This window comes from Pinus tabuliformis, chromosome 5_1 (genome assembly GCF_031772625.1).
Source record: "Pinus tabuliformis cultivar Carrire ecotype Pingquan chromosome 5_1, CPIR1, whole genome shotgun sequence".
In the NCBI taxonomy this organism is placed as follows: domain Eukaryota; kingdom Viridiplantae; phylum Streptophyta; class Pinopsida; order Pinales; family Pinaceae; genus Pinus; species Pinus tabuliformis.
The window spans coordinates 432,967,090-433,111,268 of NC_142305.1; positions in this window are offsets into that span (position 1 = coordinate 432,967,090).

The window sequence follows — 144,179 nt, forward strand, 5'->3', positions numbered from 1 at the left end:
GTAAGATGAGGGTAGATCCTATCATGGAAAAAGAAGCTTTGGAAGCAGAATCAAAGACAGACCAATGGATAAAGAGATCAGAGTGAAGGAAGAGAGAAAAGTAGAGGGTGCAGGAAGTAGAACTAAATCTACAGGAGATGGAGAAGAAGTTGAAGGAAGAACATGAGATGAGGAAGAGAGAAAGAGAAGAGAAGTAGAAGTAGGAAGAGGAACAAAGGCAAGGTGCAATGACAGAGAAAACACTGCCCATACAGGTTGATGAGCTAGATCAGCTGACAACTGAGGAAGAGGGTGAACAGATGCAAGATCAAAAGCTTTCTCAGCAGATTGAGCAAATGTTCAAAGTGTCAAACATGGAATTGGAGTAGGAGTCATAGAATGAAGATATTGACCTTATGCTGAGGTCATCTCTTAGTCTCTACCACCTCCCATGTCAAAACCAGTCTCGAGCGAGAAAGGAGAAGTTTTTCTCCTTGATGATGATCTAGTCATGGATGTGTACAATATATCATTTGATGAGTTATAGTAGAGGATTTTACAGGCACGGAGGAAGAACTTTACAAATGATCATGCATCACCTAGATTCATGGAGGAAAGTGTGATAGTGTCAGACACAAGGCAGCATCCAACTGCCCTTTCCAAAGCTAGCTTGGCCTATGCAGGAGAAACAAGCTCAAATGTTACCTGACAACTGAGAATGAACAACTAGAAAGTAACTTGCAGGCTTCTAGGAAAGAGGTAGAACAACTCAGAGCGTCAATGCAGAATGCAGTTTTCATAATGGGGGAGATGAGGAAAGAAATACTTGTTGAATTATCAACACTTGAGAGTACCATGCAGAATCTCTATGATAGATTTGTCACCGTGCATAAAACAGTTGTTTGTGTGCATGGCTTATAGCAGCGGAGTAAATATCTTTTTCAAACCCTCAAGAACATACATGCTTCCGTCGCCCATGTATATGAGTAGACAATGCGGTACAAAGGGGCCCCACATGAATTAGCACAGAAGATGAAGCCACAGGCAGAGTTGGAGAAAACAAAGGTCTGGATGTTGATCTAGAACTCCAAGTAGCTTGCCACATTCATCAGTAGCATACAGGCCTCATATGCATGGTTGCACAACAATTCAGATGTAATGGTGAGTGTTGTAGTGTTTTCTTCTCAAAGATGTATGAAAAGAACCCACTTAAGATTGTGGATGAAAAACAATCTCAACAATATAAATGGCTACTAAACATTGTAGATCTACAACAACTGATAGAAACAAAACTTGCCAAAGTTCAGATCTATGCCACAATCATAGTCAAACAACGAAAAGAAAGAGTAATAACTCCAATCATCCAATGGAAACTAGATATGTAAAGAATAATTTCATTATAACACCTATGAAGAGAACAGATAAATGTTACCAGTCCCACTCTATGGGATGCGTTCTTGGCTATCCTCGAATATCTTCAACTTGTGTAGAGTCTCCCTCCTCTATAATGTGAAAACCCAACAAAAATATGGGATGCGACAATGAAAATAATTGGAGTTGCAACAATGAATGCAACAATGAAAATAATCAAAAGTGAATAATGAATGGAAAACCCTATATTTATAGCAAAATATTGAGTTATACTCGAATAATGAGCAATAATAAAATATTGTTGATCCCATTCTTGGAATAACCACTTGGAATATTTTATTATATTTGTTTAAGAGGGAAAAAAGTATTTAAACTTTTATTTAGAAATAATAAATAAATAAATGAATTATTTATCATCTCAAGGAATTAGTTAAGGAATAATAAACAAATAAGAATTTATTTAATTATTCCTAAGGGATTTAGTCAAATTTAACAAAGAATAATAATTAATTAGTGATTAATTAATTATTCTTAGAGAAAAATAAGATAAATAATGATTTATTTGTTTATTTTTCATGATTGGATCAAATTTGACAAGGAATAATAATAAAACAATGGTTTAATTAATTATTCCTAGAAGAAAATCAAATAAATAATGATTTACTTAATTATTCTTCATGGGTTTAACTATAAATTACTTAACAGAGGTGGTTTATTAAGTAATTTCTCATAGTGAAAGCAATTTTACTTATGGTAAAATTGGCTTTACATGGTGTAATTCGATCCATATAGTAAATTAGGCTAGATGTTCAATTTTTTGGTGATAACATGGAGAATTCATAGAATCCCATCAATTGGTTCCCTCAATGGTACTGAATTCAAGAACCAAGTTTGGATAGAGATCGATGAGTACATGGAGCAGCTAAGACGAGAGGCCATGGAGGCATCAGTCTGCTATCAAAAAGACACCATCAAATAGTTTGGGGACACTATCACATAGTACCAATCTTGGCATCAATATGTGACGGAGAAGCGTTAAGTGGAGGATGCCGAGTTGGTCTTTCCCCAAACTTCATAATGATATTGTTTTGTCTTGTTAGGATATCTCTAGCCTATTTTTTCTTACATGAGTACATGTGGAAATGTAATATTATTTGTAAATCTGTTGTAAGTGAAATTCCAAGTGTCATTATTGGAATGTGAAAGGTCATCATGTTATGTAATGAGTTACTCGTAAATAAGTTGAAGAGCAATGAGGAGAGTCAAAGAGCCACAAAGTGGAATGTCAAGGGTCACCCCACCCTTTGTTATAAATAGAACCTCATAACTCATAGAATAGGCTTTTGGGAGCCAAACTTTTGGCTAGGCTTAGGATTATTGTGAAGAATCTTAGCTTCTCCATAGCGTAGAGCAAGTATACTTATTTGGAAAAGCAGGTGTTCTTGACTATAATGTTCCACTATTAGGGATAGTGGTCGTCAATGGTGTATGTATGGATGTAACTTTCACTTATAATAATAATATCAGAGCCAACACACTTTCATGCATCTGTTGTTAATGTAGTTGGACTATTCTAGTTGCTTTAGCAATGTATGTCTTTTAACTTACGCATTTTCTTATGAACTAATTTGTATGCAATTGTATGAATCATGTTGAATGTGTGTTGTTGGATTAACTCGTCACTTTAATTTTTGGACAATTCTGCATTTTAGCCTGTGATGTCATTATGCTCATGTGTTCCTTTCAAGCTTTGTACTGTTACAGGCTTCTAAGGGGTGCACTCCCTTTCCCCCTCTGTGTGTTAGGCACTTCATGCATCGCACTTGACTCTCCATAGGGTCACGCACTTTCTCTCACCAAAAGTTATCATACTTACCTTTATGCGCTACCACAGTCAAGGCATTACACTACCACCAACTGTTGGGACTCCTACTCCAAACAGTTTGAGGTCTAGTTGGGACTTCATATCGAGGAGATCCCCTGAATGTTGGTCGGTCAAGCACCATCAGCAGGATGATGAGTTCAAATACATTGTCATGGGAGAAAGGGCATATGCTATGGTAAAATCTTTCAAGGAATTTCGAGAATATGTACTACACTCTAAGTTGGTCATGGCATATGTAATTACTTATTACAGCGAAATAAATACTTATTCAGCCTAATAGTGATGGTCGAAAAGGAAAATGGATAGAAAAGTTACAAGAATATGATATGGATATTAAGCTTACTAAGTTGGTCAAGGGCCAAGGGCTAGCCAATTTGCTAACCAAGTCAACTCTTCATGCATTGGAAGGAAATGTGTACTAGTGAAGATATTCACAATATATGTGGAGAGGAAAATCCACAATAACCTCCTTTTCTGGACGAAGAGAATCCACAAAAACCTATTCATCCTAGAGGAGAGAATCCATAAGAACCCTTCCCAACAGAAGGAAGGAATCCACAAGAACCATTGTTGAAGGAAATTTCAATATTTCAAAATTCTTTATGGTATCGATACATCAAATTATTTTTGTAGAATTTAGAATGTCCACCCAAGCTGACCAAGGTCAAATACAGATATTTAAAATTGTAAGCAATCAAATACTTCATTTTTATTGAAGGTTTGTTCTAGAAGGATCATGTTGGCATCCTGCTCACTTGTATCATTAAAGATCAAGAGTCGAAGTTCGCATAAAAATTTCTGAAGCATGAGTGTAGGACATCATGTATTGAAGGTCAAAATTCATAAAATATTAAGAGAAATATACTATTGATCTTGATTATTCAATGATACTAATGTTGTTCTCTAAACCTGTCTAGAATGTCAGATGTTTGTAGGAAAGCACAAGCTTCAACCTATGCCACTGAACTGATCAAGGTTCAAGCTCTTTCCCAACAATGGGGATTGGATTTCATTAGAGAGATACATCCGAAATCAAGTTGGAAACACAAATACCTTCTCACGGTGATTTATTATTTTACCAACAGGGTGGAAGCCATTCCAACCCACAAAGTTGATGACAATGTTGTCATATGTTTCTTAGAGGATAATATTCTTTCAAGATTTGGATTCCCCAAGAATATCATCACATATAATTCTCAAGCTTTCAAATCCTTGCAAGTGGTGAAATTTTGTCAATATTACAATATAGAATTATTGCATTCCATTACATATTATCCCCAGTGGAATGAGCTAACATAGTCGACAAATAAGAATATGGTAAATGTTATCATATGGATGCTAAATGAGAACAAGAATAATTGGGATGAAAATCTCAAATATATTGTGTGGGCAGATACGATCAACACTAAATGATATATCAACACTTCCCCGAATGGCATGGTATATGTAACATATGTAGTGTTTCCTATGAACCTCATCATGCTAGTGATGAGATTGTTGCAAGATCAAAAAATAGACATCAATCTCATGCAAAGAAGGATCTATCAAATCATAGAAGTTCTGCAACATAGAGAATAAGCATTAACCAAAGATGAATCCCACAAACAAATGGTGAAGGTTTCATTTGATTGAAAGGTGAAGGAATGGGACCTAAACCTCTGCGCCCTTTGTCTTTCTTTCCTTCATGTAACCTCATGCTAGCGCTAAGCCCATAGCTATTTATATTTGTGCTTTAAACTTTTCTCCTTATAAATCTTTTAGGCTCCTCCTGGCGGGCATAACTGCAAGCGAGGTTCACCTTGCCTCAATATTATTAGTCTCCGACTACCTATTATTAGTCTGACGTGTCCCAACGCTTGCTACCCAGTGCTTCCACTCTATCCTCCATTAAAATTCCTTCGGGATTTATCTTGATAGCTCCATTTTCAAGTGGTGTTTTCCTGCAGCATCCAAGAACCAATGACTACAGAGTTGGGCTAAGTCATCTCTGACACCGCCCATGTCATCCCACAACTAGTCAACTTGCCTCTTTCTTAAATGCTCCTTATTTTTTTCAAGCACTAACAAGTGAGATGACATTATGCTAACATCACCTATGCCATGTGCCACTTTGTGATTGTCACCCAAAAATGGGCCATTTGGGTACCCAAAAACACTGAATCTTCTTGCCACATGTCACGCTCCCATTAGCCTATGCTAATGTCATCATCAACAAACAATTTGTTGCCACCACTCCCATTATCAATGAGGAGATAGAAGGGTTTGAGTCTTGGATTTCTAAATTTTCCTTGTTAAATTATTTTGATAAATCCATCAGTTTCAAGTGTGTTATGCCTCTTCTTTCACCACATTTACTGGCTGAACTTTCCCGAGATTTCTCCTTTGCACACTGCTCAAATCCTATGGGGGGCACCTTTCTCAACTGGTCTTAGTAGGTTGATATTTTAGTGTGGGAGCCTCCATTGAAATCTTCCACCAATGACCGCTTCTACTATGCTTTGTGAGGGCCATGTCCGCCTTTCAAACATCATCCTACTCAACTATAAAGGGATCCCCTAAATTACCCTAGGATTCACCCGTTGGATTAACTATTGTGGGCCTGTGTGTTAAGTGGTCTCTACCGTGTCCAATAGGAAGCCTCTCCACCACTTTTTTTCTCCACATTTTGTTGCTATCTCTAATTCATTCCATAGGCTTTCTCTAGGATGTTACCTCTGGGCTACATCTGTTGGGATGTGTTGTGAGCGGGGACTCCACCTGTGATCAATGATAATTCTCCTAGTACCTGTTTCTTTGTTGTACCTTCCATGTATACCCGACCCTATTTTGACCACTCCTCTAGCATTTCCCTTAGGTTTGGCTGCTCCAACACACATGGCTACACTCCAAAATGGTTTCCAACCTCACTTTGCTATTTGAATTTGGGAGTACTACAACTTTGACTTGTTTTATCTTTCAAACTAAGAGGCAATTTTCAAAATTCCACATACCATTAGAATGTTGAAAATAATACTGAGAGGGGGGGTGAATCAGTATTATCAAATTCTTTTCAATTTATACAAAGATTTGCAGATCTGACTAATGAAACTTGCGTATACCTCCCAGACTTATAATTTAATTATTCTTCAGATTTTGATCATTAATATGTGTGTCAGAATCATATAACAGTAAGAAGGAACAGAAAAGTAGAGCAGACAATCACACAAAAGAACACAAGATATAAGGTGGAAACCCAATGTGGGTGAAAACCACCTGCTGCAATGTGTCTCTATCTTCTATCAATTAGAAACTTCTTTTTACAATGATTTTGTATTGGTGCAGTCTTATACCAACATGGAGGCTTCAACCTGTATAAGGCTACAACCTTCTCTCGTTCTCCAGACTCTCCTGGAAGGGAGCTACAACCCCCTTAGCTCTTGTACTAGCTGAGGTACTAGTATGTAGGTGCTGACCTACAAAATACTTCCCTTTTCTTCTAGGGACCACGTTTCATAAATTTTCAGACTGGATCCATGAATATCAATCAAACATCAAATAGATCTGCAATCAACCAACTTCCTTGTACAAATACTGAATCAATAACTTCTCAGAACACAATACCAGTAACTAGACACCAATTCAGAACCCTGAACACTGCAGTAGTAGACAAAAGCAGCTAAAACATATTTCAAGAAAAAACCACAACTTCACCACTAGAAAACTACGTACATACACAGTATTCACTTCCTTAACTCGCGGGTATCCGCGCCTCCACTGTGTCGAGCCTGCGGGTATCCGCGCCTACGCTGTGTCAAGCCTGTGGGTATCTGCGCCTGCACTGTGTCAAACTTGCGGGTATCCACGCCTCCGCTATGTCGAGCCTGCGTATATCCGCGCCTGCGCTGTGTCGAGCCTGCAGGTATCCGCGCCTGCATTATGTCGAGCTTGCGGGTATCCGCGCCTGCGCTGTGTCAAACCTGCGGGTATAGATAATTTATCAAACTTCAATTATACTACAGATTATCAGATTTGCAGATCTGATCATGCTCCAAAGAGATCTCGACCCATTAGTAGATCCGTCTTGTAATGCTCAGGTTTCTCCTTGATTCAGGTCCAGCTATAACTCACCAATCGATCACTAGTATTTCAGATCTTGCTCTTCTCAAGATATTCAACACATCAGTCGCAGCCAAGCCAAATGATCTCCTTTCCTTTTTATAGCCTAGGCCTTACTCAAACCATGGTCCAAAACCATAGAGATCTAATACTAGGGACCCAATACCTGGGTTCAATACTTTAGATGCAAAACCACGGACCAAAACCATAGGTTCAAAAATGGCGGACTAAATACCATGGACCAACCATAAGATTTCCCACGTGCACGCTTTTCTCTACACGAAAGTGCGTGAACTTTACGTACGCACTTTTTTCTTGGTACACCTGTGTATATATCCGCACCTTTTGTTCGGCGCACCTGCGTATGTCCGCGGCTTTGTGAACAGGAACCTGGGGGTATCTCATTTTCTACTATTTTGAGTGTCTAAACTTGTGATCTGCTATTTGAGTTAGTTGCCATCAAGGACAACACTTATGTCATCGAGCCAAACCTGTGCCAAACCTGTGTCATAATGCCAACAATCTCCCCCTTTGGACTTGATGGCAACCCAAAGTCACCCAAATGTCGGACTAAATACCATGGACGAAAGATAAGATTTTCCACGTGAACGCTTTTCTCTGCATGAAAGTGCGTGAACTTTACATATGCACTTTTTGTTCGATACACCTGCATATATGTCCACACCTTTTGTTCGGCGCATCTGCGTCTATCCACAGCTTTGTGAACAGGAACCTGCGGGTATCTCATTTCTACTATTTTGAGCGCCTGAACTTGTGATCTACTATTTGAGTTAGTTTCCATCAAGGACAACACTTATGTCATCGAGCCAAACCTGTGTCATAATGCCAACAATATCCCCCTTTTGACTTGATGGCAACCCAAAGTCACCCAAAGTCTTTTCTTCCCCTTTGACATCAAGGGAAAAGGGTTATGCTCCCCCTAAGTACATGCTGAAATCTTTGCTCTGTTGTGCTGTCCAAGCTCCCCCTGACATATAGGCAAGATCTGTAAGAAGATGTTCTACAAAAGAAATATGACTTTATACATCATAACTAACCTCCCTATCACTAAAGACTCATACATACGACTCCCAACGAAGTGGGATACATGATAAAATAAGCGTATTACATTATCCATCCCAGGCATAGTGGGGCAACCAAGATAGGCTATTACATGACCTTGAAAAACAAAATATAGAGATAAAATATCAGTGACATCTGTCAATCATTATTTAGATTAGTATCCATGTTCTCCTTCTGCACTTGCTCCTCCTGAAATCAAAACAATTGAAGAATTGAACCAATATCTTCTATGATAATGCCAACAATGCATTATTAGAAGAATATATGCTCCCCCTGAACCTGTGCCAGATGGTCTCTGACAGACCCATATCGGACTCTTCTCATTCTTGCTTTTCTTCAAGTCGACTGTACTCACATAAACCGGCGTATGTACGCATATACCCCATATGAAACTCGCGTACAACCAACAATCTTTGAAACAGACAAGATTCAACAATAAGATGACGCATCAACTACCCTCAGCTTTTGTCTGAGGTATTCGAAGGTCTCCCTGGGCAGTGGTTTGGTGAGAATATCAGCAACTTGTTCCTTTAAGGGAACATACTCCAATTTGAACTTTTGTTCAAGCACTTGTTCTCGGAGAAAATGATACTTGATCGGTATGTGCTTAGTCTTTGAATGCATGACATGATTCTTTGAAATACTGATTGCACTTGTATTATCAGAAAAAATGGAGATAGGTGGAGTACAAGTGATTTGAAGATCTTGCAATGTTTGCATCATCCAAAGGAGTTGTGTGCAGCAAGATGCAACAGCTACATATTCTTCTTCAGCTGTAGATAATGCAATAGAGCTTTGTTTCTTGCTAAACCAAGATACTAATCTAGGACCCATGAAGAATGCAACACCACTAATGATCTTCCTGTCATCCATGCTTCCTGCCCAATCTGCATCAGTGTATGCATGAAGTGTGAGATCTGTACCTATAGGATACCATAAGCCATAGTTTTGAGTTCCTTGAAGATACTTGAAGATTCTCTTAACTGCCTGAAGATGAGTTTCCTTTGGATTTGCCTGAAACCTTCCAACTATTCCCACTGCATGCATAATGTCTGGTCGGGTACCTATTAGATAGAGCAGACTACCAATCATGGATCTATAGGTTGGTTGATGTACAGCTGCCGATTCATCATTTACGTTGAGGCTACATCTTGTCACCATAGGGGTACATACTGGTTTCGAATCCTCCATCCCATATTTCTTCAAGATCTGCTTGAGATATTTGGTTTGTGATAGAAAAATGCCATCTTTGTTTTGTTGGACTTGTAAACCAAGAAAATATGTGAGCTCACCAAGCATGGACATTTCAAACTCTTTCTACATCACTAAGGCAAAATTTTGACTCATGTCTTCTTCATTGCTACCAAAGATGATATCATCAACATACACAACAAGTATCAGAAACTTATCATTGTCAATTTTTATATATAGATTGCTATCAGTTGATCCTTTTATAAAACCTTGTTGATGGAGGTACTTATCCAACTGATAATACCACACCCTTGGAGCCTGTTTAAGGCCATAGAGAGCCTTTTTGAGTCTGCATACAAGTTTTGGATCATTTCCAAGAATAAACCCATCTGGTTGTTCAATATATACTTCTTCATTTAAGTCTCCATTCAGAAAGGTAGATTTTACGTCCATCTGAAATACTTTGAACTTCTGAAAGCTAGAGAGAGCAAGGAACATTATTATGGCCTAAAGTCTGGCAACTGGAGAAAAAGTTTCTTCAAAGTCTATTCCTTCTTGTTGCGCATATCCTTTACAAACAAGTCTTGCCTTGTTTCTAACCACATCCCCATTTTCATTTACCTTATTTTTTAAAATCCATTTTGTCCCTATGACATTCTTATCTTTTGGTCTAGGAACCAACTCCCAAGTGTTATTCTTTTCAATCTGCTCGAGTTCTTCTTCCATGGCTTTGACCCAACATTCATCTTTGCAAGCCTCTCTTACATTCTGCGGTTCAGTGGAGGAGAGCAATTCTAGATAGCTTAAAGCTTCTGAAATAGTTCTTCTTGTTTGTACACCTGCCTCTTTCTGCCCCAAAATTTGAGATTCTGGATGATTCTTCTGAACGTATCTGGATGGAGTCTTTTCTTCTATCCTTATCTGTTCTTCTGGTGCCTCATGGGTTTCTTCTTCGTCATGAATCTGATTTGATGTTGATGGATAGTTTTCGCCATATTCGAAATCTTCAGATTTTACCTGCCTAGGAGTGTTTCCTTCTTCATCAACCACTACATCAATACTTTCAACAATTTTACCAAGTCTTTTATTGTAACATTTGTAAGCTTTGTTGTGGGGAGAGTAGCCAAGTAAAATGCCTTCATCTGCTCTAGGTTCAAACTTGCCAAGATTTTCATCAGTCCTTTTAATGTAGCATTTGCTTCCAAAAATTTTGAAGTATTTTACCATGGGAGTCTTACCGTACCAAAGTTCATGAGGAATCTGAGTGATGTTTACCCGGACGTTTTTCTTGTTGAGAATAGTGACAGCGGTAAATGCGGCTTCACCCCAGAAGGTTGCAGGAGTTCCAGACTCATCAAGCATAGCACGAGCCATTTTTTGAACCATTCTGTTCATCCTTTCCACTACTCCATTTTGCTGAGGAGTCCTTGCAATAGAAAATTCCCTTCTTATTCCATGTTCTTCACAAAAATTGAAAAATTCATCTGAGGTAAATTCCCCTCCTCGATCAGATCTAAGGAATTTTATTTTGTGATCTGATTCATTTTCAACCAAAGCTTTGAATGACTTGAACTTTTTGAAAGCTTCATCTTTATACTTCATGAGTCCTATCCAACACATCCTTGAAAAGTCGTCAATGAACAATATGAAATACTCTTCTCCTCGAGGTGACCTCTTCCTAGTTGGACCACATATATCGGTGTGGACAAGTTCAAGTGGCCTGCTAGCTGATCCTTCCTTCTCAGGGAAATTAGTTCTGGTTTGCTTACCAAATTGACATGATTTGCATATTGTATTGTCTGGAATTTTGATGTCAGGAAGATCACGAACTGCCTGATATTTGCATGCTTTCCTTATCTGAGAGAAGCTAAGATGCCCCTATCTTCTGTGCCATAGCCATTGTTCATCATTCTTACTTAAATAGAATTGTTGTTGTTCTCCCTTGAGTATGTATAAGTTATTTGGAGTTCTTATGCCTCCGATCACTGTTTTTCTTGTATCAAGCTCACGAACAATACATCCATTTGATCGAAATATTACCTCAGTTCCTTGATCACACATCTGACTGACACTCAATAGATTATGCTTTAAGCCATCAACATACATAACATTTCCAGCCTTGACCTTTTCTTTCAAACGAACAGAGCCTTTATCTTTTATGAATGCAGGGGTGTCATTTCCAAATGAGACCTTCTTTTCCTTTTCTAAGGCACTATATGACTGAAGTTTTTATTTATTACCTGTCATATGTTTTGAGCATCCACTGTCGATGTACCATTGATTTTCCTGTCCTTCCGCATATAAGGCTATCCCACATCTTTCCGGTTGCATTTCTTTCTTTTTCCATGTTTTGGAACTCAATGAAGCTTGCTCCTTCTGAGTTGTTTGCCGAAACCTACTTTTGCATTCAGAGTCTTCATGACCAAAGTTGTCATAGATAGAACATTCTATTTCATTTTCAAGAGTAGAGAAGTTATTGTAGGTTCTTTTCATGATTCTTGTCATACTCCTTTGTTTTTGAGCTTCCCTAGTCATGATGGTCTTGTAGGCAACACATTGAGCAGCTTTATGACCAAAGTTATGACAAGAGAAACATTGGCCATTGAAGAAATTCCTGCGATTATCAAATCTACCAACCATATGATTGTAATTTCCATCCATTCTTGATCCAAATTGAGAATGATTTACCTGTGGTCGGTTGAGGCTTCTGTTTGTAGATTGCCCCCGATTTACTTGATAGTCTTTGATCATTCTTGAAGCAAATTGTCCCTGATTTACCTGGTGATCTGCATTATGCTTTTGTTGTCGATTGTCAACTTGTTCACTTCTCCTTGCTGCATCAAGATAACTTTTGGAGGTGGATGGTTTCTGTGCTTGCTTCTGAGCTTGAGATGCTTCTTCGGAATATCTGAGACCAGTCTTGATTAGAGGAGAACGCTGCACTTTGATAATCTCATCTAGAGTTTCAGATCCTTTAGCAAATCTGAGATTAAGGGCTTTTGTTTTCTCAATTTCTTTTCTAAGTCCCACAATTTCACATTCTAACTCTTCATTGTGTTTATCTTTTTCAGCAAGTTGGAATGTTAGAGTATCTATAATCATATTCTTTTCCTCTAAACAAACTTTAAGTTTAGAAATTTCTTCATAAAGACCTTCTTCATTTATAGCATCCAAGAAATCATCATCCTCAAAAGCCATCAAAAGTCTATCATCATTACCTTGTTCATCTCCATCACTATTTGACAATCCATCACCATCTTCATGCGTGTAATAGCTCTTCTTATTTACATTCTATTTTCTGTTCCATCTAACATGTTCCTTACCTTTGTCTAGTTTATCTTTATGAGGAGATTTTGCAGCATAATGACCAACTCTACCACAAGCAAAGCATTTGAAAGGAAGCTTACCTCTGAATCTTCCAGTTCCCCGTTGAAGGTTCTTGACAAAATTTGATTCTTCCTCTTCTTCTGACATATGTCCTGACTCATAGTAATCTCCTTTTCTTGAAGCCTTGAATGCAACTTCTCTCATGTTTGATGGTCCTCCTTTTCTCATTTCATAAGCAGTTAGAATTCCGTGCAGCTGTGACATGGTAAGGCTCTATAGATTCTGCTTTTCTTCTATGGTAGAAACTTTTAAATCAAACTTAGGAGACAAAGATCTTAGAACCTTTTCAACCAAAAAAACTTCTTTTATTTCTTCACCCAAGTTTTTCATACAATTTACGATCTCATCTATATGTAAGAAATAGCTAGCCACACTTTCATCATTATGCATTATGAGACCTTCATATTGAATTCTAAGAGTTTGTAATTTTTCTCATTTTACCTGTTCATCTCCTTCATAGCTCAGAACGATCTTGTCCCATATTTCTTTTACGCTTTTGAGCTGCATAACCTTGACGAATTCTGATTGAGATAGACTTCCTAATAGGGTATTGACAGCTTTAGGATTTGTTTCATATTGCTTCTTACCAACTGCATCTGTAGGAGTTGCTGATGGAAATGTGTATCCTGTTTCCACAATATCCCAGACTTCTGTACAAAGAGATTGAAGATAGGTAGTGATTCTTACCTTCCAATAGATGAAGTTGCTCCCATCAAAAATCGGTGGCTTGATAGATGCTTCCTTTTCGTAGCTCATGATGATAGATCTTCCTTCAAGCGATCAAGCTTTTCCTGAAGGACCTGCTCTGATACCAATTGTTGAAAATAATACTGAGGGGGGGGTGAATCAGTATTATCAAATTCTTTTCAATTTATACAAAGATTTGCATATCTGACTAATGAAACTTGCGTATACCTCCCAGACTTATAATTTAATTATTCTTCAGATGTTGATCATTAATCTGTGTGTCAGAATCATATAACAGTAAGCAGGAACAAAAAAGTAGAGCAGACAGTCACACAAAAGAACACAAGATATAAGGTGGAAACGCAATGTGGGTGAAAACCACCTGTTGCAATATGTCTCTATCTTCTTTCAATTAGAAACTTCTTTTTACAATGATTATGTACTGGTGAAGTCTTATACCAGCACGCAGGCTTCAACATGCAGAAGGATACAACCTTCTCTTGTTCTCCAGACTCTCCTGGAAGGGAGCTACAACCCCCTTAGCTCTTGTACTAGCTGAGGTACTAGCACGATGGTGCTGACCTACAAAAGACTTCTATTTTCTTCCAGGGACCACGTTTCATAAATTTTCAGACTGGATCCATGAATATTAATCAAACATCAAATAGATCTGCAATCAACCAACTTCCTTGTACAAACACTGAATCAATAAATTCTTAGAACATAGTACCAGTAACTAGACACCAATTCAGAACCCTGAACACTACAGTAATAGACAAAAGCAACTAAAACATATTTCAAGAAAAGTTCGCAACTTCAACACTAGAAAACTGCATACATACGCAGTATTCACTTCCTTAACCTGCGGGTATCCGCGCCTCCGCTGTGTCGAGCCTGCGGGTATCCGCGCCTGCGTCGTGTCGAGCTTGCGGGTATCCACGCCTGCACTGTGTCAAACCTGTGGGTATCTGCGCCTGCGCTGTGTCGAGCCTGCGTATATCCACGCCTGTGCTGTGTCGAGCTTGCGAGTATCCGCGCCTACGCTGTGTCGAGCCTGCGAGTATCTGCGCCTGCGCTGTGTCAAACCTGTGGGTATAAATAATTTATCAAACTTCAATTATACTCCAGATTATCAGATTTATAGATCTGATTATGTGCCAAAGAGATCTCGACCCATTAGTAGATCCATCTTGTAATGTTTAGGTTTCTCCTTGATTCAGGTCCAGTTATAACTCACCAACCAATCACCAGTATTTCAGATCTTGCTCTTCTCAAGATATTCAACACATCAGTCGCAGCCAAGCCAAATGATCTCCTTTCCTTTTTATAGCCTAGGCCTTACTCAAACCATGGTCCAAAACCATAGAGATCTAATACTAGGGACCCAATACCTGGGTTCAATACTTTATATGCAAAACCACGGACCAAAACCATAGGTTCAAAAATGGCGGACTAAATACCATGGACCAACCATAAGATTTCCCATGTGCATGCTTTTCTCTACATGAAAGTGCGTGAACTTTATGTACGCACTTTGTGTTTGATACACCTGCGTATATGTCTGCACCTTTTGTTCGACGCACCTGTGTATGTCCGCAGCTTTGTGAACAGGAACCTGCAGGTATCTCATTTTCTACTATTTTGAGCGCCTGAACTTGTGATCTATTATTTGAGTTAGTTTCCATCAAGGACAACACTTATGTCATCGAGCCAAACCTGTGCCAAACCTGTGTCATAATGCCAACATAGAAATCTATTTCAAATATCTTCCCAACTTGGTGGGTTCCATCTGCATCTCAGATGATTTGGTGCTCTATAAATGGATCCAAATTATCTTCACCTTATACTTCCATGTCGATCTTCATGTGACTGATCCCTTGCAAAATTTGACGTCCTTTGATAATTTCTAGCAATGTCAACACCATCTGCAATTTCCATGCTTTGCCTTTGCCATTAATGATAGCATATTTCCGTCATGATCATGTAGAACAAGGTAAAGGGGTTGTGGATTTGTACTGAAGTCATTTTGAACTATTAGTTAGGCTTAATTTTATTTTCAAGGAATGTCGAAAAGGGTATACGAGCCTATTATGAGCATGGAACAAGCAGTAGACAATGTGCAACCATGTGCCCTGCTCGTAGATGAGGAATGGAAATACATGTTTAACATATATAAGTCAGTTGCTTGAAATAAATTCAAGATAAGGCAAAGGAAAATCAGAGTAGGAGCAACCTCAAGTCATACGACATCCTCACCTTTGGTGGTGCATTCGCTATAGCACCAAACCCAATCAGCATCTGAGAGAGGGGGAAGGAAGGAAACACCTAGCTAAGAGAGAGAAAATTGCTACTGAATATAAATTTGAAGGGGCCCACTCTACAATTAGCAGATCTTTCAAGAAACTTCTAGAAGTTAGTTACAATATAGTTGGAAATTTTGTAACAAATTTTCAGTGGTTTTCTAGACACCACTAATAGTTTAGAGTAGCGCCAAGCTTCTTGAGTGCCTATATAAAGGCCTCATTTTCAAATTTAAATGTGGGAGAAATCTTGTTTGTAGGGGAAACTCTGCCAATTTTTTTGGTGAATTGTTGTAGGTGTTGAAGCAATTTTGAGAAATAATTTTGAAGAACATTTGGGTTATCTATTTTTATTATCATATATGTTCCATACCACCTTACATTTTGAAGTTTACTACTAATGAAATACAATATTATATAGGTTTCAAGGAATTTTGAGTTGTAAACTTGATATGTTATGTAAATTGTGTAGAATTGTATAACTATTATTAGCTAAAATGATTTTTTTTGCATCAATATGATGGTTTGTTTTAGCTTTGCAAGATCTATCAAGCTATTTTGAAGAGTATATTAGCTTTCTTGATATTTTTTGCAAGGGTTTTGAAATAAAATGGTCAATTTAAAAATTATTCGTTTATAATGGTTGAATTCTTAATTTCTCAGTCATCCATCAAGTTTTATTAGATTTAAAGGAATTCCTAATTGCTCCTTTAAATTGGGCAAGGCTTGATTCTTGATATTCCATCCATATGTTTATTTTCAAAACTTTTATGTCAAACCCAAGGGTTATGAATGCTCCAACTCAAAATTAGTGGAAATGAAGCCCAACAGAGGCAATTAATGTATGGTTTTTCCCCCAACCTTGATTCCAAAACAACTTTATGATGAGCAATGACTTTAAACAAAATTTAAACATAATTTCAAGGATTTTTCTTGCATGCTTCATGTTGTTTTGAAGAACACTCAATAAAAGTTGAATGTGAGAAATGAGTATTTTTTGGGGTTACTTGTGATTTTAATTCAGTTATTTCATTCATTCACATTTGGTTGTTGAAAGGGTTGTAATTGCATAAAATTGGATTTAATGATTGTAATAGAACTCATAATGTAATTTCCTTTTCTTGTGATACTTAAAGGGGTAATGAAATGCATGCATCTTTAATGTGAAATGGTATTTTGTTATACTAATTCAAGTATGAATTACATAGGCATTTAGATAACATATTTATAGAGACTAATTAACATATGATTTTATCTTCCCGTTTAAAAATCATCTTACTTGGACAATCATTTAGTTGAAAAACACAAACTAAGCTAACCTAGTCAAAGGTTCTCAAATGTAGGAGATACATTCAAAATGATAAAATGACCATTAACCAATTTGATCATGAATATCTCCATAACATAGAAGACGGTAAGATCACACTTAGGTGTTTCTAGGCTCTGCATTACAACACAACATAGTATGACTCTAGGGAGACTTTATAGGTAGAGGAGTGTACAACCTTGCTTCTTAATAGTTTGGCTTGACAATGGTAGAGGAAGTGAAGGATATGATATATTTTCCAACATCATGTTTGCATTTTGGCTAATAAAAATAATTCTGCGGTACTTCCACTATCTTCTACACACCAAAGTATCCTGCGACCCGACTGTAATGTGCCTCACAAATCAACTTGGCATGCTCTCTTGAAGGAACAAAAATATGTCCCAAATAGTGAAACAGTCCACCATTAAGGTGGAAGTATGGCATTGGCTTTCCATCCATCAACATCTTCTAGGTGGAAAACAAATATGTGTCATTTTCATATAGTTGTGTCCATCCAAAGGTCCCACTCCCACAAGAGTTGAGAACTATGCTCAGTACCACAATCGGGACCTGACTGAGGAAATATGCAATGTGATTGGTGCTACCCTTCTTATATTTAATGTTCAAATGGAATTGTTGTAGGTATGTGGACCATTTCTAATGGTGATCATTATGCAATTTCCCTTGTGTTTGCATAAATTGAAGAGGTCAGTGATCCATGTGGATGATCATCTCCTTCCCCAGAATATAATGTTTCCATTTTCAATACGCTTGCACGATAGAATACATTTCCTTATCATAGGTGGGGTACCTTCAAATAGTATCAAAGAGTGTCTCACTATGATAGTCCATTAGATGTCATTGTTCATTGAGGACTGCACCAATAGCATAATATATGTCATTTATCTCAATCTTAAATGGTTATTACAGGTATGACAAGGTGAGGACTGGTGCAGAGAAAAGGTGATGCTTTAATTCAATGAATGCCTTCTATTGTGACTCAAACCAAAAAAATATTTTCTTTTTCTCTTCCCTTGGTAACTTGACTCAAGGGCCGAGGGATATGAGAGAACCCCAACATGAATCTCCAATAAAAATTAGCAAGGCCCAAGAATATGTGAAGGTTTATTAGAGTCATTGAGGTTGGACAATCCCGAATGACTTGGATCTTGGATGGACCCACATGCATGCCTTGATCATCAATTATGTAGCCCAAATATTGGACATAGTCCATGTCATAGGATCATTTCTCTAGGTTGGCACATATCTTTAGCTATTTCAAAGTTTGAACGACCTATCAAATATGCTACAAGTGCACTACCAAACTATTGTAGAAGATGAGGATATCATCAAGATATACAACTGCAAATGAGTTGGTGAAAGGCTGTAAGATGTCATCCATCAGCCTCATAAAAGTTGCAGAGGAAATTTTCAACTTGAAGGGCATGACCAGCCACTCAAAGAGACCCTCTTTGGACCTGAAGGTAGTCTTACATACATTTGTGGGTTGTATTGGAAGTTGGTGATAGCCATATTTTGAATAAATCATGCTAAATTACTTAGCCCCATTGAATTGGTCAATAAGGTCATCAATATGTGGGATCATATTATATGTTCCTAACTGTGATTTTGTTTAGTGCTTGATAATCAATGCAAAGTCTCTAGGTCACATATTTCTTTTACACAAGTAGAATTGGGTCCCCACGAGGTGAGGTACTTGTTCAGATGTGACCTTTTTGTAGTATCTCTTGGATCTTCCCCTCGATTTCTTCATTTTCTAGAAGAGAGCAGTGGTAGATTGGCCCATTAGGTATAGGTGCACCGGGGGTCAAATTGATTGAATGCTTGAATTGACATTGCAAAGGTACCCCTATGGGTGAGGAGAAGATGTCCCTGTACTCTTCCATGGCCTTATCCACTTGTTTCTACTACACACAAGAGGTCATGGATGTGTTCATAATCTTCCCCTTACTTTGAGAATGAATCAGGAAGGAATAAATTCCAAGTCTGGTTCATTATCCTACTACATTACTTAGCAGATATCAAAGAAATGACGATAGGTGGGGATACCTCCGTATCATGTATAATTTTTTTCCCAACATAATAATAACTATATGAGATCTCCACTCATACAAAACATGATTCTTCAACAAGTATGGTTGTCCAAATAAAAAATCATAAAATTCAAGGGGAGAAACATCACACGATAACTTATTCGTGAAAGGCTTGATGTTTCAGGGAATGTGATGCTACTAGCTGATAGGAAGATCTCAACCTTGGTGGAGCCACTTGATGGTGTGGTGTTTTTGATAGACTTAGTCACTTAATGACCTCTATTGAGGTAATATTATTTTGATTCCCACTATCGACAATGAACTACATTGGAGCACACTTCACCCACATATTTGAGTGGAAGAGATGCTCACCATCATCTAGATCTTCGGCCTCACTTTTCTTGGTCACCATGGTGGTGGAAATGGTGGTGTTGTTTTCTGCATCAATGATTTGTTCTCCTTTTTGGGTTCTAGCTCAAATTTGGAACATGTGTATTACTCTAAATCTTTCATCTCATCTACTAGTGACTTCTTTGCATGAAATTCACTTGTGTTCTCAGTGGGGTTCTTGTGGAACTCACATCACTTTCCTATGTCTTTATTCATCTTCCCATTGCTATTGTTTTCTTGCAGCTTTAATGGGTTGTCCTCAACCATTCCACCTTGGCTCTATATTATTTTCTACTATTTGGGGTTTCTTGTGCCATATTTGTAGATCCAAAGTCTCATTTCTTCTATTTAAATTTCGGCCCGATCTTGACAACATATGAGTATGTTGCACCAAGCGAGGAGATGTCCATGATATCCATTTTTCCTGGATGTATTTTTTTATACAACCATGGTACTTGAGAACCAAATGGTGCTTCTTGATCCCTTTCCTAGTGTAATGTTGTCCATTTTTTTACTTGTCTTCATAGCTCCCAATAGGGTAATATTGTTTCTTAACAACATTTCAAAAAGATTCCCAAGAGGGTGTAGCTAAAAATAGTTAAGATTTCTCCTCATCCCTTTGCTCATAGTATGTTTCCCACCAACCCTTGACATGGGAGGTAGCCTTAAGGAGTGAAAAAGTATGATTTTCTCTATTAGAAAAATTATGGACCGAAAAATATCCTTCCTACAGATTTAGCAATTTATCTAAAGCATCTGCATTTATCTAGCCTTCAAATATGGGAATGTTAAAATTAACTTGTACCTTAAATGGGGTGGTGCTTCTAAAGTGACTAATGGATGAAGATGTGTTTCCCATTGGTATCTACTGAAGGATCTGGGAAAAATTATACATCATCTGATTGCTATGTCACTCTAGCGCTTCTATGAGAAATAATTTGATGGGATCTCATATTCCATCATATTTATTTTCTCCCACCATTAAAGGCCATTGCGGTCGGTGGTGGAGCCAAAAAAAAAATTGTTTAATTTTTCTAAGTATGAGGTAGTGTAGGAGGATTGAGGAGCACATAAGGTATGGATGGTGCACAACATAGGGCTGGCATAGGAGGTAAGGCATGATGTAGGTGGACGCTGCATAGGAAGGAGGTAGTGATGCCTATGGAGAGGAGGCATATACAAGGAAATATCAGCAGTTATGATTTTGAACTTGAGATGAAGCTGACAAGGGATGTCATGGCAAGGAGGAGGTTATAGGTATGTTTTATGTCAAGGAAGAATGGTAGAGTGGAGAAACTCACTGGGAAGACATTTCAAAGGGTCATTAATACACATGGGCCAACTCATAGTGCATAGTGGATTTTTCCTTTATGATAATATAATATGATGGAAGGTTGTGTTGGCCCTTATGTTTTGTGTTGATATTCAAATTTATGATATTTTTTATAACACATTTGATTTATGTGTGTCGAATGTTTAATGAAATCCCCAAATATTTGTGAATGTTTTTAATGGTCTGGTCATTTATAAGATTGTTAATGTTTTTAGATAATATTGCATTTTTGTAAAAGAATCAGTCTCTAATATTGTTGATATCATCATTCATGGGTTAAGGTGTAAGTTACTTTGACCCCACACACATTTTTTTTCCTGACATGTACACTGTCTAGTGAGCCAAGGGGCTTAAATCACTCTATGGTGTGTAGTACTAGGAGAATGGTGAAATGTCTGTCTAGTGGGAATATAGTGTCATAGGTCATAGGAAATCATGTCAAACTGCAAAAATATGGTTCCAATAGTCACCCATGAGCATCTCAAGTGAGACTTCACCCACTTTGTGGGTGTTTTTAAAAGGGCTGATGTTGAGCAGGTTTTTATTAGACACTACGTAGAAAATCACTGGTCTGTCAGAATCTTACATGCCAACAAATGGTTTCATTATTGGTACTGGGATGGTTGTCTGATGGGGTTGTCTTGTAGGAATTTGGAAGCCATGCAACCCCATCCATAAGGAGATTACCTGATGGCTTAAGTGGAAGGATCATGAGTTTCCAGTGATGTAAATTGGGGATGAGAAGCAAAGCATCGAGAAATGGATGCACAATCACATTTATATTGATTTCCATGATGTCTTCTTTACAGAATTCCCAAATATCCTGACAGGGCGGATCTAGCGATTAAAGAAAAATAATCTAACATATCACCATGACAGACCAAGGAGGTGGACACCAGAGGAAGTACACCATCTTGAAGCAGAAAGTAATAAAACCTCTCATGCTATAGATTTTTGGTTTGAAATCATGTTGGAAGGATACACTGTTAAGCTTCCAGTTCAAGCAATGGTGTCATACAGTACAAGGGAGTGAAAGTTTCTGAAGGGTTCGAGAGGCAGGCTCATTAGGTCAATACTATTAATTATCAAGATTTTTTTATACAACAATGAAGTTCTACCATAGGAATCAGATAACATGAGAATCTAGGCCACTCGCATGTAAGGGGGAAGTGGGGGAGAACAAGGAGATGGTCTGAGGAAAATAAAAGGATAAGAGGTAGAAGTACTATGGTGGAAGCTAACAATGGGTCTAGAACTTCGCACAGGAAGGAGAAAATATAGCACAGAGGGAGAGAGTTTTGATGGTGGCACTTTGAGGAGTGGAAGAAGTTTTTAATGATGTAACGCAAATGGAGGCTGGTCAGTGTCTATTTCTAATAAGAGAAGAAGCCCAAAGAGAGGGGCTAGGAGAGGCCACCGAAGGACAAGGAGTAGTGTTAGTGACTAGAGCTATGAAGGAGAGCATTTCAATACACCATAGACAGAGGAAGGAGAAGGATAGAAGTTAAGCTCACATAGTAAAAAATATTTGAAACCTAAATAATAGAATCAAAGCATGCCTTGTGTTGATCCCACAACCCCGTGCACATCCATGAACTAGGAGGTAAGTACTCAGTGCATTGATACGACTAGCGTAGAAGGTAATTGTAGTAAAGGAGGAGGAAATACAGGGAGTAGTAGTGGCATTGGTCGAGCTATAGGAGGAGGAAATACTATTATTAGTGGGATTGGTCAGACGATAGGAGTATCAACACAAGGTGAATGAGTTTAGGGTGGGGCACAACTGAGTGTGTATTTTTTTGGTAGTGAACAAAGTGCGGGTGGAAGTACTTCATCTGGAAGAATTATGAAAAGCGAAATGGAAAATGTGGAATTACAGATGCCAATGCTTAATGGTACTAGGACCGATGAACTAGAACAAATTTCTTCGTGTGTGAGGTCTTCTAGACAAACAAGCAATTCTAGGATGAGGCCAGAAAGATTTCTCAACTGGAAGCAACTTCGAGGGACCGCGTATTGACATGGTACATGAAGTTCAAAATCACGACTCCAACTGGAAAAAATAGGACTCCAGATGAGATCAAATAGGATTTGATAAGGGAGTTCTAGAATCCAAAATCAAAGTCATAGTGCGTCACAAAATTGAAGGAAATCAAGAAGGGTCCAAGTGAGTCGATATGGGACTTTAACCAATGATTCAATATTTTCAAAGATTGACTGATGTTCAAGATCTAGGATGCACACCAAAAATAATGGTTCATTGTGGGACCACTATTGCATTATAGGATACCATTGATGTAACAATAGATAGGTATGTAGTTAGAGGCTCTAGATCTTGTGCTAAAACTAGAGGTTTCACCAACAGGAGGTGGAGAGAACAATGGTGTGCCACAGGTGCAGTCACAACTAAGTACTTTGACTTTGTAGGTTTAGGATTTGATGAAGGGGAAGGAAAAGTGGGAGGAAGTATGGTGTACCATCTATCAGGTAGAGGGCCACCATAGAAATGAATGCAAGATGTTAACGAGCTACATGGTGACTAGTGTAGTGAATCCTCTTGTGTAGGGAAGGGGAATGTAGTGTGAGATATATAGAGTATGGGGTGACATACTGGTGAATTGCGCAATGATGAATATTTATGAGGCTATGGCCCATACTCTGTTTTGTGACTTTTGTAAATTAGTAGGGAATTACATCCATCATTTCCACGCATTATAGTTGATGCATAAGTGCACTTTTCAATCATTCCGGGTGTAGGGACCCAAAGGGACTAAAGCCGCGTCAACTAGCTCCAACCAACCAGGGTATAACCAGGGTGTATAACATAACCAAAAAGTATGAGGATGGGGCATGAATATTAGGGGACTTGGAGGACTAGGTCGAGGGAAAGGAGGATTTGGCTGAGGACAGAGTACAAAAGTTTTCTTCAATTTTGGATAGAAGGCACACCTTGGATAAGATTGCACGAACCCCTGTTATACATGTATATATTGTAATAAATTAGACCATCCGATAGAGAACCCTCCACATTTGATCACCAAGTGGTAGGAGAGTAAGGGACCTAACATTCATATGATAGATTTTAAGCCCCATAGGACCCAACCACAGGTTGGTACAATGACTCCGAGAGGTGTCTGGACAGAAGCGGATGTTGCGAAGCTTAGGAAACCATAGCCACAACGGGTGAGGAGAGCACTTGAAACTCTTCCAAAGTTTAACCCTATTAAGGAGAAGACCACATATAAGTAAAATCGCTGAGAATTGTTCACAATAGAATGGAATAGGCTAGAGGAAATGCACATAATGACCATGTCGGTGATATATGATAACGCTACATGTGGAGAGTAGAGGGAAAAAAAATCCAATTCAAAGTCTCCTACAAAGTTTCCCAGGGTTGGTAAAATATCCCTAGGCTCTGGAGAACTTCCAGAAAATGGTGGCGTAGTGTGCCAATGGACTTGAAGTGACCACTATGTGAACATCACCATGCACAGTTAATCAAGTGGCTCGTAGGAAGAGAGATAGCAAAGAATTTTGGTTTGATGCACTAATTTGGGAATATAAGATGGACAACATCATATTGGACCTAGGATTAAATGTATATATTTTACCAAATAGAACATGGGAGATAATGGGGAAGTCGAAACTAACTTGGTCTCTGATTTAGCTCATTTTGGTGAACCATGATCGCATATTTCCTATTGGACCACTGACAAGAGTGTCAATGGACATCGACGGGGTGTCAAGTTCCGCCAATTTTGAAGTCATCAAGATATTTTATGACATTGATCCATATCTTGCATTGTTAGGGATTGATTGGTATTTGATAATTAGGTAATCACTAATTTAAAGAAAATACAAATGATTTTTGAAGGCAAAGATGTTTGAGTGATAACACCATTGAACACACGTGAAGGAGATTGATATGTAAAACTAGTCAAGGCTGAGCTTAGTGAAGAAGATTTGGGTGACATTTATAACGTCATAGCTCAGTGAGATAACAATGTAAATCCCATAGCTGACAGGGTGTTGAGCTAGCAAAACATTAGATCTTGTGCCTCAGATTCAAGGGAAGCCTTGGAGAATTGGAGATATGAACTGCATGAATTTAGTACATGGATATCTGCACATATCATGAGGATTGTTCTTTGCATAGGAAATGAGGTGCATAACCCACCTTGTTTTGATGGATTATCCAAAGTAGATATTTTTGTACAAGAGTATGAAGAAAAAATACAGGAACGTTAGAGGATTCTCATGCTAGACATGGCTTTGAGAAAAACCTGAGCCAGATGGTGGGTTGCGCATAAAGAACAAGTTATTGGATGTCAACAATGTAAGCAGTTGATGAAGGTTATATTTGAGACTAGCTTTGGGGTCTATGGGGAAACTATTTAGGCATGGAGTGTCCCAAGACACATTTGAAGCGGTGTTTTTCCACTTGGACAATGGGACAAGTTCCACAACATGAATGGCTACATAGATTCATACACACCTTGGACACCATTCCAGCTAATTGGTATATAGAGTTAGAAGTGCACATAGGGACATAGGACTGGAATGAAATGGAGTAAAATTTTAGGACCATGTTTAGTTTTGAAGTGGAAGAGCTAGCACTTGATGAATATTTGAATGTGATATGATGAAGGATATTTTCTACAGAGAAAACGACAATGTCGGGTAGTGTGCCACTATGTTTTGTGCATCGAAATCTATAGTTAGTACATGAGATTTTGGAGTCTTTCAACATGGAAGAACAGGGAGAGGATGAAGACGATCCCTAGAACATTTAAATTCTAGAAGTGGAAAGGAAATGTGTAGTAGGTGGACCATCAATGTAGTTTGTGGAATATGAATAACCTATCATAACACATAAGGTAAACATTGGGAAAGAAGAGATTCCTAAGATGGTGGAAATTGGGGACTATCGGGATGATGACATAGTTCAAAAGGTTGCAATTTTTCTGCATGATTACTAGGACTTTTTCCCTAGCACCCTTAATTAGATGAAGGAATTGTCGGGAAGTTGGGAGAGATTACGATTCCCTTGAAACCATATGTTGGCTTATTGGGCCCTGACCCAGGTTTAGAAGAGATTTTAGCCAAACAAATCCCGGACTACTGGCCCTTTTGGCAACAATCCGTGGAGCAGGGACTGAAGTCTCACACGAGGCAGTATGGGAGGGTGCTGGAACTAGGTTTCTGCACCCTAGGGATGTCTTTATGATGACTGGAGGATTTGCAACCCGATCTACACACTTCTGTTATTCCGCGCAATAGTCAGGCCTTCGCGAAGATCCGCGAAAGGGAGTTTCTTAGATCCTTAGTCTTCTTACTGTTATTATAGATAAGATATATTCCTTAAGGTATTTAAGAAAACATTTAACAATTAAACCTAGTGTGCATAGTCATAAATATACTTCATAAAATCGTAACATAAGCATAAACATTCAGATCGGTGATCATATACACACTATTTCAAAAACACTTATCTTTATTAATATTTTGTCCAGTACATTCCACTTTCCACCCTGCGCACTCAGCTGCAGGGGTGCGCACACAGCTGTAGAGCTTCTTCTACCCTATACTACCCTTGACTCGGACCTACAGACTCAGAGCAATTTTGCTTTCACAAACCCATACATCAAAGCTATCATTCAAAAAATATCTTCTAATCCTAGATCCTTGCTCTATTTATACATTCCCATGGTCTGCAGACCATGGGCAAGCCAACACATTCTAGATTACTCTATTACATTTTAGGGCAGACTACGCTTGGACTTAACCCATTACAATTCACGCTCCACTCATTTCATGGAGATTTTACCATTCCTTTACCCAAAATTTCGAACTTTGAGCCCCAAAACCATTACGGGGGGGTCCGCTACCCAACAGGCCCCCAACACAATCATCGTGACTATTCCTGAGTCACTCCTCAGTGTGGCTAGACGTACTGTCAAGACTTCGTGGTTCACCATCCTTATGAGTGACATACTGCACCTCGTCATTCCATCCTTGTTTCTTGCATGCTTCTTCACGCTCCTACTCCATTGCTCCCACTAGTTCCTTGAACCGATGATGCTCATTCTGCTCTAGTCGGTTAACACAAAGCGGATCCTTCTAGGATTTTAGCTCTAACTGAGGCAACAGAGCCATGAACTTTTCGTGTAAGTATAGCAAGTTTGCACTGTCTAGTCCTATATACTTAATATCTGCTGCACCATGTGTTGCAATTTTGCAAGAAAGATGTTGTTGTCCGCGAGATCTCAATCTTCTAGGCTTGTTAGATATGAACTTGTGAGCATAATTCCATCATTTGTCTCAAAATCCACCGTCTGTCCCCTATCTTTCGTAGATTGTTTGTCAATCTATGGTTTGTGGAGCAGCATTTGGACTGGTCCTACTACTTGTATAAAGCTTTTTGGTACATCTCCCAACATCTACATTGAGTGCAGCATGGCACCCCCAGCTTATGACCTTGCATTGTTCAAAAAGTCCTGCATCTCTACTCAGCTCAGTCTTCCACCAACAAGGTTCATGGGTTCCATATCAAACCTCCATATACTATGATTTATGCAGTAGATGTGCCACTGTGATTTATAGCCTTGTCAAAATTCAAATTCCGCCATTCCCTCCTTTTCTGGCCTATTAATGCTAGATTGACTGTAGATTGCTCGTACTCCATGACTTAATTGCCCACCACCTACTCCTTTTCATCTTAACTCAGACATCTTCTCATGAATAGTGATGGCAATGGTCACTTCCTTGCTTGTCCTCGCAGTGGCGGATCCCCTTCTACACAATCGCGATCCATGTGACATACCGCTACGACACGCACCCCCATTCTTGCGTAGTTCCCTCACAGACTGTTTTATCGTCTCGCACTCTCTTTCAACTGTGTGGAGCAGTGAGACTTTACTTTGGTCAGTTAGTCAGGCCATCATCCCACCCGTATAGAGCTTCAGGTGTCTACCATTTACTCTTCCAGGGAATGGCTCTCCATTAAGCTTGCTGAGCTAGATTCTGCCTCCATCTGTAACTTCTTTGATGACATATGGTCCTAACCAATGCATCCAGAGTTTACTAGGGAATTTCTCAAACTTGTTGTCATATAGTAATACTAAACCATTTTCTTTGAATGTGTGTAACTTGATATGGCGATCATGACAAGCCTTTTCGCATTGCTTTTGTACTTGCTAATGGAATCCTACCAGAAACCGTTCCTCCTCTAGTTCTTCCAGTTGCGCGAGCCTTTCTTCCAATGCTCCATGGTCTTCCATGCCTATTATTGCTGCAATTCGCAAACTAGGTACAATTTATTCCATTGGAATGACGACTTTCGCGCCATAGACTAACTCGAAAGGTGTATGACCTATCAATTTCTTGCAAGTGGTTCGGTATGCCCATAGCATAGCAGGTATGCACAAATCCCAATCGTTGTGCTCCGCATTGCAGATCTTGGTCAACGCAATCTCTAGAATCTTGTTGAAAGCTTCCATTGTCCCATTCGCTTGTGGATGATACAACATACTTTGTTGATGATATACTTGGAATTCCTCAGTGAGTGCACTGATAGTTTTGTTTAGGAAGTGGTTTCGGCGGTCACTCATTAGAATTTTTGGGCATCCAAACTGTGTCAACACATTCTTGAACAAGAATCTCGCAGCTGTATCGGCCTATGCAATCCTTAACTAGTTGCACTTCTGCTCACTGATTCAAGTATCCTATCACGGTGATGATATAGTGCGCACCTGTCTTTCCTTGAGGCATGATGGGCCCCACAAAGTCGATCGCCCATTTTCCGAATGGTTGCAATGTCACCTGTGGGTTGAGTGGCATTTCATCACTTCACGATGGTTTCCTAGTCCATTGACATACATCACAAGCCCGACAATAGGCTTTTGAATCTTTATGTAGAGTTGGCCACCATAGTCCGACATGAAGAACCTTCTGCGCTGTCGCCCATCCTGCATAATGTCCTCCTGCTACCCCTCCATGTGCTTCTGCGATGATCTATCCCTGTTCAAATTCATGTACATATCTTCTTAATATTTCATCATTTCCCATTTTGTAGAGGTGCCCCATGATAATAGTGAAATCTACCACGCGTGTCACTAATTCTTTCTTCTTCTGAACTGAATACCCTTACGACACAATCCCCATGGTTAAGAAGTGGATTATATCTTCAAAATGACCATCCGCGACACGTACTACATAGAGTTGTGAATCAGGTAGTCCTTCCTCTAAGTTTGTTGGATCCTCACCGTTCTCAATTCGGGACATGTGATCTGGACCTCCATTTAGACATCTTGGCTTTACGATGACCTCGAAGTCATATTCTTGGAACAGTAACAACCATCAATAGATACACCCACCAACATAGGCTTATTCTCCAAGTATTTTAGTGCAGAGTGATCAGTATACATTTTAAAATTCCCACCAAGTAGATAGTGATGCTATTTCTGGAGTGCATATACCATCGCCAATCCCTCGCGCTCAATGGTGGAGTAATTCTTTTCTATTTTTGACAGCCGCCGACTCGCAAACGTAATTGGATGATCAATGCCTTCTGCTCCTTCCTGCATGAGTACGGCGCCTAGCGCGATACATGATGCATCCACATGTACATGAAATTTGATGTCCCATTTTGGAAAAACCAAAATGGGGGTAGAGGCCATTTTTTCCTTTAGAATCTCCAAACACATCTTATAGTCCTCATTCCAACAATACGTGGCATCCTTCTTTAACAACTATTCCATTAGTTCTATGATTTGTGCATAGCGCTTAATAAACATCCGGTAGTACCCAGTATGTCCCAATGTGGTGCGAAGTTGCTTGACACTGTGCGGTGCTTGCAGATTTAGTATGACACCAATTTTTGCAGGGCCCACCATTAGGCCCTGTCTACAGACTACATGGCCGAGTAGATTTCGAAAAGGAACGAGGAAGGTACACTTCTTAACATTTAGCGCAATCTGGTGTCCTTGACACGTATCCAGCATCAATCATAAGCTCGCCACATGTTTCTAGACTAGCCCAAATACAGTCCAATCATCAAAATAAACCTCCAGAAAATGATGAATGAATTCCTTGAAGACAACTACTACTACGTGTGAAAATATCATAGGTGTGTTCTTCAATCAGAAGGGCATCACAGTGTACTGAAAGCATCCCCATTTGGTCACAAAGGTGGTCTTGCTCCTATCTTTTGGTGTGATCTTGATCTGGTGATATCCTGAGAATCCATCCGTGAATGAGTATGCTTCCTGTCCACCAACATTCTATAGGACTTCATTTGTAAACAGGGTTGGGAATGGGTCATGAACGCAGGCATCATTCAGTTTTTGGAGATCCACACAGATTCAAATTTCGCCCTTTTGTTTTCGGAATGTTAATATTTTGAGGATCATCATAATCATCCTCTGCTTGTAGGCTGTAACATTCTAAGGCATGGCTTAACTGATGTGTCCATTTTGGTTAAATGATTTCTTTAGGTTCCTGCGATAATTTGAAGATAGCGGCTTTGACAAATTGTAGCGCATTGTTAATGGTATCCATCCATTGGTCCTCAAATAAGAATGTTAGTAAAAACCCTTCACACAATATATCCCATTTTCCCATACCATGTCAGAGCTCTGTTTCAGTATACCAGTTTCTGGGAATGACATCCAAGGTATGATAAAATAGATGTACCCATTCAGGCTGGGGTTCTTCTCCATCAACCTCCGTCCATTTTGTGAGGTGCCTGCACGGGCCATCGCATCCATCATATTTCTCACTTATTTGTAGCTCCGACTTCCCAAATCTTAGTTGCATCATCCTTTTGCAGTCCCTCCAGTTTTCAAAGTTCCCTTCATGTGTTCCCCACCAACGCGCAGGAGTTGCACGCAGCACCCATTTTAATGCATCAAACCTCTGGTCTTCGGGCACTACACTCTCATACTGGTGCAAGAATTCTTCCACCACTGTTAGTCCATCATAGGTTGGTAGATCCCGTGCTTGGGCCGTTACATAATGCACGGATTTGGTCATCATATTACAATTTAGCGTCGTCACTTCCCTCAACCAATTGTGCCACTTCTAAGCATCATATTCATGTTGGGGTCCTCTTCACATGGTTCGTATCTCATCATTTGGACGTTTTGCGTCGGAGTGGGCTGCAACACCCCTTTTTCACGCATTTGGGTGATCAGAGTTGGAGAATTTATCATTTCATGATCAAATTATTCATAGTATGGGCAACTTATTCTTGTCGGATTCGTACATTTGCGCGCGTAGTGCCCGGGTCCTCCACAGTTGTAGTAGATTAACTATCTACACCCTCATCCTAGTCTCATCCCTCCTTGTCCTTGACCACACCCATGGAAGCCACCCTGCATTATTGTTGCAGCTGGATCGAGCCCTCATGTTTCCCCTGCACTCGTCAGGCTGGAGTTCTATCCATCATTATTTCATAACTTCGACATGTTCAATCAACATGACCCACTGATCTACAGAAATTATAGTACAGCTGCTGCGGAGCATGGGTATATTTCTGCAATAGGTGACAGTTGTTCATCACATGCTTTCCTCCTACTTGAAAAATCACACACCAGAGGGCGGTGGACGCACTTAGACCAGCCGGTGCCTCTAGTCTCTGTGGCATAGGTGCCCCTCCTGTCGAATAATTCACGAATACAGGACAGTGATCGTTATCGTGACCCTGGCCCTTACATTTTATACACCACACCTCTCCACATACTTTCGGCTACGACACCCTATCCTTCTTCAAATTCTGCATCTCTAAACATAGATTTTGTAGTTGCGCATGGATTTGTTAGACTCCCAACCCAGGATCTTGTATTGCCATTTCATGCAACCTCATAGCTATCTCTAATTCTTCAACCTGGGTCGAGATCTTCTATTGTGATAGCACCATCCTTAGGTGCGGTGTTAGGGATGCCACAAACCAGGTGGGATGCTGCGCATCTGAAAGCATCATATTTGCCTCACGGATCATACTTTTTAGGCACTGATCCAGATCCCACAGTGTCTCACCTGGAAGCATCGCAATTTCCTTAAATCCAATGATCGACTGAGTTTTTGATTTTGGTCGACTAAACTCTTTGTTCAATGCATCCTGGATCTCTACTATTCTGGCATTCGGATGATTATTTGAGTTCTTAATATACGATGTCAACGTGCGGTCTTGCAACGTGCTCACCAATGTGGCCTTTTTGATGTTATCATTTGTAACCCCATGTGCTTCCCAAATTGCTTTCACTATGAACCAAAATTGATCGGGGTCTTTGTTTCCGACTCCTTTGAATACAAGCAACTTGATTTTGTTTGCCATACTAAACCATATTCCTTGCGTGCTCCACTTCCTTTACGGTGGTAAAATTAACCCTTCGATCCTTTTGAAGCTTTCTCTACTTGTAATTATTTTGAGGAAAATTATTTGCGACTTCGTTGTTGCCTACAGTTGCATCTATCATGAGTTCAGTGATAAACCCTCTGACCCATCAATCTTCAACTTCTTTCCTTGTAGGGTTCCAGCATTCCGGCATCAGACATCCCTTTAGGCAGATCCTGGTCCTGGAAACGGAACCATTTGTTGGCTTATTGGGCCCTATCGCAAGTTCAGAAGAGTTTTTAGCCAAACAAATCCTGTACTACCGGCCCTTTCAGCAACAATCTACGAAGCGCGAACTGAAGTCTCACCCGAGGCAGTATGGGAGGGTGTTGGAACCAGGTTTCTACACCCTAGGGATGTCTTGATGAGGACTGGAGGATTCGCAACCCGATCTACACACTTCCATTATTCCGCGCAACAGTCAAGCCTTCGCGAAGATCAATGAAAGGGAGTTTCTTAGATCCTTAGTCTTCTTACTGTTATTATAGATCTGATCTATTCCTTAAGGTCTTTAAGCAAACATTTAACAATTAAACCTAGTGCGCACAGTCATAAATATACTTCATAAAATCATAACATAAGCATAAACATTCAGATCGGTGATCAGATACACAATATTTCAGAAACACTTATCTTTATTAATATTATGTTCAGTACATTCCACTTTCCGCCCTGCGCACTTAGCTGCAGGGGTCCACGCACATAGTTGCGGACTCTACTAGGCCTTTGTGCACATAGCTGCAGAGCCTCTTCTACCCTCTACTACCCTCGACTTAGACTTACAGACTCAGAGCACTTTCGCTTTCACAAACCCATACATCAAAGCTATCATTCAAAAACTTTCTTCTAATCCTAGATCCTTGCTCTATTTATACATTCCCATGGTCCGCAAACCATGGGAAAGCCGACACATTCTAGATTACTCTATTACATTTTAGGGCAGACTACACTTGGACTCAACCCATTACAATTCGTGCTCTGCACATTTCGTCGAGCTTTTACGATTCCTTTACCCAAAATTTCAGACTTTGAGCCCCAAAATCATTACGGGGGGGTCTGCTACCCAACACCATATGTGAACCCTGTGAAGAAGAAACCTTATCAATTGAACCCTATATATAAAGAGAAAGTTAAACGAGAATTGGAGAAAATGTTGTAAGCAAGAATTATCAAAATGATGGAAGAATCAAAATGGATAAGTCTAATGGTGGTCTGGAACAAGAAGAAAAGGGAGATAAAGGTTTTTGTGGACCTACAAAAGTTGAATGATGCTTGCACATATGACCTCTTACTTACTCCATTCACCAATAAAAATTTGGAGAATGTGGGTGGACAGGAGGCCTACCCATTTATTGATGTGTTTTTGGGCTATAACCAAGTGAGGATAGCTAAAGAAGATCATCATAAAACCACCTTTGCAATAAATTGGTGATGTTTTCAATAAAAGTGATTCCATTTGAGTTGAAGAATGCACCAACTATCTTTTCAAGGATAGAAGTGGTGACTTTCAAGGATTTCATTCGTAAGTTTTTAGACGTTTATTTAGATGACTATAAAGTGTTCAATCTATTGAAGAAACACATTAAGGTGTTGCGCCTAATGTTGGACATGTGTAGACATTTACAAATTTATTTAAATCTAAGGAAATGCATATTTTGTGTCCCCTTTGGTATTATGTTGGGCCATGTTGTCTATAAATAGGGGTTGCTAGTGGATCCTACTTCCACCTACCTCAGTGTTACAACTAAGATCTATCTTGGGACATACAGGATATTATTGGATGTTTATAAAAGCATATGGTAAGATCACCACACCCATGGAATGGTTACTAAAGAAAAGAGTATAATTCTAGTGGACAAAAGAATGTCAATAGGCTTTGGTCACCTTAAAACAGAAGATGCTATCTGCACCTATATTGGTAATTTCGAACTAGAGTAAAGAATTCCATGTGTATGTAGACACATGTTCCATAAAACTAGAAACGATATTAGCTTAACTTAGGGAAGAAGAGATTGATCACCCTATCTCCTTTTCTAGTCAAGAGTTGTCAATTGCAGAACAAAACTACACACTTTATGAGAGAGAAGGGTTCGTGATGGTGTACGTCCTTAAGAAGTTCAAACATTATATACTGGGAAATAAGTTCAAGTTTTATATTTATCATTCTTCCCTAAAATACCTCATTAATAAGCCTATGTTGGGGCTGATAATTTGCATGTGGTTGTTTTATTTTTTAGTAATATGATTTCTAGATGGTGTTTAAGCTAGGAAAATTAAACACAGATGTAAATCATCTATCACATCTGAATTCGAGAAAAGAGGTGAAAATTTTGGAGGATAATCTGTCGCATATGAATTTATTTTCCATGACTATGGTGGATGATTAATTCCTAGACATTGTGTAGTTTTTTTAGTATTGGGACAACACGAGAGGACAATGGCACACAAGAAAAAACTAATGGTTAAAGCAATGGATTATGAGTTAATTTCTATAGCATTGTGCTAGGAGGAGATGAAATTATGTGTTAGTGTGTTATGGAGCATAAGTGACCAAGGATATTAGTAGAAGCACACACATGAGTCGCAAGAGGAAATTACGTAGGATGAATTACAATGCAAAAGATGTTTCCCGTCCGACTATGGTGGCCCATAGTGCATGCTAATGTTAAGGAGTTTTGTAGGGATTGTGATGTATGTTAAAGAGTGGGTAGGTCATCTAGACCAGACGAAACGTCCCTAAATCCCCAATTCACATTGTAGACATTTGATAAGTGGGCCATTGACTTCACTGGACAAATTGAACCTACAACAAGAAGAATTGGTGTGTGAGATATCATTACAACCACAGAATATATGACCAAATTGGCCTAGGCTACACTAGTGAGGGATTACAATACAAATACGGTTTCATGGTTCTTACTCGAAAATGTGGTGACCGGGTTCAAATGTCTAAGGATCTTGATGAGTGATCAAGTGACACATTTCCTAAACAAGACTATCGTGGTGCTAACTAAGGAGTTTTAAATCTACCATAAGAAAAGTACTCCATACCACCCCTATGCCAATGGAATAGTTGATGTTTTATTTAAATATTTGATACCATGCTCATTAAAGTATGTAATCTACAATGTGATGATTGGGACCTAAGGATCCTTGTGGTCTTGTGGGCTTACAAAAATACATGTAAGAAATTAATTGGACAAACACATTTGCAGTTGGTATATAGAATGTAAGTTATCATTCTAATGGATTTATGGTACCAAGCCACACATCACACTAGCCACGTAAATGACAGAAATTGGCACAACAGAGCAATAGTTACAGGACTTACTAAAGCTAGAAGAATATCGGGTGTTAGCCAGCTTCCACCAGGAGGTACAAAAGGCCAGAGAGAAAGCATGGCATAACCAAATAATTAAGACTAAGACATCCCAAGTGGGGGATTTTTTATTTTTATACGACAATACGTTTCTTAGATATATGGGTAAATTCCATGCATAGATGTGTAACAACCCTCGATTAAAAGTTCATGCAATAAAGTTAATAAAGGAAAAATAAGACCAAGGTCACAAGACACATATTCCAAGTTGGATCTTGGGAAAAACGTCCTAGTGGGTGTTCATTTGGTTTATTATGGCTAAGGAAATTGGAAAAGGCAATGGAAAATGATTTGAAAAGGAAAAGAGGCATTAACTGTCATTTTATTTATGAAAATAAAGGAAATTAGGAGAAAAGGGAGGTGAAAGGTCACAAAATTTGCATGAGGAGGAAATTGAAGGAAAAGTAGAGGAAAATGAAGAAAATAGAGGCCTAATTAATATAAAGGCTTCTCAGGATCAATTTTTAGCTTTTTCTCAGTTCAGTTTTATAGCTCTATCTATTCTCTCATACTATTACACATTTAGAGAATTATTGGAGCACTCTAGCATTAAGGAAAGAAAGCAAAGGAAGGCAAACAAAGGACAAGGAAATCAAAGGACAAGCAAGGAAAAGTTAGATCAAGTAGCTTCAATTGGAATACTTACAAGTAACAGGTTGCATGTGTGATTTCCTAGTTGTTTTATGAATGCATGGTACATGCATGTTTGTATTTGGTTCTCTTGCTATCATTGGCATGGGTTTTCCCATCTGTGACAGTGGTTCAATATTTCCTTGCCTTTTTTGGATATCCATGGTGTGATGAGGTTCTTTCTTTTGGTTGAGCTTTAGATTATCAGATTGTTTTGGAATCAGGTGAGGTGGTCTCAGGAAAATTCCCAAGACCATAGGAATCCCTTGACTAGTTTTGGCAGGATTGCAATAAATCTTGAGGGTGGAGATGGGAAAATTCCTCAAGGTATTGGTGAATAAATTCAGAGGCATCCAAACATTTTTTGGGCCTAGTGATCCCTTGACCTGTTTTGGTGGGATTGTGGTAAAGTGGTTTATGTTCATGTTTTTGACCTAGTGATCCTCAACTCGTTTTGGTGGGATTGCAGAAAAGCCTAGCTGTTTATGTGCTTTCTTTGGGCCTAGGAATCCCTTGACCGATTTTGGCGGGATTGCGGTAAATCCATTTAATCTCCAGGAATCCCTGGTTGTTTCAACTTGATTCCCACATTTGTGCTTGGAATATGGCACTATTATAGCATTATTCAACACTCTTGTAGTTATGATGCTCTTATATGGACTTAAGTAGCCCTTTCCCATTCAAACTTGGTCATTTATTAAAAAAAAAAAATTGAATTCCATAAGTGACTCTGCCCTTATAAGAGTGTCTGTACATGTAAGTACCATAATACGAAACCCACGTAGATAATTTAAAATATGAAAAAAATAAAATATTTCCTATTTCTCAAGTTGGATTTATGGGTTTCACTGAAAGCCCACCTACAAGAGCCTATGGTGTAACTGAATCAATTGATTTCTGATGGTATTTATACACCTCATGGGAAGGCCTAAAATGTAGAATGAGATAGGATATCAACATTATAGTCCTTTTGTCCCCAGATCAAGTATAATTTTCTTTGTGCCTCATGCACTCCCACTCATAGGAAACCCTTCTTTCCTTGCAAAGATGTTCATCTACCATTATATGACATCCTTTTGCACATGTTCAGAAGTGATCTTCGAGGCTTGGGTTAGACGTACCTAGAGGAAGGTTCGTTGGTGCCATGGTTAGATTAGGTTCTATTATTCCACTCCTATTTGTTGATATCAATAAAGAAGTTGTGCCTTGTTCCTAAAATGTTGTGATCTCATGTTTTTTATAATTCATGTCTAATATATCATGCTTTCTATATATATATATATATATATATATATATATATATATATATATATATATATATATAACATATTTAATATACACATTATTGAAATACTTGTGTTGGGAACGAGATCCCCCAAGGATAGTTTTGGGGCTAAAAGCCCATGTTTTGGGTCGAATTTTGTAATAAAATAGTAAAGTCTCTGCATTTTGTGCTTGTAGAGCACGAAGGTGTCATGAGTCATAAAGGGTTGTCCGCCCTTATTTTTGTAAAGTAAAGACAGCTATAAAAGACCTACTCATGGTCTAGAGACCATGGGATTGTATAAAAAGAGATAAGTAAGCTCTAAGGAGCAATTGGAATTAGATAGTCATAGATTTGAAGTAAGAATTCTAAGTTTTGGGTCATAACATAGGTAGAGGCTCTGTAGTTGAGTGCACAGAGGCTTAGAGTGAAAATCCGCAGCTGAGTGCGCAAACCCCTGAAACTATGTGCGCAGGGTTGATAGAGTTTGCAATCATCTGAAGATATCAATAAAGAGAAACATTGTACGAATTTCGTGTCTTTGTTTCCTATTAATGCATCTTAAAATGTTATGTATGAATTTCATTTATAATTTTTATATGATGCGTGAATGTATGTAATTACATTGGTTAAGTGAATGCAAGTAAGAACATCTGTTTACGTGGTGCTAACTGTGATTGTTTAATAAGATAAGTAAGACTCTTAAACTATTTTAGGAATCTGCATGGTACACTGCCCTAGCAACATGAAAGTACCTAAGCCGCAGGTTAGTGTTGCACGAAGGTCAATCGTACCTTCTCGCAGAGGTATTGAAGGCCAGAATAAAGGGCTAGACTGGCGAGCCCTGTAACTGGGTGACCTGCGCGGAAGCATGAATAGAAGGAATAAATTGACATCACGACCATCTCAGGGTGCGAAAACTTGGTTCTAGAATCCCCCCATTCTTCTTCAGGTAAGAATTTGATCCACGCTCCGCAAGCTGATGATGAAAGGGTCGGTAGTGTAGGGATTTGTTTGGCTAAATAATGTTGAACATGGATCAGGCCCCGCCAAGCCAACAAATGGTTCTGTCATTGGGACCAAAATCTGCATAAGAGATGTGTGATGTCATATCACTGGAATCCAACTAAGAAATAGATCGAAGACTCGTTGGATAAGAAGATCCACAAATTTGCGGCGCAAGAGAATAGAAACCCACGACTGACAAAGGAACAATGGCTAGACAGGTATCTATATATAGAGAACCATGAGATCTTTTTCTGTTCCTTTCTGATTGAGCTATACAAGTGGATCGCAAAGCTAGGAGATAGCCAAGGAAGGTGGAGACTTGATGGTCCTATTCTTTGGACCTCGGAGCTAGTACATAAATTGAAAGCGTCTGAGGATAAGATCACCCACATTGTTGATCATTGGCTCGATTGCGTCATAGGAGGATTTGTGATTGAATTCGCGGTCGATACCTCAGTCAGCTACAGCAAGGCGGAGTGTCACTTCTTCAAAGGACAGTGAGGTAAGTACTTGAAATATTTGAATACCTGGATTAAAATGTTATTATGTGAAAAGTGGGCTATGCAGCTACCTTGATGTTTGGAGCTACAAAAAGTGAAAATCTTACAAGAACAAAGGAAGAAAGGGTCCTCAATATAATCCATTGATTTCACCTTCGCAAGGTGAAAAAGAGGGGATATCATAGGCTTCTCCACAAAGTGTTATTCAATTAATAAGAAAAGGATTCCCATGACTTCCACCTCCACCCACACCACGTCCAACTTCTCCACCATAGCCTGTGACTTCACCCATACCACCCCCACCTCCACCACAGTTGAGTATGGAAAATTAAGTGAAGCTACCTTTGTTCAAGGGCTTGAGAAATGAGGACTTGGACCAGTTCTGATTCATCATGAAAGCTGTATGGGAAGCTCAGGGCATTACAGATGATCACATGAAGAAGGTGACTCTGGTTAGTGCTCTGCAAGATCGCGTGCTAACCTGGTACATCAAGTACTCTAATGATAACCCGACTACTGGAGTGGTAGACATCCATACCATGCTAAATAAAGAATTCAGTAGGCCTAAATCTAAAGCACATACAATTGTGGGGTTCAAAGAAATCGCAATGCAACTAGGCGAGACCCCTTGGGAACTCGATAATAGGTTGAAGTGTAAAATTCACGAAGCTAACATGAACTTAACAGATGGACAATATCGCGAATGGTTTGTGGCTTCACTCCTGCCGCACCTTAGGGTTGTGCTATTGCAACAAAAGGTAATGACTTAGGCAGAGGCCTTGGAGATTGCAATGAAACTGCATGAAACACCAATGCAAGATCCAAATCTAGGGTTTTAGTAGATCCATGCGCAATTGAAAAATCTTCTCCTTGAGATGAAAAGTTTGAAGCATGATAGAAAAATTCAATCAAAGGTGCGCGAAGAGGTATGGTGCCTGAAATGCTAGGATCAGGGGCATGACAAAGACCATTGCCCGGTCTTTTGCAAACTACATTATAGGAGGGGGGCCGAAGCCTTTGAGGCCAGAAGCTCAAGCAGTACCAAGCACGAGGCCTACATTGTGGTGCGCTATATGTTAGGTAGCAGGAAAACATGCCATGAATAACTGTCATTTGCTGCAGAAGTTTGTACAGACAACTCAACAAATGTTCTACAACTTTTGTAGGTCAGTAGGGTATGATGAGCATAATTGCAGAAGCTATGAGTTGATGATAGATAGAACACCTGCCTATAGCGTATAGGCAGAGATGGGGCCCCCTAACTAGAGCGATGGGATGGCACGGATAGGCTTTCAGGGGTGTGGACGAGGCCGAGGCGGTGGAGGACTTGGAAGAGATCGAGAATAGATGATATACTACAATTGCAGAGGACCGAGACATTATGCCCATGATTGCACTAACCCAACATGTTCATCGTGCAAGTACTGCACTCTTTTTGATCATGAAATGGAAGACTATCCTACGCTGATAACAAGGATACGTGACAAAGGGGCTCTGCCACCTCAGACAACTCAGAACCTACAAATGATGAGGTATGAGCCGTGTGAAGAGGATTTGAACGTGAATGTAGTACTCTGAAGTGGAATCACAACAGGAGATGACAAGGGGAAATAGCCCGAGGATAGTACATGGTTCACAAAGCTCCGGTGAAGGAGGCTGAATTCCATTTGGAGTGCACACGTTAAACATTCATGGAAGCGAAGAAGAGCTTCGCTGAGGCCTCCACCTGAGGGAGCAAGGATAAGCGCAATCAGGAGATGGACCCTTCTATGCTTACAACCTTCCTAGAGACCTACATGAAGTTACTACGTGATAGCACGGTTATGAAGGGGTTACAGGAGCTCATAAATAGATGTGCTGGAAACACTCTGGGAGAGCCGCAAGTAGTACAAAGGATCAGTAAGCATAAAATAAGGACAGGACAGGAGAGGAGACTGACTATCCAGATAACAGAGTATGAAATGGATCAGGTTATTTTGGACTTAGGGTCAGATGTGAATGTCCTACCGAAGTAGACATGGGAATGGATGGGGAGACCTACACTGCAGTGGTCCCCAATTCAGCTAAGGATGGCGAATTAGTAGAACATCATCCCCATGGGGCAGATACAAGAGGTGATTGTAGATATTGAAGGTGCGAGCGCATTGGCTGAATTTGAAGTAATAGAAATTGTGGATGATAACAACCCCTACCCTGCACTCCTTGGGATTGATTGGGATACTGTAAAGAATGGGGTAATCAACTTAAAGAAGTGAAAGATAATATTTAAGAAGAAATCACTCCACGTAATAGTGCCCCTAGATCCTATTGAAGGATTGCACTATACTGAACTAGCCCATGATTGTGAGAGTCATGACGATATGGACTGTATCTATAAGATAACAGCATGAGACCAAGATTGGATGAATCCAACAACGGATGGACGAATTGCATGGGATCGCGAGAGTTCTTGCACCTCAGACTCTGATGAAGAATTAGAGTGCTAGAAGAATCAGTTACATGAAGTAACTACACTAAGTTGTAACATGATGAGCCAGTCACTGTGCTATGTGTCATCAAAGGTAAGAAATCTCCCTACTTATGATGGCCTGAATGATGTAGATATATTTTTGGATGCATTTGATAGGGAGGTACCAGAGAAGCAGCACTTCTAGGTGTTGGATTGGGCACTACATGCTACACCCGCAAGGTGGTGGGGTACCCACAAGGGTATCTTAGATGATTGGTGCGAGTGTAGAAGGATGATGAGAACATGCTTTGGGAAGCCAAGGGTGTGAATGACATAAAATTATGATGGGCAGGATGACCCGTGCACGCACTTGGCCAAATGGGCTTAGGCTTATGGAGAGAAGCCCCAACTTGAATGGGTGCTCTTGTTCTGTCACACCCTGTAGGTTGTCCCGGTGAAACAGAGCTTCACCATGGTAGAGGTGAACGAGATATTTTGCGTGAAGGATTCATAATGACATTCAACTTTGAAGACGGGTTTGATTGTATTGATGAGGTGTTACAAGAGGTGAAAGAAGCAATCTTTAGGATATCGTAGGATCCTTTGGACCTGATTCAGCCTGATTGGGCTACCTAGTTGAGTCACGCTTTGGAATGTTATAACATAACCACTGAAGAAGAAGATGAGGATCCTTGAAAGATTAACTTCCCTGAAACAGAAGGTCACCACAAGTTTGAAGGACCGTAGATTGAGAATCTTAATATAACTGCGCCACTGAAAATGAAACAAGTAAATATTGGTACAGAGGGAGAGCCCAAATTCACAAAGATTAGAGATTATTGGGATGATGCGGTGGTGGATAAGATTGTTGAATTGCTCCGTGAATACCAAGATTTATTCCCTACCAAGTTTACCGATCTAAAAGGGATAATTAGAGACCTAAGTGTTATGAAGATCACATTGAAGCCCGACGCGAAGCCAATTAAGCAAAGACCTTACCATCTCAATCTGAAGTATAAGTAGAAGGTCCACTTAGAGCTAGACAAGATGCTCGCGGAAGGCATCATTGAGCCTGTGGAAGAATCTAACTGGGTAAGCCCAATGGTGGTATAGGAGAAGAAGCGGAAGGTTGAAATAAGGATATGTGTGGATCTCAAAAAGTTGAATGATGCTTCCATACATGATCCATTTTTTACTCCGTTCAAGGATGAAGTGTTGGACAATGTAGGTGGCCAGGAAGCATATTCCTTCACTAATGGGTTCTCTAGGTACCATCAAATCAAAATCATACCAAAGGATAGGAGAAAGACGACCTTCACGACTAAGTGGGGATGTTTTCAGTACACTGTAATGCTATTTGGATTAAAGAATGTGCCTGCGATTTTCTCGCACATAGTTGTTCCAGCTTTTATGGAATTTATTCATAACTTCCTAGAAGTATACTTTGATGACTGGAATGTGTTTGGGCTAGTGAAACGCCATGTCGCCAGTTTACGCCTGATGCTAGATACCTTCGAAGATACCAAATAGCGCTCAATATGAAGAATTTCCTGTTTTGTGTTCCTTTTGGGACCCTACTGGGTCATGTGGTTTGTAGACAAGGACTAATGGTAGATCCCACGAAGATAAAGATGATAATAAACTTGGAAGCACCAAGGAGTGGGAAATAACTATGCGCTACCCTAGGACATACGGGATATTACAGAAAATTTATCAAAGGCTATGCCTAGATCACTGTGCCTATGGACAAGTTGTTGAAGAAGGATGTCACATTTTGCTGGAACAAGGAATGTAAGAAGAGCCTGGATGTATTGAAAGAAAATATGGTCACCGCATCGATTTTAGTCTTCCCAGATTGGAAGAAGGAGTTTCATGTACATGTTGACACGTCATGTATCACATTGGGAGTAGTACTGACACCGGCTGCCGGAGGAGACTTGGACCATCTTATCGTGTTTGCAAGAAGAAGGATAGCCAAGGTGGAGAAGAGCTATTCCACCACCGATCACGAAGGGTTAGCCATGGTATACGCGCTCCAAAAGTTTAGACACTACTTGTTGGGTGGCCATTTTAAGATTTATATATATCATTCCGCGCTAAAATACCTTCTCAATAAGCCCGTGTTGGGGGGGAGAATATGGAGGTGGCTGTTATCATTCCAAGAATATGATTTTGAAGTTATTGTGAAGCCTGGATGACTGAATGTGGGACCATACCATCTGTCACGCATCGAAACAGGGGAAGATCCCACTAATTTGGAGGAGGGATTTCTTGACGTGCAGCGATTTGCAGTGCGCGTCACGGATGGTAATTTTGAAAATATAGTACACTTCCCAATGATAGGAATTGCCCCAGAAGGATACACCATCCAACAGAAGGATGAGTTAGTGGTGCGCGTGGCAGACTTTTCAGTCATTACTAGGCATCTGTATAAAATGGGGTTTGAGGAGATATTGTGACGATATGTACCTGAGTTTGAAAGTAGCAACATCCTCGTGGACACTCATGGGGGCGCCGCGGGAGGACATTATGTAGGGAGAGTGATCATGCATAAGATTCTACACACAGGGTTGTGGTGGCCAACCCTCCAGTAGAAATAAAAACTGTATTTCAAAGCGTGTGATGTGTGTTAAAGGACTGGCAGGCCATCTGTTATCGGGAAAACTAGTGTCTATGCAGAACTGCTAGTCCCACTAAGGCTGGTAGCTACCTTAGAAACAAACAAACTAAAAACTACTTTTGTTTTCCTTTATGAGAAATAGATAAGAGGGGAATAAGGAGACAAACCTCTGTCTTACGCTTGGTTCCTTGCTCGATTCCTCTCCTTTTTGATAGGTCTTCGCCACTCGCTTCCTCGTCTACTCAGCTTTAAAGAGCACCTGTAGAATCAAAGCAGCATAACACTATCCAAGAACATAGATCTATTATCATAAACAATATAGGACCAGATATATATTGACCACACAAATGCATATAACATTAATCATACAAGAATGTGGAGGAAAACTTGAATAGCTTTATTGATAATCAAGAAAGAGCAAAGAGGATTACAACCAATTGTTCTGACCTAGCATCATCCTCTCAGCAAGAAATCCCTTCTTCACCTCATGAAAAGCTTAGATCACCCAACATTATGGTTTTGCACCAAGAAACCAACAACACTTCCTTACAAGATACAAAATTCCAGCCTCTGGATCTCTGGGATGAGGGATCCATATATAGATGTTTGCAATGGGAATGATTCAGCTTTTGAGATTTGATTAGTGTCCTCTCTCTGATAGTTCTTGATTCCACTTGGAGATTGATGATCTCTTACTCATCCCTGGGCGAATGTAGAGAGGCAAGTGTCACAGGAGAAGTTTCTGGAAGATTCCATGATCCTCCACCTTGCGGATTGACCCTGCCATTTGTCCACTTTCGCCCATCGCACCCCATAGAAGGGCTTTTCAACATGCATCACACCTATTTTGTGTATTCAGGTGGGATGCAACGCACTTGGACCATGGAGCAGGTGAAATGGTCCAGTTTTGACCACTTCTGAGTAGTTTTTCATGGAGAAATTCTGGGAGATGCTGTAATCAATTGACCTTGTTATTTTAGGGGTTGGAACAACACCTTTAGGGACTTAGGAGCCCTTGGTTTATGGACATTTATGACTGGGGTTGCAGTGCACAAAAATGTCTATAACAGTTGCCCCCTAAAGCATGAGGTCGTTAGTCTTTTGATGTCGGGTGAAATGCTTTATCATGAGGATCCGAAGTTTTTTCGAGCTGGAAGGCAACCTGTAATAAGATACAATACATACATTATCTTCATAATATTTTCATGATCTAGCTGAGGCGGAAATTCCCATGCTCAGCTTTATAAATTCATTTTCATGTACATGAGACAGACAATCGTCTGAGTGTAGACTGATGATTCTGGTAGAGCCATCATCCCTTAGATTGGATGATTATCCGTGCAGCAGTGATGTACATTTGATGTTTTTATTTTCCTGAATATATATCTTAGCCCGGATGGATGAAACTAGATCTGGGGTCTTTAGTCTCGTTCGTTCTTCACTCAAAGTACAAGTCGATCCATGTGAGAGATGTTCTGGAGTCGAACATGGAAAGACATCGCCTGATTACCAGAAAATGATGTAAGCTGTTAACAGGCGCGAGAGGAATCATCGATAATGATGATGACCCTCAAGGTACTACAGTACAACTCACGTGGTGTGAATAAGGGACTTGGCATCGAACACCATGCAAAATCTTTCGGTCGAAGGCCATTGATGTAGACCTATCACCGGAAGTGAGAAACTTGCCATTGAGGCATGCAAGCTTCAAAGTACTGAAAGGGTTGTTCCTAGATCGACTTCTTGGATAATGAGTTGATGTCGACAAGAAGCGATCTGTCATAGGAGGGCCTTAGTGAATCCCACATCAATGACATGGAATGGAGAAAATGATTTTAATGGAGGTGAAAACGATCTGGTGATATAAGGTTCAGGGTGGCGGTCATGAAAGAATGTTGCGTGAATGTATTGCAGTGGGTGAGACACAGGTGAATTCTCTGAGCGACTTCTCTTGAACATATCGGCGACACTGACATGATGGATTGTTAGCATTAACCCCATATATGGATGGTGTTATGGAACCATGGTGATGTGACCAGTGAATGGAACAACCCAACCCTACTCGGATGCGGAGTGAAAGTGTCATGTTCAAGAGCGACTTGCTACCAACAAAGTTTCTTCAAGTTTTCTTCCCAATTTTTCCCCAGTCATTGCTGACCAGTACCTCTTTATTTTTGTCAAGCTTGAGGAGGATAACATATGCTTGTTCTATAATTTTCCCTTCGGGCAAACCCATCACTATGTTTTAACAAGCCTAGCGATAGTGAAACTCGTTCTTGTCTATTATGGACAAGTTTGTCGCTATTCGGTTTTAACTAGTTTAACGACAAAGATAACTCGGTCCTTTTCAATTTTAGAGAGTATGAAAAGGGATGCAAAGGAAACTCCAAAAATACTTTTTCGTCATCTAATCCCTTAAGACCGAAAAAGTATAAAATAATACAAAAGGGATGAATTTTCGGTAATTTTAACGAACCGAACAAAACAAGCGCTCGATCTTTTTGTGTAATAATCCCTCAAGTCCAAAAATATTAAAATCTAAAGGAGGGATAACACTTCCGGTCACTATAACGAGCTGGATAGGCCAATGGATCAGCAATATTTTCATATTTTACGAGTCAGTTGAAAAGAGCTTAAAGGAGAGTCGTTCTTTGAGGAACGAGTGATAGATTCGGGTAGCCGCTGATTCCAGGTAAGGTTTGGAATTTTCCAATCACGGCAGTGTCACAAGGATGGCTAACAGGATCACTCTTCGTAGCTGTTCCTCAAAAGGGGTAAATAATCAAATGAGGGTGAATGATTGGCCAATACAGAGTGGAGGTGATGATGAGAACACGACCAAGGCTTCAAAGGCTGATGGTAATACATTCACGATGGTTATTTACCGGAAATTGGTTCATTTTTTAAAGAGCTTAAACTCTGGAGGAACATTTGTTCATTGCTTATGTTTATTTTTTAACGAGCTTGAATTCCGCATTAAAACTGCTCGATCCAGTCGTATAATAAGGATGTCTCATCTAAGATGCCATTTTTATGGAGCTTGCACCTTACAAAGCTTTGCTCCAGATCCTTTCTTTATGCAAGTTAGGAAACGTCCAATACTACGAGTTTAAAGGGTTAGAGGACCTATAAATTTAAAAAAATAAATGGTCTCTCTTCGCTTGCATGCCCCCGGGTATAGCGAAAAATTTCCAGGTTACCAAAGATTGTTCTATCTGTGCCATAGAAAAAACACTTCCTCGGCGATGTCTACCGAAATAGACAAAGGTGAGTGGCGCAGATGCCTCCACTCACATAACTTTGACGAGGGAATCTTATTCCAGCCTAATCCCATTTTCCTAAATGGACGGGTGTGTCAAACTAGTCATATATCCTCCGCGGAAACCTACCCTATACCCAAGGTTTTCCTACCGAAGCAGACCAGGGTGCATGCCCCCTGGGTTTCAGTCATGTCCTCCGAATCACTCGCGCTCATCAGGAGGACAGACTGGGGATTGATGAGACATTCCTTACGTGAAAAGACCATTCAGGGTTGGTATATTACTATTTGCTATGTGTGAGCCGGGGAATGAAAGCTGGTCTATGAGCTTGACCACTCTTCTTTCGTGCGGAAAACACATTACTCTAAAGAGTGAGGAGACAATGGCTCCCATGCAATAAATATAGTCTCATCCAAGGAGTAGATTATAATCCAGGGGTCCTTGGACTACCATTACGTTCATGTGAATGGTTTTCCTTCTCAACGTTATCGGCACATTGGGAAGGATCCCTAACGGTCGACTTGTTCCTTTGTCAAAGCCTGTTAGATTTCTCATCTCAAGCAAAAGCGATGGCGAACCAAGCACTTTCCAAGAAGTTGAGGAAAGGATACTCATAGAAGCCCCTTCATCTATGATGGTACCAGCCATGACCATTCTATATATTTGAGCAATGATTCAAATTGGTACACTAGCCGGTAAACGGGGTCTGCCTAGTAGATTTCAGTCAAAGGAAACAACCAGGTTGCTTGGAGGTGGGACTGAATAAACGGTCGGATATGACTCTGATAAACTTCCTTCCTGCGGTAAAGGAACAGGTAGACTGCCCCCATGTTCATCGGAGTCTGTGCTTACGAAGAGAATTTTAACGGTGTCGTTCTTGTTCTCTTCGGTGACTGTATCATCTGAAGATTGATCCTCTGAAGGCACGACCGGGTCAACTACCACCTCGACCTTTTGACTTTCGTTTGGTATGGATTCAGATGGTTTATCTTCAATGATAGACGCTTCGGCCGACCACAAGGGCGTGTGTAGTGGTTCCAACTAGGGTACTAGACTAGACTCTATATTTAATATCGACCGAGGTGCGTAAGCTTAGAGGCGTGGTCTAAAATATATAGACATAAAGAATCTCTGGCCAAGTGATTATGATGTAGGTTACAAGGCTTCTTTACGGAAGACCGGAATATGTAGCCTATCATTCACACACCTAGATTACCCTACTGATATGCTTGATTACAGTGCTTGTTATGAGATGCATCTATCAAATCAAACCATGAACCTAAGTACTGTGTATGACTGTAAAAATGATTTTAACCTCCTTACAGAGATATCACCCAGAAAACCCTTGTTTGGTAAACACACACAGCATGCAAAGATATTTACACTATCAAACTATATAAAGAGAACATAAATGAACTGTGAAACGAAACAGAGTTTATGATAATGTCTCTATAAGTCACACAGGGATCGAATCCCTTACAAGACTCCCTTCCAGATCCTAGTGCTGACCATTCAACATAACCATAAACCATTCATAAGCGCACACCATATACATGCAATGAAAATCAAAGGCTATGGAAATCAAAAGCTATGTAATCGTAACTGTGATGCAAACCATATGCTATATAAATCGAATCCAATATAAATACTGTGCGAACATGTGATAACCGAAATGTAACAAAACAAATGAACAGTATACCAATCGAAGAACGCAGGGCCCGTCCGTGTCCTAAGGGTACACTGGCTATAACCGATCAGCTATCAAATCAATGCAAGAGGTATACACACGTCGTGACTGTGAATAGGTCTTTGTATTAACTTAAAACTCTGTTATGAGAAAACGATTCAACGATTAACCCTTCAAACATTAACCTGACTGTATTTACATATGCGTACGCACAACCATGTCATCGATACAATGAATGTACATTCGGCTGTTGCCGCTTTTATTACATAAGCCTTTTCAAAATGTTTCCATGCTAAGTGTTTCAAAAAGAACAAAAACTAAAATGAAAATGGAACGATGCTGTTGCTGCTTTTATCTGCCAGAGTGCCTTGCTTTGACTTGAGTTGACCGCATACATAGGAGGTTCGATTTGGCTGGGAGATAGGTGTTTTTCCATGCTTGGACATTCTGCTTTTCGCCCATGCCTTTCGTTCTAGCTCATCTACTGCGCCACATGTCAAACGATAAGCTCATTACAGGATGTGGGTACTTCCTGTAACCATGTCATCAAAAACTTCCAATTCTTGAACATAAAACCCCTAAATTAATTTCTATGCAATTTAATAACTATAAAACGATTAATAATCAATATTCAAGGATTTTGAGGGATATATGATGAAAATGTATGGATAAATGATATGTTTTTGGGAAGGAAAAAAGGTCTTGGGATGATACCAACATCTCTCCCCGACTTAAGGACTTAGCATGTCCTCATGCTACCCCAGAAGTACTCCCCTTGAACTCTGTCCCTGCATGGATCTCTGCTGCCTTGAGCAAGGTATCTACATTCTTCTTCACCTGGTGATCTTTCTGTCCCTTGAGCTCCTGCTTTAACTTTTTATATTTTTCTTTAAGAGCCTTCTTCTGATTGTACCACTTAGTGGCCCAGTTGGAAATCTCAGTTTGCTCAATCTCCAACTCACTGATTCTTTCCTTTAGCTTTTCATTTGTTTTCTGTGTTTCTTTGCTTTGCGCCCTGAGCATTTCATTTTCCCTTTTAATAACTTTTTCCAACATGTTAGCTTCCATGAGCTCTTCCTTCAATTCTTCAATTTGTTTTTCTAATTTCTTCTGTCTTTTGGTGGGAGGTGGTGAACATTTTTCCTGTTTGTTACGGCTCTCTACCTCCATGTCAACTTCTGGTGCTGGTAGTGAATGGTCACCACTCTCAACATCCATTTGTGCAGGTGCATGAGATTCAAACTGGTCTTCTTGCAACTGAGTTTTTGGTGTCCTCCTTGTTCTTCGTGAGTAGGTGGTAAAAATTTTGTCTTTCTCAGCCCTCTTGGCATCCTCTTTTTGCATGTTCCTGGTCCTTATGCTGCCTACAGGTAGAGGTGCTCTGCTGGCTTTGGACACTGGAATTTCCTCATCAATGTCCTTCATAAACCCTGAATCTTCTTGCACTTCCTCTTTTTCCTCCTCATCTCTGATTTGATTGACAGCTAAGAATTCTTTCCATGGCTTCCCTCGCTTCTGCAACTCATGTTCAATGAGGATTTTAATTAGGCCAAAATGGTACAGGCTTTTGTCTTCATTCCCCTTTTGCTTCTGGATAGTTTTGGCCATCTTTGTTAAACTTTGCAGTAGAAAATATGGCACACTGATTACACATTGTTTCTTTAAATGGAGGAGTAGCTTGATGTGGTATAGATAAACAATACTATACCTACCTTCACAGGTTATGAACTTTTGAAGAATGTAAACCATTTCATCCCAAGGATGAACTAACCAACTTCTTGGAACACCCTTCTTCCAGTTTACTGAGGAAACTCTAGATCTGGACATGAACTGTGTCCATGATTTCTCCTTAAATTGTTTGGTTTTAAAGTACTTCTCTCCTTCAGGACTAATTCCAATTGTCTGAGCTATAGTATCCTCTGAGATTCTGAAGGAGAAGTTGCCTATTAGGGCCTTTTCTCCATTAAAGGTGAAGGCAAATTGCTTGGTGATTTCCTCATTACTCCCATGGAATTTTTCCAGAAAAGGTAACCACTGTGTTTCTCTAAGAATCTCAATGCAATCCTCATGGTATTGTGAGCTGTCGAATATACTAGGTTCGACCCTATTAGTCATGGTGATGGCAGAGGGTTGTGCCTCTAACCCTTCTCTGTCTATACTCTTTAAAATTTAAACACAGAAATGTCGAGTTGGTTACCTGGTATATATCGCTTCCTTCAGTCTTCAATATGGTGCTTGGCCGGTCGATATGACTGTGATGGGAGTTAGAAATAGAATGGTGATTGTTTCCCTTTTCGGCGCTCACTGGTTTCACTGTGTAAACCGACCCCAAACGGTGATACTCTCCTCGACGCTCCTTGCTTCAGATTTTTACTTTGTAACTCCACCCAAATGATAATAATCTCCTCGCGCTCCTTGCTTCTGATTCTCACCTTGGAAGTTATGGGAATCGAGGGTGGAAAGGATGGTGAAATAACCCTGTACTCACTTCACAATGTAATCATTCATTTAAAAAATAGAGTGCTGTACGCTTGCATGCATGTTACCACAAGAACACTGAGAGCGTACCCATAGTACTGGGCTATAATGCTGGGTGGTGAAGTTATGATTCGGCTGTGTGTGGAGTAAAATATATATAGGCCGCTTATTATGATTTGACTGTATGGAGTGAAATATATATATAGGCCGCTTCCACATCTATCTCATCCTTTGTATTTAAAAATACACAGCTCACCACGTGCCCTTTTCAATTAGTATTCGGTCGTATAGAGAATGTTGGTATGCCTGTAGGGTATATGACAAGGTGGATGTGTTGGTAATGGGTTTTAGGGATATGAATAGGTTAATGTAGGGGAATGATGAGAATTGGTGGGATAAGGGTGATAGATTGATGTATATAGGTGTCCTTGAAATCAATTACAACAGCTCATAGTCACCAAAGTTACATTAAAAACCAATCTAGGAAATTAAATGTTTAAGAACAGAAATACATTACTCCTTTGTTGATCATTTGACATGCTGAGTTGCTAATCCTTTTTGACTGTTCTTTTTGACAGGTCCTCTGAGGGAGATTGAATGCACAAGTCTTTTGAGAAATTTTTTTGAAGATGTAACAGGTCCCTTTGAAAAATTTGAATGTACAGGTCCCTTAGAGAACTGAAGATGTAATAGGTCCCTTAAGAAAATTTGAATGTACAGGTCCCTTGAGAAAACTGAATGTAACAGGTCCTTTGAGAAAACTGAAGATGTTCATGCAGCTCTTTGTATTGTTACAAGTTCACTGAGCTTGCCATTTGCTGAAGTGTTGGTGCCCAAATCCTTGTAAAAGCTTGGTGGAAGTCTGTTGAAGTAGCCTTTGGTGTCAAAAAATTTTTTTTAACAGGTCCCAACTGAATGTTTTAAACAGGTCCCATTACTGCTGGTTGGAATGTCTTAACAGGTGTCAATTGCTTTAACAGGTCCCATGATTGCTGGTGTTGGACTACTGGTGTTGGTAGCATAGATGTCTGAACAGAACAGGTCCCCCTGCAAAATATTTATAACCAGGTCCCTCTGAAATAAAATCATGACAGAACAGCTTATTTGTTAAAGTCTGGAATTACTGCTGGTAACAAGCTGCTGTTGGAAATTTACAGTGAAATATAGAATAAGAAATCTGAAGAATTTACAAGGGAGAGATAAAAGTAACAGAACAGATGCCTCTCTCCCCGACTTAAAGTTTGACTTGTCCTCAAGTCATGATTCAACTGAGAAATGAAACAATGAACAAAAGAAAGAGAATTCATACCCGCCAATAAATTGGTTTTCAGGTAGGAATTCGGGGTTAGATTGTGCCAGATACTGGTTTTCACATCTAATCCATTATTATTTTTTTTTAGTTTTTGTTTTATTTTTTTTATTTTTTTTGTTTTTTTTCTTTTTATTTTTCTTTTTGATTTTGAAATTGAAAGGAAATGAAACTAAGGCAGTGATACTGCAGCTGAGGGCTGCAGTATCTCAACCTCTTCTTGCTGAGATAGTGTATGGAGAAAATCTTGCTTGCTGATGGGCTTGTTGTACAGCTTCAGGCGATGACTGTTGACTGTGAAGGAATGACCTTCGCCATCAATAGTTTGGAGCTTTACTGAACCAATGTCATAAGCCTGAACAATTTCATAGGGGCCCATCCAATGGGTGGTGAACTTAGCTTTATGATCCTTGAATTTTGAATCAAAAAGCAGAGCCCAGTCACCTTCCTTGAAGTGCTTCTTCTTAATGTGTGAATCATGCCATTGCTTCCTGTGCTTTTGCATGAGGATGGTGGTTTGTTCTGCTTGCTGCCTCATCTCATCCAGCTGGTTCAACTGCTGGATTCTCTCTTTTTGTGCTTGATCCAAATCAATTAGTAAATCTGCAGCTAATTTAAAAGTGTGAATTTGGAATTCAATAGGAAGCATGACATCCTTACCATACACCAATTGGTATGGTGTAAATCCGGTGGTATCTTTCCAAGTAATCCAGTAAGCCTAGAGTGCCTCTTTGAGCTTTTCTTCCCAGTTTTTCCGGTTCATTGCAACAGTTTTGGTAATGATCCCCTCCAAAGTCTTGTTGGTTGATTCCACCTGCCCATTGGCCTGTGGATGGTAGGGGGTACTTTTCCTATGCTTTATTTGGTACTTGTCTGTGATGTCCTTCATGAGCTTTGAGGTGAATTGAGTACCTTGATCAGTGACAATTTCTCTTGGCACTCCATACCTCACAAAGATCTCCTCAAAAAGGAAATTGACTACTGTGTGTTCGGTTGCTCTTACCAGTGCTTTTGCTTCTGCCCACTTTGTGACGTAATCAGTACATACTAGGATGTACTTCTTACCATTAGAGGTTGGGTTGATAGGTCCTATGAAGTCCAGAGCCCACTTATCAAATGGTTCTAAGTGAACTTGGGGCTGAAGGGGCATCTGATCGGTAGCTGTTGGTCTGCCCATTCTTTGGCAGCTGTCACAACTCTTTACATACTTCTTGGCATCCTTGAAAATGGATGGCCAGTAGTATCCAAGAGTAAGAACTTTGAAGGCTGTCCGCTTCGCTGCAAAATGCCCACCACATGGTTCATCATGGCAAGATTTTAAAATGTCAATTACCTCATCATTTCGTACACATCTCCTAATGATCATATCAAAACCAGTGTAAAAGAGATCGCCATTAAGCCATGAATATCTAGCACTTTGTTTGATCAGTCTTTTCCTTTCCTTTGCAGTGAAATGTGGAGGTGTTCTACCTGTAGACAAGTAATTAGCTAAATCAGCAAACCAAGGAGTTACTATGGAAATTGCAAATAAGTGCTCATCTGGAAAAGAATCCTCAACAGGAACAATCTCACCTGGATTTTGCAGTCTAGACAGAAAATCTGCCACCTGGTTTTCTTTGCCTGGTCTATCTAACACTGTGATGTTAAATTCCTGTAACAATAGTAACCATCTGGTAACTCTGCCACTAGTTATTGGTTTATTCATGAGATGTCGAATGGCAGAATGATCAGTATGTACAAAGACTTCATAACCAGTTATGTAATGGCGGAATTTATTCACAGCATAAATGATGGCAAGTGTTTCCTTTTCTGTAACTGTATAGTTTAGCTCGGCAGGTGTGAGATTTTTACTAATGAAATAAATTGCATATGTACAAGATTCTTCTTTTCGGCCTAAGGATGCACCTATTGCAGTGTCATATGCATCGGTAAAAATATGAAATGGTAAACTCCAATTAGGCCCTCTCAGGACTGGTGCGGTAGATAGTTTCTTTTTGAGTTGTTCAAATGCATGTTGGCAGTTCTCAGTCCAATTGAAAAGTACATCTTTGGCTAGAAGTTTAAACAAAGGTAAGGCTATCTTGCTAAAATGTTCAATGAATCTGCGGTAATAACTAGCATACCCAAGAAAACTTCTTACCTCTCTCTGATTCTGTGGAATAGGCAAATCGGCAATAATCTGGATCTTGGCTGGGTCAACCTGGATGCCTTGAAAAGAGATATAATGGCCCAACACTATCCCTTCATTTAACATCATGAAGCACTTTTCGTTGCTGAGGGACAGGTTAGCTTCAATACACCTTTTCAAAACTCTCTCTAGATTTTCTAATGCATGTTCAAAAGAATTGCCATATACTGAAAAATCATCCATATACACTTCAACACAATCATGAATCAAATCAGCAAAAATAGCTAACACAGCTCGCTGAAATGTAGCTGGAGCGTTACAAAGTCCAAATGGCAAAACATTGTAGGCATAGGTGACCCAAGGACAGGTGAAGGTGGTTTTGTCCTGGTCTTCAGAGGCAATCCGGATCTGGTTGTGGCCACTGAAACCGTCAAGAAAGGAAAATGATGATTTGCCGGCTAGGGTGTCTAACACTTGATCAATGAATGGCAGTGGGAAGTAGTCTTTGAGCGTTGCTTTGTTCAGCTGTCTGTAATCAACACAGATGCGCCACTTGCCATTTTTCTTGGGCACAATAACCAATGGGGATACCCACTGACTGTCAGAAATAGGATATATAAAGTTGACTCTCAAAAGTTTTTGCAACTCCTTTCTGACAATGTCTTGGAGCATGGGGTTCATTCTTCTTTGTGGTTGCCTCACCGGTTTAATGGTGCTATCTGTGTAGATGTGGTGAGTGCATGTGTCAGGGTGAATCCCATGCATGTCAGTGTAATCCCAAGCGAAGGCTTTTTGGTACTTCGTCAAGAGTCTAATCAATTTCTCTTGTTGAGATGAGTCTAGGTGGTTGCCTATGTTCAAAGTTTTCCCTGGACTGATCTCTATGACTTGACTCTGTGTATTGGTGATGGATTGAACTGGAAAGATGTCATGAAATGTAGATTGCAAGGAGTGGATAGTGCATGTTTCTTGAAAGTTTTGAGCCAGAAGTACATCTGCAGCATTATATTGTTCATTTCTCAAATTTTCAGATACATCAGGTTGAGAAAGAAATAGTTCTACCAAATCATTATTGTCTTCGTGGAAATCATAGATCTGGTCAATGCTAAAAATAGATTGTACTTCCTCTTTGTCATTAAATTTATCATCAAGCCACAAGTTATGTGTTACTGCAGGTGATTGTGCCGATGGATAGAGGGTGAGTTGTTTCCTTTCGGTCCCTCTAGAGATAATCATGTTACCTGATCGGCATCCAATAAATGCATCAGCAGTCGCTAACCATGGTCTACCTAGAATGATAGGATGTCCTCCTAGACTGGATACTCCCAAGAGTCCAGTGAGACAATGATATCTTCCAAAATCCCCTCAGGAATGACTTTGGACCTATCAGCTAGTTCAAGAACAATCGTGGTATGTTGCAAATTCATAAGCTGGAGTGTTCTCATGGTTTCAAGGGTCATGACATTGATTGCGGCTCCTAGATCTATCAAAGTGTTTGGAATCCGTATGTTGTTAATGATGGTGGTCACTTTTGGAATGCCCGGATCAACATACTTCTCTATGGAGATGGTATTGGTCATAAGGCCTGCTAAATTTCCTAAAACATGAATGGTCTGAGGATCAATCCTCTTTCTAGCAGGTTTCTTGAGACACATGTCTTTGATGGCTTTGGTGTAGATAGGAATGTCCTTTATAGCTTGCAGCAAAGGGATTTTTATGTAGACATTTTTAAGTTCATCCAAGACATCAAATTGTGGTGGAGGCAGTGGTGGTTTTACTTGGACCAAACGGTCTGGAAAAGGTGGGTGCAGTGATTGCATCTGTTTTTCCTTGGTTTCACTGCTTGGTTTTGTTTGAGTTGTCATTTCATTTTCTTTTTCTAAGTTTTCTTCTTGCTGATTTGTTATTGGAGAATCCTTTTGAAGCACCCTACCAGACCTCAGATTAATGTTTTTCAAAGGCAGTGTGGAGTAGGAGGTTCCTTCCTCTACATTATAGGCTGGCCTCTCTGCTCTATTGTTCGGATTTGGGACAGTTTGAGCAGGTATTTGTGTGGGTCTGGGAGGTTGTGGGTTAGTTGGAAATTGAATTTGTGGTACATTTATTTGTGGAGGAGCAGGCAGTGTTTGTTGAGCAGGTTGGGGCTGATAAACAACTTGCTGAGGGTGCTGCTGATATGGCTGTGAATGTGATGGATATGGCTGTTGGTACTGCTGATATGACTGTGAGTAAGGTGGGTATGATTGAGGATATGGATGGTAGGATTGGGAATACTGTTGAGATGGTCTCCATTGATTTTGTTGTTGGTTTCCATGCTGCCATGGCATAGGTATATTCCATGAGTTTTGTGCATACATCTGATCATTCATAGGAAATTGCATATTTTGATTAGGAAACATACCTTGGGGTGCTTGCCTTGGCTGCCATGGTCGCTTTGCACCCATGTAGTACACGTTCTCCATCTCTGTGCTGGCTGCCATGTTACAGTTCTGCAAAATTTTAACTTTAGGACAGTTAAACATATCATGATGCTCAGTACAGAAAGCACATACTTGGATATTCTCTAGAGGGCAGTCTTTTAATGCATGTTTCTTGCGACACTTGGGGCAGAAAATAGCCATGATATTATCTTCTTCCTCCTGTTTCTTTTTTGCCTTTAAGGTATCAATTTGGTTCCCTAGAGTGCTCAACAAATCTGTTTTGAACTCTTCTAAAAGATTACCAATTTCAGCCCGGGTGACACTAGCAGAGGTAGTTTTTGTGGCCCTGGTTGACAAGGTTCTCTTTCCCATTTTGGCTTTACTTCTTGAATATTTTTCACACAGTTCAGCTATTTCTTCAAAGGGTAAGGCAGAGATGTCACCTTTGCCCATTAAGTTGAGATCATCCATGTATTCTTCCCGGATACCTTTCAAGAATATTGTGCGGACTAGATCAGGAGGCATTGTTCGGTGTTTAGATTTTTGCAAGTTATAGACAAACCGTTCTAGATATTCTTCTAAGGTTTCATCCTCCTGCTGACTCATTCTAAAGATGTCATCTTTAGAGTCTTTGGATCTGCAATAAGGCTGATATTTCCTCAGAAATATTCTCCTCATGCCATCCCAATCTACTATGGCATGCTCACCTAGCCCCATAAACCATTTCAAGGCTGCTGCCTTAAATGTGGCTGGAAACAATCTGAGTCTATGAGCATCATCCGTATAGCCATAAGTTCGACATACAATGTCAAACTCAAATAAGAATGAGTTCGGATCCTCTGAAGCCATACCATAGAAATTGGGTAGCACGGATGGGGGTATATTTTTCATTTTGATCTCCTCATCCTCCTGTGGTTCTTGTATAGGGAATTTAAAAGTTGATTCCTCCTCCTCTTGATGGGGAACTGATCCAGATCCCTCCTCAGCCATTCTAATTGGTCTCTTGGTGTCTCTTGGTGGAAAAGAGAGAAAGGAAGATTGCTTGGTAATGGTACTACTTTTCCCTTGTGTAGAAGATTTAGGAAAGGGTTGCTGCTATGATTTATGTGCAAATAGAGTTTCCCTCTCAGCAAGAGTAATGTGCTGTCCTGAATAAAATCAACTTGCCAATGTTTGAATATCCTCCTCAGATGGTGTTGTATTCCCTGGAGAGTCTGCTCCTGATGATGATGGGTTAGTTTTGAGATGGTGGGGGGTTCTTACAAATCTCCCTTGATTGTCCCTAAGTCTAGGCATAAATGAACATGATTTCTAACTGTGTTTTTGTTTGTTTTTGTGTATTGAAATTTTTTTCTTTTTGTTTGAATCCTTTACGTACGCCTCCCCGGCAACGGCGCCAAAATGTAGTGGTTCCAGCTAGGGTACTAGACTAGACTCTATATTTAATATCGACCGAGGTGCGTAAGCTTAGAGGCGTGGTCTAAAATATATAGACATAAAGAATCTCTGGCCAAGTGATTATGATGTAGGTTACAAGGCTTCTTTACGGAAGACCGGAATATGTAGCCTATCATTCACACACCTAGATTACCCTACTGATATGCTTCATTACAGTGCTTGTTATGAGATGCATCTATCAAATCAAACCATGAACCTAAGTATTGTGTATGACTGTAACAATGATTTTAACCTCCTTACAGAGATATCACCCAGAAAACCCTTGTTTGGAAAACACACACAACATGCAAAGATATTTACACTATCAAACTATATAAAGAGAACATAAATGAACTGTGAAACAAAACAGAGTTTATGATAATGTCTCTATAAGTCACACAGGGATCGAATCCCTTACAAGACTCCCTTCCAGATCCTAGTGCTGACCATTCAACATAACCATAAACCATTCATAAGCGCACACCATATACATGCAATGAAAATCAAAGGCTATAGAATTCGAAAGCTATGTAACTGCTATGCAAACCATAGGCTGTGTAAATAGAAAGCTATGTAATCGTAACTGTGATGCAAACCATATGCTATATAAATCGAATCCAATATAAATACTGTGCGAACATGTGATAACCGAAATGTAACAAAACAAATGAACAGTATACCAATCGAAGAACGCAGGGCCCGTCCGCGTCCTAAGGGTACACTGGCTATAACCGATCAGCTATCAAATCAATGCAAGAGGTATACACACGTCGTGACTGTGAATAGGTCTTTGTATTAACTTAAAACTCTGTTCTGAGAAAACGATTCAACGATTAACCCTTCAAACATTAACTTGACTGTATTTACATATGCGTACGCACAACCATGTCATCGATACAATGAATGTACATTCGGTTGTTGCCGCTTTTATTACATAAGCCTTTTCAAAATGTTTCCATGCTAAGTGTTTCAAAAAGAACAAAAACTAAAATGAAAATGGAACAATGCTGTTGCTGCTTTTATCTGCCAGAGTGCCCTGCTTTGACTTGAGTTGACCGCATACATAGGAGGTTCGATTTGGCTGGGAGATAGGTGTTTTTCCATGCTTGGACATTCTGCTTTTTGCCCATGCCTTTCGTTCTAGCTCATCTGCTGCGCCACATGTCAAACGATAAGCTCATTACAGGATGTGGGTACTTCCTGTAACCATGTCATCAAAAACTTCCAATTCTTGAACATAAAACCCCTAAATTAATTTCTATGCAATTTAATAACTATAAAATGATTAATAATCAATATTCAAGGATTTTGAGGGATATATGATGAAAATGTATGGATAAATGATATGTTTTTGGGAAGGAAAAAAGGTCTTGGGATGATACCAACAACGTGTCAGCCAGGTTTTCAACTAGTGATGGACTCGGTAAGAGTTTCTTATATCCAAGAGGAAGCTGTAACAGTGAAACCAGACGGTCGTCCAAAACTCTTTTAGCTTCATCTAAGAAGGGACAACGGTGGATGGCGTGATCGCCTTCGCATAATTTACAAGGAAATTTATATTTTCCTTTTTGTCTAGGGGCTGCACTTTCACTAGTTGACGGTGTATGCTCAACATGATCGTCAGAGGTTGATGACACCAGATTGTGCAAACGAGGAGCCCAGTCCCTTAAGATCCGAGGGATGCAAGGACAATCTCGATGATAGTGGTCTCCGTTGCAAATGACACATGGCGATTTAGGCCTGGTTGGTGCAGTGTGTGGATTTTCGCTAGACGATGCTTGGTTGCCCCTTTTTGCCTTTGGCTCCTTCTTCTTCTTCTCTTTCTTCTTCTTCTTCTTCTTCTCTTTCTTCTTCTTCTCCTTCTTCTTCTCAGTTACTTGATTTTGGGCTTTACCAGCTTCATCAAGCGAAGAGGAAGGAGGAAAGGAAGAATTGGACAAAGTAGAGGGTTGGGAGGTAGCTCTGGTATCGTTTAGTTACTGACTTGATTGTTCAAGAATCACGGTGTTCTGAATGACAGAAGTTGAGAAGAGCCATACGGGCAAGCCGATTATCAATCTTGGAAGAGACAATGTGGCCATATGGGGTGCACCAACATCTCCCCAAGAGGAGAAGGGACTAGGATTTCCTCCAAGGGGAACTCCTTGGTTGGTGGACTCCATTTTTCTCAACCTAAGACCAACGTAGGAAAGGTGATGTTTATTCCGATTAAAATAAATTTTATATGCTTTGACACAACTTGTTTTTTCAATTTTTAAGAGTCGAGAAAAAACAAAAGATGACTCTAGTCGCCTTCGATTTTTAATGAGCTTGAAGTGACAAGTGCTCAGATGGACCTTTTCCTTTAAGGAGTCTGAAAAGGAACGAAAGGGACTGCTCTGGAAATCTAGACAGAGGGATTACCCAACCAATCACAAAACTGTAGAATACTTTTTACGGTACGGTAGTCAATCTTCCCGAATGCTGTGTTCAGTGCATTACGATCGATAGGGCGACAGACACGGCTTCCTATGGATAAAGGATAAAGCCTATTGTGGTCTCCAAAAATATACTCGACGGTACGTGGGAGCACAAGTTCGTACTGGCACTTATCATCTCAAAGTGGAGGAATCACCCAACCAATAGTGAAAACAATAGTTACCAGGCTTTACGACGCTGGAATACGTCTCTAGCCTAGACTTCTAAATGCTGTGCATTAGGTTCCAAAGAATTTTTAGATTCATTAAATTTATTTTATAGTTGATCTTGCTTAAGAAATTTGCCTTTCAGGTTCACCACGTGATGTAGATGTACAATTCCTAAAATGAAGTCTAAGATGACAAACAGTTGTTTAATCTTCTTTTTGCAATGAAAATCCTACCTAATAAGGAAAGAGAGATGATTTTCTTTCAACAAAGAGCAGAGAGCACACACTATATGCACTTGTCCTAAATCAAACCAACAAACAGTCTAAATGCAAATGCATATGCATGTATTTGTTTTCATCCTTCTTAATGTGTGAATGATAAAAAGAAAGCTAAGCGCGAATCTGAATTATTTTTCAAAGCGAAAATTACTAACAAGCTTCGTTTCAAAACAAAATAAGGACAATGGCGACACTTTGTTATTTGGAATTGAAAACTCGCTTTCGACACTTGAAAAACTACTAATTCAAATCAAATAGAAGAGTAACAGTGTAATCGACTATCAAGAACAATCAGATTCTCTTCTATGACTGAAAACGACACTTGCGACACTTTCAAATCAAGAAACGACAGTTCAATTATGCTACTTCTTTGTAAAGGAGAACTGAAAATGACTTAAAAATACATAAAAAACATTTACAGTTCTTTCCACAATGGAGGAGGAATAATGGCAAGGAAGGGGGTTTCAACAGAGGTGTATTAACTATAGGCAGCAAAACTCCTTAATAGAGCTGAAAAGTATGAACACAGAAGCCAAAATCTAAGAGCATAAGAGGTCTAATCAGTGCACTTGTAGCACAGGGAAACTGAAATGCAACACACCTATTACACTCGGGAAGTGCGATGCATTCAGGTTTCAGAGAAGACACAGTGCGATGGACCAGGGACGAGACTTTAGCTGGGTTCCGGGTCACAGTTTGCAGCTCAGTTCAGGGATTTAGGCCAGGCAAGTGGTAATCAGTAAATCAATCACAGGGGTAGATCTAAGGAGGTTACTAGAGCCACCACAAGGGCAATTAGAGAGCTTGTAAATCAATCGTTTAATTCATAAAAAAAACCAGGAGATAACTGAAGCAGAATTGATCTACTTTGCACTTGCATAGAAAATGCAGTTCGAAGGCTAGCTAGCTTGACTTCAGGCTCCGTCTGTAAGTTTATAAAGTAAAAAAATGTAGATAAACAAACAATCTATTCACTCCCCAGTGGAGTCGCCATTTTGTTATCGGGAAAACTAGTGTCTATGCAAAACTGCTAGTCCCACTAAGGCTGGTAGCTACCTTAGAAACAAACAAACTAAAAACTAATTTTGTTTTCCTTTATGAGAAATAGATAAGAGGGGAATAAGGAGACCAACCTCTATCTTGCGCTTGGTTCCTTGCTCGATTCCTCTCCTTTTTGATAGGTCTTCGCCACTCACTTCCTCGTCTACCCAGCATCAAAGAGCACCTGTAGAATCAAAGCAGCATAACACTATCCAAGAACATCGATCTATTATCATAAACAATATAGGACCAAATATATATTGAGCACACAAATCCATATAACATTAATCATACAAGAATGTGGAGGAAAACTTGAATAGCTTTATTGATAATCAAGAAAGAGCAAAGAGGATTACAACCAATTGTTCTGACCCAGCATCATCCTCTCAGCAAGAAAGCCCTTCTTCACCTCATGAAAAGCTTAGATCACCCAACACTATGATTTTGCACCAAGAAACCAACAGCACTTCCTTACAAGATACAAAATTCCAGCCTCTGGATCTCTGGGATGAGGGATCCATATATAGATGTTTTCAAGGGGAATGATTCAGCTTTTAAGATTTGATTAGTGTCCTCTCTCTGATAGTTCTTGATTCCACTTGGAGATTGATGATCTCTTACTCATCCTTGGGTGAATGCAGAGAGGCAAGTGTCACAGGAGAAGTTTCTGGAAGATTCCATGATCCTCCACCTTGCGGATTGACCCTGCCATTTGTCCACTCTCGCCCATTGCACCCCATAGAAGGGCTTTTCAACATGAATCGCACCTACTGTGTGTATTCAAGTGGGATGCAACGCACTTGGACCATGGAGCAGGTGAAATGGTCTAGTTTTGACCAGTTCTGAGTAGTTTTTCATGGAGAACTTCTAGGAGATGCTGTAATCAATTGACCTTGTTCTTTTAGGGGTTGGAACAACACCTTTAGGGACTTAGGAGCCCTTGGTTTATGGAAATTTATGATTGGGGTTGCAGTGCCCAAAAATGTCTATAAAACCATCATGGAGGCATAAGATGCTTGTGAATCCATAGATGACGTTACAACCCTTTGAGAAATGGGCGATATATTTTGTGGGACCTATTCAGTCCCAAGGCAAGATGGGAGCGAGGTACATTATCACCACAATGAAGTATTTGGCCTGATGGGTGGAGGCATAACCTATGAAGGATTGCACAAGTGTGAGTGTTGAAAAGTTCCTCTTTGAGTATGTACTAACGTGATTTGGCTATCCAAAGATTTTGATGAGTGACTACAGTACACACTTTTTGAATGAGACAATCAGCGCGCTGACGGAGGAATTTCAGGTATATCACCAGAAGAGCATGCCTTATCACCTGCAAGCTAACAGGATGGTGGAAGCATTCAATAAAGTGTTAGAGAATGCATTGACTAAGGTTTGCAATGGTCACCAAAGTGATTGGGACCTACACATACCCACAGTACTATGGGCCCATCGGAAGAGATGCAAAAAGTTGACTGGACAAACTCCCTTTAGGCTTGTCTATGGTGTTGAAGCGATAATGCCTATGGAATATATTGTGCCTAGTCTATGCATAACGACACTCATGGGTATGATGGATTGCAAAACCCTGGAGGAGAGGCTTGTGCAGCTAGCTGAGCTTGAGGAAGAGAGATTTCTAGTTGGATTTCACCAACAGGTCCTATAGAAATGTGAAAAAGCATGGCATGATCGGAACATTAAGCTACGCATCTTTAAGGTAAATGACCTGGCTTTGTTATATGACAACAAGTTTGATAAATTTCCAAGGAAGTTCAGGATGCACTAGTTAGGGCCCTATGTCATTAAGGATATTAGTGAGGGTGGAGTGGTTCAATTGGTCAAATTGAATGGAGAACCCTTCCCAGGAAAGGTGAATAGTAGTTGATTGAAGCCATACATCAGTGGTATGACCATGTGACTAGATGAAGGTAGCACAGTATTAGTGCTCCAGGAAGCAGAAAGGAGGCGCGGGACTATAAACTACAATGACTGGGTTGGGGTGCTATGCGATTGGAGGATTTTTCGAAGTAAGGAAGTGTCACAGGGTTCAGCGCGAAGGGAGCTGTGCTACCCAGGGAAAAATCGCCCAAGTCAACCGGAAAGTGACCATTAAAGTCACTATTCATGATTTGACGGTAGAAATGTGGCCAAATGGAGTGGCCAATTAACATTTAAGATGAAATTTATGGTCTAGATCCTTGAAAATCTGTTGCCAATTAAGCATTAATGAACCGAATTTGGGGGGAACAGTCGGATTTGAATTCAAAATGCCCTATAAATTACAAGTGGCTGTCAAGTGAAAAACACTTGCCATTTTGAGAATTGAGTTGTTGAGCTCTCAGGCACACATGAATTGTGAGCACTATGAGCTTCTGATAGCCAGTAAAGTATTTGACATTGCCAAAGGAGACACAAGAGTTCTTATAGAAAATCATGTTGGTGGCCACAAAAGCTTTAGATACTAAAGTAAAGGAGTCGGTGCTAGAAGTTGAGATGGAGGTAGAAGTAGCTACTCCAGAGGTCACCGAAGTACTAGCTGAAGTCTCCAAATCACCGAGGACGCCGAGACCAAAGCCGACCCCAACCAAGGAAATCGCAAAGGATAAAATGGGCAAGAAGCCTACAATACCAGTGCATGCATCACCAAGAAGAAACCCACCGAAGCTCACTGCACAGGAGAGGGGAAAAGCCATAAATTTGGAGCCAGAGGAGGAAAAAATCAAAGACATCCGAATGGATGATGAGGATGAGGGAGTTGGAGTAGAGGAGGTTGAAGCCTAGGGTGCTGACCCTATCACTCGGTTGCCTGAGTGTGTCCCTCCATGCAAGGCCAAGACCAAGGTGTTGAAAGACATCGATGAGAGAAAGACCCCCTTGCAAACCCCTCTGCTGCCAGATGAGATTGTTTTCAAAGGATCACGCTTGGCACGGGTGCCACTACTAAAACTCGAGGATTGGGACTTGGCTGATCACGAGAAGTTCCCACACCTAGTGACTGAGCAGCTGATGCACTGCATCATAGATACAAACACTGGAATGACCGCATTGGAGCTATGGAGGTGGCTCAGAGGAGTATACAAGGCATGGTTACTCAACCTGCTTTAGGTGTTTCACTACAACCACACCCCGGTTATAGTATTGGTCATCAAGTAGCTGCTATGCTTGGTGCATGATGGGTGTCGGAAGCTGGAGGAGCCAATACCCATCATTGACAGGTTGACCCACAGGATCATGAAATTGCTTTACACAAGAGAGAATCCAACCATGATATTTAGCGGAAAAGGTGGTGAGTAGGACCTTGCCAAGTCCATGAAAGAAAAGTTTAAGCTGGTGAAAAAGTCGTGCAAATATGCCATACCCAACATCTGCGACCATGCTGTAAAGGCAGCTATGCAGATTTTAGCAGGCAAAGTGATGAGGAAGTGTCGTGGCGATGAGGTGTCAGCGCTTGTCATCACGCTAGCATCTCAGTGTGCCAAAGGAATCCAGTTTAACTGGTCAGACTACCTTCGAGGAGAGTTCCTAGAAAACTGTCGTGAAGCATAGGAGCTTAGCAAGATGTTCCACTATGCATGGCTCTTGCTATCGATAGTGCTAGTAGCATGGGAGCTACGAGAGGACAGTCAATTCCCTTCAGTTTCGATAGACCTACCAAAAGTAGCGAAGTACGCTTCACTGTGGGTAACCAAGGATGCGCAATGAGTCAAGGACATCAAGACATTTTGGATCTTGATGGAGATGAACATGTGCATGGCCATCAATCACAAATTGTGATTGTCGCCTACGATGTACGCCAACCTACAAGACTACACAGAATTTAAAGGAGGCTTTCATCATGTATCTATTAGGGCATAGAAGAACCCTGCACAGACATAGTATGACTTGCCTTACCTGGTAACGAATGATGCCATTGATGGAGTACTTGATCAATGGCCAGCAGAGTGGTGCACCACAGCAGACTTTGCGGTGGGAGGAAGCAAGTCCTCCGTGTAGAGAAAGAAGGAGGAAGCCAAGCTAAAGATGACTCAGCTGGCCGACAAGAGAAAGAAGAAGTGTCATGCGGAAAGAGTCAATTTTGCGGACAAAACCGACCTCCCTAGAAAACAAGGCTTTTATAGTGACAAACAAAACAATCAAGCACTATCTTTCCCTAAATATGTATTTAAAATAAAAGCAACCAGGTGTTCAAGTCTTACCTTTAGTCCAACGTTGTTTGTAGCAGCCAAGCCTCTCCGATCTAGATGAGCTCCTTCTCCTTGAAGCCTGCATTCACTAACAAGCAAACGATTACATAGCACCTGAATAACTCATATAATAAAACATATTCATCATAAAGACCAAGGAGCTTATGAAACAAATTATATATAACAACTTGTTGAGAAAAATGAACTTAATTGTATTAATTTGAAACAAAAGAAACCTTACAACCAGTGCCTTGGTGTTGTGCAGGTCCCTCCCAGGGTCCAACAAGAGTTCTCCTCTACTTTGATCAGCTCACCCACTTCCAAATGAAGCTAAGAAAGGATTGGAATCTCTCCTCTCAAGCTCTATAAGGGAGTCCTAATTTCAGCAGCATCTACCCTTAGGAATGTTCAGCTTTTAACCTCTCCTCCCTCTGGCCCAATGCCTGTATTTATAATGCTTTGGAGGAAGTTAAACAGGTCCACCATCAATGGGATAAGCTCCTCTTTCAAAGGGATAGCTCCCCTCTTCATGGGATAAGTTCCTCTTTCATTGGGATGCATGAACCATCTGGAGGCGCTCAATCCACGTCAAACCATCTTCTAGAATGCTCTGGAATCGACCGCAAGTAAGTTTTTTGAAGTAAAACTTGCGCCTTTTGACTTTTACAGGGGTACGCACCCACCCCTTTACAGACAGAGCATACAAGTACGCAGGTATTATGTACTTGAGGTGCGTACACGCAGGTAAGAGTAAGAGAAAGTGCGGAACCAGAGTTATATTGAGTTTTTAAAGGCTTTCTCTCTTTTTTGGAGTTTGACATGAGGAGCAGAGGTATAAGACTTGCCAAGGAGGATAGTATGGTTATTGATGGGGCCATACTGACTGCAAATAGTCATGGTGACAAATTTTAGTGTAACATATTGCCCCCTAAAGTGCGAAGTCTGTAGTAGATTAGGGTTTTATATCATCTAGGAAGGGTGAAGCACTTTATCATTTCGAGGATTATCTTGTGGAGAGCCCAGTTGGAACCTGCAAATATTCAACACAAAATACATATATGAGATCATATCATCGTTGAGGTAGGCATTCCCATACTCAGATTGAAAACTTAACTAACAAACTAACTACTGCTCTGATATAGGAATGATTTTGCAATACATCATAAACATAGACACTTGTAGACACAGTATGGACGCAGCCATCTATTTATAATTAGTCTACTGTATAATGAATACAAAACTCCTCGCAGCCTGGATGGCAGAAACTAGATCCAGGGTCTTCATTTCCTCTTCCCGACATAGTACGATTCTATCCATGCGAATAAATGAGTTGATGTCGAACATGGTAGAAACCACTTGATTACCAGTCAATGATGTAAACTGTTAACAAGTGTGAGAGAAACCACTAGTGATGTCAATGGCTCTCAAAGTACCCAGTACAATCCGTGAGATGTGAATGAATGTGTTGATGTCGAACATATCACGGAATCCTTCGATCGAAAGTCAATGATGTAAACTGTCGTCGAAGGCGAGAAACCTGCCATTGAGGCATGAAGATCTCAAGGTACTGACGATTCCTAGATCATCTTTCTAGATAATGTGCTGATGTCGATAGAAAGCGATCCGTTGCAGGGAAGCCCACAACACGAAATCATAGATCAAGTTGAAGAAATGTAGCTGTAAGGACTAACTCAGGGATGGTCAAGATGGATGACAGGTATTTTGCAGATGAATGGTTTATTTGCAGTGACCTCTTAAACACATAACGACACTACAGATGGCTTGGTGACAATTGACCCAAAGTTAATACCCAGAAACCAGCTGAAGACTTTCAATGTGGTTTGATCAACTGTTAGGCAAAGGATTTCCCAACCCAGGTGAATGAAAAGTGTCGTGTTCAAGAGTGGTGATAAGGTTTTTCTGAGACAAAGGATAACAAATAGGCTCATTTTTCTCTCTTTTCCCCCACCATTTCTGGTAAGTACTTCTTTATTTTTTACAAGCTTGAGAAGGATAACATTTTCTTGATTATAAACTCATCTTTCGGATGAGTCCAACTTAGTTTAGATTCGAACCCTAAGAAGGAGTGGTCCGTTCCTGTTTGTAATCGAACAGGTCCTTTACTGTGAAATTTTAACGAGTCCAGTATAGGATAAACTCGGCGTTTTTCAATTTTAGAGAGTCTGAAAAAACTTAAGAAGACTCCAAGGTTGACCTTTTTCATAAATTTGTGTCTCCCAAGCCCGAAAAAGTATAAAATAATACTTGAGAGAAACGCTTGATCTTTACGACCAAGAAGTACTTTCATGATTAGTGTCTCTGACATGAAAAGTAAAAAGCTATCAAGGACACGTCGTTTTATTTCCAATATCGAATTTGAAATGACAAAAATCCGGCAATCTTTTCATGTTTTTACGGTCAGAAAAGGGCTATAAGAGGACCGTCTTTTAATTCCGTTTTAACGAGTGTAAAAGAAACTCTCGGCAATCTTTTCATGTTTTAGGAGTCAGAAAAGGGCTTAAAGATGACTCTAATGTTTTTGTCTATAAAAAATGACAATTTTCCCTGAAAATCCTTTATCCTGCACAAAAACCAACACATTACTCATACCTGTTTAAAGATAGATAAAAATACTTTGAAAAATACCTTTTCATGGTGAAAAATAAACAAATTTACCATTTATTTACCCAAAAAACCTATAAAAAGGGCTTTTACCAATTCATTTTTATCATTTTACTGTTGAGGAGAGAAAAAGGGCTTTTGGCAAGAAACTTCCCGTGGACACTGCGGAGAATCCGACCGTCGAAATCGAACGCTGTCTCTTCCAGGTATTCTACAACATCCTCCTCTTCAATTTCATCCATTTAGAATTCTTTTTTAGGCCCCAGATTTCATTTTTGGGAGGTTTTGGGGTTTCAAAACCACCTCTTGGCGTACGCAGGCACCACACTAGGGACCCGCGTACCCCGACATTTTCTCATTTGGAAAAATGTCAGGGGTACGCACCTTGCCTTCAGAGACCCTGCGTACCCACGCTCTGTTCCTAAAGGCGGGGTGCGTACTTCGTGAAACAAGTTTTTAAACCCTAAATTCTCCAAAATGGACCAAATTTTTTTGATTTCATGGAATCTAATGGATGTTTTTGGCTTGTAGATTGTTCACCATGCTTGATTGGCGCGAGAGAGAGCACGAAGATGTTGATTTGGCCGCCATTAATCATCAACCGTCAATTGATGCTTTGAAGGCATGCGGCCTTTATAAATACTGGGCCATACCTGGCATGAGGGCCCAAGTGAACTTTCTAGAGTGGCTGGTAGAAAGATGGAACATTCAGGACCAGTGTTTTTATATTGGAGGGCACCAGGTTGAGATGGAGCCGACAGATATTTACTTTCTCACTAGTTTGCCCAAGAGAGGCGAACACTTGACTCTGTTCGGGACTAGGGCAGGTGGCCAGTCTATCGCTAGTCTCCGACTAGAGTGGTGTAACACTCAGACTCAGGAGAAGGGGATAGAGATCAAAACTATATCCCGTCCTGAACTTATGGTGATTGCCTTTACAGTTACCAGACTTTGCGGGGCTGCCGCTTTACACATTGCCACTGGATCCCAGATGCAGATGGCTATTGATTGCTATCGAGGTACCATTTTCAACTGGTGTGATGCTGTGTTGGCCAATGTAAAGGACCAACTGACTAGAGCCAAAAACGGACAGCTAAAGACCTTTGGTTATGGGGCTTTAGTTGTGAGTTTTGGCTTAGAGAGGGTTCCGATGCTGATCCCACAGCAGCTCACTGTTGAGGCTGGACTTCCCCGAGAGCCCAAGTTGATGCGATGGGTTGCGGTTATGGCCCGTCATCCTGATGAGGGGACGGAGGTTGTCCGATTTACTCCGGAATACTTTCGCTGGTTAGAAGACCAGGTCTTTTCTATACAGGATTTTCCTTATGCCGGAGTTGATTTTCGTGGAGATCCAGACATGGTTCTTCCACCGGGAGAACAATGGGATGATACAGGTAACTTCATTTTCCACACGTTTTTTAAACTATCTATTATTTTTGTTTGTTTTATATCGTCTCAAAACTGATAGTAATAATTTTCAAAATGCAGATGTAGGCCCACGTCGTCTAGCCAATCTCCGGCCTTACGAGAGGAGACTACCAGTTGCAGCGGTACCGGCCCCACAGGATGAGGCCACAGAGACTTTGGCTGAGTTGGAAAGTGACCTGGAGCGTCTTGCAGCAGATATACCGGAGACTAGCATAGATGACATTCCAATCCGGCTTCAGCGCTATGTAGTCGGGGTCCCAGGACCTTTTAGGAGGTTCTTGTGTAGGGTGGCCCGTGCAGTGGTGTCATATAGAGATCATCACCAGTGATTGGATGGTCGTTTTGTAGACACATGTGACATTTTGGTTTTTTGTACTTATCATTTTTGCCGATCATAAGGTGTTTTTCAACCTATGATCGAAGACGATGTATTTTTTGACACACTCCTATATATATATATATATATATATATATCATTATTACCGGCTTATCTTGTAAATCATGTTATGGAATGGTTTTAAATTTACATGTATGATTATTGCAAATGTCTATTTAACATTCTAGAATCAATTGCATTTGCTAATGTATTTAAAGACCTTGGAATATGCTGATATTCAATGTAATCAAACTCATGTTCCAAGAGACGCACTCTCAAAAATAACCTTAATAACACTGGATTTCTAATGTCATACACTCTATTAAGCTGTAATACAACGAGTTCAGAATCTAACCTCACTATCAAACTCCAAATCCCAAATGAAATAGATTCAGATAATAACTCAATCACTGCACTATACTCGACAATGTTATTTGTTGTTTGACCGAGGCTCACCCCATGCATAGATACTAACTCGTCAGAGGGCGAATAGATAACCCAAGCTGTGGAAGAGATGTTCCGTGTACTACGACAAGCACCATCAACGAAACTAATGTATGTTTGGAGAGGCATTGACATCTGCATCATCAAGAGTAAAACCAAGATAAGTAGAAATAACGACGAAAACACACTCTCTAGGCTAAGCACACTGTCTAAACTAACAAACACACCAGCTAGAAAGAAAAACTAACCTAACTAAAAATTCTCCATACCCATCTTTTAAGCATAATACCTCTTCAAGTAAAGACCATTTCTGGGTTTACCTAAAGAGTCCTCGTCAAAATCTACCAACTCATAGGCCCCTTTTGCTAGCTTTCGCTTGACAATATAGGGCCCATGCCACATAGGAACGAATTTTCCAGCACCTAATTTATCATTAGCTTGATCATACAATAACACTAGGTCTCCTTCCGAAAAATTTCGAGGGGTCACATTTCGATCATACTGAGCTTTCATACGTTTTGCGTGAGTCTCGATCGCCAATGCAGCATCACGTCGATTCTCATCTAATTGAGCTAAGTATAATAAACGCGTTTCCTCTTCGGAAGTAGTTAGAAGTAACTCGATGGCCATTTGTAGTAACGGGATTTCGCATTCAATGGGTAGCACAGCTTCCAAACCATAAACTAGTTGGAAAGGAGTGAACCCTGTTGATGTTTTCACTGAGGTTCGGTACGCCCAAAGCACTGAAATTAACATGTTGTGCCAATTTGACCGATGAATACCAATGATTCGTCAGATCATGATAACTAAAACTTTGTTGATGGACTCAACCAGACCATTCGCTTGTGGATAATAAGGAGTTGAACTATCGTGACACAAACCAAGCTGGCTTGTAAGTTCTGTCATCATGACGTTTCAAAAATGGTGCCCATGGTCAGTGATTATCGCTTGTGGGACACCAAACCTAGCAATTATATGATTGAACACGAAAATTGCAGCTGTCTTGCTGTCTGCCTCGAATGTAGGCATCGCCTCGGCCCACTTAGTAAAATAATCTACCGCAAGAATGATATACGCATGCCCCCCGGCCGAGTGAGGGTTAAATGTAGTAAAATCGATACCCCATTTGGAAAAAGGACCAACGACAATTATAGGGTGGAGAGGAGCAGGTGGAGCACGCATCTTTCGATCAAACACTTGACAGTTGTGGCATTTTCGGACCGCAGTAATACAATCTTTAAACAAGGACGGCCAGAAGTAGCCAGCGCGCAATATCTTTTGGGTTGTTCCATACCCAGACATATGAACACCACACGCTCCAGAGTGACAGTCATTTAGAACCCTTTCAGCCTCTTCGTGAGTTAAGCAATGTCGAAAAATAGAATCTGCCCCACGGCGATAAAGAGTATCTCCAATAATTTTGTATTGTTGGGACTGGAATCGAATTTTCCGACGTTCCGACTTTGAAACTTCAGGCCTAAAGGATTGGGTCTGGAGATAGATGATGATATCCCCATACCACGGATCTAAAGTGCTGATTAGAAACAAAGATTCATCCGCAATGGGCTACTCTGCCACAGTTTCCGTGTCAGCACGCAGGAAGTCACACATTAACTCCGCGAAAACTAAAGATTTCTTAGACTTAGATTTCTCAAACTCCAAGTCGAACTCCTGCAGGTTAACAATCCATTTAGAGTACTTGCCCCCTAGCAATTGTTTGGTCAAAATGTAAATCATAGGGTTGCAATCCGAAATGACTGTAGTTTTACGTAGTAAAATGTAGTGACGAAAATGTTGGACAGCTTGAACGACTGCCAATGCCAATTTCTCCACATGTCAGTATTTTAGCTCAGTTGGATTTAACGTTCGACTAAGGTAATATATCACATGTTCCGTACCGATTTCATCTTCCTGAACTAAGACCATTCCAATGGTGGAATGAGAGGCGGCGAGGTACAAAAAGTAATCCTGGTTGTAGTTGGAAGGATGCAACAACGGTGCATGGGTCAACACGTGTTTGAGTGCATCAAAAGATTTCTGAGCTATCTCATCCCAAGAGAATTGAGCGTTCTGTTTCAACAACCGTGTAAAACCCTTTGTAACCTCGGCGTAGTTAGGAATGAATCGTCGTAAAACGTTTGCTTTCCCCTGCAAACTTTGGAGTTGGCGAAGACTCGAAGGAGGAGGCAATTTGATGATAGCTTCTACCTTCGAGGGATCGACGCGAATGCCGGCTTTCGAAACTACAAATCCCAGTAATCGACCCGTTTCTATACAGAAGACACATTTGTGTGGGTTCAACCGAATACGATAATGCCTACACCTCATAAATATTGCTCGTAAATGGACAAGGTGATCAGCTCGATGTAATGAATGAGCAGGCAAATCATCGAGATACTGTTGCACAATGTGTTTGATGTCATGAAACGCATAAGACATCGCCCTTTGAAAAGTTGCTTCGGCATTCTTGAGCCCAAAAGGTAATTTGCAATAAGAAAATGTCCCCCATGGACAAATGAAAGCCGTTTTTGGTTGATCGGCAAGTAGAATGTTGATTTGATTGTATCCGGAAAAACCGTCCATAAAGGAAAATATTTCACTGCCGGCACAATCATCAATTATTTGATCGATATAGGGGGTTGGGTAGTTGTCTTTTGGACAAGCTCGATTAATGTCCCTATAATCGATGCATATTCTTATTGTTCCCTACTTTTTGTTAACCAGAACAATATTCGATACCCAATCCGTTAACGGGATCAGATAAATGAAACCTGCTTTCAACAGTTTTTCAACTTCTGCTTTAATTGCAGCCGCTTTTCGTGGGTGAATCTGACGCAAACGTTGCCGGACGGGTTTAGCATCCGGGTAGGTTTTGATCTCATGAACAACAATCGCGGGATCAATTCCTGGCATTTCCTCATAGGACCAGGCAAACACGTCGCGGAATTCTTGAAATAGGGCCTTGTATGTTTGAATTTCGTCATCTGTACACGAGGCACCTATATGAATGTTCTCAACAATTCCAAGCTTAATCGAAATGTCAATGGGAATAGTTCGAGAAATATTTCCCAAATTCAGCTCTGAATCAGGATGTTTCATGGGATTCTGAGCTTCCTTGACATATTCAGCTGTAAAAATTGATGAGAAATCATTTTCAAAATGATCGTCCTCAGGTAAAAACGAAGATCTGTGATGGAGATCTTCCCATGGTAAATCATCTACACATAGGACTTCACGAAGTTGCTCGTCAGACGAAACAACTTCGGGAAACGCTATTAACTCCGAGGTTGATGTGAAAAGTGATTTCTCACGGACCACATTCATTAAGTCGATTTTGGTTGAACATGGGTCGGTAAAAGACTGCACGGCTTCATAGGCAATTTCATATGGACTCAAAGGCATAGCATCACCAAATGAGTCTATCTCAGATTCAGAAGGAACGATCCAAGGATCATCATAAACAATGGTGTCTGATGTAATCATATGAATGGATGCAAACAAAGACAATGCATTGATTGGAGGAAAAGGAAAAGTTCCCAGTAAACCGGCATCTTTAACTATCCTTCTCCAACATCCTTATAAGTGATAGTCGTTTTACCGACATGCTGAATACTCTCTGAAGAGGCTGGGTCGGATGAAAAGTAAGCCAGCTGGTCTATTGTTACGATCTTTCCATTATGTGGGAACTTTATGACTCAGAAGACCGATGAAACGACCGTTGTCATAGCATAAGACCAACTTCGACCCAAGAGAAGATTTTAGTCTAGAGGGGCATCAACCACCTCCACATCTAGACTAATGGTTTTTCCTTTAACCCCTATAGGTAAATCCTGTAGAATTCCAAAAGGATGAAACCCACGGCCATCGAAGGCCTTAAGAATTGTCGGGGATTGATTTAGTGAAGGAGAACCAAGCGATCTCCAACACTGTATCGACATAATACACGTTGAAGCTCCCTCATCAATTACAGTTCGATGAATAGGCTTGTTTTTTACTATCACTGGGATCTGGAAATCCATTTGATGAGGCAAACGCGGTGTACTTTTTCTAGATCAAAGATTATTAGGTTCGGGTCTTGAACATCAACAGCTCCTATAGCCGACAAAAATAATTTATGCTGTGCTGGGCATGATTGCAGCACTTCCAAAGCTGACATTGCTGAGGGTGAAACAACTAAGTCCTCAACAATGTTATAATTCTGGGCCGCTCTCGCATGTGGATTGAAAGCAGACTTTCGAAGTATACCCTTGGCTGGCGGTTTGATTACTAAGTCTGGATTAGGCTTCTCGATCTGTAGCGGATCGGAACGGGGAGCTGAGGTTGATGGATTAGAATGAGAAGATTCTGCTTCTTTGCCATCAACAGGACTTTTACTACCATAATCTTGCGATCGAGTCGCAATCCTTACATGGGACATCATCAAAATGGGTTCTTCATTGGCACTCGAGGAAGAACCTATCATCTTGCTATCTTGTTTTGGAAATGGATCCTTCAAGACAGCAGGAGTTTGGGAACCTTTGACGATTTTCGCAACCTCTACTCGATGAGGGCAGTCTCTTGTAAAGTGTTCCTCTTCAAAAATAAGACATGGATAACGAGGTTTGCGCTTTTCATCATTGGATTCCGCCTTTTCAGTTTTCTCCTTTGGAGTTTTGTCTGCTTTATTCTTCTTCTTTCCTTTCTTCTTTCCACCGGATTTTGATTTAGTCGTAGAAGATTCTACAGTGTGAATATTGGCGAAAACCTCTGCAGAAGAATCTCCTGTCGGGGAGTCTGGTAAGGTTATAATAGGAGAAGAATTCTTTGAGGATTTCTTCTTGCTTTTAGTGTTCACCGTACCAATCATGCCATCAGCAGCATGAGATCCCGAAGGAGGAGCAGCGATTTGATTTGACTTGGGAAGATTAGGGATCTTTTCATGTAACGTACCGGACTGAGTATAAACTAAGTCAAGTTACTATGCTTGAGCAATCAATTGCTCCTCAGTAACTACTCCGGCCTTAGCTACGTCTTCAGTAATCTTCGGTAACAATGATTTAACAAACCATTCAGCTAAGATCTGGTCCGTGATAAAAACTTTCACTAACTGCCTTCGACGTCTCCATTCATGAATATGATCGGAAATATAAGTGGACGTCGATTGCTTTAATGAAGTTAGTAACTCCGTGCCATTATCATATCTAACCGGCAACTGAAAATGAGTTAAAAATGAGGTAGCTAACTGGCTAAAATTATAAAAAGAGGCCCGTGGTAACTCAATATACCACTTGGCCGCAAGACCAATGAGAGTGCGCTAGAAAAGACGTAAGTGAATTGAATCATCCGAGATGGAATTAGAGGCACACCATAGGTGGTAAGTCATCACATGATTCGACGGATCCTCTACAGATTTACCTCCAAACTTGGGAATGTCACTGGGCAATTTATTTGGCATTGGCGGCCAAAATGGAAGATAATTAATTGGATCGTTTGTTAGGCGCGACAAGTCTGGTAAATCCAAAGTTGCGATAAACGGTAGCTGCCGATTAGGATCCCTAAAACTCTGAGTCATTATACCAGCCCCAGGAGGAGGATATCCAGGATAACTAGGAATGGGAATTGCGTTCAGGATATTGTATCCTCCTGGAAAACCAGGATTAACCGGACCATACTGGGGTTGCTGTGGTTGTTGATAAGTGTACCCAGGATACGGTTGATACTAGTAAATTGGCTGTTGGACAGCAGGATTGAATTGGTACTATCCCTGGTACGGTTGATAAGTGAATTGTGGTTGACTTGTGACAACCGTACTTAAACCAGGTTGTCCTATAGGCATCTGAACCGTAGTTTGAATCGTGGATCCAGACGATGGTAAAGATGTCAGAGGAGTAGATACAGGAACAGTAGAAACCGGAGCTGTCGATACTCCAGAAGTAAGTGGGGTAGATTGAACAGATGTTGCGGCAGTTGCAGCAGTCGTTTGAGATGGAGTACAAGGCGAAATAGGCCCAGACTGAGAAACTACTGAAGGTACAGAAGTTTGAATATTAGACTGGACTGGTTGCTGGGGTGAACCAGAAACTAAGGGTTGTCCAGTTTGAGAGGACAACTGTACATTTGGCTGCAACACCTGTTGAATTTGCGATGGATCCCACACTATGTTCATTCCGGGGTATTGACCCATAACAGGTTGAGGCTATTGAGATCCATAACCGGGTTGAGGGTAGGATTGATAATTGAAAGGTACATTTCCCGTACCTTGAACATAAGATTGACAATGGGGTGGTTGGAAACCTTGATTCGAGTACTGACCTTGGGGTAGATACCCTTGAGGCATGTACTGATACTGGGGTTGACCTTGAGGTATAAATTGATACTGGGGTTGACCTTGGGGTACATATTGAGTCTGGGGTTGACCTTGAGGAATGTATTGTACCGTAGGCATGTACTATCCTTGAGGTTGCCCCCCAGATGCAAATTGTGTACCTTGAGGTTGCCCCCCAGGCATTAATTGAGGCTGCCCCCGAGGCGGTAACTGGCCACCTTGAGGTTGAGAATTGGGAATAGAACCTGACATCATAAGAATGCCTTCTACGCTCAACGGCTTTGCACCATTGCTTCCAGTGAATAACCCTTGTTCAATGGGTTGAGGAGATGCTCCCGAAAAAGTACCAGAAAGTGACTGATACCTAGAGGGAATGGAAGGACCGCCGTACAAAAAATATTCAGGCGATTAAGTAAACATGGATGACTGACCTGACATATTTACAGGAGTATAAAAACCCCTAGCTGGATAAGGAGCACGAGGTGGTGAAAAACTTAACCCTGAGTTGTCCAAATAATTAGTTAAAGAAAGATACCAAGTAGTACTTCTAGGTGGACTGTAAAAAATTGATTCACGCTCCCTTAGATCAATAGTAGGTTGATTTTCAGGGATAGGGATGCCTATTTCTTCTTCCGGAGCAAGTTCTTCAATAGCTATCAAACCAGAAGGAAGATTCTCGGTGATTACTCTTTCTACCCTAGGTGAATCAGGAGCACTAGAAGTTGGAGAGACTAACCCTGATGTTGGAGTAACAGGTTCAGATATCTCAGGTTCTTTGCCTATATCACTAGTAGATGAAAAGCTACCAGCAAGTTCGGGAACCGAAATAGCTTCATGATTATAACCTGTTTCTAGAGTTTGGTAATCAGGATGAACAACCAACGAAGACTCTCCTTCAGGTGAACCTACTTTACTGCCACTAGGAGTTACGAGGACTTTCAAACCTTCGTAATGGCCCGGGACATCTTCAGGAGGTTGGCCCCGAAGTCTACGGGACTTCCTCAACAAATCAGCCACGGTTACAACCTCAGGAGACTGGCCCCGAAGTCTACGGGACTGTCTCGGTAATTCAGCCACAGTTAAAACTTTTAACTACTACACATGCGAACAAAGTAAAATCTCAAAGCAAACCGCCTAAAGTCTCTAAAGAACCAAACAAATTCGAATCACATGCCTAAAGAATCTAGGGCGTCAAACCACACACAAACAGTAACTTTCCGGACCGAAAACACTAGTTGGTGATGAAATCCAACATCGCAGAATTCAGTACAGAAATTGCGGGTGGAACAGTTACCCCGGCAACCTACTTAATGAATAGACTGGCACAAGTTCCTCCACTTTAACCGTCTCGAGTGAAGTGAACCCCCCAGAAAATCCAAGTGAGTCTAGCCGACGTCTGCTCCAGGTACAGTGGGATCTTCCCTCCACCGTCACCTTAGGAAGAATCCTAAAGATAGTAGTCACTAAGGTCACCAACAGCAACAAATATACCTGGGGGAACAGTCTACGATCCGATACACACGCAAGGGCAGAGTAACAAGCTCAATCCCCTTGTCGGCTCCTTGACAATAATCCAAGGTTTACCGACAAGTGACCCCAGGCTCCTCGACAATGGTTAATGCGAGGTTTACTGTTTGTAGTACGTGCATATCTGGCGTCATTCCCAACAAGGGAGGATTGATTCCCTCACTGGTTCGAACACGATCTCGTGCTTCTCCTTTAAGAGGAGCTTTCCCAGAGCATAAATGTAACAATTGGATTTATCCTACCGCAAGATAAGCTACTTGTTTGTTTTTACTGTCTTGGAGAGTTAATTACTCTCCTACTCCAAGACACTAGTCTGATCTATGTTGGTGTATCAAAGCCCTAGTAAATAAAAAGTTACTAAGTTAATTTTACTTTAAGCGTTAATTTTTTATGGCTTTTATTTAGGACAAAAGGTAGCGGAGATGAAACTTATGATGTGTAGACTCGACTCAAATTCACTAAAAAGATGAACCTAGGATGAAAAAACAATCTTTCCTTTTCAATGAATTCCCTAGCTAAGAGAGTTGGAGAATGCAAAATTTATAAAGACAACTTTCTTGGCAATGAAAATCAAAGAAACAATCTCTTTATCTTTTCCAAAGCACACAACACAAGACCACTAATTATTTTACGAAAACTTCCTTTCTCTTTTCAAAGACTTCAAATGCTACTAAAACAAACTTTCTTCAAAAGATATTTTGTATTTTTCCTATTTTAACAAAGCATGTAAAACTACTTAACAAAAATCAATTTTAAGATCTATGAAAATCTAAGAGAAACTTACCTTAAAGAAAATCTAAGAGAAATTTACCTAAAAGCAAATCTAATGAGGTAAAAGCCTACAAAATATAATTCCAGGATGTTTTACTCAGTTACAATTCAACCAAGGACTAATTCATGCAGAATCATAAATCAGTCAAAAACAAAAATAAAAAGCTTTTGTTCTTTTTCTTAAGAATGAAATTCACAGCTTAACAAACAAGCCTTCTCGAAATTCCGCAAAGAGACAACACAACGGTAGGTTTCTCAAACAAAGGTGGATTTTACGAATGGTCTAACTCCTAAGAAGACTGAAAAGACCAGGGATATCCAAGGTTTTTACAACTTCTAAAGCCAGAGTCACTATAAGACCAATACAAAAATCAAACCTAGGGCTAGAATTTCTATGAACTTCACTAAAACCCTTGATGCTAATGAAACAAGCTTAGATGAAAACTTCTGACAGGCAACCAGTGGATCTGGGCAGCAATAAATAAACTATAAACAAAATCTAATAGGTAAAAAGGAAAAAATTGAAATTTTATAAAGTTTTGACAAGGTACGCAGGCAGCCTGTTTGCACAGGTGCGGCCACGCTCTGTGTACAAAGCCAAAGTGCGTATAGGTACGCACTGTGCTTAACACAGAGGGTGCGTACTGCTCTCAAAAACAAGAAAAATAAAAAACTAACTCAATCCTAAGCTATTCCACCCAAATTCACAGTCAATCAGTCAAAAACTAGAAAGAAATCGACTTTTCTCAAATCAAAGTATCAATCAAAAGAGAAATCAATCAAATCCATGGATTCCCCAGTGGAGTCGCCATTTTGTCATGCGGAAAGAGTCAATTTTGCAGACAAAACCAACCTCCCTAGAAAACAAGGCTTTTCTAGTGACAAACAAAACAATCAAGCGCTATCTTTCCCTAAATATGTATTTAAAATAAAAGCAACCAGGTGTTCAAGTCTTACCTTTAGTCCAACGTTGTTTGTAGCAGCCAAGCCTCTCCGATCCAGATGAGCTCCTTCTCCTTGAAGCCTGCATTCACTAACAAGCAAATGATTACATAACACCTGAATAACTCATATAATAAAACATATTCATCATAAAGACCAAGGAGTTTATGAAACAAATTATATATAACAACTTGTTGAGAAAAATGAACTTAATTGTATTAATTGGAAACAAAAGAAACCTTACAACCAGTGCCTTGGTGTTGTGCAGGCCCCTCCCAGGGTCCAGCAAGAGTTCTCCTCTACTTTGATCAGCTCACCCACTTCCAAATGAAGCTAAGAAAGGATTGGAATCTCTCCTCTCATGCTCTATAAGGGAGTCCTAATTTCAGCAGCATCTACCCTTAGGAATGTTCAGCTTTCAACCTCTCCTCCCTCTGGCCCAATGCCTATATTTATAATGTTTTGGAGAAAGTTAAACAGGTCCACCATTAATGGGATAAGCTCCTCTTTCAAAGGGATAGCTCCCCTCTTCATGGGATAAGTTACTCTTTCATTGGGATGCATGAACCATCTGGAGGCGCTCAATCCACGTCAAACCATCTTCTAGAATGCTCTAGAATCGACCGCAAGTAAGTTTTTTGAAGTAAAACTTGCGCCTTTTGACTTTTACAGGGGTACACACCCACCCCTTTACAGACAGAGTGTACAAGTATGCAGGTATTATGTACTTGAGGTGCGTACACGCAGGTAAGAGTAAGAGAAAGTGCGGAACCAGAGTTATATTGAGTTTTTAAAGGCTTTCTCTCTTTTTTGGAGTTTGACATGAGGAGCAGAGGTATAAGACTTGCCAAGGAGGATAGTATGGTTATTGATGGGGCCATACTGACTGCAAATAGTCATGGTGACAAATTTTAGTGTAACAAGAAGGCCGCTGACAAGACCTAGGCGTAGTGCGAGGCCACATAGTAGGCAGTGAAGCAGAGAGGTGGGACAAAGTGAGGCTCTAACAAAGGCATGAGGTCGCCTTCACTTGAGATAGAGTAGGAGAGGGACAAGCAAACAAAACAACATGACATGGACCCACAGGCGACATCCGCCCGTATCAAGTGTCCAAGGGAGAAGGAGAAAGGAGGGTCTAGGAAGAAATCAAAGGCTACCAAGACATCACTATACCCAATCACACTAGCAAAGGGTGATCTGCACGACATCAGCGACACGGTGCAGGATGTCGCGATGGAGGCCCTACAACAGTTTGAGCAATAACAATAAATAATCTTGGGGGCTAGCCAGATAGGTTTGCAAGAGCTACAGACCTGCACGTCACAGGCTAGCAGAGTATCTACTAGCCTTGCTATCAGCACTTAAGAAGCTGCCGAGATGCTATACGCGAAGGCCTCCAGCGTGAGAGTGCTACTTGATGGAGCACTAACCATGAAGAACGAAGCTGACAGGCCCACTGTCAGTGCCTTAAAGGGAGTATGGTTGAATCTAGCAGCACTCTTGGGTGAAGCACTCCACCTCTTACAAGATGGAGTGATTGCAGAACTAAGGGTCTGTGAGCACCGCGCCCTACAAGTGATCACTGAACAGTGGATCAACAATGAGAAGATGGCACTATAGTGAGACTTTTCCATTACTGCTATGATCGAGGCAACTAATCAGAACAAATGCATTATGTAGGTCGCCGAGGAGGCATGTTGAATGGCCCTAGAGTTGACCATTCCTGAGGAGGAGCCAGTCGAGGTGCACATCAACAAGCTAGCTACGGGGGTGTGTGACACTCGTACTGAGATGGCGAGGGTTCAGTTGGAGTCGAACCTACAAATCACAGAGTTACAGTTGACGTCCCAACCTTCTACTCCACCAGAAGTGAAGGAGAAATGGGCGACCACTGTCACAGAAGCAGTAGTAGTAGTGGAAAAAGTAGTAGCAGACTGCATGCAACATTTCGAGTAGTCATTCGATGTCCTCACAAGCTTGCAAGAGGACCCCAATGTACAACGACTAGAGAAAGAAGCGTGCCAGCTACAACAATGCTATGATGAGGTCAAGGGCACAACATGAACCGTCGCACTGACACAAAGACTAGCAAAGCTGTAGCACGCCAAGCAGCTGAAAGAACAGATCGATGCAGTGCTACAAAAGGAAATAGTGTTGAAGGCACGACTGAAGCCCTGGCTGGATGAAGCTTACATGGTGACAGGCTCTATTGAAGGAAAGCTTGCGACCCTACAAGCAACTCAGCAAAATCTTTAGGATGACAATTCAGGAGAAGTGACCAAGTAGATGGTCAAAGACGTAAAGCAGGCAACAACTCAGTGCACTGTCAAGGTTGCGGTCATATGAGTCGAGCTGGAAGGTCTGTGCACTAAGATCTCCGCGCCTATCGAGTGACTCAAGGGAGAGTCATGATGTTTGTGTTGGGGTCCTATTGGGAACGACATCCACCAAGGACAGTTTTGGGGCTAAAATCCCATGTTTTGGGTCAAATTTTGTAATAAAATTGTAAAGTCTCCGTATTTTATGGTTGCGGAGCGCGAAGGTGTCATGAGTCATAAAGGGTTGTCCGCCCTTATTTTTGTAAAGTAAAGTCAGCAGTAAAAGACCTACCCATGGTCCGCGGACCATGGGATTGTCTAAAAAGAGCTAAGTAAGTAAGCTCTTAGGAGCAATAGGAATCAGATAGTCATAACTTTGAAGTAAGAAGTCTAACTTTCTGGTCATAGCATAGGTAGAGGCTCTACAACTGAATGGACAGAGGCCTAGGGTGGGAATTCGCAGCTGAGTGCACGGACCCCTACAGTTGTGTGTGCAAGGTGGATATAACCTGTAATCATCTGAAGATGTTAATAAAGATAAGCATTTAATGAATTTTATGCCTTTGTTTCATGTTAATGCAGCTTCACATGTTATGTATGAATTTCATTTATAATTCTTATATGATGCATGAATGTATGTAAATACATTGGTTAAGTGAACGCAAGTAAGAAAATATGTTTACGCGATGCTAACTATGATTTTTAATAAGATAAGTAAGGCACTTAAACTAGTTTGGGAAGCTGCATGGTACGCTGCCCTAGCAGCTACTAAGGGAATAAGTCCCCTAGGGCTTTGGGTCAGAACCCTAACAGTGAAGGAGTAATCTATAGCAAGAAACACGCATACAACTCAGGCAACATGCTTAAATAAACTAACTATGTGATGATGAACATACCCGGGTGTCCTTTATTTTGGTAGCTCCAGCCAGGGTTCAAACCCTCTGCAACTCCTGATGATCTTCGAATATGCAAATCAACCAATTTGAATACACATAGCAACATATAGATAAAGCATTTTAGTGAAATCAACCTTATATCATTTAAGTAAATGGTTAGTTATACATCAAAATAGTCATTCATGTATAAACCATAACAATAACATCTAATACATAAACAAAGTCGATCTCAGGAACAAGACAGTGTTTCCTTTTATTGTAGAAAACTGTAATAAATATGGAAGGAGTTCACTTGAGTCTTCCTCTTCCGGCTCCAAGTGGAACCGTCCTCCAGGTCCATCCCATCCTAGTATTCAACAACCTCCTTCCATAACCAATACCATGATATCTCAAGCAAGTGGGAGAATATCAACACTTAAGGAAACAAGGGTTTCCTAAACTTAGGGAAGTTCTTGAAGCACAGGGATACTTCAGACTTGATCAGGGGATAATCTCACTATAGGAATTCTATCATTTCTCTCTCCCTTAAAGCCTCCCCATTGAAGTCTTTTTATACTTCTCCCAAATTAGTTTTCTAGTTGGGAAACAGTTGGTGTAGAAATTTTGAATAATATGAAACTTATTCACAGAGATTATCCTGATTATACAATATTGTGGAATGCATGCATAATACATAACCTCCTCTACGTTGATCATCAATTTGCAGAATCAAAACATTCGCATGCGCACATTGAAACACATCAATAACACATATCAACACAGTATGTAACCGGGGAAAGCATACAGCTGAAAACCCCCTACTATCTATATATTATAATGATAGAGAACATGTAACAATACATAGTACAATACTCCTCACAAGTACTCAATACTATCTCCACCTACTACACACAAACTAGGTCAGATCTGAATCAAGTCATAGGTTCAAATCTCCTTCGCTGTCTACCTACCTCTACCGCGCAATCCAAAGCAAGAATAGGAATGATCCAAGCTCGTTTTCCTTGGCTTGTACTTCGCAATCCTCATTGGCAATCTCCATCATTGATTGTGCAAATCTCATGCACAACTATTGTCACAAATGATAGCAGTCTCAACCTCTAACACCTGTCTCCACTGAACTGTCCATGCACTGAGTTAACTGATGTATTCTTTAGTTGCTTTATGAGTTAATAATTAGTGAATTAATTAAAAATTAATTCACATCACTCATCACTAGTGTATTTGCAGTTAAACTAAATACAACTAGTTCAACTAAGTCAAACTAAACACAACTCCATCAACTCCTCAATCACTTGAGTTCTAACTAAAGTCCATCATGCAATAGCTCAACTAACCCATAAGAAAAGCATATTTCCTTCTGACAGTTGCATGTGCCACATCCATAGCTCGAACTAAAGTGCTCCAAGAGGATAAGATAATGTTTATAGTCCAAATATTATTAAGAGCTAATAATATTCGACTGTTCTATTTTTAGCCTGGCAGTCTAAAAATAGACTCCGCCCATATGTCTAAAAATAGAATTCCATCTATTTTTACCAACATGACCAATCATTCACAAATAGCATTGTGCAACTCATAGACCATGATCCATATGTCTAAAAATAGACTTTATGCCAAAAATAGCCTGCGGGCCCACTTAGTGAAGGCGACTCCTTTCCACTAAGCTCCATCATCTTGTTGCATTTTAAACACTCCCTCTCAACAAGATATGGATTATCTGCAACCCCTATCCTGCCTCGGTGGTATTCGAATTTGCTCCTGGTGAGCGCCTTCGTCAAGATATCAGCATCTGATCCTTCGTTGGAATGTATGAAAGTAACATGATTCTCTGCTGCACACAATCTCTGATATGATGGTACCTCATGTCAATGTGCTTAGATCTATCATGAAATACTGGATTAGCCAAGAGTTTAATGCAACTTTGGTTATCATAATAAATCACAGTAGGCTCCAAGTATGAACCGAACAACCCGACCAGGATCTTCCTCATCCATATAGCCTCGCATGCAGCCAAAATTGCTGCCATATACTCGGCCTCTGCTGAACTGAGTGCCACGGATCTATGCTTCCTGCTATACCAAGAAACTGCTGTCGACCCGATACTGAAAATCCCTCCAGATGTGCTCTTTCTGTTCGTTGGGCTCCCTGCCCAATCTGCATCCGTGAAGCCACATAGCTTCACCTCATCATCCTGTCTGTACCACAATCCATATCCCGATGTGCCTCTGAGATAACGCAATACATGCTTCCCTGCCTTCCAAAAGAGCTTGGTTGGCTTAACCATAGCTTGTGAAAGCTGGTTAATAGCATAGAATATATCGGGTCGTGTATTGACCAGATACATAAGCAACCCCACCAACTGTCGATAAACAGTGGCATCCACTACTTCTGCTGAAGTAGCATCCTCCTTCCTCCAACCTCCAGGAAGAGGAGTATCAATAGGCTTGCAGCCATGCATGTTGAACTTCTCCAGTATCTCTCGAGAATACTTACCCTGAGAAACAAATAGTCCATCATTGTGCTGCCAAATTTCCAATCCCAGGAAATAATGAAGCAGGTCCAAGTCCTTCATCTCAAACTCCCTAGCAAGATCATCCTTGCATGAAAATATCAACAGCTCATCACCTGTTAAAATCAAATCATCTACATAAAGTACAATGATAAGCAACTTACCCTCCACTAAAATCTGGTATAGGTTAGGATCCACCTCACTCTTGGAGAATCCAAGTCCAGTGAAGTAACTATCTATCCGTGTGTACCAAGCACGAGGTGCTTGTTTCAACCCATACAGCGCTCTCTTGAGCCTGCGCACATGCGACTCACTGCTGAAGATCTCGAAACCTTCGGGCTGCTCTATGTACACCTCCTCCTGAATGACTCCATTGAGGAACGCAGTCTTCACATCCATCTGATGAATGTGCCACCCCATCTGTGCTGAGAGAGCAAGAATCATCTGTATGGAAGAATACCTTGCAGAGGTGCAAAGGTCTCCTCATAATCGATCCCCTCTATCTGTGAAAAGCCTCGAGCAAAAAATCTTGCCTTGTACTTCTCCACACTCCCGTCAGCTGCCTACTTCACTTTGTAGATCCATCTCGAACCCACCACCGATTTCCCCTCCAGTCTTGGGACAATGTCCCATGCACTGTTTCTGACAATCGAATCATACTCTTCCACCATGGCATCTACCCATGCAGGATCCTCCACAGCTTCCTCGAAAGAGGATGGCTCAGTCATGACACATTTGCTCATAAGAGCCATGTATCTAGTGTACCGATCAGGTGATTATCTCTATCTGTGCTGTCCTGTAGGTGGTCCTACAACTGTCTCTGCATCTTGAGCCAGTCGCTCAGCTTCTATAGTGCGCTTTCGCCCTCTGATGGTTGGCGCTGCATGAGTGGTCTCTTCCACTCCATGAACTTCATCTTGTGGCTGATCCATGTCCTAAATCTCATCCTTAGGAACTAATAGCTCCTCATCTACATGCAAGTGTGGCTCCCTCTCAAGCAAACACTTCATGGCTTTCTCCTCCTAAAATTTGATATCCCATCGCACAACAGTCTTGCGACTATCTGGCAAATACACATGATAGTTATGGGGCGTATTAGTGTACCCCACAAATATCCCAACCTCTGCGGTCGGCTCCAGCTTCTTCCTGGCATCCTTTGTCACATGCATGTAAACGTTAGAACAAAAAATCCTCAAATGAGAAATATCAGGCCGCTTACCAGAATAAGCCTCCTCGGGTGTACTCATGCCAAGTATCCTATGAGGACAATAGTTCTGCACATATACTGCAGTCTTGCATGCTTCCACCCACAAGTGAAGGGGTAGGCCCTGATCATGCAACATTGCCCGTGCAGCACCCACGATCGTTATGTTCTTCCGCTCAGCAACCTCGTTCTGTTGTGGGTTATGGGGAGCTATGAGCTCTCTTCGAATCCCTTTTGTGCTGCAGAAGTCCTTGAACTTGCCAAAGATGATTCACCACCATTTTTGCTCCTAAGAGCCTTCACCTTCTTCCCTGATTCCTTCTCGACCAGTGATTTGAACTCACAGAACTTTTAGTATGTCTTGCTATTCTTCTGCATGAAGAAGATCCAGCACTTTCGAGAGAAATCATCAACAAAGATCACATAGTACCTGTGATTTGCTGTCGATGCTACTGAGAAAGGTCCACACAAGTCTGTGTGAATTCTCTCAAGGATCATCGTGGAGTGACTATCCTTCTCGTGAAAGGTGGCTTTCACAAATTTTCCCAAAGTAAACCCCTTGCACTGATCTGACTGCGCAAGAGTGCCTTTAGGAAGCCCAGTAGTAATCTGCTGTAGTATCTTCAAGGCTCCATGGTGAAGGTGGCCCAATCTCCTATGCCATAGCTCGCCATCATCCCGGCTCACCAATCCCTCGGCCTTGCATGCCATTACTGCGTAGCCATCTACATGCAACTGATAAAGGTTCCTGACTCGAACCCCTATCTTCGGGTTTCTCCAGTTGTCTTACTGCACAGGAAAGCCTTTCCCTCATTGAAAACAACATCATATCCCTTGTCTTCTAACATCGCCAAAGAGATAAGATTCTTCTTCAATCCTAGAACATGCATCACTTCCTTCAATACGAAGGGTTTACCAAACTCCCTCTCAAAGGAAATGGTACTGATATCGGTCGCACTATATCTACCATCACCGCCCATCTCTATGTGCACTCCAATATCCTTCTCCTCTAGATCAGAAAACAAATCTCAATCTCCTGTCATGTGAAAAGACACACCACTATCCAAGAACCATACCAATCCCATCACACTTGATACCAAGCATGCGATCAACAAAAAATCAAGCTCAAACTGCAAGGCTAAGGCCTCTCCTGCTGCAGATCCAGCAGCTTGCTTATTTATTCTTCTTCTGCGGACAACTTGTGGCATAATGTCCGTGCTGGTGGCAATGAAAGCACTTCACCTTGGACATGTCTTGCTTCTTGCCTTTTGCACTGGAATGAGAAGCTTTCTTTTTCTTCCCCTTCTTTGCTTTGGCAACCAAAGCGCAATTTTCTTCATCAGGTGCCTTTGATGAAGATCCGTCCCTGGTATTCCGCCTGATCTCCTCTTGCACAAGATCTGACCAAAGTCTCTCCCATCTTGGTAATTTCTCCCGACCATTGACAGAGTCCTAATAGGAATGCCAACTCTTTGGAAGACCAAGAAGAGCCAAGCTCACCAAGTCCTCATCATCGACAGTCACCCCCACACTTCCCAGCTCATCCCTACATTGGGTAAACTTCGTGAGATACTTGGGCATACTGTCTCCTTTCTCACAATTAATGTTTCTAAGTTTATCCTTGAGTGCCAACTTCCTCTGGTCGCTCTTGCTTTGGAATAGATCTGTCAACGCTTTCCACATCAAGTATGGAGAAGCCTTTCCATGCAGGCTGGACACAATGTGATCCTTCACGCCCTCCAATAGAATCCTTCGACACTTTGTTGTCTTCTTTTGCCAAACCTCAACATGAGCAGCATCAGTAGGCTTTGGGACCTCAGCCTCTATGAAATCCTTCAGCCCATTTTCATCTAACACCACCTCCATCCTGTCTTTCCATGCAATATAATTCGAGCTTCCCTCAAGAGCATACTCCAATCGTAATGTATTGAAAGACATTTCAACTTTGACACCAAGAAAACACTGCTGCAAATTCGAATTCCACCAGCTCAAAACTCAACTGCTTCTGATCTAAAATTCGTGAGAACAAAGTATTTCTCATACAAATATTGACTGTATGGGATTTTACTGAATATCTCACCTTCCAAAGGAAGGATGAATCCAGAGGCTACCTAGCCCGATTACAGAGTACGCCTGAAGAAATAAAATGTAACCACTTTCTGAATAATAGATCTGATGATCAACTCTGCTCTGATACCATGTAGAAATTTTGAATAATATGACACTTATTCATAGAGATTATCCTGATTATACACTATTGTGGAATGCATGCATAATACATAACCTCCTCTACGTTGATCATCAATTTGCAGAATCAAAACATTCGCATGCGCACATTGAAACACATCAATAACACATATCAACACAGTATGTAACCAGGGAAAACATATAGCTGAAAACCCCCAACTATCTGTATATTATAATGATAGATAACATGTAACAATACATAGTACAATACTCCTCACATGTACTCAGTACTATCTCCACCTGCTACACATAAACTAGCTCAGATCTGAATCAAGTCACAGGTTCAAATCTCCTCCGCTATCTGCCTGCCTCTACTGTGCAATCAAAAGCAAGAATAGGAATGATCCAAGCTCGTTTTCCTTGGCTTGTACTGCGCAATCCTCATTGGCAATCTCCATCATTGATTGTGAAAATCTCATGCACAACTATAGTCACAACTAATAGCAGTTTCAACCTCTAACACCTGTCTCCACTGAACTGTCCATGCACTGAGTTAACTGATGTATTTTTTAGTTTCTTTATGAGTTAATAATTAGTGAATTAATTAAAAATTAATTCAAATCACTCATCACTAGTGTATTTGCAGTTAAACTAAATACAACTAGTTCAACTAAGTCAAACTGAACACAACTCCATCAACTCCTCAATCAACTCCACCAAACTCAATCACTTGAGTTCTAACTGAAGTCCATCATGCAATAGCTCAACTGACCCATAAGAAATGTGTATTTCCTTCTGAAAGTTGCATGTACCACATTTGTAGCTCAAACTGAAGTGCTCCAAGAGGATAAGATAATGTTTATAGTCCAAATATTGTTAAGAGCTAATAATATTCGACTGTTCTATTTTTAGCCTGGCAGTTTAAAAATAGACTCTGCCCATATGTCTAAAGATAGAAGTCCATCTATTTTTACCAACATGACCAATCATCCACAAATAGCATCTTGCAACTCATAGACCATGATCCATATGTCTAAAAATAGACATAGTCTAAAAATAGACTTTGCGCCAAAAATAGCCTGCAGGCCCACCTAGTGAAGGAGACTCCTTTCCACTAAGCTCCATCATCTTGTTGCATTTTCAACAGTTGGGCCATGGGAACTAGGAGGTAATCAACAAGTAAAACCCGTGATCTCTGCCCATAATTAAGGAAATTTATTTTTTTTAAGTGTTTTAACACATATACGCAGGTTGGGTATAGACTAACCCGTGTGTACACGCTTTTATCACAGGGCAAAGTAGCATACAGGAAGTAAAACATTGTTTTTAAAATATTTGGACCAAGTCTAGAAGGAGGGGTTGCCGTAGGCCATTAACCAAGCATCACAATTACCAAGAGTGATATTTGGAGCTATAACATATTCCCCCTAATATATGAGGTCAGAAGGGGTACATGATGTCCGAAATGTATTAAGTATATGGAAAGGAAACCTGTCAAAAACTGAGAAGGTCTTCACCAGATTTCAACCTGCCAAGCCATCGAAAAGAAGATCAGAAAGAAACAGCTGTCTGAGGTAGGTATACCCATGCTCAGAGAAAGTAAAGCATGTCCGCATATCAAGGACAAATGGATCCACTATGTATACAACTATAAAGAACTAAAAGTACATAATGGATCATCTTATCGTGATCGAACAAGTACATGTCTGAATATCACATATAAGAAGATGATCAATGGAGTTGTAAGACGAAGCTTATCACTGATGTCAAAAGACTAATCTCAATAGTACCAAATGAACATGATGAAATAAGATGATACTACATCGCAACTCGGATGTCAGCATATAAGATGTCACTGTGAAGGAATGCAACATATAATGTGGAAAGGTGTCAACTAGCAGCAACAGGAGCAACTGACAAGTGAACCAAAGAATTTTGATGCAACCTGAGGTCTTCATTGACCACCGTGGTACATTTCTACACAATGGGAATAAATGATTTGAAGTTGACCATGTGAGAAATAGTTTGATTGCCGATCATTGATGTATACTGTTAACAAACACGAGACTACTCACCGATAATGATAATAGGTACCCAATACAATCTAACAAGTGTGAATAGATGAGCTGAAGTTGAACACCTGGAAGAATCTATTAATCAGGGGACAATGATGATTTCCCACTATCGATAGCAAAGGATCTGCCACTGATGACTGCAAACCCTAAGGTACTACAAAATGGAGTCTAGATATTTACCCCAGAGCAATGAGTCATAGTCAATAGGAAAATATCCACTAGAAGGAAGGAATTAAGGCATCCTTCATCAATATAGTGCGAGTGTAACCCATAGGCAATTAATGTGGAAGGAATCGGATGAAAAAAGATGTAGTAACCCGATCGAAGCATGTTTCTGGCGTACACAATATGTAGCTAGTGCACGATGGAAACCCTCTGAACCAACCAATAATGGAAGCTAACATAGAGGCGAGGAATCCACCAATAGGGTCAAATGGAAACCAAGGCACTTCATGAATCCAAATGTGTGATAATGAAAGCTAATGTCAAACACAAGGGAAACCACTCAGTCAAAGACCCATGATACTGATCGATCTTGAGCACAAGGTGACCTATCAATAATGAAAATAGGGTCAAGGTGCAGCTCTAGGCCTGCCCTCAGAGCAATATGTCGTCGTCGATAAGGACAATACCCGCCAGCAAGAAGTCAATGGAGACCTTCTCAAACTGGAACAAGCAAGGGACCAATATAACTGATGTGATGACAAACAAGACACTGACACCTAGGGATGGCCGACTGAAAAATAGGTCAAGAGACATCGCAGAGAGGCTGAGTCAGGCTTACTTCCCTTGAACAAAAGCACGACTTAATGATGACTATGTGGTAGCATATGATAACCCTCTATAAGTTCATCATGCAGGAGGCATAAACGAACTATCCATATGATTGGAAGAGATAACCAATCGGAGGAGAATTGTCTCAATAACAAGGTTAAGGCATACCTAAGTCAAACTAAATCCTGCCAAAAATGGATGAGAGACGTTCTTTTGAGTGCTTTGTTCAAGGGTGACACAACTGACTCTAGCTACCAACAATATATGGAAATGTTGTCCTGTTCCCGTTGTTGAAAGAATGAGTGTCAGTGAAACAGATCATCTAGTTCTTGGGATGGGAACAACCCTATGCTCAATGTAGGGAGGCGAAGCTGGTCAATGACACTCAAAGGGATGTTCCTTCCTTGGGTCAGAGGGTGTGTCAAGTTGCAGAAGCTATTGCAAGTTTGAGTTTGCAGAAGACATGGTCAAAAAGTGGCTTAAACACGAGTCCAAGTGAAGTTGGCTCAAGGGCAAAAGGTGCAAATAGTCAAAGTGCAATGCAGTAGTACAACTCAACACAAAGGAACCTCTAGGGTATAAGGCTAGAACGAAGCAAAGAAGCAAAGAGGAATGAGTCTTCAACGCAAAAGTCATGGCAGGACTAGAGAGGACTCCCGAGCCTACTCAATAAAACAACATGGGCAACCAATGTAAGTGAGGTGCTAACTACAATTCCCAGGTAAGGGATGGCTCTACCATCATGTCATGATTTAAAAATTGGTGAGTGAACATGGTTTACTAACCATAACACGATGGGATCAACCCTATGGCAAGTGTATCGACAAATGGAGGCTTGTATGCAAAATGCAACGGAAAAAATTGTTTCCCTTACCTATATGCTAGTGAGTAAACGATACCTTCCATGACAGGTCAGTAGTCATGGAACCGATGTGAAATTTCTGAAGAAGAGTCCAAAATGTCCTAAAAAAACAACCTATTCCCAACAATCCAAGCTCACAAGTTAAAAGATTCATGAGATGAGAAAAATCAAGTTTTGAAAAAAATTGACATTTTCAAAGCTTATAAAATGACCTTTTGACTCACCATTGTACCATTTGTGTTAAGAGAAAAATTTGTGGAGAAAAAGAGAGAAAACTTGCCCCCCAAAGAATTGGACCGTTCAAATTGGACCAAAATCATCAGGTAACCCCCAATTCAAGCTTGCATTACTTTATGATTGTTTTTAGAAATTTTTATTGAGGTTTGACCGTAGGAATATATGTTAAAAATTTTGACGCAGCATATACGCGGGTTGGATATTATAGATCTGCGTATACGAAGGCCCTACATGTGACTGTGTGTGAAAGGGACCCGCATATACGCAGTTTGAAATTTCAACACAAAATCTAACGGTTGAAGCTTAATTTTCTTCCAGGATGACAATCACATGGAGAGAGGGAGCATACTACCATTGATAATGAAGTTATGAATGATCAACAGGCCTTAGATGCATTGAGGGGATGTGGCTTGTTGAAATTTTTCAAAATGCCTAATATGAAGGGCCACACCCATTTGCTTGAAATGCTAATCCACTATAATGCAAAAGTACCTAAGCCACAAGTTAGGGCTGTGCGAAGGTCAATCGTACCTTTTCACAGAGGTATTGACGGCCGGAATAAAGGGCTAGACTGGTGAGCCCTAAAAATGGGTGACCTACGCAGAAGCAGGAATAGAAGGAATAAATCGACATTGTGACCATCTCAGGGTGTGGAAACTTGGTTCTAGCATCCCCCCATACTGCTTTGGGTGAGACTTCGGTCTAGACTCCGCGGGCTGACGCCCAAAGGGCCAGTAGTGTAGGGATTTGTTTGGCTAACTAACACTAAACTTGGGTTAGGCCCCACCAAGCATACAACTTGCTTTGTATATACCTCTTTGGTTTGTGTTGCAGGTCTGAACATGTTGGAGGAAGCAGAGGGTTCGGACCCTATGGGATCGACATCAAATGTAAGACATTAGGGTATTCTTCTTAAACCCAACTTTAGTAGTTTCATAATCTTCTTGTTTGAATGAGTGATTGTTTTTTATAGCCTGCCTTTGATCTGTTAAGGTTGTCAACCCTTACCTAATGGAGGTTTCTCCCACTAACAGAATTCGTGACTCTACTGGGGAATATAGTCTTTTATTTCCTACAAGGGTTTTTTTATTGTTGATCTGGGCTCTCTTATCTTGTTTCTTGATTTTTTTGACCTTATTGATTCATTTACAGTTTGGCTAATCAGTCTGATATCTTGGATCAGTGCTGTACTTTTTATTTTTCCCTATTTTTCTTCATATCACATATCTATTTGTACACAGTCGCATATGCATGTTGTTTATTCCAAAGAAACCCATGTACATCCATGTTTCTTCAGACACAGTTGCGTATACACATGAATTTCTTGATACACTTTCATGTATATCTAGGAAAATTTGAATTTTTCAATTTTTTCCTCTAGTTTTAGGAAGTAGCCTGGCTTTCCTTCTCTTTAAGAGTCATTTGTCATCTGGAATGATCTAATTTCTTGTTGGTGTCAGTTTCTTGGTCTCTTTTTGCAAAACGCTTTTGTCAACCTAGAGTTTACTATTTCGTGAGGTTGTGTGCTTTTGAGTTTGGATTTCAAACCTTTTGATAAAGTGTCTAACTGTTCTATATGTCTAGAACAAAGAGTTGTTTTTGATCGTGCCTTATGATCCAATCTTTTCAATACTTCATGTGCATTCTTGAAGTTGCCTCTTTTTGTTGGTTTGAAACAGATTTGCAATTTTGGTTTAGTGAAAGATTTTTGTTTTTTGAGATCTTTTGTTTGCTAATTCTTTTGTGTGTCCTTTAGATTAGGTCATTCAAGTGTTTTTGAGATTTTTGTTGGTCTTATGATTTCGGTGATTATTTATGGCTGGTGAACTTGGGTGTCTTTTCATTTGGTCTTGATCTTAAGGTCATAAGTTTTTTTTTCTTATTGAATCTTTTATTCAATGAACTTAAAAGGTAAAAGTGAAAAAGCATTTGTTTTTTACCTTTCTTTTCTTTGATTTGATCTTTTTGTTTATCAACAAATCTGTGAATCTTTGTTTGAAGTTGGAATTTTCTTTGCATAGGAGATATTTTCTAGGATATTTGTTTCTCCTTATTTGGTTAAATTTTGGCTTTTGGGCTTTGAAAGAACACATTTTTTTATTTAGAGCTTTACTTGAATTTTTCATTTGCATGCTAGTGTGAATTTGGTTAGATGCATTATAGACATTATTTATCTCTTTTTGTTATTTTTGAATGTGTGAATGCAAAAAACATATAAAAAAAGGAAGTTTTACTTTATTAAGTTCCTTGTAGAACCTGTAAGGGAGACCATCTTACTCATTTGTGCCTTGGTATTTGAGTGGTACAAAGGTTATGGTATGAGTCTAAAGGTTCTTCTACTTCTGAATCTGCTATGGTTTCTCAACATTTTGACCAACCAATGGCTGATGAAGTGGTCGAGCGAGTGCAATATTTGGCCAATTCCACTCCCCTTTTGGGGAGTGAAGTGCCTAACCACAAAGTCTTCTTGATTTCTAGTTCAAAGTCTTCTGGTCTAGGGGGCATGTCGGTCTCTTCAATTGTACCCCCTCCAAGTTCTAGGAGTGTCTCATTTGATTGCGATAATTTTGTCGAGCCTCATTTTCCCTCTTTCGTACTTTTCCAAGTAAGGGTTAGAGTTAATTCTATAAATTTCTATTGATGTATGGTGGATGAAGGATCCTCTGCAAGTATTATATCCTCCTCGAATTGGAAAGCTTTGGGTTCTCCAAATTTGTTGGCGGCTGATAGTCATTTTTTAGCTTATGATAGAAGACTTGGTGAATCTATGGGTGTTCTTCATCAATTTCCTATTACTTTATGTGGGAAGATTGTCTTAATCAATATCATGGTGGTTGATCGCCCTTTAGATTTTAATATGCTACTTGGGCGTGATTACATCTATTCTATGAGTGATGTGGTGTCTTCACTCTTTCGAGTGATTTATTTTCCTCATAATGGAATTATTTTCACTATTTATCATCTTGAATCTGATAATCACCCTCCTAACTCGAATTTACTTCAAAATACCCCTTAGTATGTTCCAAGTGATCAAGTAGACTCTCCTCGCCACGAGTGAAGTATGTGGAATTGTATCCTCAATGTTCAATTTCTTCTGAGAAGGATACTTTGAACTATTATTTTTCCTTGTCATGACTTGGTACCGATAGTTGATCGATTTATTTCTCTTATGGGGGCATGGGACCCTTTAATACCCTCCTTGAATCCTTCTAGTTCTCATGATTTCTTGGAAGTTGAGTTGCCTTTGCAAGAATAATTTTTTGAAGCCATGAGTTTCAACTACCAAAGGATTCCTTAGCCTAAGTCCCATAAGGGGTTTGTCCTAGAGAACCATTACGCATAAGCCACAAGGCTATGTGGCTCCCTTTACCATATTGTATATATATAAGGTACACATTTTCAAGTTTTGTATTCTACAACACAAGTTTTTATCTAAATTTTATATATTGGATGTATTAATTTCTTACCTAGTGTTCCTAATTATGTCTACAAAACTTGGAAGAATTCTCCTTTGGGCATTTTTATGGTTGATTCACTCTAATAGGTATTGGTTCTCGAAACTAGCATATAGGTTAGGTTTTTCACCTACATTGTGCATTTAGCGGTTTCCTTTTCCATTTTGGCCCCACCAAGATGTGACATAGAACATTCTCATTGCTTAGAAGTGTCATAACTTGTGTGGTAGAGCTTACATTATCATGGGTGCCCTAGATAGTACCTTGTTGTCACTTGGCATCCATGTTGAACTTTTGTTCTTAAGCTCGGAAGTCCTCTTTACTCCCGCGATGACTTTGCGATGAAGCCTCATTTCACTTGTTCTTCACTATTTTTCTGGCTTTATACCTTAGAGGCTCCCATGTGTTAAGTTGTATCACTGCATTGCATATTGACTACTTGTATCCTTTTGGCCTTAAGTTGAATTCATTTGGATTTGTGTATAAGCCACTTTTGACCATGAATTTTCTGCAAGTTCAAAACCATGCATTCATTTGCCTCTACGACTTGACACCTTTCATCCATGGAAAGAAAATTTGTTTGAGTGTTGAAGACCAGTTTCCCCACCTTGCATTGAGCATAGGAATGTTCCAACCCAAGGAACTAGAGAATATGTTTTCAGACAGTCATTCTTTCCACTCTATTATTGTTATTATTTTATTCTAACCAAGCTTTAAATATGAAAAAGGCAAAAAAAATATATATTCCAAAAAGAGCAGGAATGGGACATGTATTTCCATACTTGATGGCAGTAAGAGTCATTTATGTCTCCCTTGAACAAACAACTCAAAACAAGTCTTTCCTCCATTTGGGATGGGACCTATTTTGACTTTAGGAGAGCCATAACCTTGTTATCGAGTAAGTCCTCCTCTGGTTAGTTATCTCTTCCAATCATATGGAGAGTTTGTTAATGCATCCTACATTGCAAACTTATACAAAATTATTTTATGCTACCATATAGTCACATATGAGTCGTGATTTTGTTCAAAGGATGTCAACCTATGTCATCCTTTCTGTAGTGTCTCTTGACTCATTTTTAGTCATCCATACTCGGTTTGTTAGAGTTATCTTCAGTATCACATAAGTTATTTGGTTCTTTTCTCATGCTGGTTAAGAAGGTCTCCATTGACTTCTTTAGTGGGTGTGCTCTTATTGACTTCGACAAATTTCTCTCAGAGTAGGCCTAGAGACGCACCTTGGCTATTTACATCATTGATAGGTGACTTTATGCTCAACATCGATCAATATCATGGTTATTCAACTGAGTGGTTTCCCTTGTGTTCAAGGTCAGCTTACATTATCATACATTGGGATTCAAGCAATACCTTGGTTTCCATTTGATCCTATTGGTGGATTCCTCACCTCTGTGTCAGCTTTCATTATTGGTTGGTTCATGGGGTTTCTATCATTTGCTACTTGAGAATGGTTACTTCATCTCTTTTCATCTGAGTTCTTCCAAATTATTTGCCTGCAGGTTACACTCACACTCGTTGATGTGGGATGCCATAATGCCTTCCTTTTAGCAGATATTTTTCCATCAACTCCAACTCATTTCTCTCGGAATAATATATAGAGTCATTTTTTAGTACCTTAGGGTTTACAATCATCAGTGGCCGACTCCTTCACTATCGACAGTGAGAATATATCAATTTCTCCTAATTGATATATTCTCCCAAGTGTTCGACTTCAACACATGTATTCACACTTATTAGATTGTACTGGGGTACCTTGACTCTCATCATCATTATCAGTGAGTTGTCTCACGTTTGTTAACAATATACATCAATGATCGGTAATCAAACAATTTCTCACATGGTTGACTTCAGCTCATTTATTCCCATTGTGTAGAAATGTACCATCTGCGGTCGGTGAAGACCTCAAGTTGTGTCAACGTCTTGGTTTGCTTGTCAGTCCTTTTAGTTTTCTTCCAGTGCATCCAGTCATCCTTATATGTTGCAATTCATTTCAACAACATTCTATTTGTTGACACTTGAGTTTTATGCAGTACCATTATCTCACCTATATGATATGGTATTATTATGAGGATCAGTTATGCAGTATCAATGATCATACATCCTTTGAGCATCATTGATCAGTTCTTATATATGTGATATTAAGACATAGCTCTGTTGTGCTCCTCTGTGGCTACGATCAGATGATCCACTACCTATTCTCCAGTCTTTGTCGGTCGGATAAATCGTTCTTGTAGACAAGACCGATCTCCCTAGTATCAACAGATATCTAGCGACAAGCAGAACAAGCAAATCTACCTTTCTCTAAATACATTGCGATTTATAAATAAAAGCCAAGAGGTGTTTTAGACCCTACCTTAAGTCCAACGCTAGTTTGTGGCAGCCACGCTTCGACCGTCCGAACAAGTTTCCTTTCAAGAACCTGTAAACACAAACAAGCACACATCAAATAACACCTGCATAGCTAATATAGTAAATCATATTCATCATGGTGATCAAGGAATCCATGAAATAAACCATAAAAGACAACTTATTGAGAAAAATAAACTTGATTGTATTAACTTTGAAAATAAGAAGAACTTTACAACCTTTGGTGCCTTGATGTTGTACAAGCTCCTCCCAGGGTCCAGGCAAGAATCTCCTCTATTTTGACAAGCCTCACACTCTTCCCAATGAGATCAAAAAAGGTATGTAATATCTCCTCTAAAACTCAATTAGGAAGACTAAATTCCAACAGCATTTACCCTAAAAAATATTCAGCTTTCAACCTCCTTAGTAACCAGCCCAATGCCTCATTTTATAGTGTAGAGGAAGGAAGTTACAGGTCCACCTATGAAGGGATAGAGTCCTCCTTGAAAGGGATAAGCTCCTCACATCAAGGGGTTAGCTCCTTAAGGTATGGGATGCATGAAACTTAAAGGGGCGAACTTGCCACCTCAATATTCCCTCTAGAAGCTTCCAAAAATAACCCAAATTGAGTTTTTAAGAATATACTTGCGCCTTTTTGACTTTTACAGGGGTCCGCACCCATTACACAGAAACAGAGCGGTCAGGTACGCAGGAGACATGACCAGTGGGTGTGGGACCACAGGTAATGCTAAAAAGTGTGGAACCAGAGTTTTATAGATTTTTAAGGGCTTTCTCTCATTTTTCAAGGCTTGACATGAAGAGCTGAGGTTTAAGATTTGCAAAGGAGGAAAGTATGAGTGGTGATAGACTCACATTGATTGCAGAATGTCATGGTGACAATATTTTGTGAAACAGATTGCCCCCTAAAGTGCGAAGTCTGTAATAGACGAGGATAACATTTTTCATCTAAGAAGAGTGAAGTACTTTATCATTTCAAAGATCATCCTATGGACACCCTGGTCGGAACCTATAAAAACATTCAATATAAAATATATATATGTGAACATATCATTGCTGAGGTAGGCATTCGCATACTCAGATCAAAACTGATTAAAGAACTAACTAAACTGCTCTGATATAGGAATGATTTTGTAACACATCACAAGTATATGTAGACACCGTACGGGCGCAGCCATCTGTTTATGAATAGTCCACTGTATAATGAATAACAAAATTCCTCGCAGCCTGGATGGTGGAAACTAGATCCAGGGACTTGATTTCTGCTTCCCAAACTAGTACGATTCTATCCATGTGAATGAATGTGTCGAAGTCGAACGTGGTAGAAACCACTTGATTACCAGTCAATGATGTGAACGGTTAACAAGTTTGAGAGAAACCACCAGTAATGTCAATGGCTCTCAAAGTACTCAGTACAATCCATGAAATGTGAATAGATGAGCTGATGTCTAACATGTCACAGAATCCTTTGATCGAAGGTCAATGATGCAACCTGTCATCGAAGGTGAGAAACCTGCCATTGAGGCATGTAGATTCCAAGGTACTGACGATTTCTAGATCATCTTTCTAGATAATGAGTTGAAGTCGATAGAAAGCGATCTGTCGTAGGCAAGCCCACAACACGAAATCATAGATCAAGTTTGAAGAAATATATTTGCAAGGACTAACCTAGGGATTGTCAAGATGGATGACAGATGTTTTGTAGATGAATGGTTTATTCAAACTGACCCCTTGAACACATAACTACACTGCAAATGGTTTGGTGACAATTGACCCAAAGTTAATACCCAGAAACCGGCTGAAGACTTTCAATATGGTTTGATTAACTATTAGGAAAAGGATTTCCCAACCCATGTGAACAAAAAGTGTCGTGTTCAAGAGTGGTTGAATGCTTTTCTAAGCCACAAAGTATAACAAGCAGGTTCATTTTTCTCTCTTTTCCCCCACCATTTCTGGCAAGTACCTCTTTGTTTTTGACAAGCTTGAGGAGGATAACATTTGCTTGGTTATAAGCTCACCCTTTGGATGAGTCCAACTTAGTTTAAAATTTGAACCCTAAGAAGGAGTGGTTCGTTCCTATTTTAAAATTGAACAGGTCCTTTATTGTTACATTTTAACGAGTCTAGTATAGGAGAAACTAGTCAGAAGAAAAACTTAAGAAAACTCCATGGTTGTCCTTTTTCATAAATTTGTGTCTCCCAATCCCAAAAAAGTATAAAATAATACTTGAGAGAACCACTTGACCATTACAATCAAGGAGTACTTTTCATAATTAGTGTCTTTGATCTGAAAAAGTAAAAAAACGATCAATGACACGTCGTTTTATAACCAATATCGAACTTGAAAGGATAAAATCCCGACAATACTTTCATGTTTATACGGTCAGAAAAGAGCTGTAAGTGGACCATCCTTTTAATTCTGTTTTAACGAGCTTAAAAAGAAAAACTTGGCAATCTTTTCATATTTTACGAGTCAGAAAAGAGCTTAAAGAGGACTCCAATATTGTTTGTTGAAAATGATCAATTTTCCTTGAAAAATCTGATATTCTGCACAAAAACTCAAACATTACTCGTACCTATTTAAAATTAATAAAAATGCATCAAAAATTTACCTTTTCAAAGTGAAAAATAAACAAATTAAAAATTCATTTATTCAAAAAAGCTTATAAAAAGGGCTTTTGTAAATTCATTTTTACCGTTTGACTTGAGAGTGAGAAAAAAGAGCTTTTGGGTAAGAAACTTCCTGTGAAGATTGCGGAAAATCCGTCCGTTGGAACCGAAAACCATCAGCTCCAGGTAATCCACATCACTTTAATCTTGCGTTTCAACCATTTGAATTTCGTTTTTAGGCTTCCATTTTGATTTTTTAGGAAAAATTAGTTTAAAAGACCGCTTGCGGGGGTCCGCAGGCACAACATGCAAAACCTGCAGACCTCAACTTTTTCTTACAAAGGAAAGAGCCAGGGGCCCGCACCTGCTGCTTGGGCGGAGTGCGGACCTACGCACTTTCCCTAACTAGCGGGTACGGACCCTGCGAAATAAGTTTTAAAACTTCAATTTTTTCATTTCTGTCCAAAAATTTTGAACTAAAATGTTCTAATCCATCGTTTTTGCAATGTAGGATATACACAATGCTCATTCGGCGGGAACGGGAGCACGAGGATGTGGACCTTGCCGCGATAAATCATCAACCCTCAATAGATGCATTGAGAGCATGCGGGCTATTCAAATTCTAGGCCATACCTAGCATGAGGGCCCAAGTAGACTTTCTGCAATGGCTGGTGGACAGGTGGAATATACAGGACCAGTGTTTCATTATTGGTGGCCACCGGCTCGAAATCTAGCTAGAGGAAATTTACTTCTTGACTTGTTTGCCCAAGAGAGGTGAATGATTATCTCTATCCAGGATTAGGCCAAGTGGCTAGTCTGTCGATAGTCTCCGACTAGAGTTTTGTAATGACCAAACAAAGGACAAAGGGATTGATATCAAAACTATCTCCCATCCTGAACTTAAAGTGATTGCATTTACTGTCACCAGACTTTGTAGAAGCGCAGCACTGCATGTAGCTACCGAATCCCAAATGCAAATGGCAGTAGACTGTTATCGAGGCACCATCTTCAACTGGTGTGAAGCTGTGTTGGCGAATGTAAAAGGCCAACTAACTAGAGCAAAGAACGAACAACTAAAAAACTTTGGATATGGTTTCCTAGTTGTGAGCTTTGGTCTAGAGAGGGTTCCAATGTTGGTCCCATAGCATCTTTCTGTTGGAGTTGGACTTCCCCGAGAACCTAAGCTAATGCGTTGGGGTACAGTTATGTCCCGTCATCCTGAGGAGGGTTCAGAGGTAGTTCGATTTCCACCTGAGTATTTTCGTTGGTTGGAGAACCAACTTTTCGTGATTCAAGATTTTCCTTATGCTGGGATGGATTATCGTGGTGACCCAGACATGACTCTTCCACCAGACGTGTAGTGGGATGATTCAGGTAAAATCATTCTCAACATTTTCTAAGTTTTAACTAATTTTTTTTTGTTTTTAAATCGTCCAAAACTGATAGTAAAAGTTTCAAATGCAGATGTGGGTCCACGGCGACTAGCCACTCTCCAGCCCTATGAGAGGAGACACCCAGCTGCAGCAATACCAACGCCATGGGATGAATCTATAGAGACCCTGACCGAATTGGAAAATCATCTAGAGTGTTTGACAACAGATATTCCAGAGACTAGCATAGATGATATTCCACTTAGGTTACAGCGCTATGTGATTGGGGTCCCAGGACCTTTCAGGAGGTTCCTTTGTAGGGTGGCCCGAGTAGTGGTTTCTTATCGTGATCATCACCAGTGATAGGATGATCGCCTTTGTAGACTTATATGACATTTTTGCTTTTTGTAATATCATTTTTGCCGATCATAAGGTGTTTTTCAACCTATGATCAAAGACAATGTATACTTGACACACTTCTATGCTATGCTATATCACTATTACTGGCTATCTTGTATAAAATGTTATGGAATGTTTTTAAATTTATTGTTTGATTATTGAAAATGTCTATTTAACATTCGAGAAGCAATTGCATCTGCTAATGTATTTAAATATCTTGGAATATGATGATATTCAATGTAGTCAAATTCACGTTCCAAGAGACGAACTATCAAAAATAATCTTAATAACACCAGATTTATAATGGCATAAACTCTATTAAGCTACAATACAATGAGTTCAAAATCTAACCTAACAATCAAACTGTGAACCCCAAATGAAATGGATTCAGATAATAACTCAATCACTGCACTATACTCTGCAATGTTGTTCGTTGTTTGACCGAGGCTTACCCCATGTATAGATACCAACTATTCAGAGGGTGAATAGATAACCCAAGCTGCGGAAGAAATGTTCCGTGTATTACGACAAGCACCATCAGCGAAACCAATGTATGTTTGAAGAGACGTCGACATCTGTAATATCAAGAGTAAAATCAAGATAAGTAGGAATAATGATAAAAGTGCTCTCTAAACTAAGCACACTTTTCTAATCTAAAACACACTAGCTAGAAAGAAACTAATCTAACTAAAATCTCCACACCCAGATTTAAGCATAATATCTCTTTAGATAAAGACCATTTCTGGTTTTACCCAAAGAGACACCGTCAAAATCTACCAATTCATAGGCCCCTTTTGCCAGCTTTCACTTAACAACATAAGGACCATGCCACATAGGTACAAATTTTCCATCCCCTAGCTTATCGTTTACTTGATCATATAGTAAGACTAGGTCTCCTTCCGAAAAATTACGAGGTGTAACATTTCGATCGTACTGAGCTTTAATTCATTTGGCATGAGTTTCGATTGCTAATGCAGCATCATGTCGATTCTCATCTAGCTGAGCTAAGTACAAAAAATGTTTCTCCTCTTCGAAGTGGTTGGGAGTAACTCTATGACTATTTGTAAAGACGGAATTTCGCATTCAATGGGTAACACAACTTCCAAACTGTAAACCAGTTGAAAAGGAGTGAAACCAGTTGATATTTTTACAGAGGTTCGATATGCCCAACATGCTGAAAATAACATGTTATGCCAATTTGACCTATGAATACCAATGATTTGTCGGATCATAATGACTAGAACTTTGTTGATCGCTTCAACCAGACCATTAGCCTGTGGGTAATATGGAGTAGAACTATCGTGATGCAGGCCAAGTTGATCTATTAGTTTAGTCATCATGATGTTTCAAAAATGACTCCCATGATCGTTAATAATCACTTAAGGAACACTGAATCTAGTAATTATATGATTGAAAACGAAAATTGCAGCAGTTTTGCTATCTTCCGAAAATGTAGGCATCGCCTCGGCCCACTTAGTAAAATAATCTACCGCAAGGATGATATACGCATGCCCCCCGGCCGAGTGAGGGTTACATGTAATAAAGTCGATACCCCACTTTGCAAAAGGGTCGACGACAATTTAGGGTGGAGAGGAGCAAGTGGAGCATGCATCTTTCGATCAAAAATTTGACAGTTGTGGCATTTTCGGACTGTGTAAATACAATCTTTAAATAAAGACAGCCAGAAATAACCAGCACGCAATATCTTTTGGGCTGTGGCATACCCAGACATATGACTGCCACATGCTCCAGAGTGATAGTCATTTAGAACCTTTTCAGCTTCTTCATGAGTTAAACAACGGCGGAAAACAGAATCTGCCCCAAGACGATAGAGTGTATCTCCAATAATTTTGTATTGTTGGGATTGGAAACGTATTTTCTACCGCTGAGATCGTGAAATTTCAAGTCGAAAAGATTGTATTTGGAGATAAATAATGATATCTCCATACCATGGATCAAGAGTACTGATAAGAAACAAGGATTTGTCTGCAATGGGCTCTTCCACCACAGTTTCAGTATCAGCACGCAGGAAATCACACATCAGTTCCGCAAATACCAAAAATTTCTTTGCCTTGGATTTTTCAAATTCCAAGTCAAATTCCTGCAGGATAACAATCCATTTGGAATACTTGCCCCCTATCAATTGTTTGGTCAAAATAGATATCATAGGGTTATAATCAGAAATTACGGTAGTTTTGCATAATAAGATGTAATGACGAAATCTTTGGACAGCTTGAACAGCTGCCAAGGCCAATTTCTCCACATGCGAATATTTAAGCTCAATCGGATTCAAAGTTCGACTAAGATAGTAAATCACATGTTCAATATTCAATTCATCTTCCTGAACTAAAACCATCCCGATGGTAGAATGACAAGCGGCGAGGTACAAGAAGTAATCCTGGTTGTAGTTGGGAGGATGCAATAACGGTGCATGGGTCAACGCGTGTTTAAGTGCATCAAAAGATTTGTTAGCTATCTCATCCCAAAAGAATGGAGTATTTTGTTTCAACAACCTGGTAAAAAACTTTGTTATCTCAGCGTAGTTAGGAATGAAACGACGTAAAAAGTTTTCTTTCCCTTGCAAACTTTGGAGTTGGCGAAGAGTCGAAGGAGGAGGGAATTTGACAATAGCTTCAACCTTTGAGGGATCGACATGAATGCCAGCTTTTGAAACAACAAATCCCAGTAAACGACCCGTTTCTATACAGAAAAAACATTTTTGTGGATTCAGCCTAATTCGATAATGCCTACATCTCATAAAGATTGCTCATAAATGAGTGAGATGATCAAGTCTACGTAATGAATGGGCAGGTAAATCATCGAGATATGGCTGCACAATGTGCTTGATGTCATGAAACGTGTAAGACATAGCTCTTTGAAAAGTTGCTCCGAAGTTCTATAATCCAAAAGGTAATTTGCAATAAGCAAATGTCCCCCATGGACAAATGAAAGCCATTTTTGGTTGATCATTAGGGAGTATGTTGATTTGATTGTAACCAGAAAAACCATCCATAAAGGAGAAAATTTCACTGTCGGCACAATCATCAATGATTTGATCGATAAAGGGGGTTAGATAATTGTCTTTAGGACAAGCTCGATTAATATCCCTATAATCGATACATATTCTTATCGTTCCTTGCTTTTTGTTAACAGGAACAATATTCGATACCCAATCTGTTAAGGGAATTGGATAAATGAAACCTGCTCGAAGTAATTTCTCAACTTCAACTTTAATAGCAGCAGCTTTTCGCAGATGTATCTGACGCAAACGTTACCGGACAGGTTTAGCATCCGGGTAAGTTTTGATTCCATGAACAATGATTGTTGGATCGATTCCTGGCATCTCTTTGTATGACCAGGCAAACACGTCACGGAATACTTGAAGTAGGGCTTTATAAGTTTGGAGTTCATTGTCCATACAAGAAGCACCTATATGAATGTTTTCAACAATTCCCGGTTTAACTGAAATGTCAATAGGAACCGTTCGAGAAATATTTCCCAAATTCAATTCAGAATCAGGACGTTGCAATGGATTCTATGGTTCTTTGACATAATCAGTAGTAAAAATAGATGAAAAATCATTTTCAAAACGATCAAGCTCAAGTAAAAATGAAGATTGATGATGAAGATCTTCCCATGGTAAATCATCAATAGACAAAATTTCATGAATCTGCTCATCCGTATGAACAGACTCAGAAAAAGTTGTTGAATCTGAGGTTGATATGGAAAGTGATTCTCCATGGACCACATTCATTAGATAAATTTCAGTCGAAGAAGGGTCAGAAAATGACTGTACAGCCTGATATGCAATTTCATAGGGACTCTAAGGCATCACATCACCAAATGAATCCACCTCAGATTCGAAAGGTACAATCCAAGGATCATCCAAAACAATTATGTTTGATGAAATCATATGGATGGTTGCAGTAGAATGCGATACGTTAGGAGGAGGAAAGGAAAATGTTCCTAGTAAACGAGAATCTTTAATCAATCCGACCCCAACATCCTTATAAGGAATAGTTGTTTTACCGACATGCTGGATACTTTCAGAGGAGGCTGGGTCGGACGAAAAATAAGTTAGCTGGTCTATGGTTATGATCTTTCCATTATGAGGAAACCTGATAAGCCGAAAGACCGATGAAACAACAACAGTCATAGCATAAGACCAGCTGCGACCCAAGAGAAGGTTGTAATCGAGAGGGGCATCAACCACTTCCACATCTAGATTAACAGTTTTGCCTTCAACCCCTATAGGTAAATCCTGTAGAATGCCAAAATGATGGAACCCACGGCCATCAAAGGCCTTTAGAATCATCGGGGATTGATTGAGTGTAGGAGAACCAAGTGATCTCCAACACTGGATCGACATAATACATGTTGAAGCTCCCTCATCAATTACAGTCCTAAAGCAAGGTCTGTTTTTTACTAACACTGGAATCTGGAAAGCCATTTGATGAGGTAGGTGAGGTGTACTATTTTCTAAATCAAATATTATAAGGTTTGAGTCCTGAATATCAATAGATCCTATAGCCGACAATAGCAATTTACGCAGTGCTAGGCATGATTGCAGCACCCCCAAAGCTGACATTGCTGAAGGGGAAATAGCTAAGTCTTCAACAATGTTATAATTTTGAGCAGCTCTCACATGTAGATTGAAAGCTGACTTTCGAAGTATACCTTTAGCAGGTGGTTTGGTTACTAAGTCTGGATTAGGTTTCTCGATCTGTAGCGAATTAGAACTAGAAGGAGTTGAAGTTGATGGGTTTGAATTAGAAGATTCTGCTTCCTTACCACCAACGGGACTTTTACTACCATAATCTTGTGATCGCGTTGCAATCCTGACATGAGACATCATCATTATGGATTCTTCCAAGGCATTTGAGGAAGAACCGATCATCTTACTATCTTGACTATGAAAAGGATCCTTCAAGACAACAGGCATTTGAGAAGCTTTGATGATTTTCGCAACCTCAGCACGATGTGGGCAGTTTCTTGTAAAATGCTCTTCATCACAAATGAGACAAGGATATCGAGGTTTACGTTTCTCGTCAGTAAATTCTGTTTTATTTGATTTCTCTTTTGAGTTTTGTTTATTTTTCTTCTTCCCTTTCTTTTTACCACCGGATTTTAATTTGGCTGTAGATGATTCTACGACATGAATATCGACAGGAATTTCAATGGAAGAGTCTCCTGTCGGGGAATCTGGTAAAGTTATAATAGGAGAAGAATTCTTTGAATATTTCTTCTTACTTTTGGTGTTAACTGAACCAATCATACTGTCAGCGGCATGAGAGCCTTAAGGAGCTACAGTTATTGTTTTTGTTTTGGAAGGTCGGGGAATTTTTCGTATAAAGTACCCGACTACGTATAAACGAGGTCAAGGTACTGAGCTTGAGCAATTACTTTCTCTTCAGTAACAACTCCGACCTTAGCTACATCCTCAGTGATTTTAGGTAACAATGATTTAACAAACCATTCTGCTAAAATTTGATCCGGAATAAAAACTTTCACTAAATGTCATCGACGTCGCCATTCATGAATATGATCTGAAATATATGTGGACGTTGATTCTTTTAATGAAGTTAATAATTCTGTGTCATTGTCATATCTGATATGCAACTAAAAATGAGTTAAGAATGAAGTGACTAACTGACTAAAATTATAAAAAGAAGCCCGTGGTAACTCAATGTACCACTTAGCCGCAAGACCAATCAGAGTGCATTGTGAATTGAATCATCTATAATGGAATTAGATGCACACCAAGGTTATAAGTCATCACATGGTTTGACGGATCCTCTCCCGATTTACCTTCAAACTTTGGGATATCACTGGGCAACTTATTCGGCATTGGCGACCAAAACGGAAGATAATTAATCGGATCGTTCGTAAGGCGCGACAAATAAGGCAAGTCTAAAGTTGCAATAAACAGTAACTGACGGTTAGGGTCTCGAAAAACCTGGGTCATAAGACCAGCCCCAGGAGGAGGATATCCAGGATAACTTGGAATTAGACTCGCATTTGGGATATTATATCCTCCCAGAAAACCAGGATTAACTGGACCAAACTAGGGTTGTTGAGGTTGTTGATAAGTGTATCTAGGGTATGGTTGATACTGGTAAATTGGGCTTTGCACAGCAGGACCAAATTGGTACTGTCCCTGGTACGGTTGATAAGTGAATTGTGGTTGACTTGTGACAACCGTACTTGGACGAAGTTGTCCTATAGGCATCTGAACCAGAGTCTGAATTGTAGGTCCTGACTGAGGTAAAGATGCTTGAGGAGTTGATGCAAGAACAGTAGAAGCCAGAGCTGTCGATACTCCAGAAGTAGGTGGGGTAGATTGAACAGAAGCTGTAGTAGTTACAGCAGTCATTTGAGGTGGAGTTTGAGGCGAACTAGGCCCAAATTGATGAGCTACACCAGGTGCAGAAGTTTGAATAGTAGACTGGATAGGTTGTTGGGTTGAACCAGAAACCAAAGGTTGTCCAGATTGAGATGACAACTGCATATTAGGTTGCAAAATATGTTGAGTTTGAGATGGATCCCACACCATGTTCATTCCGGGGTATGGACCCATAGAAGGTTGAACATATTGAGGACCATAACCATGTTGAGCACAGGGCTGATAATTCAAGGGTACATTTCTAGCTCCTTGTACGAATGATTTACCAGAAGGTGGTTGGAAAACTTGGGTTGGGTACTGACCTTGAGGTTGATAACCTTGAGGCACGTATTGAAACTCGGGTTGACCTTGAGGTATATATTGATACTGGGGTTGACCTTGAGGTATGTACTGAGTCTGGGGTTGACCTTGAGGAATGTACTGTCCCGAAGGTATGTACTGTCCTTGAGGTTGCCCCCCAGGCGGTAACTGAGTACCTTGAGGTTGCCCCCCAGGTGATAATTGGGTACCTTGAGGTTTCCCCCCAGGCGGTAACTAACTACCTTGAGGTTGCAGATTTGGAATAGTACCAGACATCATAAGAATTTCTTCTACACTCAACGGTTGAGTCCGTTATTACCATTTGATATCCCATGTTCAATGGGTTGAGGAGATGCTCCTAAAAAAGTACCAGTGAGTGACTGATACCAAGAAGGAACAGAAGGACTGCCATATAAAAATGCTTACGGTGATTGGGAAAACATGGATGACTGTCTCGACATATTCAAAGGAGGATAATAACCTCTAGGTGTTGGATGAAAAGGAATTCGAGGTGGTGAAAAACTAAGACCTGGATTTTCTAAAAAGTTGGTCAATGAGAGGTACCAAGCATCCCTCCTAGGTGGACTGTAGAAAATTGATTCATACTCCCTAAGTTCTAAAGTTGGTTGATTTTCAGGGAGACTTATATCTTCTTCTGGACTAACTAGTTCTTCAATAGAAATAAGTCCCGAAGGAAGATTTTGGGTAATGATCCTTCCTACCCTGGGTGAACCAGGACCACTAGAAGTTGGAGAAGCAAATCTTGAGGATGGAGTAGCAGCAGGTTCAATTTCACGCTCAGAAATTTTAGGTTCTTCAACTAATTCACTAGTAGAGGAAATACTACCAGTAACTTTGGAAAATGAAATTGGTTCAGAAATATACTCTGTTGCTTGAACTTGATAATCAGGATGAACAACTAAAGAAGATTCTCTATCTTCCGGTGACCCAACTCTATTATCACTAGGAGTTACAAGAGCTCGTAGCCCTTCAAGCTGACTTGGTGAATACTCGGGAGGTTGCCCCCGAAGTATACGGGATTGTCTCGGTAATTCAGCCACGATTAAATATTTTAATTACTTCACAAGCAAACAAAGAAAATCTCAATAAAACCAACTAAAGTCTCTAAAGAAACAAACAATTGAATCACACGCATAAAAAAATCTAAGAGATCAAACCACACACAAACAGTAACTTTCTATACCAAAAACACTAGTTGGTGATGAAATCCAATGTCGTAGAATTCAATACAGAAAGGGAAGTTGGAACAGTTACCCCGACAACCTACTTAATGAAACAGACTGGCACACGTTTCTTCACAAAACCGTCTCGAGTGAAGAGAACCCCCCAAAGAGTCCAAGTGAGTCTAGTCGACGTCTACTCCAGGTATAGTGGGATCTTCCCTCCACCGTCACCTTAGGAAAGAATCCTATAGATTATGGCCACTATGGTTACGAATAGAAACAAATATACCTGGGGGAGCAGTCTACGATCTGATACACACACAAGGGCAGAGTAACAAAGCTCAATCCCCTTGAAGGCTCCTTGAAATAATCCAAGGTTTACAAACAAGTGACCCTAGGTTCCTCGACAATGGTCAATCTGAGGTTTACCATTTTTAATATGTGTATATCTGCTTTCGTTCCCAATGAGGAAGGATTGATTACCTCACTGGTTTAGATATGATCTCATGCTTGACTCCTTTAAGAGGAGCTTCCCAGAGCATATATGTAACAATTGGAATTTATCTCCTACTGCAAGATATAGCTACTTGCTTGTTTTAACTATCTTGGAGAGTTAATTACTCCCTACTCCAAGATACTAGCCTAAGCTATGTTGGTGATAAGAGCCCTAGAAATAAAAAGATTGCTAGATCAATTTTATTTTAAGCGTTATTTTTATAGATTGTTTCTTAAGTCAAAAGGAATGGAGATGAAACTTTATGGTGTGAAGACTCGACTCCAAAACACTAAAAATGCACCTAAGATGAGAAACAATTCTTTTTCTTCAATGAGTTTCTAGCTAAAGGAAGAGTTGAGAATGCAATTCTTTGAAAATCAAATATTTTCTTCAACATATAAATGAAAAGAAAATCTTTTGTCTTTTTCAATAAACTCAAAACAAGACTACTAATTATGCTCATGAAAAATCCCTTTCTTCTTCAACACTCAAAAACTACAGAAAACAACTTCTTTCAAAAGAGTTTCTATAATTTCTAAAAAACACTCAAAACTATAAAAAACTAAGCTTGAGATCTAAAAATTTCTAAAAACCTAATTGAAGTAAAAGCTTTAAAAGTTTCTTTTTGAGGAAGTTTTACTTAGTTATTCAGCAAACTAAGGACTAATTCATTCAGAATAACAAATTAATCAAAAAACACCGAGCTATGTTTTATTTTTAAAAATGAAATTCAAAACTTTCCAACAAGTTCGTTCAAAGCTTTGCTAAGAGAAAACAAGATCTATTTCTCAACAAGGGTAGATTTCAAAAATCAGTCAGACTCATCAAGAAGACCCAAAATACTAGGGTAATCTGAGGTTTCTTAGGCTTCTAATCTCTGAGTTACTACAAAGACCAAGCGAAAATCAAACCAGGCACGCAAAACTTCTAGAAAATCACCTAAAACCAAAATGCTAATGGAACTTACTTACAAGAAACTTTTGACAGGACACATGCAGGTCTGGGTAGAGACTAAAAAGCCTAAATAAATCCTATGCTTAACTTGACAAAAAGATTTTAGGTTTTTTCAAAAATTTGACAGGGTCCACAGGCCTCTGGTATAACCAGATGTGGTACCGCTATGTGTAGTAAAGTAACAGTGCGGGGATGTCCACATTATGTTACAAACATAACGTGCAGTCCTCTTTCAAAAATGTGAAAAAACAAAAAACAATTCAGAATCTAAAACCTACCCAATCCCACACACATCAAGCAAAAACCAGAAACAAGAAAAAGTTTCTCAAGTCAAAGTAAAAGGAAAGGCAAAAAACCAAAATTCAAGTCCCCAGTGGAGTCGCCAATTTGTCAGCTGGATAAATCGTTCTTGCGGAGAAGACCGATCTCCCTAGTATCAATAGATATCTAGCAACAAGCAGAACAAGCAAATCTACCTTTCTCTAAATATATTGTGATTTATAAATAAAAGCCAAGAGGTGTTTTAGGCCCTACCTTAAGTCCAACGCTAGTTTGTGGCAGCCACGCTTCGACCGTCCGAACAAGTTTCCTTTCAAGAACCTACAAACACAAACAAGAACACATCAAATAACACCTGCATAGCTAATATAGTAAATCATATTCATCATGGTGATCAAGGAATCCATGAAATAAACCATAAAAGACAGCTTATTGAGAAAAATAAACTTGATTGTATTAACTTTGAAAATAAGAAGAACTTTACAACCTTTGGTGCCTTGATGTTGCACAAGCTCCTCCAAGGTCCAAGCAAGAATCTCCTCTATTTTGACAAGCCTCATACTCTTCCCAATGAGATCAAAAAAGGTATGTAATCTCTCCTCTCAAGCTCAATTAGGAAGACTAAATTCCAACAACATTTACCCTCAAAAATATTCAGCTTTCAACTTCCTCAGTAACCAGCCCAATGCCTCATTTTATAGTGCAGAGGAAGGAAGTTACAGGTCCATCTATGAAGGGATAGATTCCTCCTTCAAAGGGATAAGCTCCTCACATCAAGGGGTTAGCTCCTTAAGGTATGGGATGCATGAACCTTAAAGGAGCGAACTTGCCACCTTAAGATTTCCTCTAGAAGCTTCCAGAAATAACCCAAATTGAGTTTTTAAGAATATACTTACGCCTTTTTGAATTTTACAGGGTGTTAGAATCGGTCTAGTAGCCCTCCACCAGAGATCAAAGCTCTTTTCATTTCATGATTAGGTGTCCCATCAGTGTGATCATGTTGCATTCCTTTAGGCATGCCATAACTCTGGTGGAGGAGTTTGTGGCTGTTATTCCCCTCCTGTTTGGCACTGCTAGTTCAGGTTTGTTTAAGTAAATAAAATCTTCAAAGGGTCATTCATCTTGTTTTAAATTTCGAGGTCTTAGGTCTAGGGTTGAGTCAATTTTTGTCTTGAGAGGTCATAAAGGACCAGCAGGCCAGAGGGATGTCCTTCATAAAACATCATTTCAATAATTCTCATTATTGTACAGCTAAATTTTCACCTTGTTTTCAAAACTCTGTTTTTGAAAAGCAAAGGTCATTATCTCGTTTTTGTAAAAAATTGTCAAAATTTCAAATTCTCCAAATGTTGAAGCGCAGCCTTGGTCTCCTTTGCCAAAGCATCTCAGAAGCCATCCCTGCAAAAATTTTCAGAAGAAATCATCATTTCAACCAATTTTTTTTTCAAAAAAAGGAAACCAAAAGTCAGAGCCAATTAATTCAAAAAGTGTCAACACTCAAACATTATAAAGTGGGTTTTGGGCAAATAAAAATAAAAAAGGAGCCTATAAAAGCACATCACTCTTCATTAGCAACTCATTTTCCTCTCACAAGCCAAGTGAATCCTTGCAAAGGCAATTTCAAGAGTCATTGAGCAAATTGGGCAGTTTCAGGGGCGCGCTACACATCAGCTGAGGCGTGCTACGCACCCAGGGCACGCTACGCATCAGCGCGACTTTTCCAGTGAATTTTTACTCAGGCGCTATGCACCAGAGGGGCACTACGCATTGGGCAAGGTGCGCTACGCGTTGGGTTTTTCTCCCAATAAACTACCAGCAAGCTACCAAATCCTCTTTTCTCTCAAGCAAATTTCAGGTAGGCCTCTCCTCCATGGCTAGTTTTGGTTTTGCAAGATGAATGAGAAATTAATATGTTAAAAATGCCATGAAAATGAGAAGTTAAAACCCTACATTGTTGTGGAAAATTTAAAGACTTAGTTGTGCTAGGGTTTCAAAGTATTTTGCTGTCCAAGGTTGCCCATTTTTTATCCCTCTTTTCCCTCATCTTCACCAACATTCTCCTTCAAATTTTCCCATAAAATTTTATAATCTTCCTCTCTAAAACCCCTAAAACCTACTAAATTCCCAAACCCTACTTCACCTTAAAATCCCACAATATTATGATTTCCCATGTTGCCTTCCCTAAATTCCTTATTTATGTTTATTGTCCCTAATTCCCTCATGTTCCCCTTTCCCTAACAATCCCCTTGTATTTATGTCCCCTTGGTGACAGCATTTGAAAAAGTCAAACAACAGTTAATTGGGTGTAAAGTCAGCAATACATTTCAGCCATCTTGCCTTCAAAACCTTGTCTGAAACCGAATCAGAATATGAGCAGAGTTATGACAGTGATTCGACACCGGAGATAGAAGTGCCAAGGAGGCATCATAAGGGTGGTAAAGGTGGTCGGCATGTCAGGGAGGAGCCCACTTCTTTGGCTCAGTTGCAAGCTTGTCCACTTGCAATGACATGTTTTCAGTATCAATCATGCTTTGTATATTGTGAGCGGATCTCGCAAATTCAACATCACAGAGAACTAGTCCGCTTGTTTGTCCTACATTTGCACAATGGTCAGGTGAACCTTGCAGGAGTGGACTTCACCCTATCACCCGAAATTGTTGCTCAAGCCACTGGGATACCAAATGTTGGGGAGGAGTGGAACAAGCGCCAGCAACTAGACAGATTTCATTATGAACCATATATCAAACCTGGGTGTATGAGACACCTAACTGTTGTTTTTCCCTTCAGATTCCTAAGGGATGAGTATGCACCCTTGATGAGGCTCATTATGCGCTATTTCACTTGTGAGGGCAGATTTTCACATTTATATTCGTACCATATCCGTTTGTTGATGCATTTCACCTGGGTACGAATGATGAACATTCCATTTTTCATGTGCCGAAATATAGAGAGGATGGTGCCCTTAGTGCAAAGGAAGAACCCCGCACAGCAACACAAGAGTATATATCATTATGCACTGATCGAGATCATAGTGATGCATCAGTTGGCACAGCAGGGTATTGCTTAGGAGGATTTCATCTCTCGCGACTTCTTCATGGTGCCACAGCCACCCCCTGAGATTTTCCATGATGAGGGAGGGCCTTCACATCAGTTTCACATTCCAGAGCCCGAGCATGTCAGTACTCCAGCATGTGTTACATATCAGAGAGGCCACAGGGCCTTATTTGCATCTGCACGGTGAGTATTATCTTCACACCAGGTGGAAGGGGTCTCGCCTTCTTCATCAGCACAACGAGTGTTATCTCCACATCAGGTGGAAGGGGCCTCACTTTCGACAGCAGCACAGGTACAGGAGAGAGGCAAGTAGCCCATGATTGATGAGGGACCATCAGGTGATCCAGACATAGACATTATTGACCTTGACATCAGTTCTCCTAGCTTGGAGCTAAAGGAGATCATTCAACAACAGAAGGTTGAAAATCGCTTGTTGCAACAGAAATTGGAAACGGCCAATTGGACAATCAACTACTTGGAGCAGCGTAACAAGCAGCTAGAAGATGAACACACTCTTGATGAGTTACGGCAAATCCGAGAAGACCGAAACTTGGCCCGCAAGAGACCCGGTGATTTGACACCTATTGAGCAAGCGTCTATGCTCATCTGGGTGAACACTCATTTAGAGAAGTTTCTAGCCAAGGCAAACAGGGACAAAGATATGCTCTGCCACATGAATAATCATTATTGGGCCCGCATGCATGTGTGCAAAGCGAAAATGAAGGTACTCAAAGGACGAATGGCCAAGGCACTAAAACGGAGGAAAAGGCCCGATCCACTTCAGATTTTGGCCGAAGCCTCCTTGAAGGAGCATGGTGCTCAATGATACACCCCCAACTCAAAATTCAGAAAATTTGGAGCAATTTTGGTCAATTTTGAATTTTTTTTTGCTAAAAACAGGTTTTTGCCCTCAACGCGTAGCGCGCCGCGCGCTACCCTAAAGATGGGGAGGTCCATTTCACAAAACCTCTGCATTTTTGGATTTTTCATGAAAAATTACACTTGCTCAGCAACTGCCAAGACATTTCATTGAGGTTTGGGCCCCCAAAAGGTCAAAGAACAAGCAAAAAATGACCTTCTGCCACTTTTTGGACACATAAGAAGCAGTCTTGGGAGATTGCATTTTTGGAGGGGCAAATGGGCACCAAATTGAGAAATTCCACTTGGGCTGGAGAGTAGACATCCAAACCTTTCCAACAAGACCACTTGAGTCTCATTTGGATGCCATGAAGTGCTCCAAAAGTGGGCTCAAAGGCGCGCTACGCGTAGAGAGATGGCGCGCTACGCATCAGGGAAATTTTCCAGTTTTTCATCTACAGCTCAGGACAACGCAGCTTTTGACTAGTTTTGACTTTTCATGGGATTTTTCACCCTGTTTGATGTAACTAATGTATTTTCATGATGACATGACACTTTTTTACCTATTCTAGAAGATTCATTCATAAAATAGCAAAAAATTAATGAATGAATTGGTTTCCTAACTTATAGAGGCAAGTTGTTTTGTTTGCCTAGATTGTAGTGCTCAGTTTAGAATTGGTTGAAACAGCTCCTAGGATGATTAGCTCGACCCCTAGAGGCAAGGAAATGTGTTAGCTTGCCTATATTATGTACTTTCTTAGTCATTTTCATGGTTGGACTCTTGAGGGATAAGATTAGACTATATTACTCTTTGTATCTCTGCAATTTTGGCAAAGGAAAGACCACGGTTTTGCAGCACTATTTGGGATTCCTGTGGTTATTTGTGTTGATGGTGTGTTTCTCTCATGTACTTGTAAGTTTGTTATGTGTATCATTTTCCTACTCTTCTCTTCTGCAAATTAAGTAAATGAAGTGTTAAGGTAGAATTCATGGTTTCTATGCTCTGCCTTTAAGTTTGCTTAATATTTATGTTTTCATCTGTTTAAGGAGAACTCCTGATGGTTTCTTGCTCTCCTTAGCTCCTCACCAGTCATACCTATCCATTCACTTCCTTCAAAGGCATCAAGACAATCTCCTACCTTGCCCCAAAAAGACCTCTGTAAAAACTGTGTCTCATCCCAGCACCCAAAATTGTCGTGCTCAGTTTTCCAACAAAACCCTAAAAATTTGAAATCAAACTTTCCCTATCAGTTTACTAGCCTAAAATCAGTGTTCTTTATTGGTCATCTCAGCCCTTTGAAGACCTTTTGCCGAGATAGACCCGGAGAGAGCCCTCTCCTGTCCTCGTAGGGCTAGCTACGAGGCTTAGTGGTTTGATGTTGCCTTGGATTTTGCCTTCCTCAGCCTGAGGCCAAATTCGAGCGCTAACACAGGGATCCGCAACCATTACATAGAAACAGAGTGGTCAGGTACGCAGGAGACATGACCAGTGGGTACGGGACCGCAAGTAATGCTAAGAGAAAGTGCGGAACCAGAGTTTTAGAGATTTTTAAGAGCTTTCTCTCATTTTTCAAGGCTTGACATGAAGAGCTGAGGTTTAAGACTTGCAAAGGAGGAAAGTATGAGTGGTGATAGACTCACATTGATTGCAGAATGTCACGGTGACAATATTTTGTGCAACAGTCTTCTTTGTACATTTATGTATACATGATGGATCCACTTTGTATTTGATAAGAGGACATGCTTTATTATTTCTAAGCACAGGTATGCCCGCCTTAGACAAGATCCTTCTTTCTGATTCCTTCTACAGGTATTCAACTAGTCAGAATCTAGTGATCTCTTCTCAGGTTCTCAAATGATCTCTCTTTTTACTTAATACATTTCAGCCATCATGTACCCCTTCTAAACTCATATATTAGGGGGAATCTGTTATAGTATTATTAAACACTCATGTAGTTATGATGCTCTTATATGGCCTTAGGAAACCCTTTCCCATTCAGACTTAGTCTTTTATTAAAAAAACTAATTTTTAAATTCCATACGTGACTCTTCCCTTATAAAAGTACACGTGTTTACCATAATACTAAACCCGCATACATAATTTAAAATATGAGAAAATTAAAATATTTCACCGAAATCCCACCTACAGGAGCCCATGGCTTAACTGAATCAACCGATTTCTAGTTGTATTTATAAACCTCATGGGAAGGCCTAAAACATAAAGGATATAGGATATTGACATTAGAGTCCTTTATCGCCAGATCAAGTCTGATTTTCCCTATGCCTCTTGAACTTTGAGTCATAGGAAACCCTTGTTTTCTTGTGGAGATGTCCATCTTCCATTATATGACATACCCTTCCACATGTTGAGAGGTTAACTTTGAGGCTTGGGTTGGAGGGATCCAAAGGAAGGTTCATTGGTGTCGTGGTCAGATTAGGCTGTATTCTTCCACTCCTATTTGTTGATATCAATAAATAAGCTTTGTCTTGTTCCTGAAATGTTATGATCTTGTGTTTTCTATAATTCATGTCTAATATATCATGCTTTATATATCTATACTTGATGATACAACATGTTTAATATGAACATTCTATGAAATAGTTGCAATGTATATACTTCTCTGATTTGTGTTGCAGGTCTGAACACGTTGGAGGAAGCAAAGGATTTGGACCCTACAAGATCAACATCCAACGTAGGACCTCTGGGTATTCTTCCTAAACCCAACTTTAGTATTTTTCATAGTTTTCTTGTTTGAATGAGTGCTTCTTGTTGATAGTCTTATTTCGATCTCTGAAGGTTGTTAACCCTACTTAAGGGAGGTTTCTCCCACTAGCAAGCACGGGGGTGATTGGCTTAAAGAAATATTTGGTTCAGCTCAATCTATGGTTGGGTGATATGTGGAAGTCCCTAACTTGGTAGGATTTTGCATATGTTAATAATAGCTATATTCCTCTTGTGTTTTATTTGTAATTATACATTTTATTATGTGGCTTTGATGGTTGTTCTATCATATTTATTATTTTTTTTATATGCTTGTTATAAGCATGGTTTCATAATGAGTTCTAGTTATGGATCTTGACATGTTTGATTTATTGATGAATGGTTGATGAATGCATGAGATAAAAATGTTATTGCAACTATCATGAGATGGCATTAGACCTTAATGACGATTCTTAGATAAGTATTAGAACCCTGTGTTTAGATATGTATTCATGACCTATAGATTACATGTTCTGAATATGTTTGATGAAATGACTGTCATGGTTAGGCATGGTTATGTCAAGTCTTTGACTCAAGTCTGAATGTTTATTTTTGTTGTCATGTAATTTATGTATTTGAAAATTTACGGGAAGTTTTGGGGAGTGGTCTGGACGCTGACCTGGAATTTAGGCTCAAAATCCAAGACTGCATGCTCCTAACTAGAAAATTTTCATTGCAATCGCATGGATGCAAGCCTACTGGAGGATTCCAACTTCATGGGTGCCTTGTTGTAGGTGCGATTAAGGGCCTAGGGTAGAGAAGGAGGATTCTAACTCAGTTTTTGGCCACCTTGGATGATTTCTCAGCCCTTAAGTGTCTTGTAGCACCTGTAGGATGTTGTGGAAAGTCAGTTTGTTGTCATTTGTTGGCCCCACTTCCTTAATGGGACCTAGAAGGTTGGTTCATGTCATAATAACTCTATGTCTCATGTTTACCCTAGAAAGCCAGTCAAGTTGGGTAAATGTGGGACGGGTGGTTACAATATGGGACCATATGTCATTCAACATATGACAGATGTGGGCACAGTGTAGTTAAATAAATTGGATGATACACCATGCAAAGCATTTGTTAATGGGACCAAGCTAAAACTATATGGGGACAACCGAGCTCCTGCACACTTTATGTAAACAAGATAAAGGGGAAATCTACCAGTTGTATATAAATAAGTAGGTCAATGTTAGGTGGTAATAAAATTGGAATGATAGTATTTGAAGTTAGGAGTTTTTTATTCAGTTCTTTTCATGGAGAGGTTGAACACTACGAGCCAAAGGAGCTGTTGTGTTAGACTGGAAAACATGTAGTGTTAGGGGTTATCTTACCATAATTTTATGCCTGATAGTAGCAAGGCCAAATAAAATAGAAGAATGATACTAGGGAGTTGATGCAGTGACTATGGTAGAAGGGAGTATGGGTCACATCAGTACAATTATACACTCGGAAGCCCAACAGTAATAGGTCATCAAGAACTTAACTAGTACAAAATTTAATGGATAGTTGGCAGGCTTATCTGAGGAAGATAAACTTCAATAATGAGAAAAATGGGTACTCAATAGGGAAATTTCCACCAATGGATTGTAATCATTATGGGAAAAGGTTAGTCCCATCCACTTATGGTAAAAGGACACCACTAGAGTTGGTGAATCCCATCAAATCAATGTTCCATGATAGAGTAATGTTTCAAAGGCATGGAAGAGCATCATGGGAGTAAGACTTAGTAAGTAATTTCATAAGTAGGAGTTGTGGTGAGTGGATAGTAAAAAGGAATAAATGGAGAAGAGGGAGTAGAGTAGAAACTACTAAGTGAGAAAATTCAAACAAGAGTTGGGTTGAGCAAGGGGGATTAAGAGTGTTGGTGAGATAATGACTACTATATGGCCATGGGAAAGGAGATTCAAGCATTAAAACAGTGAAATAAATGCACCAAGCATCATTTATTCCATCCAAAGAGAAAGGTGGAGTAGGATTCGAAAGGAAAATCATTTTCTAATAACGAAGACTCAGAAACCACGCAGAAGGACACCAATTCAGAGCCAAGTTCAAAGAAAGTTGAACCAAAAACAACCATTGGCTACAAGGTATATCTCAGTTACATACCACCACTCATAGAACCTTAGGAATAAATGGAAGTCCCCAAAGGATTCAAGCATATTGTGGAAATGCTGCCTCTCCCACCTAGGGTGCAGAGAGAGGGAGGATGAAGATTTCTCTGGATTGCACTAAGTACTCAGATCATGATATTTATGACCCTTCTCAGCTCCCTAACCTCTAATACTATTTGCAACAAGTTCCAAATCTAGGTGAGGTGCCCATGTTGGAGCTGCAAAAGTGGGCTTGTGGTTTGGAGACAAAAGGGATTTTGAACTTGTTTCATATTGCACATTTTGGATGCAGATATGAGGTGAACACAATCACAAAGTGTTTGTTGGCTTTTGTGCATGGTAGATGTTTGTGGTTAGATTAACCTATTTTGCTAACCGTAGACCTGATTCATTGAATTACAAGTTGTAGTAGATCTGACCTACAAACATACGAAAATAGAAAATATGCCCAGAAATAAGAAGATCAAAGTACATAAATGCTTCTCTATATTAATCAAAACCCTTGAGGTAGGGTAACACCATACAATCACTCCTTAAGGAAGGAGAATAGTCCACAAGCCATATGCTTGCCAATACAATAATCCTTGACATTCTTTAATGCAGAGTCTCTAGACTCTATATAGGCTTCATACATACAATACCATGGGTAATAACCATGTGTCTCTCAATACCATATATCCAATATTATGAGCTCATCACATTATTTCCTAACTACTTGTAGTCTGTTACATTTTGAGGGTTAACCACTTTATTTATTAACTATTGCCCATTTATTTATTATCCTTACATCTCATTATTACCTTGGTTACCTCCCTATGTACCCCATATTATCCCCCCTAGGTATACTACACAAACCTCTTGGTCAAGGGGGAAGACCCATGAGACATGATTAGGGACAAGACTCTTAGCTATGTGGTGACTAAAAGGTATGAGGCAAAAAGGGGAAAATGAGGTTATTTGATTTCAATGGTGAATGACTAAGCCACAAAATTTTCTGCATAGTTGATAGCCCATAAGATGCTTCATAAGTGTTAGGTGAACAATATCTCGACCAGGGTTATCTTTGTGGCAAACCTTTGTGCCAATGGATAAAGGATGGGTTGGAAACCTTTTCCACTAAACTAGTTCTAGCAAGATTACTTGGACACATAGGAGAAAAATGTAGAGTTCCACTATGCATGGTTGTTGATTTTGATTGTGTTGGTTTCTTGGGAGAAACCAAAAACTTTCCAACTGGTAACTAACCCCTCTCATCCTATTTCAGTAGCTGAATTCCAGAATTTGTGGGCCTAAAAGGAACTTGAGTGAAATAAATTCAACACCATAATCTTTTACCTTGAAGGGGACATTTTGCATAAATCCATTCAAGGGACACCTTGGTTGACTAAAGAGAGAATGACAAACTTCAATAGTGTAGCACAGTTCAAATTGGACCCACACTTCATTTGGATTTGGCTACATAGAGACCTAGATTAATGTTGGTGGAAAACAAGTTATTGCTTAACAATACAAGAAGTATAAACATGGGACCTGTTTGGAGAGAACCCATCAAAGACACAAAAAGAATTGAACACATCTAAAGTGGAGAAGAAATGGAAGAGACCCCTTCAGGTCAAGGGAAGTAGGAGGTCCATTCCTTAGTGGTTCTAAAGCAAGAACCATGGGAAGGACCAGCAACAAAGGAATAGGCCACATCAGGGAAAAAGAGAGTTCTGAGAAGTAGTGCAGGGAGTGCATCGACAACACGAACCCAAAATAAGAAAAAGGCTACCCACACATCTCCAGGCCAAACAATATTGAAATAAGACAACTTTGAAAGGATTTGAATTATATGGACGAGGTGTCAATGACTAAAATAGATAAGATGCAGTAGACCATGAATTAGATAAGTGAAAAATTGACCTTTCAAGAAGTTATGGTAGAGTTCAAAGGCCTACCTATGTGGAATATGAATTTTAGCCCCAAACCTACTCATAGGCCATTGACACATTATTATCCTAGCAACCTAGAAAGATATTTTTGTACCAAACACCACCGTGGAAGTATGGGAAGGAGTTGCATAGAAAAACATTGTTACCTCATCTCAAGTCAATTTAGTCCTATCAAGATTCGGGGCAAAAGATCAGACATAGCTACAGTGTGAGATAGCCCGTGAACTACAAGACAAACTAACAACAACCTAAGAAAATTTGAAACAAAAGAAAAAAATTGAAGAGAAGCTGCACTGGGAACAACAAAAGTTAGTTTTAGACAAAAAAAAATGGAACACTACCTTGACCCAGTTATTTGAAGAGTGTATAACAAGATCAATTGATGAAGTAGTTCCATCCAAAGAAGTAGTTGCAAAGATAAAGGAGGTGACACATGGATTGAAAGAGAAAGTGATAGAGGTTGAAGCCATGTAGAAGCCGCATACACCATGAGAGATATGAAATTTCAAAGAATTGGCCCAATAGGTGAGAGAACCGTTGGTTTAGTATAAAAAGAGGTGTTAAGATATTCTGGAGCAAGGTGACCAATTACTGAATACTCTATCATAAGTTTTAGTTGTGAAACAAGCCATTGAAAAATATCGAAAACTGACGATTTTTTTTTTTCAAATTGATCAAGGTGTGGGTACTATGAGTTTTGTTGATAAAAGAAAGGTTTTGCATGAGAAATCGTGACTCAGGGATATAGTTGACAAACTCCACAAAGAGCAGAAATTATAACAACCCATAGTTAAAAGTTTATGTAATAAAAGTTAATAAAGGAAAAATAACACCACGGTTAAGGGACACGTATTCCAAGTTGAATGTTGGGCAAAGATATCTTAGTGGGCATCATTGGATATGTTTATGGTTAAGGAAAATTGGCAAAGGCAATGGCTAAGGCATTAAAAAGGGAAAAAAATGTATTTGTGTCACATTTATTTATGGAAATAAAGGAAAATAGGAGAAAAGGAAGGTGAAAGGTCACATGTTTCATGTGAGGAAGAAATTTAAGGAAGATAGTGGAAAATTAAGAAAATAGAGGCCACCTTGATAAAAAGGCTTATGAGGATTAGTTTGTAACCTTTGGTCAGTTCATTTGTGTAGCTCTCTCATTATTCTCTCTCTCTCACACTCTTGGACACTTAGAGTTTTCTTGGAGCATTTTAGCTTTGGAGCAAGGAAGGGAAAATCAAGCAAACGAAGGAAAAGGAAAGGAAAGGAAAGCAAAGATCAAGCAAGGAATAATAGGATAAAGCATCTTCAGAAGGAATACTTACAAGTAACATATTACATGTGTGATTTCCTAGATAGTTTAGGCATGCATGGCTTTGCCTGTTGGTATATGGTTCTCTTGCTATTGATGGCATGGTTTTGTTAGGTTATGACAGTGGTTTTCAGCCTTGCCTTGCCTTTTTCTAGATATACATGGTGTGATGGGATTTTTTTATTAGTTTTGAGCTTTGGAATTGCCGAATGGTTTCAAAATCGAGGGCGGAGGTGGTCTTAGCAAAATTCCCAAAGGCCTAGGAATCCCTTAACCATTTTTGTGGGATACACGGTAAAGCCTGAGGGTGGAGTCTCAGTTTAGGAACTAGTGATTGGGTTTGGATTGCGGTAAATCCTAAGAGACTAGCATCTTGATTTAGGACCTAGTGATTTGGTGTGGATTACGATAAAGCCTGAGAGACAAGGATATATAAAAGTCCTCAAGGATAGTGTTGGAGCCTGAAGGCATTCCTGGCTCGGTTTGGTTGTGTGATCTCAGTGCTAGTTTTGGTGAGATCACAGTTTGGTGAGGATGGAGGTGGTTTAACCTATGGATTCCCTTGGTTGTTTTTGTATTGGTTTATCCATGAGATCCTACATTCATGCTTGGAATATGGCAAGGGGATGACTGGCTGAAAGAAATATTTCGTTCAACCATGTCTACGGTCAGGCAATATGTGGAAGTCTCAAACCTAGTCAACTTTTCCTATGCTTAATAAAAGCTAAGTTCTCTTGATTTTGTAATTGTTAATATCTATCCTTAGTGGTTGTTATCTCATTTATATTTACATGATTTAATGTTGGTTATAAGCATGGTTATATGATTGGTTATTGTCATGGTTATTTCATGTATTTACTTGTATCTGAAAGGATAATAGATGCAAGACCTAATTGATGTCAAAAAAATTAAAGGAAGAGGGTGGTGATACTTCTTGTCAAGTCTCATATTAGTTATCAGTTATTTATGTTTCATCTTTTATTCATTTCCTATAGATTTCATTTATGCCAAGTATTTGATAGAATGTTAGTCCCAGTTGGGGATGATCAAGCCTAGTCCTGGAGTCATTTTTTGATTTGTAAGTATTGTCAGCATGTAAGCTATTGATTCAGAAAGCTACATGGGTTTTTGGGAAATGACCTAGATTCTGGGCTTAAAAAGTGGCACAAATCTTGGATTTGCAAGCACAGGTCTGAGGAGAAAAGTCTGTAGACACATGCATACCCTTTTTGGCGTGCATCTGGAGGTTCTCAGATGCACCCTTGTCCATATCAAGGGAGAGTCTCAAGGTTTAGTTGTCTAAAAGCTTAGTGGGACCCAGGAGTTACTCAGGGGAATGATTGGGATGCATTCTGGGAGTCTTATAGTAGGCACAGAAGGTCTAATATGGTGTGTTTCTTCCAGTTCCACTTCCTTAAGGTCACTTAGGAGGTCAAATCATATCATAGTAAATTATTGTCATATGTTTACCTCAGTTGGATGGTTACTTGGGTAGATGTGGGAGGAGGGTCATTAAAGAGTGGTATCAAAGCATGGTTCACCCCACAGACTGGATGGGTTGTGTGTTAGTTATGCATTCATGTTAGTTGCATGTGCGTTAACCCTCCTTGTGGTCTATATGATTTTTTCATATGCATGGTGTCCATCATGGTTGCAGTGATGTTGTCATGTGAAAGAGGATGTTTTTGTTGTGAAGTGTGTCGTCGTGAGGGTATGACTGGTTATGGATTTCTATGTATGTCATTGGTTACATGTTGTCAATTGTGCATTGATATGGTTATTGTTTTCATGCATGATGTCATGGTATGTGTAGTTGATATGGTCATGCATTGATGACTGGACTATACCTAGAATGATGGTTATATGGTTGTATTCTTATGTGTTATATTTCTATATGTTGTCATGATTATGTTATACATGTATTACGCCAATTCGTTGACCTTGGAGATGAGTCATCCTCCCCGAATTATGCTAAGGTATGTTGATTTATTGTGATTTGGTTTAGCTGACATGATATACCTTGAAGGAAGAATATCAAGGATGACTAGAAATATGGTAGACAATAGTTCCTGAGACTCTCCTTATGGATCAGATGAGCAGCATGGTGTTGGGAACTCTTTTGATTTATCTGAAACACTAAGAAGCTTAAAGGAAGAAATAGGGAGTTGTAAGGCAGATAATGACACAATCATATAAGCACAACAGAAATAAGAAGAGGTAAATGTAGTGATACTTCAGATATTTTCAGAATTGTAGTGGTAGGGACCACTTTGGATTAGCCAAACTTAGGAGGATAGAACTAATGGGGCATATGGAACTAGGTCTCATGGTGAGAATAGGTCATATAGAGATGACACAATTAAAGATGGTAGTTCCTTGGATACTCCGTATAGGAGGGGTGATAGACATGGGTACTATTCTAGTTCTGGTTCGAACAAGCATTATGATCTTCATCATTATCATCCTTATAAGAAGAGTGACAAGGGATATTTGTTGGATGAGTTTAAGAAACAAAATCCACCTACATTCGATGGAGAGATGAAGAAATACTAGGATGCAAAGGCATGGTTGCTTGGTATGATGAAGTTCGTTAGATTGCATGATTATTCAGAGAAAAGGAAAGAAAAGATAGTCAATTTTAGTCTTAAAGCAAAAGCAGATATCTGATGGGATGATGTGAATAATGTTAAAGGTATTCATGAGGATGACTTGACTTGGAATGAGTTTGATAGGCTCTTTAAGAAGAATTATTTGGTCAGAAAGGTACTATGATGATAGAGCTAAGGAGTTTTGTGACTTGGAGATGGGTTCCATGATAGATTATGAGTATACTAGCAGGTTCTTGGAGCTATTGATATATGTGCCTTACCTCAAGGAGGAGAAGGCCAAGGTTCATAGATTCATCAGTGGACTATTAGTAGCATACAAAGATGGGATTGAGTTTGATGAGAGTAGATCATTGGAGGAGGCCATCCGAAAGATGAAACATTGATATGAGCAGTTGAAGCACAAAGTTGAGCCTAAGCATGATGTGAAAGGAAATGAGAAACTTAAAGGAAAATGGTCACCAAAGTGGGGAAGACCTCAAGATCCAAGTGAGAACGAAAATGTAGTCCCTTATAAGAATTTTAATACAATTGACAAGGGACATGGAGAGAAGAAAATTAGAGGCGATGGTTGAGCACCGTTACAGTGTTGGATATGTGGCAAGGATCATCGTAAGAAGGATTTTCCACAGTATCAGGGTGGTAGACCCCATATTTATAGTTCTCATGAGGCAAATATAGTTGGGGATGTTGGCCATAGCATTCTTTAGATTTTTTTGGTTGTGTTATATTCTTTCCACGACTACCACATGTGGTAGCCCCCCCTGTATGTTGCGCCAGGTGCTGTCGGGGGGTCACAAGGGGGGCATATACCCCCCCTTATCAGGGGGTATGCAGGGGGGTGGTAGTCCCCCTGCACGGGGTCTAGGGTAGTGCCCTGGGAAAACTTTTTTAGACCCTATATTAGGTAGCTAGACCTACTTATGGTTTTGTGCATGGATTTCAAACACGTTTTTGGGCATGATAGTTTTCTGTCCATGGTATTTTGTAGATTCGGTCAAGGTAACTATGGTTATGTCCTAATCTAGGGTTAATGGATTGGGGTTTATGGGTGCTTCTGCATGTATATATATGTATTGTAACATTGAAAGGAACATAATGAAAAATCAATATGGTAGTCTCGGTTTTGAGATCCAGGGGAAAATCTCTGTGTATATCTGTTTTATGTTTTATGTTTTATGCTCTCGCCATTGTTTATTTTCTGTTTTTGAAATGGGTATGCAGGTAATTTATGTACAAGGTTAAAATCTACATTTGGTATCATATTTATTTTGGCTTCAAGGGGATGTCCTTGCTACTGAGGGGTTTTTTGTGCGGGCTTGTGGTAGACCTTGTTCAGTAGGAGATCTACAGGATCAATTCTTGTGGAGAAATAAGATGGTGAGCAGTGGAAAGACAGAAATCAATAAATTTAATGGTTAGAGTTTTGAGTTGTGGAAAATCAATATGGAGGATTTGTTGGTGCATAAATATCAGTGGATTGCGGTAGATTTGGGTACTAAACCAACAACAATGTCAGCTGAAGTCTGGGCGAAGTTTGATCAGAAGGCAAAGAGAAAAATACAATTGTTTGTCTCAAATTCAGTATTGTTGAATATATCAGGGGAAGCTTCGGTGAAGGCTTTGTGGGACAAGCTAGGGACTTTGTACCAATCTAAGTCTCTGGTGAATAAATTGTTCCTACGAAAAAAGTTGTATAACCTGAGGATGAAAGATGGAGACTCGGTGATAGAGCATATGAACGTATTTAATACTATGGTAAGCCAGTTATTATCTATTGATATTAAAATTTCAAATGAAGATAAGTGCATCAGTTTGTTGTGTTCTCTACCATATTCATGGGATAGTCTGGTTGTTGCACTAGGTAGCAATGAAACTGCCTTGCAGTTTGATGAAATAGTCTCATCCTTGTTGTTAGAGGAGATGAGATGAAAAATATGGAGGGATAGAATGGTGATTTCTTATTTTTACGAGGATAGTCCCATAAAAAAAAAAAAATAAGTCCTCGTGTCAGAGATCTAAATCTCCAAGAAAACCTGTAAAGGTGTTCTAGAAATGTGGAATGGAAGGGCACTTCAAAAGGGACAATAAACCTAAAGCTCCTGAGAAAGGAAAGGGATATGATGATGGTCATTATGTAGAGGTAAAAACCACCTTAGATGAAGGTGGGGATGTGTACTTCGCTTCTTCTTCAAGTACACATGTAGATCATGAGGCATGGTTGATTGACTCAGATGCATATTTTCACTTCACTCCCCATAGAGAGTGGTTTTGTGAGTATGAGAAATATGACAGTGGCGATGTCTTAGTAGGGGATGATAGGAAGGATAGAATCATTGGTTGTGAAAAATTCAAGTTGAAGTTTCAAGGTGGAAGGATTAGAACACTTTCGGGTGCTCTACATATTCCTGCATTGGCTAGAAATCGGATTTCTGTAAGCAAGCTAGATGATGCAGGTGTAAAAATAGTATTCAAGAAAGATACCTAAAAGATGGTTCAAGGAGCACTGGTATTGATGTGGGGAGTTTAGATTGGAACTATGTACAAGCTTCAAGGTAGCACTATTATTGATGGGTGCAATAGTTTTGTGGTTCCTGAATGTGGAGCATAAAATCTAGTGGTCTTTGTAGAAAAGACCATGTTATGGCATCAAAGGCATGGACATATTGGAGAGAAGGGCCTTCGAATACTTCATGGTAATGGTATGGTAGAAGGTATGTCTAATAGCTCTCTGGATTTTGATTTCTGTGAAAATTGTGTATATGGGAAGCCGAATCGAGTGAGTTTCCCCTCTGGTGGTAAGAGGGCGAAACAAATACTAGAGCTTGTGCACAGTGATGTGTTTGGACCTATGTCGGTTCCATCACTGGGAAATTTTGTGTACTATGTATCATTTATAGATGACTTCTCAAGGAATACATGGATATATTTCCTTAGGAAGAAATCTGAAGTCTTTGACGAGTTTAAAGAATTTAAGGCTCTGGTGGAAAACTGGACAAAGAAGAAGATAAAGGTGCTGAGGATAGATAATAGTGGAGAGTTTTGCAAGAAGGAATTTGAAGAGTTTTGGAAGAAGTGTAGTATAGCACGACAGAAGACTACTCCATACACACCTGAGAAAAATGGAGTTTTATAAAGAATGAACAAAATGTTGATGGAAAGGGAAAGAAGCATGCTTAGTGGTGTCGAGTTAGGATAGGAATTCTGGCTAGAGGCAATGGAGACTACATGTTACATGGTCAACAGATCACCTTCATTAGCATTGGAGAATAAGAATCCACAAGAGGTATTGTTATAGACATTTTTGGGCACTGCAACCCCAATCATAGATGTCCATAAACCAAGGGCTCCTAAGTCCCTAAAGGTGTTGTTCCAACCCCTAAAAGAACAAGGTCAATTGATTACAACATCTCCCAGAAGTTCTCCATGAAAAACTACTCAGAACTGGTCAAAACTGGACCATTTCACCTGCTCCATGGTCCAAGTGTGTTGCATCCCACCTGAATACACACAGTAGGTGCGATGCATGTTGAAAAGCCCTTCTATGGGGTGCGATGGGCGAGAGTGGACAAATGGCAGGGTCAATCCGGAAGGTGGAGGATCATGGAATCTTCCAGAAACTTCTCCTGTGACACTTGCCTCTCTACATTCGCCCAGGGATGAGTAAGAGATCATCAATCTCCAAGTGGAATCAAGAACTATCAGAGAGAGGACACTAATCAAATCTCAAAAGCTGACTCATTCCCCTTGCAAACATCTATATATGGATCCCTCATCCCAGAGATCCAGAGGCTGGAATTTTGTATCTTGTAAGGAAGTGATGTTGGTTTCTTGGTGCAAAATCATAGTGTTGGGTGATCTAAGATTTTCATGAGGTGAAGAAGGGCTTTCTTGCTGAGAGGATGATGCTGGGTCAGATCAATTGGTTGTAATCCCCTTTGCTCTTTCTTGATTATCAATAAAGCTATTCAAGTTTTCCTCCACATTCTTGTATGATTAATGTTATATGCATTTGTGTGGTCAATATATATCTGGTCCTATTTCTTGGATAGTGTTATGCTGCTTTGATTCTACAGGTGCTCTTTGAAGCTGGGTAGATGAGGAAGCGAGTGGCGAAGACCTATCAGAAAGGAGAGGAATCGAGCAAGGAACCAAGTGCAAGACAGAGGTTGGTCTCCTTATTCTCCTCTTATCTATTTCTCATAAAGGAAAACAAAAGTAGTTTTTAGTTTGTTTGTTTCTAAGGTAGCTACCAGCCTTAGTGGGACTAGCAGTTCTGCATAGACACTAGTTTTCCCGATAACAAAATGGCGACTCCGCTGGGGAATGAATATATTATTTGTTTATCTACATTTTTTTACTTTATAAACTTACAGACGGAGCCTAAAGTCAAGCCAGCTAGCCTTCGAACTGCATTTGCTATGCAAGTGCAAAGTAGATCAATGTTGCTTCAGTCTATCTCTGGGTTTTGTTTATGAATTAAATGATTGATTTACAAGCTCTGTAATTGCCCTTGTGGTGGCTCTAGTAACCTCCTTAGATCTACCCCTGTGATTGATTTACTGATTACCACTTGCCCGGCCTAAATCCCTGAACTGAGCTGCAAACTGTGACCTGGAATGAAACTAAAGTCTCGTCCCTGGTCCATCGCACTGTTTCTTCTCTGAAACCTAAATGCATCGCACTTCCCGAGTGTAATAAGTGCGTTGCATTTCAGTTTCCCTGTGCTACAGGTGCGCTGATCAGACCTCTTCTGCTCTTAGATTTTGGCTTCTGTGTTCATACTTTTCAACTCTATTCAGGAGTTTTGCTACCTATAGTCAGTACACCTTTGTTGAAACCCCCTTCCTTGCCATTATTCTGCCTCCATTGTTCAAAGAACTGCAAATGTTTTTTATGTATTTTTGAGTCATTTTCAGTTCTCCTTTACAAAGAAGTAGCGTAATTGAACTGTCGTTTCTTGATTTGAAAGTGTCGCAAGTGTCGTTTTCAGTCATAGAAGAGAATCTAATTGTTCTTGATATTCGATTACACTGTTACTCTTTATTTGATTTGAATTAGTAGTTTTTCAAGTGTCGAAATCAAGTTTTCAATTCCAAATAACAAAGTGTCGTCATTGTCCTCATTTTGTTTTGAAAAGAAGCTTGTTAGTAATTGTCGCTTTGAAAAATAATTCAGATTTGCACTTAGCTTTCTTTTTATCATTCACATATTAAGAAGGCTGAAAACAAATACATGCATGTGAATTTGCATTTAGACTGTTTGTTGGTTTGATTTAGGACAAGTGCATATAGTGTGTGCTCTCTGCTCTTTGTTGAAAGAAAATCATCTCTCTTTCCTTAGTAGCTAGGATTTTCATTGAAAAAAGAAGATTAAACGACTGTTTATCATCTTAGATTGCATTTTAGGAATTGTACATCTGCATCACATGCTGAACCTGAAAGGAAAATTTCTTAAGCAAGATCAACTATAAAATAAATTTAATGAATCTAAAAACGCTTTGGAACCTAACGCACAAAATTTAGAAGTCTAGGCTAGAGACGTATTCCGGCTTCGTAAAGCCTGGTAACTGTTGTTTTCACTGTTGGTTGGGTGATTCCTCCACTTTGAGACGATAAGTGTCAGTACGGACTTGTGCTCCCACGTACCGTCGAGTATATTTTGGGAGACCACAATAGGCTTTATCCTTTATCCATAGGAAGCCATGTCTGCCGCCCTATCGATCGCAATGCACTGAACACAGCATTCGGGAAGATTGACTGCCGTATTGTAAAAAGTATTCTGCAGTTTTGTGATTGGTTTGGTAATCCCTCTGTCTAGATTTCCAGAGCAGTCGCTTTCGTTCCTTTTCAGACTCCTTAAAGGAAAAGGTCCATCTGAGCACGTGTCACTTCAATCTCATTCAAAATCGAAGGCGACTAGAGTCATATTTTGCTTTTTCTTGACTCTTAAAAATTGAAAAAACAAGTTGTGTCAAAGCATCTAAAATTTATTTTAATCGAAATAAACATCACCTTTCCTACGTTGGTCTTAGGTTGAGAAAAATGGATTCCACCAACCAAGGAGTTCCCCTTGGAGGAAATCCTAGTCCCTTCTCCTCTTAGGGAGATGTTGGTGCACCCCATATGGCCACATTGTCTCTTCCAGGATTGACAATCGGCTTGCCCGTATGGCTCTTCTCAACTTCTGTCATTCTAAACATCGTGATTCCTGAACAATCAAGTCAGAAACTAAACAATACCAGAGTTACCTCCCAACCCTCTACTTCGTCCAATTCTTCCTCTCCTCCTTCCTCTTCACTTGATGAAGCTGGTAAAGCCCAAAATCAAGTAACTGAGAAGAAGAAGGAGAAGAAGAAGAAAGAGAAGAAGAAGAAGGAGCCAAAGGCGAAAAGGGGCAACCAAGCATCGTCTAGCGAAAATCCACACACTACACCGACCAAGCCTAAATCGCCATGTGTCATTTGCAAAGGAGACCACTATCATCGAGATTGTCCTTACATCCCTCGGATCTTAAGGGACTGGTCTCCTCATTTGCACAATCTGGTGTCATCAACCTCTGATGATCATGTTGAGCATACACCATCAACTAGTGAAAGTGAAGCCCCTGGACAAAAAGGAAAATTTAAATTTCCTTGTAAATTGTGTGAAGGCGATCACGCCGTCCACCGTTGTCCCTTCTTAGATGAAGCTAAAAGAGTTTTCGACGACCGTCCGGTTTCACCGTTACGGCTTCCTCCTGGATATAAGAAACTCTTTCCGAGTCCATCACTAGTTGAAAATTCAGCTGACGCACCCTTGTGGTCGACTGAAGCGTATATCATTGAAGATAAACCATCTGAATCCACACCAGACGAAAGTCAAAAGGTCGAGGCGGCAGTTGACCCGGTCATGCCTTCAGAGGGTCAATATTTAGATGATACAGTAGCCAAAGAGAACAAGAACGACACCGTTCAAATTCTCTTCGTAAGCACAGACTCCGATGAACATGGGGGCAGTCTACCTGTTCCTTTACCGCAGGAAGGAAGTTTATCAGAGTCATATCCCGCCGTTTATTCGGTCCCACCTCCAAGCAACCTGGTTGTTTCCTTTGACTGAAATCTACTAGGCAGACCTCGTTTACCGGCTAGTGTACCATTTCGAATCATTGCTCAAATATATAGAATGGTCATGGCCAGTACCATCATAGATGAAGGGGCTTATGTGAGTATCCTTTCCTCAACTGCTTGGAAAGCGCTTGGTTCACCATCACTTTTGCCTGAGATGAGAAATCTAACAGGCTTTGACAAAGGAACCAATCGACCATTAGGGATCCTTCCCAATGTGCCGATAACATTGAGAAGGAAAACCGTTCACATGAACGTAATGGTAGTCCAAGGACCCCTGGATTATAATCTACTTCTTGGACGAGACTATATTTATTGCATGGGAGCCATTGTCTCCTCACTCTTTAGAGTAATGTGTTTTCCGCACGAGGGAAGAGTGGTCAAGCTCGTAGACCAGCTTTCATTCCCCGGCTCACACATAGAAAATAGTCATATACCAACCCTGAATGGTCTTTTCATGCAAGGAATGTCTCATCAATCCCCATTCCGTCCTCCTGATGAGCGTGAGTGATTCGGAGGACATGACTGAAACCCAGGGGGCATGCACCCTGGTCTGCTTCAGCAGGAAAACCTTGGGTATAGGGTAGGTTTCCGCGGAGGATATATGACTAGTCTGAAACACCCATCCGTTTAGGAAAATGGGATTAGGCTGGAATAAGATTCCCTCGTCAAAGTTATGTGAGTGGAGGCGTCTGCGCCACTCACCTTTGTCTATTTCGGTAGACATCACCGAGGAAGTGTTTTGTCTGTGGCACAGATAGAACAATCTTTGGTAACCTGGAAATTTTTCACTATACCCGGGGGGCATGCAAACCTTTTGGCGTGCAAGCGAAGAGTGACCATTTATTTTTTAAATTTATAGGTCCTCTAACCCTTTAAACTCGTAGGATTGGTCGTTTCCTAACTTGCATAAAGAAAGGATCCGGAGCAAAGCTTTGTAAGGTGCAAGCTCCATAAAAATGGCATCTTAGATGAGACATCCTTATTATATGACTGGATCGAGCAGTTTTAACGCGGAATTCAAGCTCATTAAAAAATAAACATAAGCAATGAGCAAATGTTCCTCCAGAGTTTAAGCTCATTAAAAAATGAACCAATTTTCGGTAAATAACCATCGTGAATGTATTACCATCAGCCTTTGAAGCCTTGGTCGTGTTCTCATCATCACCTCCACTCTGTATTGGCCGATCATTCACCCCCATTTGATTGTTTACCCCTTTTGAGGAACAGCTGCAAAGAGTGATCCTATTAGCCATCCTTGTGACACTGCCGTGATTGGAAAATTCCAAACCTTACCTGGAATCAGCTGCTACCTGAATCTATCACTCGTTCCTCAAAAAATGAGTCTCCTTTAAGCTCTTTTCAACTGACTCGTAGAATATGAAAATATTGTCGAGCCATTGGTCTCTCCAGCTCGTTAAAGTGACCAAAAGTGCTATCCCTCCTTCAGATTTTAATCTTTTTGGGACCTGAGGGATTATTACACAAAAAGATCGAGTGCTTGTTTTGTTCGGCTCGTTAAAATTACCGAAAATTCATCCCTTTTGTATTATTTTATACTTTTTTCGGACTTAAGGGATTAGATGACGAAAAAGGATTTTTGGATTTTCCTTTACATCCCTTTTCAGACTCTCTAAAATTGAAAAGAACCGAGTTATCTTTGTCGTTAAACTCGTTAAAACCAAATAGCGACAAACTTGTCCATAACAGACAAGAACGAGTTTCACTATCACTAGGCTCGTTAAAACATAGCGATGGGTTTGCCCAAAGGGAAAATTATAGAACAAGCATATGTTATCCTCCTCAAGCTTGACAAAAATAAAGAGGTACTGGTCAGCAATGACTGGGGAAAAATTGGGAAGAAAACTTGAAGAAACTTTGTTGGTAGCAATTCGCTCTTGAACATGACACTTTCACTCCGCATCTGAGTCAGGTTGGGTTGTTCCATTCACTAGTCACATCACCATGGTTCCATCACACCATCCATATCTGGGGTTAATGCTACCAATCCATCATGTCAGTGTCGTCGATATGTTCAAGAGAAGTCGCTCAGAGAATTCACCTGTGTCTCACCCACTGCAATACATTCACGCTCCATTCTTTCATGACTGCCACCCTGAACCTTATATCACCAATCGTTTTCACCTCCATTAAAATCATTTGCTCTGTTCCGTGTCATTGATGTGGGATTCACTAAGGCCCTCCTATGACGGATCGCTTCTTGTCGACATCAGCTCATTATCCAAGAAGTCGATCTAGGAACAACCCTTTTAGTACTTTGAAGCTTTCATGCCTCAATGGCAAGTTTCTCACTTCCAGCAACAGGTTTACATCAATGGCATTCGACCGAAAGATTTTGCATGGTGTTTGACTCAAGTCCCTTATTCACACCACATGAATTGTACTATAGTACCTTGAGGGTCATCATCATTATCGGTGATTCCTCTCACGCTTGTTAACAACTTACATCATTGGCTGGTAATCAAGCGATGTCTTTCCATGTTCGACTCCAGAACATCTCTCACATGGATCGACTTGTACTTTGAGTGAAGATCAAACGAGATTGAAGACCCCAGATCTAGTTTCATCCATCCGGGCTGCGATATATATTCAGGAAAATAAAAACATCAAATATACATCATTGCTGCACAGATAATCATCCAATATAAGGGATGATGGCTCTACCAGAATCATCAGTATACACTTAGACGATTGTCTGTCTCATGTACATGAAAATGAATTTATAAAGTTGAGCATGGGAATGCCCACCTCAGCTAGATCATGAAAATATTATGAAGATAATGTATTGTATTGTATCTTATTATAGGTCGCCTTCCAGCTCGAAAAAACTTCAGATCCTCATTATAAAGCATTTCACCCGACATCAAAAGACTAACGACCTCATGCTTTAGGGGGCAACTATTATAGACATTTTCGGGCACTGCAACCCCAATCATAAATGTCCATAAACCAAGGCTCCTAAGTCCCTAAAGGTGTTGTTCCGACCCCTAAAAGGACAAGGTCAATTTATTACAACATCTCCCAGAAGTTCTCCATGAAAAACTACTCAGAACTGGTCAAAACTGGACCATTTCACCTGCTCCATGGTCCAAGTGCGTTGAATCCCACCTGAATACACACAGTAGGTGCGATGCATGTTGAAAATCCCTTCTATGGGGTGCGATGGGAGAGAGTGGACAAATGGCAGGGTCAATCTACAAGGTGGAGGATCATGGAATCTTCCAGAAACTTCTCCTGTGACACTTGCCTCTCTGCATTCGCCCAAGGATGAGTAAGAGATCATCAATCTCCAAGTGGAATCAAGAACTATCAGAGAGAGGGAACTAATCAAATCTCAAAATCTGACTCATTCCCATTGCAAACATCTATATATGGATCCCTCATCCCAGAGATCCAGAGGCTGGAATTTTGTATCTTGTAAGGAAGTGTTGTTGGTTTCTTGGTGCAAAATCATAGTGTTGGGTGATCTAAGCTTTTCATGAGGTGAAGAAGGGCTTTCTTGCTGAGAGGATGATACTGGGTCAGATCAATTGGTTGTAATCCTCTTTGCTCTTTCTTGATTATCAATAAAGCTATTCAAGTTTTCCTCCACATTCTTGTTTGATTAATGTTATATGCATTTGTGTGGTCAATATATATCTGGTCCTATATTGTTTATGATAATAGATCGATGTTCTTGGATAGTGCTATGCTGCTTTGATTCTACAAGTGCTCTTTGAAGCTTGGTAGATGAGGAAGCGAGTGGCGAAGACCTATCAGAAAGGAGAGGAATCGAGAAAGGAACCAAGCGCAAGACAGAGGTTGGTCTCCTTATTCCCCTCTTATCTATTTCTCATAAAGGAAAACAAAAGTAGTTTTTAGTTTGTTTGTTTCTAAGGTAGCTACCAGCCTTAGTGGGGCTAGCAGTTCTGCATAGACACTAGTTTTCCCGATAACAGGTATGGACTAGTAAGAAACATTATCTTTCACATTTGAGGGTATTTGGATGTGATGTATATGTACATGTTCCAAAGGAGAAAAGAACAAAGTTGGATAGTAAATATGAAAAGTGCATCATTATTGTATATGAGGATGGTTTAAAAGGTTATAAGCTTTGGAACCCAGAAACAAGGAAGGTTGTGTACAACTGAGGTGTGGTGTTTAAAGACGTGAAAGATGTTATAGACATGAAGTCCTACCAAAGGAACCTAAGAAGATAGAGTTGGAGCTAAAGGAGGAAGAATATGACTCTACAATAGAAGAGGAATCAGAAGATGAAGAGCCACAAACTCCAACAGTGAGAAGATCAGTTCGAGAAAGAAGGCACCCAGAAAGGTATAGTGCATCTACTTTCTATTCAAATTTTTATTTATCTATTACTAATGATGATCCCAATTTTGTGAGGGAAGCAGTAGATTCAGAGGATGGAAAACTTTGGAAAGAGGCCATGGTTGATGAATTGGCATCTTTGCACAAAAATGAGGTTCGGGATCTGGTGGAGTTGTTGGTTGGAAGGAAACCCATTGGTGGAAAATGGGTGTTTAAGAAGAAGATGAATGCATAAGGAAAGGTGGAGAAATACAAAGCTAGATTAGTATCAAAAGGTTATTCCCAAGTGTCAAGAATTAATTTTGGTGATATTGTTTCTCCTATTGCCAAGATAGCTTCTATTAAATTACTTTTATCTGTTGTTGTTGCTTTTGATTTTGAGGTAGAACAAATGGATGTGAAGACACCATTTCTTCATGAGGATCTGGAAGAAGAGATCTAAATGAAGCAACCTGAAGGCTTTACGGTGAAGGGTAAGAAAGAACTGGTATGAAAGTTAAAAAAAGTCTTTGTACGAGTTAAAATAGTCATCAAGGATGTTGTGTCAAACATTTGATACATTTATACGGGGACTTAGCTTCACCAGAAGAAAAGAAGATCATTGTGTTTATTTTAAATTAATTGGTGACCATTTCATTTATCTGGTCTTGTATGTGGATGATATGTTGCTGGTTTGAAATGACAAAGAAATTATCCAGGATTTGAAGACCCAATTGTCCTCGAAATTAGACATGAAAGATCTTGGTGCTGCAAACTATATTTTGGGCATGGAAATTAAATGATATCGGGAAAAGAGGAAGGTCTGGATAAACCAGAGGAGGTATTTCAAGACAATACTGTAGAGGTTTAATATGCATGATAGTAAACTGGTGAAGGTTCCTATTCCTGTAGGTGTAAATTTATCTGATGAACAATGTCCCAAGACATAAGAAGAGGAAGAGGACATGTCCCGTGTTCCATATGCAAGTGTAGTTGGTAGCCTAATGTATGCAATGGTCTATACTAGACCAGAGATTGCACATGCGGTGGGAGTATTGATCAGGTTTATGTCAAAACTAGGGAAGGGTCATCAGACAATAGTGAAGCGAGTTTTCAGGTATTTGCATGGCACTAGTGATTAGGTTTTGTGCTACCAAGGAAAACCAAGATTGGACAAAGTTTTGGACATCCATGGCTTTGTTGATGCATACTGGGCTAGAGATCTGGATTAGAGAAGTTCTACAAGTGGGTATGTGTTTAACCTATTTGGAGCTGCAATTAGTTGGACGAGGAAGAGATAGTCTGTAGTGGAAGTTTCAAATACTGAGGCAAAATACATGGTAGACACTCATGCAGTCAAGGAAGCAGTTTGGTTGTAGAGATTGTGTTCAAGTATGGGGTTTGTACAGTGAGCTATAAGGATAAACTGTGACAGCCAACGTGCAATTTTCTTGGAAAAGAGCACTGCTTAGCATTCAAAGACAAATCACATTGATGTTCAGTATCACTTTGTGAGGGATATGCTTGAGGACAAAAAGGTGTTGTTGGTAAAGGTGGACACTTTGAAGAATACTACAGATGCATTGACAAATTCTATGAGCACTAAGAAGTTCCCTTAGTGTAGAGAAACAATGGGCATTGCAAGGCTGGATCAATGACTAAGCTCTCCTATGGAGCCCTGTGGAAAGAAAACAACAAGTGGGAGAATGTTGGGTTGTGTTATATTCTTTCCATGACTACGCCACACGTGGGGCATTGTCGGGGGTCACAGGGGGGGTGGTTTCCCCCCTGTTGGGGGATGTGTAGTAGCCCCCCTGCACGGGGTTCGAGCAAACGCCCTGAGAAAATTTTTTGGACCCTATATTAGGTGGGTAGACCTACCTATGGTCTTGTTCTTGGATTTCGCACATGGTTTTGGGCATGATTGTTTTCTGTCCATGGTATTTTGTAGATCTAGTCAAGGGAACTATGGTTATGTTATAATTCAGAGTTAATGGATTGGAATTTATGGATGCTTTGGCATGTATATATATGTATTGTAACATTGAAAGGAACATAATGAAAATTAATCTGGTAGTCCCGGTTTTTGGATCTAGGGTAAAATCTTTGTCTACATATGTTTTATGTTTTATGCTCTTGCCATTGTTTATTTCCAGTGGTTAAACTTCGTATGTAGATAATTTTTGTACAGGGTTAAAACCTACAAGATTTATGCAGCTATGTACCATAGGTAGGCAGATCATCAGGAATCTATCATTGAAATGGATGGTAAGCTTTGTGATCAAGTTATTTCTATTTTGATTGATCCTGGATCTAATTATAGTTATATTAATCCTAAACTGGTGGATAAGTGTGGTTTGAGAAAATAAGTGCATGCAGAATCTTGGTTGGTACAGTTGGCAATAAGTACAAAGAAGAGAGTTCACCATTGGGTATGATCTTGTGTATTTGAGTTAAATAGTATTCCTACATCATCATATTTGAATGTACTGCCATTGGGATCGTATAGCATGATTTTGGGTATGGACAGTTTATACCTTCATAGGTCCAAAGTGGATTTCTTCAAAAAGGCCATTGAGTGCTTGGATGATAATGGGGAAAAGCAAACTTTGCAAGGAAAGAAGAAGCCTACATTAGTGAGGATGGTCACCACTATGCAGGCTAAGTGTAGTTGCAGAAAAGATTGTGTGATGTTTGCAGTGCATATATCTAGTGACAAGGGTAAAGATGTTGCGGATGCAGAAATATTCAAGAGGTACCCTGTATTGCAGCAGTATCGAGATGTGTTTCTAGTGGAGATTCCAAAGTTACCTCCTCATATGGAAGTAGATTTCTCTATTAATTTGGTTCCAGGGGAAGCACCAATATCGAAGGCACCTTACAGGATGAGTACCCCAAAGCTAGTAGAGTTGAAATTGTAGTTAAAGGAGATGCTTGACAAGGGATAAATTAGGCCAAGTGTATCACCTTGGGGTGCATCGGTGTTGTTCGTAAAGAATAAAGATGGTACTCTAAGATTTTGCATTGATTATAGGAAGATGAAAAAGGTAACTATCAAGAATAGGTACCCATTTCTGAGGATTGATGATTTGTTTGATCAGTTGAAGGGAGCAACAATGTTCTCTAAGATCGACTTGAGATTAGGATACCATCAAGTACACATAAAGAAAGAGGATACCTACAATACTGCCTTCAGGACTAGGTATGAGCATTATGAGTTTGTTATGGTTCCATTCAGTTTGACTAATGATCCAACTACATTTATGTGTTTGATGAATAGTGTGTTGCATCCTTATTTGGACAAGTTTGTTATTATATTCATTGATGACATCTTGATATACTCCAAGAATGAACAAGAGCATGCCAAACATTTAGCAGCAGTGTTGAGATTACTAAGAGATCATCAGTTGTATGCCAAGCTTATCAAGGGCAGCTTCTTTCAGACAGAGGTGCATTACTTGGGACATGGTGTTTCTAAGGCATAGCAGCAGATACAGAAAAGATGAGGGCCATAATGGATTGGGAAAATCATAAGAATGTGGATGAGGTGAGATCATTCATGGGATTGGTAGGTTACTATAGGAGGTTCATCAAGAAATTCTCATGCATTGCATATCCTATGACATTCTTGTAGAGGAAAGGTAAGAAGATTGAAAGGATAGAAGAATGTGAAACTAGTTTTGAGCAGC